The sequence below is a fragment of the Artemia franciscana genome, chromosome 20, assembly GCF_032884065.1.
Source record: "Artemia franciscana chromosome 20, ASM3288406v1, whole genome shotgun sequence".
Classification (NCBI taxonomy): domain Eukaryota; kingdom Metazoa; phylum Arthropoda; class Branchiopoda; order Anostraca; family Artemiidae; genus Artemia; species Artemia franciscana.
The window spans coordinates 32,214,853-32,359,031 of NC_088882.1; the positions used below are offsets into that span (position 1 = coordinate 32,214,853).

The 144,179-nt window shown below is 34.7% G+C and overlaps 1 protein-coding gene across 7 annotated transcripts; it reads right to left on the minus strand.

The window, feature by feature from the left end:
- Window positions 1-16,644: 16,644 nt before the first annotated feature.
- On the minus strand, window positions 16,645-89,018 carry LOC136040125 (uncharacterized). Of its 7 annotated transcripts, none has more exons than XM_065724230.1 (6): window positions 88,878-89,018; window positions 74,733-75,017; window positions 65,986-66,065; window positions 63,661-63,754; window positions 57,464-57,576; window positions 16,645-16,903 (listed from the first exon to the last, which is right to left on the minus strand). In XM_065724230.1, exons 2-6 carry the CDS (start codon window positions 75,007-75,009, stop codon window positions 16,883-16,885), a joined length of 585 nt encoding a protein of 194 aa, XP_065580302.1. In that variant the 5' UTR covers window positions 75,010-75,017; window positions 88,878-89,018; the 3' UTR covers window positions 16,645-16,882. The 7 variants fall into 7 exon arrangements, with proteins under 7 accessions (XP_065580302.1, XP_065580303.1, XP_065580301.1 ...); XM_065724231.1 differs by having other exon boundaries at window positions 88,896-89,011; XM_065724229.1 differs by lacking the exon at window positions 88,878-89,018 and adding an exon at window positions 84,786-84,810.
- Window positions 89,019-144,179: the final 55,161 nt, after the last annotated feature.

A 144,179-nucleotide genomic window follows, 5' to 3' on the forward strand; every position in this document is an offset into this window, starting at 1 on the left:
AGACAGCCATATGAAATATATGGACAAATAACTGAGTGATAAATCATTAGTAGAAGCTGCTTTGGCAAGAAATGCTTCAATCTACGAAGCATTCCAACTCCTAGGACGATTTTTGAAGAAATAACATCACTGTGATGCTTCTATGAAAGGTTTGAATCAATAAAAAATCCTAAGTATTGCACTATATGAACTTGTTTAACAGGTTTCAACTGGCATGCCTACTCTGCAGAAAGTCATAAGAGATGACTTTTTGACGTTGACACACAGCAAGCTAAGATTCATAAAAATCTCCAAACTTCTCAACGCAACATTTGCTTTCAGCACAACCTCTTCCATCGATTTAGCACACATTGTCAGAGCTGTATCATCAGCAAAGGTTGTTACACAGACGTCTTGAAGATAAAAACGCACCGCATCTACGTACACAAGATAAAGTAAGGGACCAAAACAAAACCTTGCGTTTTGGGACCGTTAATTTATCGGAAAAAAAACGTTGTTTACTTCATCAGAAAAGGAGAAACTTCAGTTAAACCTTTCATAGAGCATCTATTGATGCCCTAAACGTCACAAATGGTCCAGGAACAAAATATTTCTCTTTTTACATATAATAAATTATACCAGCCTTGTAGCCCTTCGATAAAAGCAACATCCCTTTGTGCCAACGAGCGCCAGCTCTGTATAGAGACTCCTCTGACTTAAGCTTAGTCAGGCCGATTCCAAAAATGACATGGTCGGCCCGGCAAAACATAATTCTTTTGCTGCAAAAAAAAACCCACATTTAAATAAGAGGAAATCGATTTTTTTTGAATCGACCGAAGTTTTAAATAAACGATCGCCCCCAATCCACGTTGCTTCCTGAATAAAAAAAGAAAAAAAGGTGTTCAAAAAGGATGTCATATCGATGGTAATCTTTAATAGCAGTGATAGAACAGGGCTTTCTTTATCCTTTCCCGGACAAACACCTCTTTGAACAACATGTGTCCTCTTTAGAAAAAGCTGCAATATTTTTTCTGAAAAACATTTTTTGTGCGAGTACCATATTTGGTAGTTGGAAAAATATTTTTTTACAGTTACCCTTGAAATCTCTTCTCGCACCTCCAATAATATGAGCATCCCTGCCTTAGAATCTTCGACATCAAAACATAGAAGCCAGATAGCGCATATGAGCTACTTTTCCTGTTAATCTCTATTGCACCAATTGCATCACTACCAATGGCAGGGTAAAGGGGCTAGGGCGCCTCTTTCACGCTAGTTTTTATGCCCCCTTCTCCATATCCTGAAAAATACCTCTTTTGGGGGTATTTCATACCCCCTAGACATTGAAAAATATATTTTGCCTCTTCCCCCTAAATTTCATGAATTTGACGTCGCTGAGCACTACCAAAGAGAATCAGAGAAATTGCTTTCCTTTGATATCGTGGTAAAAATTGTACTTTAATTTTATTTACATCTGTAACGTATTTTCGGAAGCCAATAACAATATTCGTAAGAGAAATAAAGATTCACGAATTCTTTTCAAAACCTGATTGGCTCTGCTGTGTTAAAGTTTAAGCCATCTGGCTCTTTAAAAAGAGACAATATTTTTGACAAGAAAGAAAATTTCCTTTGTAGATTTCGACTAAGCGACTATCGTACGGTTTCTAGTAATCTTTTCACGAACAGCAAATATCATATACATTTCAAAAGAACTTCATTCACGTCCCTCTATCTTTCTCTAATTTGATTTTAGAAGAAGATAGAAAAGAATTCCAAAAATTGGAAGGCAACTGTCCGATCACTCCCAAGGGCCAGGAATCGAATCTTTCTCTGTCTTTTCCTGATATTAATTAAGTTAAACAAAGACTACTTCGGATACAAGGACTTGACTATTAGCTAATTTTCTTCTCAAGGTGGAATTATCTGAAATTTTGCAAGAATTAAATAGGATATTTTGCCAAAAAGGAAGTACAAAAATGTTCACATTCAGTCTGAAGCAAAAATGATACTGAACTTATACCAGGTATATGAATGGTATGTGGTATGAGATAACGAATGATACCAGGGACAGAAAAATAAAAACGTTTGTAAAGAGCGAAACTAGTAAAGAGTAAACAAAATTTGATTTGTTTTGATTATTTGAAAATAGCGCAATTTTAAGGTTAGCATTATATTTCCATCAACATTTCCACGCTAAACCATGAAAACAGTTAAATTTGGAAACTCTTTTAGCCAATAAATATTCAAACATTCATATTCCGTTTATTCTCAAATACGACTAGGCCTTTAAAGGAAACTTACACTTTCTTGAGCTATTTGGTGTCATAGATTTTAGCTTAGTTTTGGCTGATTTTTCGCCTACTTTTCTTTTCTTTAAATTCGGTGCCTCTTTATGTCAAAAACTGCAAAACCGTCTATACAGTTCTTTCCCATAAGAAAAAAAAATCATAATTTTTAAAGATATAATTGGTTGTGCAAGCTTCGATTTGATCATATTGCATTTTACTATTCTTAGCGTGCATTTTTTTTTTGTCGTATTTTCTTTTACAGTCTGGAGGTTTTAATAATACGACAAATTTGCAGTCGTTCAATAACTGATATTCATTTCCACTGGTCATCGAAATTTTTTTGGAAATTTGAGCTTTTTTTATTGTTATTACTTTGAAAAATACTTTGGAAAAGGTTAATATATTTTAAGCAAATAGAAAAAAGCTATCTTTTTTTTTTAGCAAATCTTCATTCTTCTCTAAAAGAAAGTCAAAAATATCATAATTCTGACTTGATAAATGAATGCTAAAAAACTACTACTAACAACTCACTGCAACACTAAGCCGAACGAATCCGTCACAGCTACGCACGATCCTCCACCTTCCCAATCTATTCAAAGCCCCCCTCTTTACACCATTCTAAGAAATTCTTATTCCCTTTAAAAATTTCCTTCCGATACCTACCCAACCCGTTCGGGGACGATCGGTCTTTCGTTTGGTCCTAGACGGTTGGCCAACAAGCACAATCTTTGGCAATTTTTCATGCTTCATACGCAGAACGTGTCATAGTCATCTGGTGGCTAGCCATCTAAGGGTGTTAAATATAAAAGAAAACTTTAAAAACGCATCAAAAACTTGTTTACATGCATTTTTGTTATGTTTTCACTAGTCGGACTTCTGTTTTTTTTTGGGGGGAGGGGGTTCAAAACCCCTTAAATCACCCCTGGATATGGCCTTTAGAGATTAAAAATAAATGTTGCAAGTGTTTTACATACGGTACAGCTAAGGTCAAAATCTTTCTTTAAAAATCGCTAAGAAAAACTTTAAAAACCATATCAAAATCTACTTCCATCTACTAAACCATATCATATCTACTTCAGCAACGTAGAAAACCAAATGGAAAGAATACCAAGTATACCACAAATACCACGGCGGCCACAGCAACAGGAAAGAGGAATAATAAAAAGATGAGGATGTCCCGTTGTGGATAAAGTTTTTCAATAGGATGGAGAGGGGCAGGAAGACAAGATCTAAAGGAAGTAGAAGCTTCACGAGAAGGAGTGAAGTTCTGAAGAGAGTGGGCAGAGGAGGAGCATACTGAGTTGTGATAGACATAATCAGATCAGTGTATCAAGCAGCTGTCAGTAGCAACTAGACCTCCGTTGCCTGTGCAACGGGAAGTGTTGCAGCAACTGTGCCCTGTTCCTTAGGGCACAGTTGCGGAGCAACACGTGCAACTGTGCCCTACGGGACACAGTTGCGGAGCAACAGTCTCCATTATGTCCTTCAGAGGACATTTTTCTAATGCGGCTTCGATTGTTATCTTGAAGCATCTTTGATATGGTTTTATTTCGAGCTCCCACTAAACTGAGTTTGGTAAAATGTTTAGCTGGTCCAGAAATAAACGAGAAAAAAAAATTCTAGCTGGCCCAGAACCGAAGTTACCTCTAGAACGTCGAAACTTCGGAAATTATTTCTAAGAGAACGAAGCAACTTGCTATAAAGAACACTTCACTTCTTCTTGCATAACTTTCATAGCACTACTCGATAAAAATAAAATAGACATCAAAATCGAAAATCTAAGAAAATTTCAAAAAATCGGAACGAGATTGACTTTTCCGGAATTATTTCCGGGAAATCTGTAAGAGCTACGGAATTTCATGCTTCAGTTCTCGAAAACATCAATAAAAGTTCTATATGAGTTCATAATTATTTTATCTCTAAAACGTTTACTTCCCAAACTAGGGCCGTCTTAACTTGACGCCAATTCGAAGTATTATGTTTCGAGACGCACATTTCGGGAATTATTTCCGGGAAATCTGAAAGAGATACGGAAATAACGTCTTATAGTTTTCTGCTTAACTTTTGATGGTCTAAACTAGGAAAATATAAAACAAACCAAATTCACCAAAAAATTTAAATTGCCCCGAGGGCATGACAACTTCCAAATAGAAAAACCCAAAGAAGGAATTTTATTTCGGAGAAACTATTGTAAGTTCCAGTTGTTAGGAGATCGAGACCTGTCGAACCGCGTTGGAAAAAAAAATTCTAGCTGGTCCAGAACAGAAGTTACCTCTAGAACGTCGAAACTTCGGAAATTATTTCTTCGAGAACGAAGCAACTTGGTATATAGAACACTTCACTTCTTCTTGCATACTTTTCATAGCACGACTCGATAAAAATATAAGAAACATCAAAATCGAAAATTTGAGAAAATTCCAAAAAAAATCGGAACGAGATGGACTTTTCCGGAATTATTTCCGGGAAATCTGTAAGAGCTACGGAATTTTGTGCTCCGGTTCTCGAAGAGACAAATGAAAGTTCTACATGAGTTCAGCATAACTGTATTTCTAACAAGTTTATTTCCGAAACTAGGGTCGTCTTAACTTGACGCCAAACATCGAACGCACAGTTTCTAAGAAAAAAACGGTTTTATTTTTTTTTATGGAAAACTGTTAGAAATTTTAGGAACTTCTTTACTCTGTTTCACGTTTCCCTTCCCTCTGAAAAATCTCAAATTTTTAACTCTTACCACTTCGGAGCTACAGGTCGCTGATCACGGTAAAAAAAAAAAAAAAAAAAAAAAAAAAAAAAAAAAAAAAAAAAAAAAAAAAAAAACTACGAAAGCAGTAGTGTTGCTCCGCAACACAATAATAGTAGACCATGGAAGTCTCATAAGATAAGGACGATAGAACAATAGTGTGGGTAGAGAACAAAAAAAAAATCAGCAAAAACAAAGAAGAGAAATAAGGCAATTACACCCAAATTATTATGATTCTAAATCTTCTCTTCTTTGTTCAGTCTCAAGGCATCAGTTGACATCGAAAGCGAATAGTGCTGGGGTTTATGGGTACCAGTCGGGGGAAGGAGAAAATACATTCCCCCTCCCAGGTTAAAAAAAACGTTTTGGCATATTTTATAAGAAAAAAAAACCAGAAAACCAAACAACACCCTACCTAGATTTCAAAAATCGTCAATAACTCGCTCTTTTTGCTAAATTTCGAATGTTATCCCAATTCTTTGAGAATGACTCCTGAACCACAAAGGCCGTTTAATTAGAAAAAAAAACACCTCTTTTAAAGGTAATAAAAAAATTTGGCGTAAAGAGTGAGGTATTGACGAAATCATTACGTAGGTAGGGTACCCCCCTAATACGTAATCCGGCTCCCCCTCCATGGAAAATTCCTTTAACCCATGAAAAACTCCTCCATGGAAAAGATCCTCCCACGTAACTCCCCCAACCCGACCTCCCCCTTACCAGAAAAATTCCTATGAAAACGTCTGTATAGTTCCCAATAACCAATACTAACATATATTATTATATTATGTAAACAATATATAAACAATGGGCAAAGTTCAGGACTTGCATCCTTTCCCCCTGGGACTGTAGGGGTTAAATCATCCTCAAAGACATAGTTATTAGCTTTTTTGACTATGCTGAAAAAATGACTATCTCAAAATTTTGATCGGGTGACTTAGGGGAAAAATGAGCGTGGGAGGGGAGCTGCCCTCCAATGTCTTTGGTCACTTAAAAGGGACACTAAAACTTTTAATTTCCGATCAAATGAGCTCTCTTCCAATCTTCTACGATTACATGGTGTATATGATCAAAATATTTTTTTCAGGAGAAGAAAAAAATACAAATAAAAAAAAATCAATTTGATGTATCAATACAAGTTTATTTGACCTGTTTCCATATATAACCTTATATTGCGTATATAGCTCAAATGATCTAAACCTTGTAATTTTATCATGGGTTATGTCATTTTTTAACCTGGGGTTATGTCATATTTTTTCAATTAAATTCAGTATTTCATTTTTGCTAGATCTTATTACCAATCTGAAATTATACAAGACACAATTGTGTGTACCAGAGACATTTGTCTCCACGGCAAACAACCATAAGAAAGCCAATCAGAAAATAGTGTTTTCTATAAGGTGTTGGCTTGTGAGATGTTTCAAACAGGCTAAATTGGCTACTTGGCTGTATGTAGTAATAGAAACTGGGGCACCCTCTCCTGGGGGTCATAAATACAGGTGGAGGAGGAAGAAGGTCCCTCAAATGTACACTCAACGGGGCCCACTGCCGTGTTCACACGTCAGATTAGTTACAAACCTTTTCCCAGTAATGGGTTAAATTGCATGGTGATGCTGAACACCATCGTGGGAGGATCCTCTATAGGAGGACAACTGCGGTAGGGCGTAAGATCCAGATTTATGGACAATGGCCTCTGAAAAGGGCTGCCTCGACCCTTTCGGGGTACCTGCAAGACTGGGAAACTTGCGGTCAATTTTTCCCACTTGAGGAGTGGCGCCACTTGAGGAGATTATAGCCTAGTAAACAACAGAGCACTCGTACGGGATTCTGATTACTGGATATTTTTCTGGGCTTGGTTTGTTTTGATGGGTATTTTCAGGCTGAAAAACCTCTTCCTAGCTAATTTATCTACTATGGGTTGCCTTCCCGTAGTAGCATAACATTCGTAGGCATGAATATATAATGAGTCGGATATAATAGGCTTGGGACTGTCTGTGCAGGATTTCAACTCTTGTTGATAGAAGAGCATCACCAAGTGCTGAAAACCATGTTGTGACCAAGATGGGCCTAGGATTGCACAAAGCCTCCAACTTACTGGAGGTCCCAGGTACTTCTTGCTGTCCGATTCTAAGCCGGCTTAAGCGCTTCGGTGTAAACTTGAGAAAATATGTTGGTCCCCGTCCTGCACTGGTATCCGGGATCACTGCTTTTCCTGAGGCCAAAATAATTTCAAAGATTTAAAGAACATAAAAATTGGAACTTTGAATGTTACGACGTTAAAAAATGACTATCGCATCGACATTTTGACTGACGAATTAATTTTGACAGACGAACTGATGACATTTTGACTGACGATTGTACATTAAGTTATGTTTCTGTTTAATTGACTATTTATTACGTTTTATACTGCATACCGAATCACGGTTCAGTAGGTCTAATACAGTTATATTTTGTTTATCATCGTCCATCTTAGGATTTTTTTTTCTGAACAGCATCTAGACTTGGAATGTTACGACTGATGAATTCAGACGGTTTGAACTGGATTTATTAGGAGTTTCAGAAACTCATATCCCAGGGGATAGGAAGCATGAAATTAGGTGACATAGAATTTGTTTACTCAGGCAGGAAGGATGGGGTACATAGACAGGAAGTAGGGCTCATGATGAATAAGGAAGCTGCTAAGTCTTGTTTAGGCTGGGAAGGTATTAATAATAGAATACTAATTGCTCATTTTATGACTAAAAAGTTCAGGGTATCAGTTATAGTAGTGTATGCCCCCGTTGAACCAACTGATGGAGATGCTAGTGACTCAGATGAATTTTACTTACAGTTACAGGAGCAAATAGACAGGGTACCAGGTGGAAATATGGTGTTTTTGCTAGGAGATTTTAATGCCCAGGTTGGTAGAAGAAGGGATAGATGGTATCCTAGCCTAGGTAAATTTGGTGTAGGAATAGAAAACAGTAATGGCTATAGGCTTTTGCAATTTTGTAGGTATAACAACCTAGTTATAACCGATACGGTGTTTGGTCACAAAATGGCCCATAAGTTGACATGGTATTCACGTGATGGTAAGACAGCAAACCTTACTGATTATGTTATTGTAAACAGAAGACTAGCAGGATCAATACAAGGTACTAGGGTGTATAGGAGTGCTGTTATTGATGTTAAAAGTAAAGATCACCATCTAGTAGTGTCTAAGGTTAATTTAAAGCTGAAATTTCGGAAGGGTAACTCCCTCCCAGAAAGTTATGATGTTGGTAGACTCCAGGATGAAAATTTGAAAGAAAACTTCCAGGAACAGTTGCATACTAAACTTGAGAGTTTAAAATTTGACAATGTGGAAGATGGATGGAATAATTTCAGAAAAACAATTTGTGAAGTTGCTGATGGTGTCTTAGGGAAGAGTGCTAAGACTGCAACTAGGAATATTAGTGAAAAAGCTTTTGGTTTAATAGAGAGTAGAAGGGGTTTGCATAAGAATTATCTGAGTGATAGGTCGTATGAAAACAAAAGGAATGTAAAGAAAGTGGAGAAAGCATTAAAATATGAACTAAGGAGATGTGAAGTGGAGGCCAGGGATAAAATTGCTGAGTATCTCGAAGATGCGGCTTGGCGGCATAATAGTAAAATATTATACTGGCATGTTAATAAATTGAAAGGGAGTAGCCAATCCGGACTAGTCCCAGTTAAAGACAGAAATGGGGACACAATTAGTGATAAGGAAAAAGTTAAAGAAAGATGAGTGGAACATTTTGAGAATGTGTTCAACCGAGATACAGTTGCAGGAAAAGATATAGATGAAAATGAAAAAGTTTGTTATACCTTGGATGTGAAGGAAGATTTGTTTAGTGAGGAAGAATTAGCGACAGTACTAAACGGATAAAAAAAAAGGCTCCAGGTGCTGATAGTATGATTAATGAGCTTCTTAAATATGGTGGCTCCGAGGTTAGGAATAAGATACTGAAGATTATAAACATGATTTTTTTAAAAGGGGAAGTACACAATGATTTTAGGAAAACTTAATTAAACCACTGTATAAGAAAGGTGACAAGAGTGAGTGTCGTAATTATCGAGGCATTGGTCTGGTCTCTGTAGGTAGCAAATTACTGAGTAATATGATACTTTTAGACTGAGAGATGCTGTAGACAAAGTTTTAAGGGAAGAACAATGCGGTTTCAGAAAAGGTAGAGGATGTGTCGACCAAGTTTTCACTCTTTTTTTCAGTTCAGTTCAGTTTATTAACATCAAAAATAAATGTACAACAATAACTCTCAACCCCTACAAGGCTCCATGGCCCGTTACATAGGGTTTAAAACAAAAATAAATACCAAATAAAGACTCTCTTCTTAAAAAAACAAGAAATCTAATTAAATAACTTTGTGTTATTTGTACTTACCACTTCGTCCTTGAAATCCAAATCCAAGTCCACACCATCTCCCACCAACACAAAACCACAAAAATTAAAATTAAATAAATAAACGTGCTCAAGCCTAGCATCTAGGGATGTCGCCCTACCCTTATTATTCATCATAATATTAAACAAATAACAATATTAAATCAAACAAATTCAAAAATAAATTTATTCTCAAAATTTATTCCTCATTATATTTATCAACCAAAAATATTTTTGTTGGGTTTTAAAGGTATCAAACGAATGAATGCTACGGACATTATCAGGGAGACTGTTCCATACTTTACTACATGCTATTCGGGGACTAAAATCTGATCTGACAGTCTTAGTTTGAGGTAATAGTAGGTGGTCTTTATTGCGTAGATTACAAGAACTCCTTGAATTAAGGTTAATAATTGAGTCTTAGGTTAATAATTGAGAAGTCCCTTCGTTGTCAAACACCTTTGGTTCTCAATTTTATCGATTATGAAAAATGTAGTTCAATCCCGCTTCCTAGGGCTATAATGAAAAAAAGCTTGAGATGGCTAGGCCACGTTCTACGGATGAAGAATGACAGATTACCGAAGATTGTCCTTGTTGGCCAACCGTCTGGGGCTACACGGAAAGCAGGTCTTCCTTGTCTGGGTTGAGAGGATGTCATAAATAAAGATTTAAAGGACATGGGAACTTCCTGGGAGGATGTAAAGAGGGAGGCTTTAAATAGATTAGGTCGGAGGAGGAGCGTGCGTAGCTGTGTTTGCCTCAGGCGGATTGGTGCTGCAGTAAGTTATTAGTAGTAGTAGTAGTAGTATTAGTGTTCTTGGGAGAAGCTCACTTCTTAGCCTTCTTAGAAAACCCAAATTTTTCACCACTTTTGCTGCTTTGCAGTTACAAAACAATGTAGTTTCAGACTCAAATTACAATCAAGATAAAAACCAAAATATTAAAAGCTAAAAACTTAATTTGAGAATACAACATTCAAACAAATTTTATTCGTCAAAACGCATGGAGTAGCAACTCTATTAAACGCCACAGAGTTTATCATAGAAACACAAACACAGACATATCCAACCGTCGTAAAGCTTACCGTTTCATCTAAGACTTTTTTAGCGTGTTCAATCAGCGGATTCACAAAAGATTATTTTCTTTGTGGGGTCTAGATAAATCAGGTTCAGTTGGGGCCTAATCACGAAACCTTGAGGAACTCCATATTACACACTATAGCTTATGAAATTCAACCATCAATATTCAATCAATTGCTCTCTTAATAAGATGAAACTGTAACAGTTCAAAGATATATCCTCAAACAGTCCAAACAGTTCACAAGTGTAACAGTTCAAAGATATATACCATGCAGCTTATTCAATAAAATCTTAAAAACAATACCATCAAAAGCTAATTAAAATCTAAGAAAATTAAAAGCCCTAACTTACCATGTTCAAGCAATGAGTTGGTAAAACCTGTGAGATGGTTAACTGTTTTTATAGCCAAACAGTCCTCCCGAACCGTGTTCCCGAGCTATGTGAACTATAAACCGAACTGTGTTTCCTCAAGAAATCGATGTAGCTGCAGGTGATTCTACAATCTTCTATGCACAGCCTTTTCCTATAGTTTTGAAAATAAAACCAATATCAAAATCAGTCTCCAGTTTGAAGAATTTGGTTTCGAACCTCCTGTGTGTATGGGAATGACCTTGGCTTCTCTCCCGACCATCAGTCTTCGACTCTTCGACGAATTTGACGTAATTAGTCCTGGTATTTGCTTTATCTCCTCCAGATTAAGGTAAAGGATACGGCATTAGACTTTACAGTCCGTACCGGCGGTGCTGATCTCCGTTTCTTGGCCCTTCAGCCAGGAAGTGCAATGGGGGGTTGGGGGCCAGCCATCCCGTGCTTTCGCACACCCTTCCTGTTTACCTTCCCCAGATTTCTCCGGGTACCCATTTAGAGCTGGGTCGACTCTGGCTAAGCTTACAGAGTCACGCCACTGACCCCCGTCCCAAACTGAAGAATTGGGTACACCGGGATTCGAACCCGCGTCCTCCTCCAGATTAGCTTCAGCAATATTGATCTTCACTCCCAAACCTCTTTTATTTTTAAAAGCAACAATTTTATTATTATTATTACATGGAGTTCCACTTACTGATTCACCTATTTTAGAAATAATAGTCCGAAAGCATCAGAAATTTCCTAACTTTCAACAATGGAATTTTCCATATACCTTTGGTGTTTCATTTATTGTTCTGAAATTTCTTTCCAAAGTATTCTTGAACACAAAACCTCCAAAGTGGATTAGTTTCAACACGAGCTTTCTTAAACTAACTGAAAACCTCCAATGACTCTGAATTCGAATAAAGTGTGTACAACTCATTTCTTTTCCGCACTAGTCGAAGAAGTTCCTGAATGAGCCATGGCTTTCTTAGAGTAACTTAGAAGTATATTCATCATGACACTGTATGCTCGGCAGTGATTGCTTAAGCTTCACAGGGCAGTAAAACGTAATACACGTTAAATTATAAGAAAATATTCCTCATATTTTCGACCACTTTACTGTAAATATCGCCACACAAATTTCAAAATTTTAAAGTGATCGCCACCTTTTATAATATCAATCCATATTTTAGATTATAAGGTTTTACTTGGAAATTGTGGGAAATCCTAAAAATGTTTTGCCTATACCTTAGCCTGATAGGACGTGATTAGGACGTGTATTCAGGCCAATTTTCACTCATTAAAAAATTTATACCTCCGTTTTGCCAAACCAAAAATATTATTCAAAATAAAATACCATTAAAAAGAATAGTAAAAAGAGACAAGAGAAAAAACTGCCACTGCAAAAAAAGAAGAAAAAAACATAGATTAAACCATAGAATAGAACCAGAACTACAATCTTACTGAAAAAAAAAAAAGATTCAATACACGTCAACCTTGGCGAGTGGTAATAGTTTGTATTTTTCACCCCTCTACAATACTACTGTGAGCTAAATACCTAACTATAGGATTGACATATCAATCCTAACAAGGAGGTCATTGTGGTGATCTATAAGTAAAGACAATAACTGTCTATAGTGAATGAAATTCACAAAAACGACATTTGGATAACAATAAGTATCAAAAGAATACTTAAGATAAACAAATTTTTTAAAACACCGATTCAAAAACAAAGGTATCTACTATTTTGCGTCCGAAAGGATTAAGAGAAGTCCCCCCCCCCCAGAAAAAATAAAAGCCTATTGTTGTGACATAGCTGAAAAATAATACCTTGTTAAAATCATGTCATAAATTAGGTCGTAGATTAATGGTATTTCCACCCTGTGCGGTAGAGCCTTTCACATAAGCAAACTTAAGACTACGTCACATTATGTAGCCTTACGGAGCCAAGCTTGTCCGTAACGTAGATAGCTTCCAGCTGTATATAGAATTTTACATCAAGTAAACTTATGCTACGTGATAAACGGGACAACAAAACAAAACGGAATTACCGGATGAGCAGTTGATAAATTTCGATAGGAAATTAATGAACCTTTCTCGGCAATGTTTATTTTTGAATCTAAGGGGTAGCTAGGGTTTTTCTAAAGGGCGGCTAGGGTTTTCAGCATCCGGCGACAATGTCGACCCACTCCCCCCATCACTACCACAATATGAGCAACAAAAAAAGAGTAGAAAACCTCAGTTTGGCACCCCCTCAGAGGCTGCATCCAGGGATAACCCCTCCCCTTGCCCCGTACCTACACCACTCTTTGGATAGCTTGCTTTTGATGATTGTGATCATTTTAAACGAGAATAATAATGATTTTATGGATTTTATGCTAGCCTAGCGTCAAAATGCTTGTTTAAGTGTAAAAGTGATAGTTAATGTTACATAACTTGGCATATTAGCATAGAATATTATGTACGTAGTGTGAATAGCGCTTAACTCTGTCACAGTATTCCCAGCTTACACAGTAGTTACAGAAGGCCTGGAAGAATTCTTGAGTGACAAATCTAAATGCTTTGTTTTCTTTTGCATTCTAAAATTTGCTTAAACTTGTCAATGGGAAAAATCTTCCTTTTCCCGCTTCAACAGTGTGAACTACAGCTTAATTATAAGAGGGACGCGCTAGGTTATGAGGTTCTTAATACACCAAACATTTCGGGATAGTAAAAGTAAGTAAAGACCGAGGTGACCGAAACTCTAAGAAACGGAATTCTAAGAGTAATAGCAAAATTGGGAAAATCAATAAACTTAAAATAAAATTCTTAAATGCTAACTCTTAACATAAAAAAGTGGCATCTAGTATTCTTCGCCCTCCTCAAACCCCGTTGTTGTGAGTGTGCGAAAATTCAGCCTTTTTCTTGCAGAATAATTTAGACTTACTTACAAATAGGGAGCTTTTTTCTCTGTTTGCACGTTTTTTGTGCCTTTTCACAATAGCTCTCAAAAAAAGGAAAAAAAATAATGCATATTTAGTTTCGAAAGTGTGATTCGGTAAATGGATAAAGCTTTATCTCAGTAGCCGGTTGATAGTAAAACCGTTGTCTAACGTTGAAACATAAAAAACCTTGAACTGCAGACAAGGCCGTGTTAGGGGGGGTAGGGGGTTTGAACCTCCTCCCCTCACGAAATGTTTGCCCGATTCGTAAAACCGTAACAAAAATGAATATGAACAAATTTTGATTCGTTTTTACCCCCCCCCCCCCCCCGACATAAAATCATTTTGTAAACCCCCCTTCCCCCGGGAAATAAAATCTTGGATACGGCCCTGACTGTAGAAAAAACAAACTTCAGAAAATATGTATATTGAACCTGAACATTAAAGAAAGCTAACTCTGTCGGACTACTCTCAAGTTATGCACCAACTAAAGAGGATTTAGTAGAAATGTCATGGGCAAACTTAAATGTTGTGATTTTTTTGCAGGTTAAAATTTTGTTAGACTTGTCAATGGGAGAAAAAAAAGTGTCTACTCGTTTTTTAGAACTGACAATTAATATTCTGTCGCACTTCATTGACGAAACCATTGATATTTCGATAATTTATAAAAAGTGGACATCATATAATGGGTATTACACCCCCTATACCCTAACGGAGGAATACAATAAATACAAATTGAAAATTAGTTTTGCTCATCCTTGTCCGATGAACTGGAAGAACAAAAACAGTCCCAATAAAGGAGGACCTGTCTTGACACAGTGATAGACTGACATAGACTAATGCCATAGATAAACACCAAGACATAGACTAACATAGACTAAACTGACATAACTAAATTTGCTGGACTATTCTCAAGTTATGCACCAACTAAAGAGGATTTAGTAGAAATTATATGGACAAATTTAAATGTCGTGATTTTTTTGCAGGTTAAAATTTTGTTAGACTTGTCAATGGGAGGAAAAAAGTGTCTACTTGTTTTTTGGAATGGAAAAGTAATATTCTGTCACATTTCATTGACGAAACCATAGACATTTCGATAATTTATGAAAATTGGTTTTAGCGTTAACAGGATATAATGGGTAGTTTTACTGAAATAGAAAAGCGAGGTTTAAATGTGGATTGTTTCCGGCTCAGTATAGCTAAAAGTTTATAATTTCCATTGTCTCATACTGTGCTTTTTTGTTTAGTCAAATATGCCGTAAATTCGGTACAGTTTCAATAATTATTCCCTACTTAACAAACAGGCTTTATTTTCTTTTTTTTTTAAGGAAATGAATAATAAAACTTGAACAGTCCAGAGACCACTAAGTTATAATTTTACTAAGTTCATAAAACATGCACCGGAGAAAAACTAAATATGCGCAGGTGGGGGTCACTACCAAAAACTCACAGCAACATCAAGGCACTTGAGGCTAAAAGAACTACGCAAGCTCCTTCTTCACCCCAATCTAGTTAAAACCTTCCTCTTCGCACCCTCCCAAGAAGACCTAATTTCCCTTACATCATTCCTTATGACCTCAAAATTTTTAGCATTTATTGGCACATCTTTTTCGAACTATATTTTTACTATTGGCCCAGTCCCCCCCCCCAAAAAAAATGCCTGCGTGCGAGCCTGAGTTCCTTTTCCCAACAGAACACCGTCTGTTGGAAAATATTTCCAGGAATTTGCTTGAGTAAGGAGAAAAATATCTGCTTAAATTTAATGTAAAACTGACATATTCTACGTGAATTGGGATATGGGGGACCAGGGATCGGGCCCCCTCTCGAAATTTAAATTTTCACAAATTTTTGAGTACGTTTTTATTCGGATTATCCATTTTATATTTTTGGGATACTTAACTGTTATAGCGACCCCACTCAAGACTTACGTTGTGTAAAACTCGAGAAAAAACCGGTTTCATCTGTCCGTGTTAAGAGACAATTAGCTTACGCCCAGTGGAACACAAGTGACGAGTGACAGAATACATTAGACTTAAGTAATTTAAGCTATATATTTGCACATTAGGGGGGTAGCGGTAAATTATTTGGACAGCTTGAAGTTAGAAAACAATTCTTACTTAATAATATGCAGAATAATTGTAGCTAATACATTTTGCATGCAAACCCGCTACACTTTACCGAGGAATCTAAATGAGAAGATCGATAAATTCAGCAGTAGGATTAGGACAATCTACAAATTCAAAACTTACCAGAAATTTACAAAGAAATTCATAAGAATTCAAAACAGGAGATAAAATCCAATTCACTTTTATTTGTTTTTCTCAGCTTTATTGTGACCACCCCCCACCAGCCCCTAAGTGTACCACCGTCTTTTATTTCTGATTAAAAAAAATATACGTAGAAGTTATATTTAAAAAAAATTATGAGAAAAATTATAGAAAGTGATAATTAAACAACTCCTTTTGTGATATCGCATTTCAATCTTGGAATGGCGGGTTAAATTGTGTAGAATGATGCCTAAGTTAGCTCGAAAGTGCCACTCTTTTAGCTTGTTAGAAAAAAATAGGTAAAATTTTTTTGGCTTCTTAGAAGTTGTTTTTCCCTTTCTTGCACAGAATTCGTTGGAGTCTATTTAACTTATTTAATTTTAATTCTTGTATCCCACATAATTTTTTTCTCTGTAAGTGATTTTTTGCCTTTTAGCAAATGACTCGCATGTTTTTCCCTTAACTTAAAGGTCAAGGAGTCTTTGAGGGGATTAGTATAGTGTGTTATTGTAGGTGTAATGAATAATTCTTATCTGTGTGTTTCAATAGTTTGAAAATTCAATAAGGGTGCGGAAATCTGACACAATTCTGTTAAAATTTAAACATTGTTAATTAACTAAACCGAAAAAAAGTTAACAAGAACATTTTTATTTTTTCTCAGTAATAAAATCAAATATTAAAAAACAATAAAATCCATGAATTGGACATAGTACAAACTCTTATTAGAAGATTGATTACCACACGGAACACAAAGTAAAATAGATTCATTCAGAATCAGGAACACAAAGTAAAAACAGATGGAATTGCCGTAATTAAATAAAGCACAAATCGTGAAAGTAGAACCACTTCTCTTCTTTTAGTCACCTTGTCTTAACTTGGTTTACGAAAAAGCTGAAATTAAAAAACAACTATTTTAAGTCTCTGTAGACACATATATTCAAAAAAGGAATTATGCGAAATAAAATTTAAAAGAACAAATTACTGATCCTGGTTACCTCAAAAATCAAAATTTAATACTCCTTTAGTACAATTTATTTTTAACCCACTATAAAAAAAAAATAGAGTAATGAATTGCAAAAACAAGGACCAAAATAAAACAAAAAACAATCAACTAGAACAAAAACATGTGATAAGACCATAAAATATCTGAAACATTGAAAAGGTAGGCTCGGACAACTCCTCATGTAACAGGGCTAGTTTTCGGCAAAGTTTTTCTATTCTTATACCATGATGGTAAGTAAAGTAAAAATCTCAAATACCAAAAATATACTGAGCGGAGAGCTCGAATTTCTTTTTTGAGTAAAATTTGACGGAGTGTTTGGAGTTTCTCGAGTACAGTTTCAATAGTGCTTTAAGTTATATCGACTCGTGTTAGCAAAAATTTTTCAACACATAGAGTTTAAATTGAACGTTGGAGGCTGTACTCGAACGAAATGACCGTACATTTTTTGTAATCAAAATTTCCAGCCATTTGATAAATTCAACAAGAGATATAGAAAAATTTTGACAACTAAATGGTGATCTAGAAGAAGCCTTAATATGGAGAAAAACTTACGCTTATCAACATTCAGAGACAATCCAATAGTGGAGAAATACAATTATATATGAAATATTGATGTCCCAATTTGTCATATACAAAGTGCATAGAACAATTTACATGATTTATAATATAGTACTGCATTTACGATACCAAAGAAAATTCCTCCCTGATATGAAAGATTCAGATATAGAATACTACTACTACTAATTATAACTCACAACGGCCTCCAGCCGCTTGAGGCTAAAAGAAAAACACATTCCTTCTCCATCCCTATCTATTTAAAGCCTCTCTCATTGCATCCTCCCAAGAAGTTCCAACTGCCCTTAAATCTATCCTTACGACCTCCTTCTACCCCATTCAGGGACGACCTGCTTTTCCTTGGTCCTAGATAAGTGGCAGACTAGGACGATCTTTGGCGATCTATCATCCTTCATCCACAGAACGCGTCCTCGAATAGCATATATGGAATATCGGATAGTAATACTTCAAGTTTAACATGAAGGGAGATCGGTTCAGATCTATGATGAGCATTTTCAGCCACTTTTTTCTATATTCTCGGGGATAGCCCTTCAGACCAAATTCAGGAGGGATTTGTATTATATTTGCGATTGACTGCTAACTGTGACTATATCTGGAAAAAAATTCTTTTTTTTTAAACAGAGCAAATACTTGTCTAGAGAACAAATAGAGAAAAATTAAATAAAGAAGAAAGGAATTCATTTGAAGGTACAACAAATGACAAATTTTCAAGTCGATTCAGGCAGGCTATTTCGAGCAATACGACAAGCAGTAAAAAGGATTAGAATCGTCAGACACGGAGGATGGAATCCAAGTAATGCCCAATTCACAATTAGATTTTAATAATGCAGAGATTTCGCTAGCGCTAATTTAAGTCAATCAGCAAATTTTCGTAATATTTTTTAACCGGTCAGAAATGTCTACGAAAAATCTGATTGGGTCAAATTAGTGTTAGCTGAATCTGGGTTGATTTGCGGCTAGAATGAGTATAATGCACAAATTCATCACACAAGAAGGTTTGAATGTAATTGTTAAGCATACTGGCGAAAGTAGACTGGGCCATTCCCATAAAAGACCTGAAAGTAATTAAAAAAATGTTCTGTTTTAAGCGTGAATTATTGAACGAAGAATCGTTATATTTCTGATTTTTTTTTTAATATTACTAATATTTTTAGGGAAACATGTCAATATATATATATATATATATATATATATATATATATATATATATATATATATATATATATATATATATATATATATATATATATATATATATATATATATATATATTTCTGGTGTTGTTCTGAAGACGACCCTTGGACTTAGGGCCGAAATATTCACTTAATTGAATTCCGCTGTCTTTTAAAAAAATCCCTATTGTTTCTAAGTTGTGTTTGTTTGACTCTATTGATTCCCAACTAAACAAACTATTGATTCCCAAAGACAGCTACACTTCTTGAGCTCTTTATTGCAATATATAATTTTTATTGATAATTACTATTAATAATTGATAATTTTAATTAATCATTAATAATTTTTAATAATATAATAAAATAATAATAAAATGATTTTTAATAATATAATACAATGATAATGAAATAATTATTAATGTTTAATTAATAATATTTGATAATCTTAATTTAATAATAATTAATAATAATCTTATATTTTTTTTTACTGATGTTTCACCGACGTTTCTTTTTTTCAATCTGGAACCCCTTACTACTAAAAACTACAAAACTTCAGATGGAGACATTTTTCATTGAACATTGAATCCATAGTTCCTCTAAATATTTAAAAATATGAACTGCTGTGCAACTTAATTGTGCAGCACTTCGACCAATCAGAAATCATTCATTGTCCTTGCTACTTTAAATGATACAGTAAGACGAATAGCGATGGAATGTGACCGAAAATCAGGTTTTTGTAGGGAGAGGGTTTCGATTTTGGACAGGAGAGAACCATCGAGGAGCTTGATGAGAGCCAGCTGGTAGACGAAGAGGAAAGCAGTGCCCAAAATAAGAACCACTTTCTTGTATAAGTGTTTGCTTCACCACGGTTCTTTGCTAAATAATTACGACCGATAATGAAAGCCGATTCGATGCTAGTATTACAATATGACATGCTAATACGACAACATGGCTAATTGGCTAATATGACAATATGGCTAAGTGGCTAAAATGACAATACTGACAATATGGCTCATATGACAATATGACATACTAAGAGGACAAAAAGTATCTGAAATGGACAAGTCAGATGTTCGGTAATTTAGCATAGAGAAGATATTGGAAATAAAATAGAAAAAAAGTGCTAATTGCAGCATCTTGCGAAAACAGTAAAAAACTAAAAAGGTTTACCGAACATCGGACAATTAAAATTATTAAAGTGTAATGGTTAGACTTTAAAACGAATTTTTTAATTTATAAAATATTTATGTCTACTCCTAAAATTTCATTCTACGTCATCGAAAATAAAACTATATAATGTAAAAGATGCCATTATGATAGTTAAAAATGAATGACACCAAAATGGTAGAGATAAAGTGAGTAATAGTGAAATAAAAGTGAATAAAGAGTGATAAGGTGAATAAAATGATTGTGATATAAATGATATTGTGAAATGATAGTGAATAAAAAACGACATAAATTTAATTCAGTAGGACCACTGATTTCTCATAACCTGTGCTCTGAATTGTTTTAATTCATAGATTATTGACATTTGAGTGTGTTTTTTTCCTAGTTGCGTCTTATATTTTCCTTTTTTTTTATTATTTTCTAAATGCAGACACAATTTGCAATTTTTTAGATTTCTTTTGCCTGTTTATGCACGGATAAGGGAAATATTTATGTATACTCCTAAAATTTGTGCGAGATTGCACAGGGTTTGGGATGCAAATATCCGATAATAAACGACTAGCAGATCTTGATTTCGCCGACGACATCACCCTCATTGAGGCAAACAAGGAAAGGCTCCAGGAGCTTCTCGATGTCATATGAGAGAAAGCAAGTCTTTTTGGACTGAAGATTAGTTCAGACAAGACAAAAAGCATGACAACGAGCGACTCACCACTTGGCATAAAATGCGGGGACAATTCAGTAGAGTAGGTAGTGGAATTTAGATACCTCAGAAGTACATTAAAACGAACTGGATAAAGCAAAAAGGAGGTACAGTCTAGGATTGGACAAGCCAGTGGAGCTTTTAATCGACAAAAGCAAGTTTGGCGATCGAAATAGTACTCCCTGAAAATGAAATTGAGGCTGTTCAACAGTAACATCCTCTCTGCCCTCCTCCAAAGCTGTGAATGCTGGAAACTGAATCAACAGCAATAAAAAGAGGATTCTTGCTTTCGAAAACGACTGTGTTCGCTGGATACTGAATATTAACAGAAGGGACCAAATAACTAACCAGACAGTTCGCTCTATCACGCATCAGCCCCTGGTAACAGATGCCATACGCCAACGGAGATAGCGCTACTTGGGACACATTATCTGTATGGCGGAAGATAGACTCCCGAGAACGGTACTCGAGTGGCAACCAGAGGAAACCCGAGGAAGAGGAAAGCCAAAAAATACACTTCGTCGTACATACCAGCGGGAAGTTTAACAATTCGACAGTCCAACCCCAATGGGAAGAAGTCTGGGCAGCAGCACATATGAAGGATGATTGGCAGCTCTTTCTGGATGCCCTGGGTGCCTCTGGCGGCACAGGAGGAACTAAGGTCTAAGGTAAGGTCTTTCGACACAGACATAAAACTTTACTTCAGTTTTATACCTGGACGTCAAGAGGGAGAAGCTGGTAATAGCCCCCTGCCCCATGTTTCTGAAAAAAAATTGTATGGACTATTTTTATTGAAAAAGTGCCTTTTTGGTATCTCCATTCATACAACTGAAAGAAACCTAAAAAGTTGAGCCTCCCCTCAATTTTGAAAAATATATTTTGCCCCTCTCCCATTTCATTAACCTTCTTGTAGCATAGTGGACTGATGCTCTGCTTTGCCCAGAGTTCTGTCCTCCAGGGTTCAGCCTCAACACGAGGCCCAGCGTTTGGTCTCCACCGCGGCGAGGTTGAGGGACAAGCTTGCTACTTGTCCCCGTAAAAAAGTGCCAGCAACTAAAACCTCGATTCAACACCCTGAGCGCCAGCAATAGCTATGGAGAATTTTATCCTTATCCTTTTCTCATTTTCTAGAATTGAAATCACTGCTTCCACACGGTAGGGTCTGCCTGAAGGATAAACAAAACCGTCCATTTTGGCCCCAAGCAAGAATTAAAAAAAAGTTTCCTAAAATGTATCACCATGTATATCCGTCAACGGACAAAACCGTCCATTTTGGCCCCAACCAAGAATTAAAAAAAAGTTTCCTAAAATGTATCACCATGTATATCCGTCCATTTTGGCCCCAAGCAAGAATTAAAAAAAAGTTTCCTAAAATGTATCACCATGTATATCCGTCAACGGACATATTCCGGCATGAGGTTCAAACTTTCCATAAAAATTGCAAAGATTAGGTCCTACCATTTTCTGGTAATAAACTGAAATTGACAGGATAGAATAAAAAACCTATGGTGCTTGTCTATTATATAAAACACACTCGAGAAGTGAAGTTTGCCTAATACTAATGAACAAGAGCTAAGAGCTCATGTGGCACTTGTGACGAGGCCGGACGAGCCAAGAGCTCATATGGTATGAGCTCTAGCAAAATTCTAGGAATCAATAGATTGATTTAAAAGGAAAATCGGAGGCCTAATGCCGGTCGGGATTTAAAATAAGAGCTGTGAGTCACGAGGTCCTTCTAGAAATCAAAATTCATTAAGATCCGATCACCCACTCGTAAGTTATAAATACCTCATTTTTTCTACCTTTTCCTCTCCCTTCAGCCTCCCCCAGATGGTCTAATCGGGGAAAACGACTTTATCAAGTCAATTTGTGCAGCTCCCGCACACGCCTACCAATTTCCTTCGTCCTAGCACGTCCAAAAGCACCAAACTCGATAAAGCACTGAACCCCACCCCCTAACTCCCCCCAAAGAGAGTGGATCCAGTAGAGTTACGTCAATCATGTATCCACGACATTCGCTTATTCTACCCACCAAGTTTCATCCCAATTTCTCTAGCCTACTCTAAGCTTTTGCCAAGATTTCCGGTGCCCCCCTCCAACTCCCCCAATGTTAACAGATCTGGTCAGGATTTGAAATAAAAGCTCTGAGACATAAGTTCCTTTAAAATATCAAATTTCATTAAGATCCGGTCACCCGTTCTTAAGTTAAAAATTCCTCAATTTTCTTAATTTTTCCAAATCAATACCCACCAACTCCTCCAAAGTGAACAGATCCGTTCTGATTATGTCAATAACGTATCTATAACTTGTTCTTATTCTTCCCATCAAGTTTCATCCCGATCTCTCCACTCTAAGCGTTTTCCAAGATTTCTGTTTCCCCCCTCCAACCCCCCATGTCCCCGGATCCGATTCGAATTGAAAATGGAGCATCTGAGACATAAGATCCTTCTATATATAAAGTTTCATTAAGATCCTATCACCCATTCATAAGATAAAGATACCTCAATTTTCACGTTTTCCAAGAATTCCGGTTTCCCCATTCAACTCTCCCCAATGTCACCGGATCTGGTCGGGATTTAAATAAGAGCTCTAAAGCACAAATCCTTCTAAATATCAAATTTCATTAAGATCTGATCACCCGTTCGCAAGTAACAAATACCTATTTTTTTCTACTTTTTCCGAATATTCCCTCCCCACCCAACTCCTCCAAAGAGGGCGGATCCAGTCCGCTTATGTCAGTCACGTATCTTGGACATGTTTTTATTCCTCCCACCAAGTTTCATCCTAATCTCTCCGCTTTAAGTGTTTTCCAAGATTCCTCCCCCCCCATGACGCTGGATCCGGTCGGGATTTAAAATGAGAGATCTGAGTTACGAGGTCCTTCTAAATTATGAAATTTCACTAAGATACGATCACTCTTTCGTAAGTTAAAAATAGCTCATTTTTTTCGAATTTAACCCTCCTCCCCCAAATAGAATGGACCCGTTCCGGTTATGTCAATCACGTATCTAGGACTTCTGCTTATTTTTTCCACCAAGTTTCATCCTGGTCCCTCCACTCTGAGCGTTTTCAAAGATTTTAGGTCCTCCCCAACTCCCCCATCCAGATCCACCAGATCCAGAGCGGATCCGTTCCAGTTATGTCAGTCACGTATCTTGGACTTGTTTTTATTCTTCCCACCAAGTTTCATCCTGATCTCTCCGCTTTAAGTGTTTTCCAAGATTTCCGGTCCCCTCAACTTCCCCCCCCCCTTAACGACTCTGGATCTGGTCGGGATTTAAAGTAAGAGATCTGAGTTAGGAGGTCCTTGTAAATATGAAATTTCATTAAGATCTGATCACTCCTTCGTAAGTTAAAAATACCTCATTTTTTCTGATTTTTCAGAATTAGCCCTCCCCCCAACTCCCCCAAACAGAGCATATCCATTCCGGTTATGTCAATCACGTATCTAGGACTTCTGCTTATTTTTTCCACCAAGTTTCATCCCGATCCCTCCGCTCTAAGCGTTTTCCTAGATTTTAGGTCCCCCCCTCCAACTCCCCCCAATGTCACCGGATCTGGTCGGGATTTAATAAGAGCTCCGAGACACGATATCCTTCCAAACATCAAATTTCATTAAGATCCCATCAGCCGTTCGTAAGTTAAAAATACTTCATTTTTTCTATTTTTTCCGAATTAACCCCCCCCCAGACCCCCCCATATGATCAAATCGGGAAAACGACTGTTTCTAATTCGATCTGGTCCGGTTCCTGATACGCCTGCCAAATTTCATCGTCCTAGCTTACCTGGAAGTGCCTAATGTAGCAAAACCGGGACCGACAAACCGACTGAATTTGCGATCGCTATATGTCACTTGGTTAAAACCAAGTGCCATAAAAAACAACACGATGAAAATAGAATACTTTATTAGCAAAATTGGAAAAACTACAACTTGGAAATATGCTCCCAGAACACAGTGTTACACCTCCAAAAATATTGCTTCTCGTAAGAGTACAAAGCCAGGGTGTGTCCATTGACGCACTGTTTTGTTTTGGGCAACAACCCCTTATCCTGGAAAAATATAATTGCCTGTTCTTCGGTCCTTGGCAAATCCCAAATCTTAATTTGAATATCCATGGTGGTGAGACTCTATTCTATCACTAGTCAAAGTAAACTAACCAGTGTCCTCAAGATTCGCGTTAGTAATGAACTTTTCATTGTCTTTGAGACGGTCAGCCGACGCCAAAGCTCCCAATTTAATAATTCACAAATGATCTTCATAATTTTGCTAATAAGGTATTATATTTTCATCATATTTTTAAGTCACCAAACTTCACTTCTCGAATGTGTTTTATATAATAGACAAGTTCCAAACCTATCAAGACAAATCTAGTGCCGCCTCCACAACACAATTACCAGAGTAATTTGGTAAAATTACACAATTAGTTTGTAACTTACGAAATCAAAACTTTGAAAATTGTCCTTCCTTTTTCTGCAGGCGATACATTCAGATTAAAAAAAACCCAATATACATAGCGTGAGTGCCCATAAACTAATTTGTTTCATAAATCTTTTGGATACGGGGATGATTGATTTACAGCTTTGGGACTTCGTCGTGTCACTGAATTCATCAGTCACAAACCATTACTATGACGGTCAATTTCCTTATTAGTTCAGGTGATTTAAGGTTAATTCATTTTACCAACACAATCAATGTTGAAGCCATAGCTAAGACCTAGTAAGGAATGAATTCTAAAATACTTGGAAACTAAACTACGCGTTTTGAAAAAAAATGTCAAGTGCGAAAAATCCTTTACAAAAGGAATGCTCCGGTCAATATTTTTAATTTTAAGCAATTAGGTTATTTTTTTTTTTTTAAAGCAGCAATGATGGTAAAAACGATATCCGATTCTTTGAGTTTCTTAGGTGTAAACTTACACAACCACACACATCTTAAAAAACTAAAAAAACAAAATTCGAAAGTTCAATTTCCGATTTTTGGAAACCGGAGTTGTCCCCTCCTCAACGCCTCGCTCTTTACGCTGAAGTTTTTATGGTTTTAAAAAGTTGAAATGTGACAAAGAGTCAAACTTTAGCATAAAGAGCGATGTGTTGAGGAGGGGACAACCCCTTTCGTATACGGAACAATTTCTGTTCGTTTTAAGTTTTAATGTCAAATTGCAGTTTTAATATTGCATATTGCAGTTTTAAAAAAAACTTTTTTTTTTTATTTAACGTCAAACTTAGATCGACCAGAATTTACTCTTAGTCGAGCCTTTCTAAATTACCATAAATAAATGCACATATAAACGCATATATATGCTACCACAAATAGAATATACGCTACAAACAAAGTATCACAAGTAAAATATATCATAAATAAAAACTTTCTAAAGAAAATTATTGAAATTACCCAAGTAATTTAGTAAATTTAACAGAGTATTATGCACACCTACCTAAGGCAAGACTTACAAAATTACCTATGCATTTGAATAGGCATTTCGTTTAAATTTCAAAAAGCTAATATGTATCGCAAATAATTCAAAAATGGCCAAATTTAATTTTTTTAAGAATATAATGTTATTTAAAAATTTACAGACCGAGTGCGCATACTCTAATTGCTTCATAATTTTTGTGGGTACGGTAATTCACAACGTTGGGACTTGATCGTGTCACTAAAATCATGCGTCGCTAGATGACACTCAATCTTCTTATTAGTGCAGGTGATTTAATCCCTCCCCCGGAAAACGATTTGAGTACCACTTCATCTAGAAAAATGGGAAAGAGTGGCCTAAAAATATCCTATTTCGAAATTGTTACCCCCAACTTCGACTGTTGATGTTTGGTTGTTAAATCTACCCTGTTTGAAATATGAAATATCTTTCTCTGTTGAAACGTTTATGAACTAAAACATTTTAAACGGAACATCAACTTTAACCAAGGCAGACAGTTAGGTGGAAATTGATGCGCTTCCTTTATCACAAAGAGAAACAGAAATGAAAAATGCAGATTTCTCAAAACGAAGAAGAAGAACAATTCACTTAACATAGGGATGGGAATAGCCAAATAATTTGCAATTTATTAGAACAGCACACAATTGTAAACTGAGAGAATAATCTTCTTTAAATTACTTTTCAAATAGTTCGTGGTAATGAACTGTAGTAAGGAGTGACCCGGCTCAATAGTAACCGAAACTCTAAAAAGCGGAATTTCGATACCAATAGTTACATCAAAAGAACTGTATTTTTTTGGTTGATTTTAAATATATAAGCTTCATCAAGTTTAGTTTTACCCATCAAAAGTTAAGAGCCTGAGAAAATTTGCCTAATTTTAGAAAATAGGGGAAAACACACCCTAAAAGTCATAGAATCTTACCAAACATCACATCATTAGATTCAGCGTATCAGAGAACCCTACTGTAGAAGTTTCAAGATCCTATCAACAAAAAATGAGGAATTTCGTATTTTTTTCCCAGAAGACAGATCACGGATGCGTGTCTATTTGTTGTTGTTTTTTTTCCAGGGGTGATCGTATCGACGCAGCGGTCCTAGAATGTCGCGAGAGAGCTCATTCTAACGGAAATTAAAGTTTTTGTGCACTTTTTAAGTGACCAAAAAAACTAGAGGGCACCATCTCCCCCCCCCACGCTCATTTTTCCCAAAGTCACCGGATCAAAATTTTGAGATAGCCATTTTGTTCAGCATAGTCGAAAAACCTAATAACTATGTCTTTGGGGAAAACTTAATCCTCCACAGTCCTCAGGGAAGGGGCTGCAAGTTACAAATCTGACCATTATTTACGTACAGTAATGGTCATTCGAAAGTGTACATACGTTTTAAGGGGGACTTTTTTGCGTTGGGGCTGTTCGGGGGGAGGGGTCTACGTAAGAGGATATTTCCCTGGAGGAATTTATCATGAGGGAAGAGAATTTCCACGAAGGGGGCGCAAGATTTTCTAACATTATTTAAAAAAACGACGCAAAAATAAATAAAAAGTGTTTTCAAATGGAAGTATGGAGCAGCATTAAAACTAAAACGAATAGAAATTGTTACGTAGATAAGGGTGTTTGTCTCCTCCTCAATACTACGCTTTTTACGCTAAACCATATTTGGTAATTTCAACTATTTATTCTACGGCCTTTTGAATCAGGGGTCATTCTTTAAGTATTGAGACAAAATTCAAGCTTTAGTGTAAAGAGCGAGGTATTGACGAGAGGGTGAACCCCCTCATATACGTAATAAAAATATACAAATACAGAAGTTCGTTAGTAAGTTAATTCGTAAGTTACGTATATTTATTACTAATAATACCGTTTGTAAAAAAATAAAAAATTCTAGTTGTCTTTTTAAGTAACCAAAAATTGGAGGGAAACAAGGCCTCCTCCCCCACCCCTTAGTTTATTTATTAAAATCGTCCGGTCAAAACTATGAAAAAGCCATTAGGCCAAAACAAATATATGCAAGTTTCGTTTTAATTATTCATGTGCGGTGAGCCAAAATCAAAACATGCCTTAATTCGAAAACTTTCAGAAATTAAACAAAAAAATAAGTTTTTTCGACTGAAAGTAAAGAGGAACATTAAATGTCAAAACGAACAGAAATTATGCCGTATCTGAAAGGGGTTGTCCCCTCCTCATCATCTCACTCTTTACGCTGAAGTTTGTTATTGTTTTAAAAAGTAGATTTGTGAGAAAGAGTCAAATTTTAGCGTAAAGAGCAGGGCGTTGAGGAGGGAACAACCCCTTTCATTTGCGGAATAATTTCTGTTCGTTTTTAAGTTTTAATGTCGCTACTTACTTTCAGTTGAATTTTTTTTTTTATTTAATAAATATAAGCAACGACAGAGATTCATTTATTCCTATCATTGATTCACTGATTCGACGGTGATTCACTGATTTCCAATCAGGGAAAGTTTTGCTAAGGGAAATTGAAAGGGGGGGGGGCAAGGTGACTTTTAATATTGTATTATGATATAGAAAGCATAGATCATATACATTTCAGGCTTTGCAACTAATATACCAAAATTCGATAGAAAGTTTAGAATATCTAACTGGTTAAAATGTTAAGATTTGAAAACATCAACAAATGTACGTGTTCAGTTTTGATCAAGAGACATAACAAGGAAAAACATGTACAGCGCATTTAATGTGTAAAGGGCTTTAAGATCAGCATAATATACCACGGCACGAAACCCCAAATATAGGCTATCCACAGATCCTGTGCATATGGCTTTGATAGTCGCATGAATTCTTGACCAAGTGAAATCATCACAGTCCAAACTGGATTCATAATCGTTACCACATACCATATATTCGTGATCACACAAAATTTGCAGCGCATTTAATGTGCATAGGGCTTTGATAGTCGCATGAATTCTTGACCAAGTGAAATCATCACAGTCCAAACTGGATTCATAATCGTTACCCCATACCATATATTCGTGATCACACAAAATTTGCAGCGCATTTAATGTGCATAGGGCTTTGATAGTCGCATGAATTCTTGACCAAGTGAAATCATCACAGTCCAAACTGGATTCATAATCATTACCCCATACCATATATTGGTGATCACACAAAATTTGCAGCGCATTTAATGTGCATAGGGCTTTGATAGTCGCATGAATTCTTGACCAAGTGAAATCATCACAGTCCAAACTGGATTCATAATCGTTACCCCATACCATATATTCGTGATCACACAAAATTTGCAGCGCATTTAATGCGCATAGGGCTTTGATAGTCGCATGAATTCTTGACCAAGTGAAATCATCACAGTCCAAACTGGATTCATAATCATTAACCCATACCATATATTCGTGATCACACAAAATTTGCAGCGCATTTAATGTGCATAGGGCTTTGATAGTCGCATGAATTCTTGACCAAGTGAAATCATCACAGTCCAAACTGGATTCATAATCGTTACCCCATACCATATATTCGTGATCACACAAAATTTGCAGCGCATTTAATGTGCATAGGGCTTTGATAGTCGCATGAATTCTTGACCAAGTGAAATCATCACAGTCCAAACTGGATTCATAATCGTTACCACATACCATATATTCGTGATCACACAAAATTTGCAGCGCATTTAATGTGCATAGGGCTTTAAAAGACATGCCAGTGTAGTAAACAACATCGTCATAACACAGATATCACCTGTTCATACGATTTTAATGACCATTCGAAATTTTAACTAAGCGAAATCGTCGAAACTTAACCTGAATTTTTATTCGCGATCACATATGTGACATAGATAAGTAACAGTTAAATTTTTTTTGATTACCCAAGGAAAGTTGAAATGACTCCGTATACCAGAGCTATGCCCACCCGTTGAATTTGAGGGTTTTATAACTATTATCAATCCTGCAGTGAAATAAATCACAATTTATCTGATTGGATCAGTGATCATATACCCCGCTGCCAATCCCAGTTTATTGAGACTAGACTTTGTTTTTTGGTAACTAAATATCCTGATGATCTTTATCGAGTAACTTAAATCAATTGGGTTTTTGAAGAGGGCATTAGATGTCGTTTGAATTGTCGATAGAATTTGTCACCGTAGGGTGTCACTCCAATCTTCTATTATAGTGCGGCATTAAATCCCGGTGATAGGAATCTTGTCTCTTCTTCTTTCATAAATGGATGAGGAATTGATAGAGACTATTGAAATTAAAGATGCCGACACAGTAACAACTTTTTTTTTCTTGCTTCTAACTATCTTGACATTCAGATTCCTCCGTTTTTTTTAATGTGAAATTTAAAAGGACTGTGACTATTTGCAGCCCAAATACTGGAGTTTTGGCATTCACATAATTAAATGCTGTAAAAATCTAGTTTTTTATAAATGCTGTCTTTTAAGTTGGAATCTAAGAACATAAAATAGGATGTTCCTTAAAGTATAGTAACTCTAGATATAACGAAAGGACGACGATGTTTTGCCGAAATTACGCAACAAACTTCTTAAAGAGTTTACAAGCCAATTTCGCTTTGAATTGCTACTAAAAATTTGGTTGAGAAAAATGGAAAAAGTTCCAAAATTCTGAAGACTTTTTTTTTCTAATATGCGTCAAGTTTTCACGAATACCTCAAATTGTCAAAGCACTTCTGGGAAGAAAAATAACCCACTGGCAATAAAAGTTTGGCAGGAGATAGTTCTAAAAAATAAAATTTATAAGCCAAAGTGACGACGAACTAATGAAGAACAGGCACGTACGCAGGAATTTTTTTCGGGGGGGGGCCAAAACCTTCGAAACAGCAGATATAAAGTAGCATTTTTTTTTAATTTAGTAACTAAATAAATGCAAAAAGCACGTATATCGGAAAATACTGATGAACTTTTATCTGTAGTATTGTGGCGGATGGGGAGAAGGAGACTAGAACCAGTGATTAATCTATTATATCCCACTGAAAGGGGAAATTTTAGGGTTAATAGTGCAATATGGGTGCTGTGGAGGGTAGTTCTTCTATTACGAAAACGTCGATTTTAATGAAAAATGATAGTTTCCAAAATTGATCGATTAAAAGCTGTACTTTATCCTGAAAAGGGGGATAAATACTCTAATATCAAGGATAATTCTATTTTGCTGTGGAAAGCAAACTCTCTTTACAAAAAAAAAAAAAAAGTGCAATCGCTAATTACTTCGAAGAGGGTAAAAAGTTAGACAGAAAATGGGTTAATAATTAACCGAAGTGACTTGACCGGATAATTGCATGCTGTAAGATCCCAAAAAAAGGCTTCACACATGTATCTAGATTCTTAATAAATGTCCTACTTTTGCCAGAAATCCCAAGAAACCATGGGGAAATTAAACATTTTACAATATTTCGGGGGGGGGGGCGAAGGCCCCCCCCTGCTTACGTGCCAGATGAAGAAAGAAAGTTTTTATGCACGATAACACTCTCAATAGAAAATCGAGGGTGATTTTATTCAAAATTAGCAGATTCATCTTCCTTTTTTTTCTTTTCTGAAATGAGCGTTCAATTTATTTTTCCATTTCTTCAAGATCAGATCCACAGCCGTTTTTGAAAAAGCGTGAAAAGGATTCCTCAGGTGTTTTTTTTTTATCCAATGGTCATATTTGCAGAGGTATCTTAACTTCGGAAGAGTCAGGGATACAGTGGGGTAGAAAATTGGTCTGTACCTCTAGCTCAAAGATTAACTAGCATAACTTTTTGTGCTATATACCATAATTGCAATTGTTACAATAATCCTGTAGCTGTAACTTGCACAAAAAGGACAAAATATTCTATCTTGCGATTCATTAGTCTCAGATCTATCAATTTATCAAGCCAGATTTATTATAATACTTAAACTTTTTCCAGGGGAAGATTCTAAACCTGCTTAAAAAATAGAAAATATGTCCTTTTTCAGCGATTTTCAACGATTTCCAACGTATTTTCAATCTAAAAAAATTTTTACATCAAATTTCAAAGAAGTAGCTCGGCAGATCGATACAGTTGAGTGTCAGCTATGAAGCGATATCAAAAGTATCTTTTTCGCAGATATATACATACCATAGGAGAGCAGGAAAATAAAGTACAAAAATTTAGACAGTGAGCATTAACCTTAATAAAGGAAAAGGGACTGAAGAAAAAGAAATGGAGAATTAAACAATTAAAAGAAGAATTTTGTTTAAATAAATAATTTTCTTTGTCATTTCGATTGTGACTATCTTCAAGTAATAAAGTCATCAAAATAACAACATTTTTTACCCCTTGGCCTACATTATGTCAATTCGTGTCCGAAAACATTTTTTTTATGATTTTTTTTCTGTTGTTTCTATATAATTGAATTTTCGGGGCAGCACAACACTTTTGCCAGTATTTCCACCAGGGTCGTATCCAAGATTTTTCAGGGGAGGGGGTTACGAAAGAATTTTTTCGGGGGAGGGAGGGTACAAAAAATTAAAAAACGTATCAAACATTTGTTTACATTCATTTTGTTACGTCTTTTACGAGTCGGACAAACATTCCGGGTGAGGGGGGGGGAGTCTCCCCCTGGATAGTCTACGGCTTTGGTTGCCACAATGAAACGTGAAAATAAACAAGCAAAACTGTTAAATTTGGCAACAATCTTTAAACATTAATAAACTGTTGATTCCCAAAGATAACTCCGACTTCAAAATGAGGTTATACTTTTTTATGCTGTTCGGTGCCATCTATTTTAGCAATTCTTTTGTTTATTTATCATCTTTTTAATTTAGCATCCGGTAGTATTTTTCGGTAGCGTATTCTACGAAGTATTCTGCCTCATGGCTAGACAGTGAGAAAGACGACCAGCGGCATGATGACGAATTAGCAATAGTAGGTCAATATTCGTTCTAATTACTCCCAGGGGTACCACGAGATGGTCACATTTACTACCCCCTTGTTTAAGGTTTAAATTAGATTGAATGGATTATAAAGCCCATTTCAAGGGTCTATACACAAGATTGATCAATCACTTCTTGCACGTACTTCATTTTGGCATATCAACACATCACAAAATAAATGAAGATTTCAAGTAAATGAAGTTAGAATAGATTGATACAAAAAAGTAATATATTTTGTGGGAATTTCAACTTCTTCCTCAATTTCAGATGCCTGGCCAAGATTCATTTTAAATTAGAACTTCTATTCACCCAAGGGGATACTAACTCTCCATTGCAAGTTGTACAAAATCTGCCTCCAATCATGCCTCAAAAACCCCAAAAGCCCAGCCTCCAAACCCAAGTTTGGTTTTAAAACCACACCTCCAGTTTCGCCTCTTCGCCTAAATACCTTAAATGTACACAAAGCAACTTAGTATATAATTCCTCGCGTTTAACAGTAAAAACAGAGCAATCATAATTAAAGATAAATTAACAACAGGTATAAATTGAGTTGTTCACTGCAATGAAAGCACCCACATCTAATTTTTCAAAATACTAACAGAGGTATTATTACAATCAATCTTTGGCCAACAACTTAGTAATCAGATAGTCAATTCTATTTTATATTTAAATGAAGTCAATAGCAAAGCTTCTTAATTCGCCCATAAAATGAAAATTGCTGATATTAGATTTCAACTTCACTATAGGATCCTTTGCGTTCTTGATGGATTAGCTCTTCAACCATAATAATAATAAAAAAAACTTGGGTGATATCGATCAATCAGTTTGTGGGACTTCCTTTATTACCACAAAAACCAAAACCAATTCTCAGGGAAAAACCTAGCATGCAACGAGAAAACATTGAGACTTAAAACGGCGTGAAAACTGATAATCATCATAACATTAAATCACATCCTTAAATTTACACTTTTGTATACATTTCCTTCTCAAAGACTGCGTATAATCAAATGTAGAAGTGCCCAAGAATGAACGCAGGGGAGGGGGACAAGAGAACACGGCCTAAACCACCAAAAGCATAAATGTTCCCAAGTTTCAGGGCACTCTAATTGAAATCATCGATATTTTTATTGTTATTGATTAGTAGGATATAAAGTAAATAATACAAAATGAAATATGAAGAAATAAATAGAGGCAGAAGACAAATAAAACAGAAAAATATAAGTAAGGACAGTTTTAAATGCCCGATTATTTCGGCTCCGTGGTCAGAAGTCTATATCAGCGGAAAAAAGAAAAGAAAAAGAGGCTCAACACTTAAAAACGTATACAAAAAATATTATAAAAAGATGAGAAATGCTATAAAATTTTTTGGTTCCTGTAACCAATCATAATCACATCAATAATCAGTCACCTTGTATGACTTCCTTTATCAGCGGAAAAAACAAAACTAATTCTCAAGGAAAAACTTAACAAAGAAAAATATCGACATTTAAAATTGCGTCCATTCTTCAATTTTTCACTCTTTTCTACACTCCTTCTCAGAGTATACCATATCGTCAAGGAGGTGACAACTTACCAACCTCAAACTCCTCAAATGGTTAATAAGAGAGAGATGAGCAGTGACACAATTTCGCCAAAACCCCGGGGAAAGCTAGCAAAGTCGGAGCCAATTTTCCAAAATCAAGTGAAAATGACAGTGAAAAATGAAAATTGAGTCTTATAGTACCATAAAGGCCAAGATACGCTAAAGAAAACTGACCCCTTTTTTTCTGGATGCTTGGATTATGCCGGCTTATCTTAGTTTTGACAACACTTTAGAAGAAACAAAGTTTCAGCTGAGGAAGGGCGCAAACTGGGGTATGGGGGACTTAGGTTCCGAGAGGGTATTTGTCCCCTGTCTCATAGCAAATTATGCCTCTGAGGATGAGGGGACGTTTCCGGGAGACTCAATAAGTCACCCAAGATAGTAGAGTCACCTTTAAAACTAGAATTGCGTCAATGACTCTTGAATTGTTTAAATTACAAGGAGCTCCATCAAATTTATTGCAATGACATTTATCCAACCAAGACTCAACAGTCCAGCTTGAACTTTAGTGCGTATTTATTGGGGATCACTGTCCTTCGAGGTTATTAAATTTAAAAAAAAAAAAAAATTAACTGCAAGTAAGGAGCGAAATTAAAATTTCAGAAATTATTCCGTTTATGAAATGGGTTCTTCCCTCCTCAACGCCTCGCTCTTTGCGCTAAAGTTTGACTCTTTGTCACAGTTCTACTTTTTAAAACAATAAAACCTTTAGCGTAAAGAGCGAGACGTTGAGGAGGGGACAACCCCTTTCACATACGGAATAATTTCTGTTCGTTTTAAGTTTTAATATCGCTCCTTACTTGCAGTTAAAAAACTTGTTTTTTTAATTTAATTTTTGAACGTTTTTTAAATTAATGCATGTTTTGATTTTGGTTCACCGCATAAAAATAATTAAAACTAAATCCGCATACTTTCTTTTCGGCTAAATGGCTTTCTCGTAGTTTTGATCGGACAATTTTGATAAAAAGGGGGTGGGGGAGAAAGACTAGTTGCCCTCCAATTTTCGGTTACTTAAAAAGGCAATTAAAACTTTTTGTTTTTTAGGACCGTTTTTATTAGTAATAAATATACGTAACTTAGGAATTATTTTACGTAACGAACTTCTATATTTGAATATTTTTATTACGTATATGAGGGGGTTTGCTCCCTCGTCAATACCTCGATCTTTACACTACAGCTTGAATTTTTTCCTAACTCTTTAAGAATGACCCCTGAATCACAAAGGCCGTAGAATAAATAGTTGAAATTACTAAAAATACTTTAGCGCAAAGAGCGAGGTATTGCGGAGGAGACGAAACCCCTTATATACGTAATAATTTCTGTTCTTTTTAGGTTTTAATGCTACTCCTTACTTCCAGCTGAAATTTTTTTATACTTATTTTCTCATTGTTTTTTTTAATAATGCTAGAAAATCCTGTAGCCCCTTCATGGAAATTCTCTTCCCTCATGATAAATTCCTCAATAGAAAGATCCTCCCACGTAAACCCCTCGCCCGACCCACCTCCCCCTCAACATGAAAAGTCCCCCTGAAAACCTCTGTACACTTCCCAATAACCCTTACTATATGTAAACAATGGTCAAAGTTTGCAACTTGCAGCCCCTCCCTCAGGGACTCTGGGGGATTACGTTTCCCGAAAGAAATAATTATTAGGTTTTTCGACTTTCCTGAAAAAATGTCTATCTAGGTGCCCTCCATTTTTTTGGGTCACTTAAAAAGGGCACTATAACTTTTAATTTCCGTTAGAATGAGTCGTCTCGCGACATTCTAGGACCACTGTGTCGATACGATCACCCCTGGGGGAAAAAAAATAAAATAAATAAACACGCCTGCGTGATCTGTCTTCTGACAAAAAAAATTCCACATTTTTACAGATGGGAGCTTGAAAATTCCACATTATGGTTCTCTGATACGTTCAATATGATGGTGTGATTTTCGTGTGCAAATTCAATGACCTTTAGGGGTGTTTCCCCCTAATTTCTAAAATAAAGCAAATTTTCTCAGGCGCATAACTTTTGATGGGTAAGACTAAACTTTTAAAACTCATATATTTAATATCACCATAAAAATGCGATTCTTTTGGTGTAGCTATTGGCGTCAAAATTCCGTTTTTTAGAGTTTCGGTTACTATTCAGCCGTTTCGATCCTTACTACAGTTCGTTACCACTGAATTGTTTGATGATGGAGGTTCATGCATTGTGTAATTGAGGTATCTACTTGATGAAAATCGTGCAGTATGCGAAAGTTAGATGCTTCATAATATGTAATCGCGAGAAAACAAAGAAAAGAATCTGGAAGTGACAAACGGGTCTATAAAGGAAAACAAATAGAACGAAAATCAAACAAATATTTAGCCCGTATAAAACAAGGCGTCTTCAGCGTAGAACAAAAAAAAACAATCTAAAGCAAAAATAACATAAATAAAAAAATATAAACTAAAACGGGCAAATCATGCATATATATATATATATATATATATATATATATATATATATATATATATATATATATATATATATATATATATATATATATATATATATATATATATATATATATATATATATATATATATATATCAAGTGCTGATCTATATTAATCACTAATTTAGGAAAACAGTCTTCCTTTTCTCCTTCTGTCTCCCTTATTTTTTTTTTGTTTTTTTTTTGTTTTTTTTTAATGTGGTTGTGCTGCTGCATTAGTGATTTCTCTTTTCGTTATATATATATATATATATATATATATATATATATATATATATATATATATATATATATATATATATATAGATGTATATATATAGATGTATATATATAGATGTATATATATATATATATATATATATATATATATATATATATATATATATATATATATATATATATATATATATATATATATATATATATATATATATATATATATATGGTAAATATGGTACTAATAATAAAACCTTGAATCATGTCAATTGGAAAAACGTGCAATAACAATTTAAAGAAAAGTAAAATCACAAAAGACAGACCAACTAAACAAAACCGAGAATTGGCCTATAACAATAGCTAATGAATGATCAAAATAAATAATTATTTTTCGTTTAGCTGATAATTGATACTTTTCGACCTAGATGATGTGTTAAAGTTTTAAGAGAGGAATTTGATCTTGGGATTTACAAGGAGGAAGGGGACGGACATGAATGTCAGAGTGGAGGCATTGAAGCAAAAATTTAATAATTGGGATAGACGGCACTTTAGACGAAGCAAGCAGAGCAAGGTGCAGAGTTACACCCCTTTTCTCTAAAGATTTTACAGGCAAACATTTTTTTTTCAAAAAATTCAAAAGTATTTGTAATAATGCGCATCAGTTGAAGAGTGAAAACTGATAATGCAAAACCATAAAAGCGTCTTGTGACTGAAGAATTTGGTGCAAAACTGGTGCAAATTTGGTGCAAAAGTATTTGTAATAATGCGCATCAGTTGAAGAGTGAAAACTGATAATGCAAAACCATAAAAGCGTCTTGTGACTGAAGAATTTGGTGCAAAACTGGTGCAAAAATATTTGTAATAATGCGCATCAGTTGAAGAGTGAAAACTGATAATGCAAAACCATAAAAGCGTCTTGTGACTGAAGAATTTGGTGCAAAACTGGTGCAAATTTGGTGCAAAAGTAGCAACAATGCTGACGCTTACCACCCGAAAACAATAGGCTATAGTGTTTTAGCTATAGTGCTATAGTGTTATAGGCTATATATAGCCTATATATGTATCTATATATAGCCTGTGTATCTATATGTATCTATATAGCCTGTATATATGCATCTATATATCTATATATAGCCTATATATATAGCCTATATAGGCTATATATAGTGTTATAGGCTATAGTGTTTTGGCTATATTTTGATTGTTGATACTTTGAAAAAAAAGGACTTAACCTACATTAATAGAAACCCTCTATTTATTTCTATTCAATGTGCCCAAACTGAGTGGTATATAATATCATAATATAAATTATAATATTTCTAGTAACATAATACCACAAACAATAGAAAATTAGACATTTAGTCTATAAAACGACGAAAAATTTCTACTTCAAGTTCACAAATTTACTTCTTTCGTATTTTTCTCAGTAGCAATTCTATCTGATCAATTAGTTATACCTGATCAATAAGGACAATCATGTAAATCAGACAAGCATACATGAAGGGATAGGAATTTTACCTCGCTTGAAATAATAATTGTGATTAATTCCAAAATTTTCAATTCATTTCAAATGATTCTTCAGTTTTATTGCATCTTTTTTAATTTAGAACGAGAGTTCGAAACAAAAAAAACAACAACATATTTTTGATAAAAAATTAGTAGATCAAAACAATTTCGTTTTACGTTGACTCCAAATACATAAATGTATTACGTTTTATGTTATCAATCAAAAATTACGAGCCTGAGAAAATATTGCTCAATTTCTGAAAAAGAAGGGAAACACTCCCTAAAAGTCAAGCGATCTTAACGAAAATCACACCATCATATTCAGTATATCAAATAACTCTACTTTAGAGGTTTCACGCTCCTAACAATAAAATGTGGGATTTAGAATTTTTGCCAGAACAAAGATAGTAGATTTGTTATTTGTTTTAGCTTTTTCAAGGGGTAATGGTATCGAACCAATGGCCCATGAAAATCGAGAGAGGACTCATTCAAAGGGAAATTAAAAGTTCTATGTTCTTTGTAAGTGACAAAAAGATTGGAAGGCAACTAGCTCCCCTCTCAGGCGCCTACTTTCCCCAAAGACATCAGGTCAAAATTTAGTTCATTTGGTTCAGCATATTTCAAAGGTCCAATAGCTATGACTTAAAGGATGAAATGACCCCCTAGATCTCCAGGTTTAAGGGCTTTAAGTTATACAATTTGTCCACCGCCTACATTGAGTATTTGTAGCTGGGAAATATAAAGACATTTTTTTTTCAGAGTGGGGGATTTTATGAAAGAGAGAAGTATTTTCAATGCTGAGGATTTTAATGGGGAAGAAATTTTCTGGGGGAGAAGGTTTTTCACGCACGGGGATTTTCTGGCATGATTAAAGAAACTGTCGGAAATTAAAAAAAAAATCAACTGGAAGTGAGGAGAAATATTAAAAATTAAAACAGAAATTATTCTATACAGGAAGGAGGCTACCCTCTTCTCAATCCCTCACTCTTTACGCTAAAGTTTGAATTTCCCCCCAAATTCTTTAAGAATGACATAATAATGAATCTGAATAAGAAGTATTTTTACAGAACTTTAAGACTTTGCGCAAAAAGCGAGGGATTGGAAAAGGGATAGCCCCTTTCATAAACAGAATCATATTTTTTATTCTAAGTTTTAATTTCGCTCCCTAATTTTAGTAGAAAAAAACCTGTTTTTTTATTATAATCTTATCCTAGTACAATGCTTTTCAACGCATAACCAAAAAAAATCCATTCCCTATACTAAAATCATGCACATAAGCAGAAAGAGTAGATTCAGGCCCGTATACCTTGATGTCCTGGTATTTTTGGGAGTTCCCTACAATACTTTATATTTCCCTCGTAATTCGCATTTTTTTTTCTTCTTTTTTTTCGTAACTCTATATCTTCCAGTCGCTATAATAATTCCGTGCAAACGGATCAGTAAACTTTCCAGTTTCCACTTATTCAGGCCCGTACCCAACCCCAGAGTTCTCCTATAATATCTCATATTTTTCATTAACTTTGGCTTATATCGCGGTATTCAAATTTGTGCAACCATCGAAACGTCACCCATCCTCCAAAATTAATTTCCGCACAGAGACCAATACGGAATAGCTCCAATTTTTCCGTTATGAAATATACTTCCAAATTTTGTTTCAATTACTATAAAAGAAAAAAAAAACAAGAAAAAAAAAGAGAATTCACTACGTCCTAAATCTTATCCAAGCAATTTCCTCCACAAAGTCTACCACTCCCAGATATGACAAAAACCCCTTGTAACCATTTAAGGATATTAATCCAAAATTCATCATATATTAGCGTATTACTCGGCTATAGCACATCTTCTAAAGGAAAAGGAATCATTCTATTCAAACTTTAGCGGGCATTCAAAAATTGTCTGTGATTAATAACGAGAAAAGGTATTAAATTTGCTTTTATCAATAGCCAAGTCGTTAGTAGCATCAATATGAATAGTCCAAGATTTGGCTATTCACTAATGTAAGGTCTTGTAGACGATTTTTCATTTGAGAAAAATGGGTAGCAAAAATGTCAATTTTTGATCCTAACCAAATGGACGGATTTATATGGGTTATGTAAGAAAAATGACAGAATCTTTGTAATAAATGAGTTGTAAACCCTTATGATGAGCCTTGAATGGGTATGAAAAAAAGTGACAATGGTATGTAAACAAACCGTGAAAAAAGTTGAAACGGAAATGATCATTAATATAGATTTTCGAATAAAGAAAAAGAAATATAAGCAATTTGGCAAGAATGATTAGTCAAACTTAAAAAGAACAGCTGGGGTAGTCGTGCTAGGTATGCTGAGAAGAATACAGGACAGAAGAATACCCATTCCGACGCCAAAACGGATTAACTCCATCACTGTCGAGGTTCCTACTTGGTCCTTCTTATGTCTCCCGGTACTTGTGTATTATTCAGAACACACTCAATAAGTGAAGTTAGGTTCTTTCGCGAAACAAACTACGATGCGAAAATCTGGTTTCAGAGCCACAAAGACTGAACTCAATTAAGTTTGCTACGTATAGTGATAGAAGATAGTGTCTGAACATGGATTTCAAAATGAAGATTTGGGATTTGCCAAATCTTCATGTCAAGTATTATTATTCATATCAAGTATTAATTATTTATTTCAGTATTATATTTTCATCATATTTTCTTTTATTTCATTAGCTTTATCAAAAGTTTGGGCTATATAATTGCAAATTAGGGGTGGGGGGTGGTGTGCATTATATCAAATACTTAACTTAACCTAACCACCTCTATATATAGAATATTTAATTAAAATGTACCAGCATCGTAGTTTATTTCACGAAAGAACCTAACTTCACTCATTAAGTGTGTTCTGAATAACACACAGATACCTGTCTCCCTTATATGAGAGAGGGGGATTGCCCCAAAATATTTTGTACATTATGGTCCTCCCAGTAATTCGCTTTAAGTTTCAAACTGATGAGGGACAAAGAATTTGTGTCCCATCTTCGAGGACAATTCTTGTGGGCTACCAAGTTTTGCTAAATCTTTTAGCCATAGCAAATTTTTCATCTACAAGAAAATTTGAAAAAGTTTTTAAAATAAGGTTAGTTCTTGCGTATAATTATTTTAATTTGCCTTATAAAAAAAGAGGATAATCTACACATCGACTTGAACACAAAAGGAAAACCTCTTATTTGTCAAAGGAAACAATTGCCTTGTAGCTTTGTTTACTATAAAGGAATTTTCAGCAATGTAGAGATCAAATGATCAGGGCCATTCCTGATGGAGTGCCAACTTTAAAAAATCACATACACACTCTGGTATGCCAAGCAGGAAAAAAGTATGTCATGTGTGGTGGAACTGTGCAGCATATATCTAAGGTTAGTAGCGCCCAGACAAAATTAATCCCCTGAAAAAGTTATGCGGCCTGGCAAATGACTAAAGCAATCGCCTTGAGGAAACAATCAGCCACAGGCACCCGAGGTAGATTGCCCCTGGTCACCATTCATTCGAACGACCCTGAAGAAAGACCAACAGATGTTAATCATTTATTATAAATCTTTCTTGGAAGACAATATGGCTGACTGAACGAACTCTGACGTGCGTACTACAATGTATGAACTGACTATAACGTACTTGAACCGCGGAATAGTGTAACTTCGTAAATTTTACATCTGACTTTTCAAGACTTCTCCAGAGACGATATCAGAAAGCAAATAACCGAAGCTTGAAAACAACAAAAAAAAATATTAACATAGTAAAAAAAAACAAAGAAAAGGAGAAAGTAGAAAAAAAGTTTAGCTGCAGAACAAGCCAAAATAATTGTTTAAAACACAAATCCAAAGAGGGAAAGAGCTCCTTCTTTTATCAATACTACAAAACGCATCACTTCTCTCATTTATTCTCTGTTTGTGCTTTTATCAAACTGTTTAGTTTATTTATACAATCTGCAAGTTTTCATTATTTTTAATCTTTTCGCCATGTCGGCTTACGTAGCCACCATTTTGCCGTTCTTATGATTTTTTTTCTTTGCCGTGTTTCTTTTTATGTTTTATGCTCAAGCGTGAGTTTGGCCCATCTGCCCTTCTGATAGCCAACTTTTCGATATAAATATCTTTTCTCATCACGAATGCACTTGATTGAGGGAGTACCCTTACACAATTGTCCAGCAATTTTGAAAAACCAGCCACAAAATAGCTAAGGAATAGTCAATGAAAGGCACAACTATGGACTACACAGTAAAAATAGAACAGTTCGTTGTAACAAACTGTAAGTAACGAACAACACAGCTCAATAGTAACCGAAACTTTAAGAACGGAGCTTCAATATCAACAGATATATCAAAAGAATTGGCTTATGGTGATTCCAAATATATAAAATTCACGAAGCTTGGTGTTACTCATAAAAAGCTACGAACCTGAGAAAATTTGCCTGTTTTCGAAAAGGGAGGAGACACCCCCTAAAGTCAAAAAATCTTAATGAAAATTCCACCATCAAGTTCGGCGTATCAGAGAGCCCTAATGAAGAGGTTCCAAGCTCCTATCAGTAAAAATGTTGAATTTTGTATTTTTAGTCAGAAGTCAGTTTCTCCTAAAATCGTTCAATCAAAATGTTGACCCCCCCCCCATCCATGCCCCTGGGAATAGGTATTAAAGTTTTAAAACTTGCCCGTTTTTACGCAGAGTACTTGATATTGGTAAGTATATGGACATTTTCTGGGGGGGGGGGTGGATTTTGTGCTTGGGATGATTTTTGTGTGGAGGAAAATTTCCGGGGATGAACTGAAAATTTTACATTGGGGGATTTGACAGAATTGCTATACGAAATTCTTTTTATTTATATTACTTTCTCTTTGCCTGCTCAATTTTGCAAGTGGGTATGCCCCGGGTTGATTGTCCAAAGGAAATTTTCAGCGTGTTTGGATTTCCAGAAAATAATTTCAACAGAAGGGGGGATTTTTGGTGTGATTAGAAAAAAGATTAAAACTTAGTCTTTTTCAAATGAAGTATGCTAAGCAGAACTTTTTCAGACTGAATCTTCTGCATTAAATTGTACGGAGGGTGAGATTTTCAGCGAGGATGGAGCTGACTGGACAGAATTTTATGGAGGTTGGGGTGTGTTCTACGTGGGAAGAACTTTCCACTAAGAAGTTTCCCGTGAGGGTAGGAAATTTTTCATAGAGGGTAAGCCAGATTTACCGGCATTATTTAAAAAACGATCAGAAATTAAATACAGAAACATGTTTTTTCAACTGAAAGTAAGGACCAAAATTAAAACTCAAAAGGAACAGAAATTATTCCGAATATGAAGGGGTTGTCCCCCCTCAATACTCTGCTCATTACGCTAAACTTTAACTGTTTTTCTTAATGTTTTAAGATCGACTCCCGAAAAACAAGGGCCGTTTAATAGAATAGAAAGATTTTTTTAAAGTGCTTCAAAAAATCACTTTTAAGTTGTTATTTCAAACTTAAAATTTTTATTTTTCCCGAAGGACGAAATGAACTTTCCCATCCTTCCAAATAAATGCATGTGTATATGTCAGAATACGGGCCAATACAGAATTGAGTAGCCCCCAGTCCTTTTTCGGCACTGATCAGGGCCTTCATTTACTAATTTTCTGAGGAAGTCAGTCCCCTTCCCCGTGGTCCAGAGAATCAGATAAATGATCTGGATATTCAGAAAAATAGTAGAGACGAAGACACAAATCGATTTTCCTTCCGACCTCGGTCACCAAGAAAATACTTGTTTCTCCCCCCCCCCTCCCTCAAGAAAAAGAAAGACATTTAGTACTCAGACCAGAACTGCCCATCGTTAAGAGAAAATACAAGATAAAAACTTTTCAAAATCATTAATCACGTAAATAAAAATCGTCAGAAATATATTTTGTACAAAAAAAATGAATACATAAAAGAAAAACAGAAAACACTTACTAAGGGGAATTTATCCTTAGACTATACCATGGAATATAATGTGTATTAAAAAAATAAAAAAAAATAAAATCAGTAGACTCCTCAGCACAAGGCATCAAAAAACCTTGACCACATAATAAAAATACAAAATTAACTTAAAATCTAATTGAAATAAATCCACTGAACACTCACAAAAATTTCCACAGTCATTCAAAGTCATTAGAAAGAACTTCAAGAAGTATTATTTAGTAAATTGTGTTTGGTTTTTCTGTTCATTAATTTAAAAAACTGTTTCCACAAAACAAGTTTTTCGAAGAAAAGTAGAAAGCTCCATTAAGCCAAGAATGAGCAAAAATAAAGTCAAATAATCTTCCAAGCGTAAAACTACCATAAACCACTATCAATAAATAAATGTAACTCAAACCGAACAGAAATTGTAATAAATAGCCAAGTCAAACTCAAAACGAGCAAAAATTAACATGAGTTGGGCTGATAACCCCTATGCCTTCTCAAGACCAAAACAAAATTTGCACTTTACTGAAAAAAATAAACAAACAAATGACCGTGAATTGTCAGTTTAATTGACATATAATGATATTTCTTCCTTAAGATTTTGATAATTTTTCATTTATGAAAGTAAGAAAGGTGAAAACATTTCAAACGTATTTTGTTTTCAGTAAAGCGCAAATTGTTTTCTTGTCTTGAGAAGGCATAGGGGTTATCAGCTTTACTCATTTTAATTTTTGCTCGTTTTGAGTTTGACTCGTCTATTTATTTTAATTTCTGTTCATTTTGAGTTTCATTTCATTCATCAAGCATCAGTGAAACACTTGACAGCGTTTCAGCGTTATGAACAACACTGAAAATACCAAGAAGAGAAAAAATGAAATCTAATAAGGGGATTAGTTAAGGGGATACACACACCATATATATCTTACAAATTGGACCGGGAGCTCAATTTATTGATGAAAAAATCTCTATATGCAGTTTTTCGTAGCAGCCAGCCCCAAAAAAAGCTAAGCAAAAAATAAGCTAAAAATATTTGGCACCAAAAACCTTAAAGAGGTTTAGCAGTCCTTTGAAAGTGAATCTGTCTTCAAGCAACAACAGATAGTAAATTTTTTGAGTTTTACGGAGGAAAAGCACTGTTAGATTTTAGCTAGTTAGTTGTATTCAGGGGCATCCCGAACCTCTTTTCATGGATCGCGGCATAATGCGAAAAAAAGATGCTAGTACAGCCATCAAAAAGCATGGATAGCTCGTAGGAGTGGTCTAATTATAATTGGCGTCGACGAAAAAAAAGCTTTGGCGTCTCTTGGCATTTTTTCAAGCATTATAATTGTTTTTCTACTAAGATCTACGCTTATTACTATTCTCATTTTACCAATCACGCCAATTAGAATCATTTTTTCTTCTTATTACACTAAAAATTGCACTGAAACGCAAAACGTTAGTTGGCGTTAATGTTTTGATGTCAACACTAGCACCAGTTTCCACTGTTAAAAGTTACCAATACTCTTTGGCAGCCACCTTTAGCAGACCTTTAAGTAGATGGTGTTACAAGTAGTATATACAGACACAACGTTTTATTCCAGCGTTTTAAGAAAATGCATGAGGTGAAAGATGATCTGGCTTTTTCACAGGAAGGGTGGCGTAATTGTGGCATATTTTTTTCAATTTGTTTGGCTGAAAAAATCAACTAATATTTTAAATGAAACAGTCAGTAGCCCCACAAATTTCAATTGCAAGTATTTCAGCTGACAAAATCTAATAAACAATAAGTCTAAAAACATTCAAAATGAGCGTAAACCAAGAAAAAGCAACCCAATTTGAAGGATGATGTAAATTACGCCCTATCTAATTGGTATAGTTGCTTTTAGCTCGCAAAACTCTATATCCATCCAGCCGTTAAAACGAAAAAGTTCTGAAGATGTCAGCACACTATAGTTGGATGTATAGATAGGACTGGATATTAGATGCCTTGAAAACAAAAGGTTTTGTTTTTTGCTTACAAAATATTTTACACTAAAAATCTTACTAGAAATTCCGTTACCACGACCTAACGGAAAGTAGTTACTACAAAGTGTTGGAAAAGTTTTCTAACAATCTGAAACGGTATTGGAAAAAATTACTGAAAGTTTAGAGCAAAGAGAATGGGTAACTTATAAGAATGGGAACGGCGCTAGTGTCAACAAAAACAACAATCAACACTATCTAGCGTTTGCCGACACTTGGCATTTTTTAAAGCTCCATAATCATTTTTCATCACGGGGTGAGATCTTACACTTATTACTATCCTAATTTTACTAATTAAATTAATAATGCTCATTATTATACTGAAAAAAATTGCAAAGTGTCGTCAAATGCTAGTTGGCGCTGATATCTCTTTGTAGACACTAGCGTCAATTTCCGCTCGTCTAAGTTACCCATACTCTTTGGTTCAGAGCGCGAAGATAAAGAAACCTGAAGAACAGAATAAAACTTGCTAATTAATTTATTTGAAAAATAGCTGCGGAAAAATTTCCTGTTTTTTGGTTTCTGTTGAATTTTTTGGATTCGCTTAACATTTGAAAGCTGTTGTGACGCTTTGCTGTATTGCACTGCGTCGGATTAATGACGCTTCTTGACTACTATGGTCCTTTCGCACGCCCTGTAGTGTGTTGATGTAGCTGGGTCGGAACTCGGGATCTTGTATTATTTAGCCGTTTGTAGTAACAATAATCGGATTAAAGACGCTTTTTGACCATAAGGCTCCTGCGTCACCCCTCCAGTGTGTTGCTACAGCTGGGCTTAAACTCTGGTTCACATGTTATTTAGCCCTTTTTAAAAAGTTTAATCGGATTGATGACGTTTCTTGACTACTAAGGTCCCTGCGTCGGTCCTGCAATGTGTTCTTACAGCAAAGTTCGATCACTAGGTTCAGCATCACCAAACTAAGGTCAAACTCACTGTGCCACGACATAACATTTAGCCCTTTGTATTGTATCAGATTAACGACACTCATTGACTACAAAGGTCCCTGCGTCGGTCCTATAATGTTATAGCAAAGTTCGATCACTAGGTTCAGCATTACCGAACTAAGGTCAAACTCACTGTGCCACCACATAACATTTAGCCCTTTGTATTGTATCAGATTAACGACACTCATTGACTACAAAGGTCCCTGCGTCGGTCCTGTAATGTGTTCTTACAGCAAAGTTCGATCTATAGGTCCTGTATTATCAAGCTAAGGTCAAACTCACTGTGCCACCACACAACATTTAGCCCTTTGTATTGCATCAGATTAACGACGCTCCTTGACCACAAAGGTCCCTGCGTCGGTCCTGCGATGTGTTCTTACAGCAAATTTCGATCACTAGGTGCAGCTTTACCAAACTATGGTCAAACTCACTGCGTCACCACGCAAGATTTAGCCCTTAGTATTTTATCAGATTAATGAAGCTCCTTGACCACTAAGCTCCCTGCGTCAACCCCAGTGTGGTGCTACAGCCGAGCTCGACATCTGGAATCTGGGTCCCTTATTATCATGCTAAGGTCAAACTGTGCAATCACAGGACAATTAGCCCTTTGTTTATATTAAAAGGTCCCATTTTGAATTCCCCACTCATTTAATGACATATGACTTAGAAACATGAGATTAGTTGATATAGAATTCATTTATCCAGGTAGGAAGGGTTAAGTGCATAAGCAGGGAGCATTGCTCGTGATGAATAGGGAAGCTGCTAAGTCTTACTCTGCTTAGAAAGGTATTAATAAGATTATAAATGCTCAATTTATGACTAAACACTCCAAGGTCTCAGTCATTGTGGTATATGCCCCGATAGAACCAAATAACGGAGATTGTAGCGACTCAGAAGAATTTGACATACAGTAACAGGAATGAAATGACCACATCATAGGGTATAAATATGGTATCTTTATTAGGAGGATACCTAAGCTGGTAGAAATAATACTCTAGCCTTGGTGAATTTGGTGTAGGGAAAAAAACAGCAATGGCTATAGACTGCTGAAATTTTGTGAACATAACAATCTAGCTATAACCAATACAACATTTGCTCACAGAATAGCTCACACGTTAACATTGTTAAGGTGTTAAAGTTAATACGTTAACAATGAACCATACATATTAAGATATATATTAATATGTTAACATACGTTAATTTTCGACGTAACACCTTAAATTAGGTATCCTTTTCTCAGACCAAATTGCCTTTCTATGATGAACAAATGAACGTTTAAATGGGGATAAATCCATTTAATTAAACAAATAAAACAAATACAAAGGTCTAGAAATTTCGTTCACATATGAAGCGATAGTCATCAGTAGAAATACTTAAGTATTACCATTGCTAAATTAGAATATGTTTGGTTCGATTTTTACACTTAATGTTTCTACTGATGACGATCGCTGCATACGTGATGGAAATATCTAGACTTTTGTACCCGTTTTCATTGAATAAATGGATTTATTCCCATTTGAACGTTTATTTGTTCAGCATACGTTAAATAACAAATCGCAAAGACGAGAGAAACGAGGACAATAACAGCCAGTAAAAAAAACAGAAGAAAAAATCGTGCAAATATTTCGGTTGAGACCTCCGCTCAACCGTCCTCAGTGCAGAACAATAACAAAAAAAAGCAGGTAAAGTCCAAAGGATAATATAAAAACCCAACCTCAAAACAAACACTAAAACTAAAATAAGGACCCTTTCCAAGTACTGATGAAAGGGTAATCAATTACTGAAAGCCGACCCTATAAGACTATAGAGACTACAAGAGGCTATACAGAAGAGACCACAAATACACACAAGATACTTTACACGAGACACAAGAGGCTACAAGAGACTATATTTTAGAAGGGACCAAGGTAGATATCTGACTCTATTAGAGCTCAGGCTACTTGTATGATATACAACCTACCTATATGTTTCTCTGACACTCAATCTAATTAAAATATACCAAAGTAATATAAAAATATCATACTTTAGAAACAAATTTGGGCTATATATTTGCACATTAGGGGGTGGGAATAAAGCATAGCGGGTATACATACCTAATGTGCTGGATACAATTATTCTGCATATTGTGTAATAAAAATCGTTTTCTAACTTAACACTGTCCAAATACTTTATCAGCACCCCCCCCTAATTTCCAAATATATAGCCCAAATTATATATCTTTCATCTATTCTGTAACTGCTCTTTGTCTTATCTTAGGCTAAGCTGAAAGAAACTAAGGAAAAAGGTTCTATAATGTGTCATTGAATGAACAACTTGAGCGGTTGGCGTTTATTATACAAGTATCGAGCTCAGTTTTTTAAGGGATCTTACGAATTCTGACAACCCTCGTTGTGATCACAAACGTGGCTCAGATGTGGGCAAAAACGTGGCTCAGCTCTTTTGAGGGAAAATGTTACCAAGCAGAAAACAGCGGGTGAATTTCATGAGCAGTTTGTAAATATTTTTTTTTTCTTTCAATTGGTTTGATTTTAGAAAATTAGGCAAAACAAACACCGAAAGCCAAATAGGATCCATTCAAGACAACAATAAAAAGTAACTATTTGAAGGACAAAAATACAATATTGAACCTAGACTGAAACTAAATAGAACAAGAGCTAAGAGCTCATATGGCACTTGTGACGCGGCCGGACGAGCAAAGATCCAAGAACTCATATGGTATGAGCCCTGGCAAAATTATAAGAATCAATAGAATGATTTAAAAGGAAAATCGGAAGCTTAATGCCGGTCGGGATTTAAAATAAGAGCTCTGAGTCACGAGGTCCTTCTAAATATCAAAATTCATTAAGATCCGATAACCCACTCGTAAGTTATAAATACCTCATTTTTTCTACTTTTTCCTCTCCCTTCAACCCCCCAGATGGTCTAATCGGGGAAAACGAATTTAACAAGTGAATTTGTGCAGCTCCCGGACACGCCAACCAATTTCCATCGTCCTAGCACGTCCAGAAGCGCCAAACTCGACAAAATATTGAACCCCACGCCCTAACTCCCCCAAAGACAGTGGATCCAGTATAGTTACGTCAATCACGTATCTACTACATTTGCTTATTCTACCCACCAAGTTTCATCCCGATTTCTCTACTGTAAGCGTTTTCAAAGATTTCCAGTTTCCCCATCCAACTCCCCCCAATGTCAACAGATCTGGTCAGGATTTGAAATAAGAGCTCTGAAACATGAGTTCCTTCTAAATATCGAATTTCATTAAGATCCGGTCACCCGTTCTTAAGGTAAAAATTCCTCAATTGTTTTAATTTTTCCAAATCAACACTTCCCAGCTCCTCCAAAGTGAACAGAACCGTTCCAATTATGTCAATCAAGTATCTATAACATGTGCTTATTCTTCCCAGCAAGTTGCATCCCGATCTCTCCACTCTAAGCGTTTTCCAAGATTTCTGTTTCCCTCCTCCGACCCCCCTATGTCCCCGGATCCGATTCAAATCGAAAATGGAACATCTGAGACATAAGATTCTTCTATATATCAAGTTTCATTAAGATCCGATTCCCCATTAGTAAAATAAAGATACCTCAATTTTCACGTTTTCCAAGAATTCCGGTTTCCCCCTCCAACTCCCCCCAGTGCCACCGGATCTGGTCGGGATTTAAAATAAGAGCTTTAAAGAACAAAATCCTTCTAAATATAAAATTTCATGAAGATCTGATCACCCAATTCGTAAGTCACAAATACCTCATGTTTCTAATTTTTTCGAATTACTCCCTACCCCCCCCCCCCCCCAACTCCACCAAAGACGGCAGATCCAGTCCGGTTATGTCAGTCACGTATATTGGACATGTTTCTATTCCTCCCGCCAAGTTTCATCCTAATCTCTCTGCTTCAAGTGTTTTCCAAGATTTCCGCCCCCCCCCCCATTGACACTGGTTCCGATCGGGATTTAAAATGAGAGATCTGAGTTACGAGGCCCTTCTAAATAAAAAATTTTATTAAGATACGGTTACTCCTTCGTAGGTTAAAAATACCTCATTTTTTCAAATTTTTCAGAATTAACCCCCCTCCCCCCAACTCCCCCAAATAGAGCGGATCCGTTCCGGTTATATCAATCACGTATCTAGGACTTCCCATGATTTTTCCCACCCCGTTTCATCCCGATCCATCCACTCTAAGCGTTTCTAAGAGGAACTAAAATAGGACCCAACAATGAAAGGTAACAATTTCAATGACAAAAAATAAACCACTGAAAGTAAACTGGAAAAAAAGGTAAAAAAAAAGAACCCAACAATGAAGGGTAACAATTTAAATGACAAAAAAGTCAACACTAAAACTAAACAGAAAAATTACTGACCCTAAAATAGGTCCCAACAATGAAAGTAACTTTTTGAATAACAAGAAAATAGAACACTGAAACTAAGCTGAAGAAAAAAAAGACTAAAAGCTAAAATAGGACCCAACAATGAAAGGTAACAATTTCAATGACAAAAAATAAACCACTGAAAGTAAACTGGAAAAAAAGGTAAAAAAAAAGGACCCAACAATGAAGGGTAACAATTTAAATTACATAAAATTCAACACTGAAATTAAACAGAAAAATTACTGAACTAAAACAGGACTCAACAATGAAAGATACCGATTTGAATGACAAAAAATACACCACTGAAAGTAAACTGGAAAAAAAGGTCAAACAAAAAAAAAGGACCCAACAATGAAGGGTAACAATTTAAATTACATATAATTCAACACTGAAATTAAACAGAAAAATTACTGAACTAAAACAGGACTCAACAATGAAAGATACCGATTTGAATGACAAAAAATACACCACTGAAAATAAACTGGAAAAAAAGGTCAAACAAAAAAAAGGACCCAACAATGAAGGGTAACAATTTAAATTACATATAATTCAACACTGAAATTAAACAGAAAAATTACTGAACTAAAACAGGACTCAACAATGAAAGATACCGATTTGAATGACAAAAAATACACCACTGAAAGTAAACTGGAAAAAAAGGTCAAACAAAAAAAAGGACCCAACAATGAAGGGTAACAATTTAAATGACAAAAAATTGAACACTGAAACTAAACAGAAAAATTACTGAACTAAAACAGGACTCAACAATGAAAGATACCGATTTGAATGACAAAAAATACACCACTGAAAGTAAACTGGAAAAAAAGGTCAAACAAAAAAAAGGACCCAACAATGAAGGGTAACAATTTAAATTACATATAATTCAACACTGAAATTAAACAGAAAAATTACTGAACTAAAACAGGACTCAACAATGAAAGATACCGATTTGAATGACAAAAAATACACCCCTGAAAGTAAACTGGAAAAAAAGGTCAAACAAAAAAAAAGGACCCAACAATGAAGGGTAACAATTTAAATTACATATAATTCAACACTGAAATTAAACAGAAAAATTACTGAACTAAAACAGGACTCAACAATGAAAGATACCGATTTGAATGACAAAAAATACACCCCTGAAAGTAAACTGGAAAAAAAGGTCAAACAAAAAAAAGGACCCAACAATGAAGGGTAACAGTTTAAATTACATATAATTCAACACTGAAATTAAACAGAAAAATTACTGAACTAAAACAGGACTCAACAATGAAAGATACTGATTTGAATGACAAAAAATACACCCCTGAAAGTAAACTGGAAAAAAAGGTCAAACAAAAAAAAAGGACCCAACAATGAAGGGTAACAATTTAAATTACATAAAATTCAACACTGAAATTAAACAGAAAAATTACTGAACTAAAATAGGACTCAACAATGAAAGGTAACTATTTGATTAACAAGAAAATAGAACACTGAAACTAAGCTGAAAAAAAAAGACTAAAGCTAAAATAGGATACAACAATGAAAGGTAACAATGTGAATGACAAAAATACAACATTGAAACTGAACAAAAAAAAATAATAAAACTAAAATAGGACCCAACAATGGAAGGTAAATATTTGAATACCAAGAAAATACAACACTGAAACTAAACTGAGACTAAAATAGGAACCCACAATGAAAGGTAACAATTTAAGTGACAAAAAATACACCACTGGAAGTAAACTGAAAATAAAACTCAAACTAAATTAGGACCCAACAATAAAAAGTAACAATTTAAATGACAAAAAATACAACACTGACACTAAACAGAAAATTACTGAAACTAAAATAGGACCCAACAATGAGAAGTAACTCTTTGAATAACAAGAAAATACAACACTGAAACTAAACTGAAAAAAAACTCCAACTAAAATAGGACCCAACAATAAAAGATAACAATTTGAATGACAAAACTATAACACTGAAACTAAATAGATAAAATACTAAAACTAAAATGGGACCCAACAATGAAAGGTAAATATTTGAATAACAAGAAAACACAAAACAAAAACTAAACTGAGACTAAGATAGGACCAAATTTAAAGGTAATAATTTGAATCACAAAAATATAACACTGAAACTAAGCAGAAAAATTACTGAAACCAAAATAGGACCCAACACTGAAAGGTAACTATTTGAATAACAAGAATATACAACACTGAAACTAAACTGAGGTTAGAATAGGACCCTCCTATGAAAGGTTAACTTTTTGAATGACGAAAAAAATACATCACTGAAATTAAACAGAAAAAAACTCAAACTAAAATAGGACCCAATAATGAAAGGTAACAACACTGAATGATACTTCACAATTTCATTTTATGTAAAGCATTCTCAAAGGATAATCGCTCATTAATAGTCGCTAATCACTTCTTTGTAATTTTTGTGTTGCCACGATTAGCCAGTGTGGTCTCGGAAATTATTCTCAGAATGAGATCGTAAGAAGCCCAGACTTTCTGATTATGTTAAAACAGCAGTGTTTATCTAAAGCTCGAATATATGCAGGGTAACTAACTTCCAAGAAGTTACGATGGTGGTAGACTACTAGATGAGAATTTGAAAGAGACCTAGCTGTTCGCAAATGATTTGATTTTTTATTTAACATATTTTTCCTCTAGAAGTTTCCATATTTGAGCATGGAATCGCTGATATATTTAGCATAAATGAATAGTTCTTAATATTTTGACAGAATTCCCCGACTGCACTTGCCAAGTTTCGTATCTGTTGAGAACCAAGCCAGGCCAGCTTTAATTTTAAGGATATAATGAAATGATTGTTTGATACTATTTTATGCACAGATGGCGTGGATCGTTCGTGTCGTTAAAAGTGAGTTTCTCTCACTTTTTTCACCAGTATCCCAGAAATTAAAATCTATATTTAGTGAACAAAAGTTTGTGAACTGAAAGAAGTAATGAGGGTGGTAAACTACTGGATGAGAATTTAAAAGGGACCTTCCAGTAACATCTGTATATACAACTAAAAAGTCAACAAATTGGACAATGCAGAATACGGTAGAAATAATATGAGGAAAACAGTTTTCAGTGTCTTGCGAAGGAAATTTAGAAACAGCTATGAATATCAGTGAAAATGCTTTAAGTTGAGTAGAGAAGAGGACGGGTTTTTAAAAGAAATATTTCAGTGATAAATCATATACAAATAAAAGAAATGTAAGGAAAGTAGAGAAAGCATTAAAGTATAGAATACAGAGGTGTGAAGTGAATGCCATGGATAAAATTGATGAAGATTTAGGAGATGCAACCAGACGGCATAATAGCAAAATATTGTATTTGCATGTTGAAAAATTGAGAGGGAAATTTGACTTGTCCTAGTTAAATATGGGACGGAACCTCCATTAGTGATAAGAGCAATTGTTGAAGATATGATAAGCCCTGATAAAGTTGTATAAAATAACATAGAAGAGAATGAAGAAGTTAAAACACTTTGGAAGTGAAGGAAAATTTATTTTACGAAGAAGAACTAGAGACAGTCTAAAAGGAAAAAAAAATATTAAGACTTAAGGTTCTGGTAGTGATAAAGTTCTGAGCAATTGTTGAAGATATGATGACCCCTTATAAAGTTATAGGAAATGACAGAAGAGAATGAAAAAGTTTAAACACGTTGGAAATGAAGTAGAGAAGAAGAATTAGAATTAGAAAGTCTAAAAGTATAAAAAATAATAAGACTTAAAGTTCTGATAGTGCGGGAAAAGAGTTTTTAAATAGGGTGGTTGTGAAGTTAGAGAAAAATAAACAAAGACTCTGAATATGGGGTTTTTAAAAGGGGGAGTACCTAGCGAATTTAGGAAATCTTCAATTAAATCCTTGTATGAAAAAGGTGATAAGAGTCAATGTAATAGTTATAGAGGCATTATATTGACTTCTGTGCGAAGAAAATTACTTGGCATGATGATACTGTGAGAGCATAGATGAGAGCTTTGAAGGCAATCTAAAGAAACTCTTACATTTAGATTATACAGATGCGGCGAGATTGTTTAGGCTGCGAGAATAGGTTTAAAATTTAATGTTGAGCAGACAAGGTTACTAAGACTAGGTATAAATGAAGACAGAAAGTTGATGCTAGGTAACGAGAGGACCAATCAAGTGGGTAGAAATTCTTAACTGGGTAGTATTATTAGTGTAGATGATGGACGCAGCGGAGATGCATCCAAAAAGTAATACTGCTACGCCACGGGAAGTTTTTTTCACAACAACAAAAGAATTTTGGAGAAATAAACAATATATTTTCGGATAAAAAAGAGAATAAAAAAGCTAAAGTGACAAAAGTGGTCAAGGATGGTTCTGAAACGTGGGCGCTCCGAAAGACGGAGATTTTTTTATTAGATATTTCCCAGAGGAACTGTCTGCGGATCCTTTTGGGTTCTCGTCTGACTGTCCACATTTCAAACACTAACCTATACGAAGCCATGACAATGACTGGTCTAAGTGGCGAAAGATGACTCTGAAAGATGGGCGTTTCACAAGGCTGAGGAAGATGTATTATACGATTTCCAGAGCAACCGCTCTAGGATAGCTTAATGCACGTTAATATCGAATATTAACGTATACGAAAATTTAGGTCCTGTCTCACTTTATAGGATAAAGATATTTTCGAAGACCACACTGCCTTTCCATGACGATTTCAATTACATATACGGATATGATATTTCGACGATATTTCGATCACATATACAATGACCATGTTCAGAAGATAAACTGAAGACGACCATTTACCTGCTGAGAGTTTACATGCTGAAGACAGCCACTGTAAATATGACCAAAATATCCAGAGATATTTCTGTTATTTCACTGTCAAGTAAAAAGATTTATACCTATTGAACTATTATTTGTACTATGACCATATGTACATACTATATGTACATATACTACATATACCATATGTACATATACCATATGTACATATGTATGGTCTATGACCATACTATATGAAAGTAAAGACGGCTACGGTATATTTTGCATATGAATGATGATAATAAAGAATGATGATACGTGATGAATGATGATAATGATGAATTATGATATATTGCCGAGAATCGTGCTTTTTTAGCCATCCATTTGGGGCCAAATGAAAGCAGACTGTCCCTGAATGGAAAGGGAAGAAGTCATTAGAAAGAAGTTAATATAACTAAAACTTCATGGCAGGGAGTAAAGGGTAAAGGCTTGAGCAGATAGGGAAAGAAGCATGCACGACCCTATTGTCCTCAGGCAGCTTAGTGCTGAAATAAGTTGACAGTACTAGTACAATATTAACAATAAATCTATTGTACTTAACGAAATATTTTAATCAGTTAATGACATAGTAATAAAATCTTAATACAACTCTTAACCTTGGATTAAAAATAGCTCTTTCCCCCTTTTTAATGAATAGCATAATTTTGTGACAGTTTATTGGAAAGAAGTCACTATGAAGAAATTTCTGCTTCAAGTTAGAAATAATTCGCTCCAAAAACAAAAATACCTTGGCAATCCTATTTTCTGCTCTTGTCAATTCAGTTATGTGATATTTCGTCTTGTAAAGCCAATCAAGGAAAATCACATGTCTTGACTCTAAGTTCAAATCTTTGAGAACGTCTAAACGAAGAGAGATAATACATCTTAGAAAAAAAAACATATAGTTTTATATGTTAAAAAGTATGCACATGCGTGTTTAAAACGCCAAAAATGATTATAGATTATAATCGTTCGAATTAGTAACACCTGATTGCTTAGGCAATGAGATGATATCCAATTTAAAATGGCAATGCTTATCCATAAAACTTTTCATTATGGTACCAAATCCCTAGGTTTCATTTAGTTTATGTTTTTCAGATCCACAGCCTATTTACATTCTCTTGGTCCTGATTTTATATATCCCTTATAATGTAAAACTGGCCAAATTGGCGAGTTTTCTGTAACTGGCCAAAATAGCCAGAATCTGTAATCATGGCTTCCAATTGCAGCTCGCTGTCTGCATAACAAGTCAAAGATAGGTTTGAACCTCACATAATTTCTAAGAATGTCAGAGGAGTACTGACTCCTTCTCTGGCACCTTTCGTAACAATAAACAGACGACCATATGAACTAAGAGGAGCAGCTTCATCATGAGACCTAAAAATTACATGAGAAAGGCGAAAAAACGTTATGTTTTGGTTGTGGTCAATCGGTTACGCTTGGCTCAGAAATGTGGATGATCTGAAAATCTAAAGAATATCTTTAAATGTGTCTTCTCAAGGAGTATGGGTAACTTATAAAAGTACAAAAATAACAGTTCAAATAGGGATAAACGCTTTTATTAGACAATAATTCTTAGACAAAAAATTCTTATTAGACGAAAAACAAAATTCTGGATATTTCGATCAAATACGCAGTGACCGTCTTCAATATTTCCGTCTTCACTGTATAACATAAGGATTTGTCCCTATTGAAACTGCTTTTTTGTGTCATAGAATACCTACTTATAAGAGTGGAAACTTGATTTGTCCCTATTGAAACTGCTTTTTTGTGTCATAGAATACCTACTTATAAGAGTGGAAACTGATGCTAGTGTCGAGAATAAACAACTATCACAGCCGACTAGCGGTTGGCGACACTTAGCATTTTTTCAAACTTTGCCTTCGTTTTTTTTTTTTTTATCAGAAACTGATACGGAACACTTATCACAACCCTAATTTTACCAATTACACTAATTAAATTAATGACTTATTATTATACTGAAAAATGTCAAGTTTTACCAAAGCTAGATGGCGTTGATAGTTGTTTTTGTCGACACTGGTGCCAGTTCCCACTCTCATAAGTTACCATATTCTAAGGATGGTCTTAGGTACTCATTTGATTGTCCAAACATCAAATAATAAGTTGCACCGTTTTTTTGCAGTTCTACCCAACTCTCTAGGACTATAATGAAAGGTTAAGGCGGCTAGGTCAGGTTTTACGGATGAGGAATAAAAAATAGCCAAAGATTGTGCTTTTTGACAATCTATCTGGGACAAAAGAGAAGCAGGTCGTCTCTTGGTTGAGAAGAGATAAGGAAGAATTTTTGGAGGAAGCTCCATTGAAGAGGGTAAAGAGTGAAGCTCTGGATAGATTGGAGCAGAGGAAGAACGGCACCCACTATAGTGCCCTCACGTGGTTTGGAGTTGCAGTAAGTTGTTCATAACAGAGGTATTAGTTGTAATCATCGCAAGCATACCAGACATACCGGAAATTGCGTCTCCAGCTCAAAGATTCTATGCCCCAACAGCACTCACCTGGAGCTCATTTGCACATCGACTAGGGAATCAAAGGACCAAAGAAATGCAGAAGAGAATGCGCGTACCCTTTCACGAGCGCAGCAAAGTTTAAAAAACTTTTTAGTCAAAGTTAAAGGGTTTAGCGGTTAAAAATTGTAAAACGTTTTTTAAGGTATCATAGCCAGCCATCACGAATGCATAGTGATTAAATTTCTAAACAGAATGAGACCCTCTATCGACTAGGAATTCAAGGTTAGGGTTACGTCCTTCCTAACCATACCCCATAATTTTTTTATATATTAAATGCTTAAAACAGCCTGAGAGATCTGAAAGTGGTAGCTGTGCCTCTACCAAATAGAAGATTCAGGTTGTGACAGTACGTTATCTCGCTTGACTCTGTGGTAGCAAAGGGGGATTAATCTCTGTCTGGTAATACGAGACTCTGGGTTCAATCACGACTGCCACAAGGACTAAAATTGCAAGGTGATTAAATAGACAAAAAAGCAATGATATGCCTTGCCTATGTATTTCTATAAAGAATTATTTTCAGATGACAAGTAACATTTATAAACCACACTTTATTAAGGGTGTATCTGCTGACTGGCCGTATTTTAAACAGTCGGGCGTACAAAAAGTGTGGGTCAATCCCGCTTTCTACGGCTATATGTAAGAAAGGTTGAGATGGCTAGGGCACATTCTGCGGATGAAGGATGACAGATTACCAAAGACTATTCTTTTCGGCCAACCGTCTAGCGCTGAACAGAAAGCAGGGTGTCCGCGGTTGGAGTGAAAGGATCTTGCAAAGAAAGATGGACACCCTGGGAAGGTGTAAAGAGGAAGGCTTTGAATAGATTAGGATGGAGGAGCATCCGTAGCTATGTTGACCTCAGGAGGCTTGGTGCTGTGGTGAGTTATTAGTACTAGTAGCAGTAGTATCTGCAATACCTCAGGAGCACCTAGGGGTATTAAAATGAAACTTTCAGGTAACATTGAATTTAATCAAATTACATTATGTGCATCCAGAAAAAAAAATTTCTAAGAAATTATTTTTGACTGCTAAAAAATAACTTTCCTTTGATACACAACTGGACCTTAAAACAGCCGACACATCCAAAAAGAAGTTCAATTCATAGTTTTCTCCACTCGGGCGTATCGTTTATGCCCCTCAATCTACAGAGAGATAATCTTTCTTTCTATATATATAGCAAGGATACGCAACACAGATTGATATAGACATTGTCTCAATTTGGTCGACTAAAGGGCGAAATTTGATACGGAATATTATGACGATGTTAAATATTATAGTGAATACATGGGAATATAATTTAGCTGTACCAGAGATAATCTGTATGCCATTCTGTATTGTGTATTTGTACCATTCGCAGTGACAGGTTCAATGATGTTTGAAAGTTATCAATTTGTTTTTGCTTTTGTTTTTGTTTGTGCTTTTGTTTTTATTTTTAAATTATATCTTGTGCTTTTCCGCTGATAAGGACTTTCGGACGTGGGGCCAAAATATTCGGAATTTATATATATTTAAAATATATATAATTAAATATTATATATTTATATATTTTAATATATATTATATATTTTATATATTTAAAGTTTGTTGTGTGTTTTTTTTTCGTCCACTGCTTTGTTTAAATATTATACCCGTTTTCTCTCTATTCTTTTGTTTGTTGCATCCTGTGAATGGATAACAAAAATACAATCTTCCTAAATCCAGGAAAAAATCTGTTTTTGGCTTTTTAGTAGTTGAATTAACTTTCATTTTACTTTTTGCTTAATAGCAAAAAAAAGTTAAAAATACAGATAATTTTGCTTGCTGACTTTATTATTAAACCTTTTCCCCGAAAGTTAATCTAGGAGACCCCTCCCTAGTAATATTCTCGAAACTTTTTGGAAAAAGGGCCTAAGTCCACTTTTTCTAATTTTGCAAGAGAGTAAAATGAAAGCAAAAACACACAATTCATAAATCTTTCTTGTGGGTAACTTAAACCTTAAAAATGTAATTATTTAAAAAATAATTTAAAATATATATATTAATTAAATATATATTTAAAAAATATATTTAAAAAATAAAATGTACGGAACTTTAGACCTTAAAGACTGATTCTTAGTTAGCTTTACGATCGGAATTCCCTGAAAATGTCAAATGTCAAAATTGCTCGTTACTTAGAAGATAAGGGACTAACGCTCTTTTTACGCCCTTTTGGAACAATTTATAACTCAGTCAGAATTAAAGATAAGCCCAGTTTTAATAGAACCATCGACAGAGCTCTTCGTCTAATTAAATGAAAAAAAACTAGTTTCTTTTAACTGTAAGTAAGGAGCGACATTAAAACTTAAAACGAACAGAAATTACTCCGTAGATGAAATGGGTTGTCCCCTCTTCAACGTCTCGCTCTTTAAGCTAAAGTTTGACTCTTTGCCACAACTCTACTTTTTAAAACAATTAAAAGCTTTAGCGTAAAGAGCGAGGCGTTGAAGAGGGGACAACCCATTTCATATACGGAGTAATTTCTGTTCGTTTAAAGTTTTAATGTCGCTCCTTACTTACAGTTAAAAAAAAAATAATTTTTTTCATTTAATTTCTGAACGTTTTTGAATTAATGCATGTTTGATTTTGGCTCTCCACCATAGGACTTGTCCAATCTTATTGAATTTTTTGTATTGAATCAGATAACAGATTATTAAAATGAAATTTGCATATTAATTCCTTTTTTGGCTAAATGGCTTTCTCTTAGTTTTAATCAGACGATTTTGAGAATAAGCGGTGGGGAAGGAGGCCTAGTTGCCCTCCAATTTTTCGGTTACATAAAAAGGCAACTATAACTTTTAATTTTTAACTAATGTTTCTATTAGTAAAAAATATACGTAACTTAAGAATCAACTTACGTAACAAACTTTTATATTTTTATTATGTATATAAGGGGGTTTGTACCCTTGTTAATGCCTCGCTCTTTACACTAAATCGTAAGTTTTGTCTCAATTCTTTAAGAATGACCCCTGAATCAGAAAGGCCCTAGAGTAAATAGTTGAAATTACTAAAAAATACTTTAGCATAAAAAGCGAGGTATTTATCTCCTCCTAAATACCTCGCTCTTTACGCTAAAGTATATTTAGAGCCCCTTATATGCGTAATAATCTCTGTTCGTTTTAAGCTTTAATGCTACTCCTTACTTTCTCCTTAACTGAAAAAACTTTTTCATGTTTATTTTTTCATTGTTTTTTTTATAGTAGTTTTAGAAAATCCTGCGCCCTTTTCATTGAATTTCTCTTCCCCCATGACTTATTTCTCCAAGGAAAGATTTACCCATATAGCCCCCTCTTCTCAGCCCCACCCCTAAAACCAAAAAAATCCCCCTGAAAACGTCTCTACACTTCCCAATAACGATTATTATATGTAAACACTGGTCAAAGTTTGTAACTTGCAGCCCCTCCCCCAGGGACTGTGGGGGAGTAAGTTGTTCCCAAAGACATAGTTATTATGGTTTTAGACTATGTGGAACAAAATGGCTATCTCAAAATTTGAAAAAATGAGAAAAAAATGAGAAAATGGAGAAAAAATGAGCGTGGGAGGGGGCCTAGGTGCCCTCCAATTTTTTGGTCACTTAAAAAGGGCACTAGAACTTTTCATTTCCGTTGGAATGAGCCCTCTTGCGACATTCTAGGACCACTTGGTCAATACGATGACCACTGGAAAAAAAAGATAAATAAATAAACAAGCACCCGTGATTTGTCTTCAGTCAAAAAATACGAAATTCCACATTTTTGTAGATAGGAGCTTGAAATTTTTGCTATAGGGTTCTCTGATACGCCGAATGTGATGGTTTGATTTTCGTTAAGATTCTATGACTTTTACGGGATGTTTCCCCCTATTTTCCAAAATAAAGCAAATTTTCTCAGGCTCGTAACTTTTGATGACAAAGACTAAAGTTGATGAAACTTATATATTTAAAATCAGCATGAAAATCCGATTCTTTTGATGTATATTTCAGCATCAAAATTCCGTTTTTTAGAGTTTCGTTTACTGTTGAGCCGGGTCGCTCCTTACTACAGTTCGTTACCACGAACTGTTTGAAAAAAAGAAATAGAATAATCAGATTGCTGGTGAGTTTTGGCATAATAAACTTAAATTTTTTGTTTTGATAGGTTGAAATTTTATGGTTTTTTGAAGGTTGTACATTTTTTTTTATAAGCCTGATAGTCAATGGCTTGTTCCAGTTAGGTAGACTACTGTTTTTTTAATTGTCGAAGACAACTTTTTTTTACTAAGTTTTATTTTATTTTTCAAAATTTTCCTTTTTTAAAATTTTTCTTTATAAAATAGGTGGGTAGCTAATTGAAAGTTCAGCCAGTGGCGAAAACTCGATAAAGTTACCAATTTATTCGGTTTACAGATTTACTGATTTATCAATTTTATAACTGGCGACAAACTTACCCATTTCTTTGATGATAACCACTACACATCCCTTGATTATATGGATTCTTCCCTGAATGTGCACAAGCTGCCCTTCAGGTACAGCACCATCTTTCTATTAAATAAGAAAATCATAAACAATAGTAAACAGATAAAAAAAAAATAAAAAAAAAATAAATGAGATTGCAAGTAAATAATAATGAAGTTAGATAATAAAATTTACATTAAAGAGTTTCTTTCAAAGAGTCAAGTCAAAGAAAGAGATAGCTTTTCATTTCTTTTTTTTAATATGAACGATATCTCTTCTTTTATATTGTATTTTTGGTTTCTTTTTACCTCCCGTCCTTAGCGTTTTTTAATGCCCCTAGTATCAGTTATTGTGTTATATTATTGACAAGCAAGCTAGCAAAATCGACTAAGATTTTCTTTCTGATGCTCGCGACAATTGGAAAGACTGCAATTCAAGAAGACAAGAAATAGCTCAACTTGGAAAGCAAATCCAGTCCACTAGTGCAAATTATTTCAGGCTGGTGGTTTTTAGCACTAAATTCAAGTTGTCATACACGTGACTTTAATAGAAATTTCGGCTTTGTCTTGTTTTAGTTTTTAAGTAGACTTATTTTAGCTTTAATGTTTTGTTTTGTTTTAGTTTTGTTCAGTTTTAGTTGTTTTAAAGTTCAAGAGATGAACAGTGTTTTGAAAAGCTTACAAAATCATGACTAACCCAATTGCCAATACGATATTTATAATTGCCATACAATTTGCAATGGCAATAAAATTGCCAATTAGATATTTACAGCTCCCAAACTTTTGCCATTAAGATACGACTTTTGCCGTTCAGACACGATTGGCGCAATTTTTTGCCGTTAAAGCTGCCGTTATGACACGGTTAACACAAGATTTTGCCTTCTTTTATGTTAGAATTTTTCTTTTTAAGAGAGGGTTGCCGTAGTTTGTATCGTTAAATTAAGGTAAAAATAAATGTTTGCCCTTAAGACAGGGTTACCGGAAGTTTTCGCTGTTTTGCCGTTAAGACATAGCTTGTCATGAATAACCCCATTATACATGAAGACAGATATACTTGCCCGCTTTGCAGAGTTAAAGAGGAGCATTGCTTAAGCCGGTGCCAGGGGCTCTCTACGATAAGGGAAGTGATATTTGGAAATAAGTTGATACTTCCAGGTGTCTCAAATAGTACATCGCCTCAGTTTGTTTGTAGAGTAGCAAGGTATCTGGAAATTTTGTTAAATAAAAAAAATAAATAAATAAATAAATAAAAAAAATCTCAGTATAAAGTAAATATAATGTTTTATTTATGTCCTTTTCCGAGTGTTAAGCGTTCTTTTCAATGACCCTTTTTTCAAGTATTAAGTACTAGCATTAGGTTAATGCAGTGTTTCATTTAAGCGTTTTATGATGATCGCTGATCAAAGTTTATGTTATTTGTGTGTTTCGTTTATGTTATTGTACTGTGTTCATGGCTGTATATTTGGCTTTAAAATACACTTATCCATCTATTTATTTATACATGCAAAGAAAAGAAAGAAAACAAACAGCCTGCACTAAAATATTTGTACCACTGACACTGCAAATAAGAATTTCAATTATAATAAAAAAAATAAAGCAAAATATCTTACTGGTGCACCATTGGTGCACCTGGTTTTATTCTTACTGGTGCACCACAAAGTCTTGTTTATTAGTGTTCCTTTTATACTTACTGGTGCACCATTGGTGCACCTGGTTTTATTCTTACTGGTGCACCACAAAGCCTTGTTTATTAGTGTTCCTTTTATACTTTTCGCTATGCCCAATAAGCCGTTTATACTGATTTTTTCATAAAAGAAACAAAGAAAAAACGAAACAAAAGAAACAAAAAAGAAACAAGAAACAAAAACAAAAAACAAAAATGATTTTTCATACAATAAATAAACCAACAAAAAAAGAATATTTAGGTTTGTGTGATTAGACTTAGGACTAAGTTGAGTAATAGTAGATGGTGTTGTTTTTTTTTGTTCTTTGTGAAATTGATTTTTCTTTTATCGATTATCTCTTATATATATCTCTTATATATTATCTCTTATATTATATATATTATCCGTTTATACTGATTTTTTCATAAAAGAAACAAAAAAAATGAAACAAAAGAAACAAAAAAGAAACAAGAAACAAAAAACAAAAATGATTTTTCATACAATAAATAAACCAACAAAAAAAGAATATTTAGGTTTGTGTGATTAGACTTAGTTGGGTAATACTAGATGGTGTTGTTTTTCTTTGTTCTTTGTGAAATTGATTTTTCTCTTATCGATTATCTCTTATATATATATCAAAAAGATACTTACTCACCAATTCAAAATCACAGCACCCAACTAGAGATGATTCATCTGGATAAAATTTGCACTGGACACAACTGGTCCCGTCATCAACTGTAAATAAAGATTAGTTTACATTTCCTTACTCTATTGAAAAACAATAATTATATTTAATAATAAAGTTATATGATAATGAATATTATAAACAATCAATATTATTAATAGTCCAGAAATACTATCAACAATAAAAACAGTATATTGCTGTAAGTGCTTGATCTGATAGCTGGATTGATAAAGGATACCACATAAGTTTGAGGTGGCCAAAATTAAGAAGTTTCAATTTACAGAACTAGTAAACCTTCTTCAAGTAAAAATAAACTATATGCTGTTTTAAGAATGGCATGCAGTTTTTTTCTATAGCCATCTCTCCCATCCCCACCTTTCCCCCTCATAAAGAATACAAACATTAGATTTGAAACCAAAAATAGGGACCAATTTAGCAGCACTTAATGTTATAAGACACCACTATTGGAATGAATTTAAAGAGTACTGCAGTAAACAAATTAATTTATTTTGACTAAAGTTTCATTTTTTTGATAGGTGTGACAGCACTATCAAAACTATAATTTTCTCAATTCCTCCGAAACCCTTTACAATGTTCAGAACTAAAAAAAAAAAAAAACTCTGGAGTACATATTAAAGAATGGACGGAATCTTAACCTAAATGAAGCTGATTTATTTTATCAGTATAATGGTAAACTTAATAAGTAGTTTACCTTGTAACTTACATTAGCTGTTAATAGAAATTTTTTCCAAACCTCTTAAACTTTTCATATTTTTCAATGTCGAAAATACCACTCTAGAAGGATATAAATCCCAATAAAATTGGTTTACTTTAACTAGCATAGTGGTATTACTACTATTACCATTAAGTCATTATAGCACCAAGGTGCCTAGGCTCAACACATCAGTACATGCTCTTCCTCCAAAGCAATTTATTCAAGGCTTCACTCTTTACTTCCACACGGGAAGTTCTAGCTTCCTTTAAATCCTTTCTTATGGTCTTTTTTCACTCCGTTTGGGTATTTCTTAGTTTCTGCTTGGCCCCACATGGATGGTCAAAAAAAAAAATCTTATAGTAGGAGAAAAATACGTAAAAAAATGGTCGAACCCGGAAAGAATTGATAAATTATTTTTGCACCACTTTGTTCAGAAAAGAGTTTGACAACATATCAAAATCTAAATCTCCATGGCGTTGCAAAATTACCTTGTTTCTAGTTTTTTTCAGAATCCGAGAATAAGGAATCGTAAAAAGAAAGGCAGCCTATCGATGGTTTCATTTTCAAAAAATAATTGAATTTGAGAGAACATAACATAAATGTCGCCTTTTATCATGTTATTGTTTTCATTTTTAAAGTTAAAAAAATAAAAAACAAAAAAACACGCAAGTGACCCATGTTCATTGGGTATTTTTCGAAGATGAGCACAAATTTTCAACTCATTTTCACCATTCTCAAAGAATAACGATTTCCAAATTGGTATCTAATCCTACAGACCTTTATAAAGCCCGATTATAAAGCCAGACTTAATGAAAAATTTAATTCCAACATTTAGATGACGTGCAATTTTTATACATTTGCTAAATAAGATAAAAGCCTTTTCTCTAAGCCTGTAAAAGCCCAGAGTGCTAGTGTACCTGAAAAAAAGTGGTTTGAATATTTCGCGAGGGAGCTCTGTGCACCCAACAAAACATAGAGGAGTTTTTTGAAAAACAGCTTGACCTTTCCTTTCAAATAAGACGAAAACTTTCCTGGTTGTGTCGTCAAGTGCCGTTCACTCTTTACTTCCGAAATTAAACAAAAAATCTTCCTCTGGTGTTGATTCTATTTCAGCAAGGCACCTACAACTTGCAGGTTCTTTAATCGAAGAACATTTAGTACTACTGTTTCAGATGATCCTTGTTTGTGGTGTAGTCCCTTTGCAATGTTACATCTGACAAATAACTCCCATCCTTAAAAAGAGCAAAAAAAATATGCTTCTCTATGCAGTTCTTATCGCTCTGTTACCGTCTCATGCACTACTTTCAAGCTCTTTGAGTCTCTTTTGATAAGAGATATTGAAGAAAATTGTTCTGCCCCTCCTCGTCAGTTTGGGTACCAGCGAGGCTTAGGTAGAGAGCATGCTCTCTTTCTGCTTATAAATTTGCTGAAGGATATTGAAGAAAGAGGTGATTTCTAGGTCTTATGTGCACTCGATGTTGCAAGAGCTTTTGACTCGTGTATACTTTCGCAGGTTTTGCTTAAGGCCCGTTTATAAGGTACTGATGCTGTGGTAATTACTTGTTTAAGATACTTGTACAGAAATGTGAAGTCTGGAATTAAAGATGTTCATCAACTATTTCCGATTCTAAAAGGTGTATGCCAAGGAGCTCTGACTTCTCCAGTTTTGTTTAATAATTGTGATACTGGTGTTCACGACAGATTGAACTGTACATTTACCTTCAAAGGAGTTGATCTTGTTGATCTTTCGTTAGTTACCTTTGCGGATGACCAACTAAACCTTTCCTGCACATTTCAAGGATCCTCTTCAACCTTTGAGTTTCTCCAAGAAGAGTACGAATACATTGGTTTGAGCTTAAATACTAATAAAGCAGTTGTTCTAACATTAAACTATAAAGGAAATAGAAACTTAATAAACATATCCGGCTCTGAGGTTCATATTGCTAGCAGCCTTACTTACCTGGGGATGCCTATTGGAACAAACCTGAAAGAAACTGTAAACCTGGCAATTATAAATTATGCCAGTAAGATCTGGTCTACGTATGCCTCCCTGGCTTCAAACGTTTCGTATATAAGTAGAGTTCACCGTTCTCACTTATATAATAGCCAAGGAGTTCCTCACTTACTTGCCCTTAATCCCCTTTGGTCTTTCATTAATTGTGGCAAGAGAAGGCAAGTTCATCTCCTATACTTTAAATTTGCAAGGTGTTTAATGGAACTTCCAACTTGGACAAGTAAATCTTTTCTGCAAAGAAAGTATCAATTGGTAAACACAACTGGGGTTATTGAGAGTCGCATTTGTGATTTCTCCACCGAATGCTAGACGTCTTTCCATCTTCGATCGTTTCTGTTTGTCCCTTGTTTGTAGTTATCAAAATGTGTTTTTATTTCTCTTGTCTCTTTTTTGTTTTTTCTTGATTTTTACTCTGTATTTTTCTGGGCTTTCTGCCCAGCTTTTTTTTGTGATGCGTTATAAATAAAATGATGATGATGATGATGAATTACAACGTACCTTGTTCTAAAAGGTCTAGCACACTGAAGTGTTTTGTCACTCCTGTTTGTTCGTTTTGTACTTTTGAACCTATTTATGTACATTACCAAATAGAACCTGAAAGACAGTAGTAGCAATTTTCTCAAAATACATAGTTTATTTTCTTTAAAAAAAAAATATTTTTTTGCTAATGAATAACTTTCTTTGATCTGCTAGAGACGGCCCCTGTGTATGTTACCGAGAATTTTGTTTGCGTGTTTTTGTGTGTATTTCAATATCAAAAGAAAGGATTTTCTCTATTGAATTGTTATTTATAAGTTCTAATTACAACCCTAAAAAGAGGGGTCGAATCAAATTTTCCCTACAGCCTATTAGTTGATATGCAGTCAAATCTTCTGCAAGACCTATATCTATGAGATTTTTACCCTTCCATTTAATAGCCTGGTCGCTCATAGCCTTTGACGTGTACCTTAGAGCAAAGTCCATCAAAATAATCTGTATTAGGTTTGGGTACCTTGGTGAACTCCAAACAATGATTTTTATTTGTAGTAATATAAAAAACAATAGCGAAATTTAATACTAACTAATTTTTAGAAGAAAATATACAAACAATGTCTTCTAATATATATATATATATATATATATATATATATATATATATATATATATATATATATATATATATATATATATATATATATATATATATATTTATATATATATATTTATAGTTACTGACTTTCAATTTTGTTTCAGTATTTTAAAAAGACACATTTGTAGTCATTATTATTTCTTGTGAAAAAAAAATGTTTTCAGAATTTCGAACAGCACGGGTCTTTGAGTAATGATAAGAAAAGCTTTAAAGAAAGATGGGCAGATCATTTTGAGAACGCTTTGACTATATTATAGAAAAGAATAAAAAAAATCGACGACTTGGTAGTGAAAGGAAAATTTCGTGAGGAGTTAGAAACAATATTAAAAGGATTAAAAAATAAGGCCTCGAGTGCTAAAGAGTAATAAATAAATTTTTGAAATATCGTGGCTACGAGGTTAGAAATTAGTTATTGAAGATTATACCTATGATTTTGAAAAGGGGGAAGTACCTAGTGACGTTAGGGAGACTTGAATAAAACTCCACTTTAAGAAAGGTGATACAATTGAGTGTTAAAATGACATAGGCATTAGCTTAATTTCTGTAAATAGCAAATTGCCTAGTATAATGACGCTTATTAGATTAAGAGATACAGTATATACGATTTTAGAGAAAACATAAGGTATTTTGTGAAGAAATAAGAATAGAACAGTGTGGTTTTAGGAAGGGGAGAGGACGCATCAACCTAATTTTCACTGACATTAGTAATTAAGAAGTACCTGAATCATAAGGCCTCTTTAGTACTCAGTTTTATGGATTATGACCAAGCGTTTGATTCACACGATATGAGACCTTTAGTAAAGGTCTTACCTTTGTATGGGATTAAATAAAAAGCAAGTTTTTCAAACTGCAAGTAAGTAGCGACATTAAAACTTAAAACGAACAGAAATTACTTCGTATATAAAAGGGGTTGACCCCTCCTCAACGCCTGGCTCTTTACGCTAAAGTTTGACTATTTCTCTCAGCTCTACTTTTTAAAAAAATAAAAAACTTTAGCGTAAAGAGCGAGGCGTTGTGGAGGGGTCAACCCCTTTAAATACAGAATAATTTCTGTTCGTTTTAAGTTTTAATGTCGCTTCTTACTTACAGTTTAGAAAAACTTGCTTTTTTATATTTGATTTCTGAACATTTTTTAATAAATGTATGTTTTGACTTTGGCTCACCGCATATGAATAATTAAAACGAAATTTACATATCATTTTGTTTTTGGCTAAATGGCTTTCCCATAGTTTTGATCGGAAGATTTTGATTAAAAAAGGGTGGGCGAGGAGGCCTAGTTACCCTCCAATTTTTGGTTGCTTAAAAATGGAACTAGATTTATTTTACGAACGTTTTTGTTAATAATAAACATACGTACCTTACGAATTAACTTACGTAACCAATTTCTATATTTGGGTATTTTTATAACGTATATGAGGGGGTTCAGCCCCTCTTCAATACCTCGTTCTTTACACTAAAGTTTGAATTTTGTCCCAAATCATTATGAATGACCCCTGCATCACAAAGGCCTTAATAAATAGTTGAGATTACTAAAAATACCTTAGCGTAAAGAGCAAGGCATTGTGGAGGAGACGAACCCCATTATATACGTAATATTTTATGTTCGTTTTAAGTTTTGATGCTGCTCATTACTTCCAGTTGAAAAAAAAATTATTTGTTTTCTCATTGTTTTTTTTTAATAATGCTAGAAAATCATGTGCCCCCTTCATGGAAATTCTCTTCCCTCGTGAAAAATTCCTCCATGGAAAGATCCTCCCACGTAACCTCCTCCCCGCGACCCACCCCCACCCCAATGCGTTCCCCTGAAAACGTCTGTAAACTTCATAATTAATAATTGCTATATGTAAACAATGGTCAAAGTTTATAACTTGCAGCCCCTCTCCCAGTGACTGGGGGGATAAGTCATCCCCAAAGACATATTTATTAGGTTTTCGACTAAGCTGAACAGAATGGCTATCTCAAAATTTTGATCTGGTGACTTGGGGGAAAAAAGTGCGTGGGATGGGGACTAGGTGCCCTCCAATTTTTTGGTCACTTAAAAAGGGCACTAGAACTTTCAATTTCCGTCAGAATGAGCCCTCTCGCGACAATCTAGGACAGCTGGGTCGATAAGATCACCCCTGGAAAAAAAAATTAAAAAATAAATAAATAAATGCTCATCCGTGATTTGTCTTCTGGCAAAAAATACAAAATTCCCCGTCTTTGTTGATAAAAGCTTGAAACTTCTACAGTAGGGTTCTCTGATACGCTGAATCTGACGGTTTTCGTTAATATTCTATGACTTTTAGAGGATGTTTCCCCCTATTTTCTAAAATAAGACACATTTTCTCAGGCTCGTAACTTTTGATGCATTTGACTAAACTTGACGAAACTTACATATTTAAAATCAGCATGAAAATGCGATTCTTTTGATGTAACTATTGGTATCAAAACTCCGTTTTTTAGAGTTCGGGTTACTATTGAGTCGGGTCGCTCCTTACTACAGTTCGTTACCCCGAACCGTTTGATATAAAATAAGTCCGTTAACGTAAATAGTGATAAATACGAGGATTGTATTCTTGCAGTTTGAGAAGATTAAATCGCTTACGCCAGAAATGAATGAGGGTGCGGAGGTAATGTTATGTAGCAAGAAAATCCATCAAGTGGATACTTTCATATACCTGGATAGTATTAATAGCAAAGATGGTAGAAGCAGCAAAGATGTAAAAAATAGAATAGCAGAAACTTTGCGGAAAGTAGAAAAATAGCAGAAAGTAGAAATTTGGAAGAATGGTAAAACAAGTCTGCAAAGCAAGAATGTTGTAATTTGGGTAATTACGAAACCCAAATTGTTCGCCTAGTTTTTCTTTACATGTGTATTGCATAATCTGCGACATAATAATTTTGTTGGTTGGAAGTTTCAACTTTGCTCTTCACTTTCATTAATTTTTTCTTGATTAATTTTTTTTCTCAATACGTTGTTTAGTTTTCACTTACTAAGGGGGCTGAAAGGAGGGGCATACAAGAAAGTGGGTTCTAAACCTCTGATCAGGGATTTTCAACCTTGGATATTGCAATAGAACCCTTCTCAAACTTTTCAGCCTTTCTGCTCCAGAAATTACACTAAATTCCACCCCTGAAAATTCCCCCACTCGTGGAGAAGTCCACCCGCTTTTAAAATTTAATACCTACAGAGAAAGTATTATCGTATGAAAGTAAAGAGCACCATTAAACCCTAAAAAGAGCAGAATTTATTTCATATTTACAGAATATATAGGAAATTAATTCTACACAGAATAGATATCGCTCGTTTCGGGGTTGGAACATTGGTAATTACGGTAATGATGGAGTTCAAGCATGTTTCTCAAACGTGGGCGTTTCGAAAGGCTGAGGAAGATTATTATTATTTTTTTCAGAGGGATTGTCTAAGAATGGTCTTAGTTGCCCAGTTGACTAACCGTATATCAAAAAACAATCTACAAAAAAACATGGTTCGACCCTACTTCCTAGGGCTACAGTACAGTAAAGGTTGAAATGGCTGAGCCATGTTTTTTGAATGAAGTATTAAAGATTTTCGTCCCCGACAATTTATAATAAAGCTTGGCTAATTTTTACACAGTCGTGATTTAGCTCGCTTTTGCAATGACCTAACTTGACCTAACTTGTTTTCACAGAGTGTCATTGTAATTCTACAGCTTGGACTTTTTTTTTATTTTATGTCGAGTACTTCGCTCGTTTTGGACCAAATATGGATGTAGCTCATTTTTGCACTGGGACAAAACTTGAGTCATTTCTGCAACAGAAATTCCCTCGTTTTTTGTACCAGGCCATGGTTTAGTTCATTTTTTTCACCGAGGCAGAAATTAGGGCGATTTTTCACCTGGTCTTTTGCATCAAATCAGGACTTGACTTGTTTCTACACCAAGTCTGGACTTCACTCGTCTTTGTAATAGAGTTCAGTTTGCTTTTAAAACGAATCAGAACCACAGCTTCACTCGTTTCCGCTCTAAATTAGGATCTATCTCCACCTTATACTTCACCCATTTTTTTCACTAAGTAACGACTAAACTTTTTTTTGCAAGGTATCACTAAAATTCTGCAGCCTGGACTTAGAACGCTTTTAAATGAGCCAGGGCTTAGCTAGCTTTTTCTCAGAATTTTACCGGGTCAGGACTTGGTTCACTAAGAAAAAAAAAACTAAGACTTTTTACCCTAATATATACAGTAGCCTCCATGTGATGGGGACCTTATGATAAAGCCAATCACATGGACTTCATAAACAGGAATACAAAGAAACACTACAGCATTCTTTCGAATTTAGATCCTCAATAAAAACAGTACGATTATTGCAGACAGGCTTCCTAAATTTATCCTTAGACCTCCAGAAAATAAAGAAATAGGGGTCTAGAAACCAGTTTTCATGTATCTTGAAGCTTAAACGGAAGTGAGAATCCCTCCCCTTTATCCTCGAATTTGTATCCCTGAAAGGAAGGGAAAAAAAAACAAAAACAAATACGATACTTTTTACCGTAATATATACAGCAGCCTTCATGTGCTATAGGCCTTATCATCAAACCAAGAACATGAACTTCAGGAATAGTACTGTTGCATTTTTCTACATTGTAGCACTTTTCTAAGTTCTAGATACTGGAAGTAAAATCAAATCCTCAATAAATACAGTATAGCTGTTGTAGACTGGCCTCCCAAAATTGGTCAAAAGATCAACAGAAATTTTTTTAATGGGGGGGGGGGCTAGAAAAGCACTTTTTACATCTTTTTTATCCTTACCATAGACAAATTTTCTCCCCTTCAGAGTTAAACCTAAATACACGATGGCAAGAATTTTTATGCAATAAAAAAAAAATTAAGCCACTTTTTACCATAATATATGCAGCAGTCTCCATATGCTGCAGACCTTATGACAAAACCGAAAACATGGACTTCAGAAACAGGACGACCAAGAAACACCACAGCATTCTTCTGAATTTTAGACACTGGAAGTTGAATCAAATCGCCAATAAATAAAGTACAATTATTGCAAACTGGTTCTGGTACAACCTCTTTCTCTTCGTCTTCATCTTGTTTCATATGATTTGGATAGAAATCTTCAAATATATCCAAAATAGATTGCCGACGAGTGATTTCATGATTTTCCATTGTTGAGGCTACATAAAAAAGAAATACCAAGTCTGATTATAAATATCAACATTTATCAATATCTCTTTCCTTATTGCACTAGAATATTTCAATACAACTGTCTTGATTTTGTAAAATCCTACTTAGAAAACTCAAACTATGCCAAACTTAACAGAGGAAAACTCACATTGACTTTAATATAGCTCTAATAAAACTCAACACAACAAAACTTAAACAAAGTAAAATTCAACCCTGTAAAAGTCAGTTCCAACAGCAAATCTGCCAATTTCAATTACTAAAATCAAATTCAATTGCTGGACATCCTGCCATGGGGATGGGGCACTATGTGACAACTTGCTATTGGAACAACTCATCATAACAGATAGAGAAAGTGACAGAACAGGAGAGGATGGTAGTAAATTGCTAAAGTCTTCAAGATGATAGACGATGATGATAAATCATGGGTCAAAGGACACCCTAATTCAGAAATTTATTTTTGGTTGGGGATATAGGCTCCCTAAAAATGGGCTAAAAAAATATAAGTTCCTGTCAAGGGAACCAGAACTTTAGGGACGAAGAGAAAAGGTATCAGAGGGCCCAAAAAACAGACTGAATAAATTTTCTATTTTAGTTCTTCTAAACTTGCACCTATGGAACAAGGAAACCTGTACATGGAAAAAGAATTTATAGGTTGGGGTCCCCCCATCAAAATAAGGCTTATGAAAAGGGTCGACAAATTCAACCTTTTTGAAACTATGTCATCAAGTCCTTGAGCTACAACTACAAGACTGCAAAGCGTATAAAAAAGATAAATAATAATAATAACAATTTGTCCATAAATGAGTGAAAGCCATTGCTAGAGGTAATAGCCATCACCCCTCAACTGTATATAACCAAGAGACAAGACTTATAAGTTAAGTAACGGGGAAAAATATATATATTGTCAGTACATGTTCTTGGTTGATGAATCAAAATCCAGGGCATGGCTGTATTCTAACCCAAACCCTAACATACTGTACATCTGATGTTTAAGGAGAACCAACGGTACTTAATTCTGTTTTTGAAAAGATCACATGTCCATTTAATGAGTAAAAACAAGTAAGACAGATAATGTAAGTAACTGAACACCAGGGGTTGAAGATAATTGTAACCAGTTTCTGAAACAACACTCACTATACATAACATATGAAAAAATCGAGAACCAAAAAAAAATGGGAAACAAAGACAAATCTAATTTTTAATTTGGCAGATTAATGGCTGAAAACTATTTGGTTGAAAATTATCAGCCATAATTTCAAGATATTTAAGTAGAAAAGTCAACTGCAGCCAAAATAGCTGCATGCACTCCTCCTCCGTATCAATCTACTCGAAGTCTCCCTCTTCATACCATCCCAGGAAGTTCCCATTTCCCTTAAATCTTCCCTTACAATATCCTCCTACCCCAGCCAAGGATGATCTGATTTTTGTTTAGCCCTAGACACTTGGAGAAAAAGACCGTCTTTGGCCATCTGTTATCCTTAATCTGCAGAACATGCTCTAACCACAGTTGGTATGAAAAAAAACTGTCTTGGAAAGTTCTAGGTAAAGAAGTTGATTTAGGTTACATTGGATAAAAAAAAACATTTTACCTTAATTTTGAAGTCACTTTTTCATAGGTTCTAGTCTCTGAAAATCCAATTCCTATTATTTCAGTAGGATTTTAAGCTGTTTGAAGGCAATTTTACAAAATTTAAGAAATAAATTTACAAATCACTAAACCCTTACAAATAAGAATTGAGCACACATACAAGGCTCAAGGCACTTTGACATCATTAGACGGGAGGCTGATATAGGCTACTATTGTAATGGTAATGAAAATTATTTTTGGAAAAGGTATGGAAAAAGGAATAAAAAAAAACTACTCTAGGTAGTTTAGAAGTTTTTTTTTCTTTTGCTTAGGATGATATGATGTGAATACACCTCTCATTGTGTCTTTCAAAATATATTAATTGGCTTCTTCACAGATTTTGTTTTGAGTCCTTAAAAAGACCATTAATGTGGCATTATGTTCCTTATTGTTTGACAGATAAATGACAGTAGAAAATGACTGCCCCCCCCCCAAAAAAAAATGTCCAACTTGTAAAAGAGTAACAAAAACGTATTTAAACAAACTTTTGATGTGTTCTATAAAGTTTTTTGTAAGCCCCCCCCCCAAAAAAAAAAACACTGTAAATACACCTTAAATACTAAAAACATACAAAAATATAACACTAAATGCTAAACATACATAAAGTAATGAAACAACCATAAAATTTAATCATATAAATAACCAGCTTTCCTGTTGTGTGCTGTTCAATCTCAAAATAAATGGAATTCAAAGAAAATCCTCACCACAGAAAAAAAAACTCTCAAGAGAATTTTCCCTTTTGTGTATATAACAATTATGTTTCAAAATTTATAAGAATTTGAAAAAGAAATCAGCAAAAAGTTCGAACAACATGATTTCCACAGTAGAGTTAATCCCAGACTGAATAGTTGTAGACTACCCTACATTCATTAAAAATTAACTAACTAATTTATTTTGATAACATGCAAAGAATTGGAAAGGGATTTTATTTAAAAACTTCATTGAATTAGATATACTTTGTTTTTTGTGTTAGATTATATCAGTCTATTTATGATTCATAAAGTAATTGTTTTGTTCTTCTTCTTGCTTGACACATGAAGCAAATTATGGCATCTGACTACATTATCTTCTATGATGTACTTCTTGATGATGCCATCCAATTACATCAACATATTATTTTGTTATCTAAAAAAAATTATGTTTGAATTGGTTTGAATTAATATTGTTATATGTTTAATAATATGATGAATAATGAGGGTAGGGCAGCATCCCTAGATGCTAGGCTTGAGCACGTTTATTTATTTAATTTTAATTGTTGTGATTTTGTGATGGTGGGAGATGGTGTGGACTTGGATTTGAATTTCGAGGACGAAGTGGTAAGTAAAAATAACACAAAATTATTTAATTGGATTTCTTTTTTTTAGTTTTTCTTTTAAAGAAGAGACTCTTTATTCGGTATTTATTTTTGTTTTAACCCCTATATAGCAGGCCATGGAGCCTTGTAGGGGGTAGAAAGTTATTGTTGTCCATTTATTTTGATGTTAATAAACTGAACTGAACTGAATGTCGCCCAAAAAGTATAGAAGTCATAATTTCTACGTTACCACATTAATGTCGTATATTCCAAGCATCTGTGTTCAGGAGTTTTAAACGTCAGTTAGGACGAAAGTATTTGAAAAATTAAGAGAGCCTTGGGAAGGGGTGGAAAAAATTTATACCTAAATTATTTCCAAGAGCATAGTCTTAAAGTTTTAAGCTATAAGTTAGTCTTAAATAACTTCTTAAAGTTTCTTAGCAATCAGACAAACAGTGTAGTAATTCATTAATGATGCAAAGATATAAATTCATTTTTATTCATATGGATAAAAGTGCAAAGCTTCACTTAACCCTCCCCCCTCCTGACAGATAAATATACATCCTACAATAAACTGTTTTTTTAGAATAGTGTAATTGATATAATAATATAAATTGATGCATATAATAATAATGTAATAATGTAATTGAAAAATATAGTTTGAATAAACCAACTGGACCAAATATTTAATCATCAAGGAGGCTGAGAGGGGGAGTTAAGCAACATATTTATAGGAATAAGATAATTAACAATTTTATGATTGTTTTAAAGCAGTTTTCAGAGCTTCTGATAGCCATTTTCTTATAAAGGACAAGGTTTTACTTTAATTGTCCCTTTTACGACCCAAACAGAATTTACAAAGGAATAAATTTGGATTACTTGAAAAGAGCACAAAATGTTACATCCAGTGGTGTGTTCACCTTCTGCCTAGCTGAGAAAGGGTGTGTTCACCCTAAGCCTACTTAGTAAAATTGGAGTATAGTAGCTCTTCTGAAGGAAACATTACAAAAACATTAGATTCCTTATTTAAAACTTTTTTTCAAAATTTTATGGTTGTTTACTGATAATGCACTCCCCAACCTAGATGGGTCTGGGTATAGTCCTGATAATATATTCCTTTGTTGTTTATCATCTTGTGATTTATCATCTTTTCCTTCTTAGAATAGGTTTGGTGCTTTCTTGACCTTAGATACAAAATTGATTTCAGAGGAATCGTGGACGAAAATATTATTTTAAATCATTTAAAAATGCAAATCACAATGGAAGTGAAAATGATGGTTTTCTTAGGGAAAAGCCTAGAATTGGGGCTGTTGGGAAGGAAACGTGCTAAGAAAACAGATCTTTTAATATAGAGAATATTTTTAGTTAGTACATTTTGAATAAAATTCTACTATATTACCCTCTCCCCTTCTAATGGGTTAATATATAGTCCAAATTATATATTTCCCATGTGTGTTTCTATTTCTTGAATTTGTTATAGTTGATAAAATGTGTGAGTGCATGAGTTGAATCAAGAGCAATGCATAGCAAAATGTATAAGAAATATATAATTTGGGCTATACATATGCACATTAAGGGCAAGGGGGGGGGTTAAATATAGTAGAAATGCAGTCAAAATATGTTCAGTATAATTTTTCTGGGTTAAAGTATAGTAGAAATGCAGTCAAAATGTGTTCAGTATAATTTTTCTGGGTAAAATTCTAGATAGGGAACTTTTTGCTATCTTGGAAAGTGGCTAGTAGGGTGACTGCAAAAAAAACAATGTTAGAATTTTGTTAGTCTTAACCCAGCAAAATGATTCACTTTTCCAGATATTGAGATTGCCGAAATTTGAGCTTGATTAAAACAATGTTAATCTGTGCTGTTTGTCGCTCTAAGTTTTAGAATATTCAAATTTTTGGCCAAAAAGCTGGCATATAGAGCCATAACTCTAGAACAGTAAATACCCGCTTAATATCTCAAAAGAAAGCCAATGTTGTTCTTGAAAATGTATATTCTATACATAATTATTGCTATTTTGATTCAGAGTTACATAGCCCCAATAATGTTATCTGGTACAATTAGGAGCCAGTTTGGGAGTATTATAAGAATTTTATGGGTTTTTGCATAATCTGTCTTCTTTTTTTAATATATGGCATGCACATCAGGTGCACAAAGCTAGTCCAAGGATAAAATATTTCTTGTGGACTATCCCATTCACCAGATCACCAGTTATAAACTACCTTCACATTGTCGAGTTTTCTGGGTTTTACCTTTATTTATTTATTTATTAATACCAAATACAGTAAGCTTTCAAGCTTGTCGCAATAAACATAATAAATAGAAGTTATGACAATACTGACATCATAATACACACATACAAATCAATGAAAATAACGACTACAACAAACACTGACAAATAATACCATAAATTATTTGAAAATGATTTACATTGAAAATTTGTTTCTACTAGTTTTGCTTTGAATCTGTTTATGTCATCTGTTAGAAATGTTTTAGGTGGAAGGTCATTCCATGGCTTCCACACCCTGCTGTAAAATGAATGTTGGCCTATTTTCCTTTTTGAAAGTGAAGGGTACAATTTATGTGGGTGATAACGGGTCCTGCTAGTGTCAATAAATGTGAAGAACTGTGATGTACTTATATTATCAATGCCTTTGATTATACGGAATGTGTTAATAATGTCTGCCCTATCCCTTCGGAATTGAAGACCTGGCAGTCCTAGCCTGTGCAGTCTATTTTCATACGGCAAATGTTTCAAATAAGGTACAAGCTTAGTTGCTCATTGCTGTTTTTTTCAACCCTTGCTCTGTCTTTTTTATTCAATGGATACATTACTGACGAATTGCATTCGAGTATAGGTCGAACTGTTGATTTATAAATGGCAATGAATGAACGGAGATTAAACTTACGGAAATTCCGTCCAAGACATAATAGCTGACAGTTTGCCTTACGAGTTACTTCAGAGACAGCCTGTCAAACCTAAGACTAGAATCAAAATGAACACCAAGGTCACGGACATATTCAACAGGTAAGATTGAATGCCCAGCAAGATGGTATTGGTAACTTTGTTCTACTTTGCCAAAGTAATGGACGACCCTACACTTATTTTCGTTGACAAACATGGAGTTAGCATTACACCAATTGTGCACTGCATCCAAGTCTTTTTGAAGCAACGAAGCTTCATCTGAATTTGTCAAGAAGCAGTAGAGCTTTACATCATCTGCGAACATTTTAATTGTGGAATGGTGGACAACAAGAGGCAAGTCATTAATGAAAAGGCAGAAAAGTACTGGACCAAGGCAACTACCTTGTGGAACACCACTTAAAACTTTCTCAGCAGAGGACAAAGCATCACCTACAATCACTTTCTGCGTCCTGCCTGTTAGATAATCACCAATCCAATACAACGTTCTGGCACCAAGGTGATATACCTCACACTTTTGAAGTAAAAGCGGAATGGAAATTTTATCAAACGCCTTAGAAAAATCTATATAAATGCAATCAAACCTGAGACCTTCATCTGCCATCCTATGGAAGTCAGTAATTACTTCCAAAAGCTGTGTATTACATGAACGTTTTTTGCGGAAACCGTGTTGAGATGGATGCCAAAGAAGATTTGATTCGAAATAATTTTATATTCTCTTGACAATTAGTTTTTCCATAACTCTGGAAAAAATTGAAGTGTTTGATATTGGTCTATAGTTTTTAAATTGTGTTTTTGTGCCACTTTTATACAGGGGTTTAATTATTGCTTTTTTTTCTTGCCATAGGGCAAGTACCAGACCCCAGACACAAATTATACATATATGTCAGTGGTTCAGTGAGTACTGTTGCAAGCTCTCGAATCATATGGTTTGAAAATTCATGAATGTCCGGTGATTTATTTGTGTCAAGATGCTTCAAGACCTCAAAAACTTGTTGATCATCAAAGTCGGAATCATCAAAATCTATTGTGAAATTGATAAAAAAAATTAGGATCAATAGGAGTTTCACTGTGAGGTCGTGTAAAAACAGATGAGGAAGGCTTATTAAAATGTTCGGCTTTTTCATTATCATCGTCTATATTTGTCTGTTTTTCAGGGTCAGTGAATGAAGTTGAGGATGGGGACTGTGAAGTCTGGTTTTTTTCTTATATATTTCCAAAGCCTTTTTAGGCAACTTTGAGCTGATGCAATGATAGAAGACTCAAGTGCCTCACGATTTGACCGAAGAAGCCTAGTTGCTCTATTTCTTGCTCTTTTATATCTTATCCATGACTCAGTGCTTCTTATTTTAATATACTCACACCATCGATGATTTTTTTCGCTAATAGCTTGTAGAATTTCTCGAGGCAGAAAAATTTATTATTTAGATGATGTGAAATTAGCTATAAGAGAATCAGCAAAACTTGCCATATCAAAACTGTTCATTTTTGGGAGAAAGCCTAAATTCCCATTGAACAGGAACAAAATGCAATTACTAAGCTGGAAAAACTTCACGCCAAGTGGAGGACACTTCAAAAAGACCAGAAGAAAACATTGAAAATGGTTAAGAACAAACTTAAACAGTTCATTGAAACGTTGGATGATCTCTTTGATACTGCTCAACAAGATTCCCTGGCTCTGACGAAATCAGAAGAAGATAAGACGTTTCTCATGAAACAGAGGAAGAAGGACTACCCAGGTTCAGTGACAGGAATAGATTTCAAATTGTTTCAACCTGAAGAAATCAAGGAACAAAAGGAACTTGCAAAATGAACAGACAATGAAGACAAGCTTAAAGGAGGAGAAAAAGAGACTGAAGAGGACAGCATCTACCAGGAAATTGGGATCTTGGAGGAAGTGAATGTCCCTGAAGAAGCTATAATGTCCCAGGACCATCTGAGAGAAAAAGGATGAAAGTTTCATTTGCAAGGGATGTTAAAGACATTTTAACATGAAATTGTCCATTTTGTTGCATTGATGTAAGATATTCAAAAAAAAATACCACAAGAATTTTAATAGCTATTTAAGAAGCACTAAACCTTTAAAGTTTCTAAAACTAAATTACATTACAGAAGGAAAATGTTCAAAGAACAATATTATAAAAAAAAACATTTTGATAAAGTAAACATTCCTGAAAAAGAGCTCATGGTTGTCCATTGGGATGGTAAACTTTTAATAAGTGTTTTAAAAAGTAAACATTGTGAGCAAACAGATATTGTGATTTAATATAATGAAAAAAGAAAAGCTGCTGGGAATTCCTATAACAGCAAACAGCCTTGGAGAGGAGCAAGCCATAGCCATGCATGAATGCCTAGATGAATGGGGTCTTCCCGACACTGCCCAGGCAATGTGCTTCAACACTACAGCATCCAACATGAAAGACTCAGTGGAACTTGCATCATATTGGAGCAAATGTTAGGAAAGAGTTGTTATACCTAGCTTGCCATCATCTTATCTTGGGAAACTCTGTCAAAAGACATATTTGACACAAAAATAGAATCAACCACTGGGCCTGATCTAAACATCTTTAATAGATTCCACGCTGTATGACCCAAGATAGACAAAGGAAAATACAAAATAGGTATCAGTGACAATCTAGCACAAAAGCAGAAAACTCCAGAAGTAATTGCAAATGTTGGTGCTGAATTCAAAACCAAATTAACTAAGGGCCACCTTAGATGGGACTACAAGGACATATTGCAGTTGGTTTTTGTATCTGTTGGATCACTAGATGTTGATGTTGTGGGTTTTAAAACTCCAAGAACCCTTTGTCACACTGGGTGGATGGATAAGGCTATTAATCCTTTAAAATCTTCATTTTTAGCTGTCAACTTAAGATGTCTAAAGAAGAAGGAAGTTCTATTCATGCCATATCTGTTTTCCTAGTTAAATTCACTGTAAAGCTTGGCTCAATGCTCCAGAGGTTCATCTTGCACCAAATCAAGATTTAGGTATTTTGCATAGTCTGTTAGACTATAAGTAAATAGCCCTGACCATTTAATTCATTTGTGGTATTCGAATGCAGAGTTGTCTGGATTTTTTTTATGCCATCATTACAGGTAATAAAAAGCTATTAATGGCTAATAAATTGCTCAGTAGCACAGATGAATCATCAGAGCACACTAAGGTTGTAAACCCAAAAGTCAGGAAAGAAAAATTAAAACAGGTAGTTGATATAGGATAATTTACTTACCAAAGAATTGTTTAGATTTCTTTGACTGATTTGACATATGAGCAGATTTCCTAAGACAACATCTAAACAACTGGCCTCAAAATAATGGTTTCAAGAAGGATTGAAAATTCTCAGAACATCAAAAGTAATTAATGATATTGTTGAGCATGGAGTTAAATTAATAACCAACTTGGAAAAAAGGTTTCAACTGAAACCTCTTAGCTGAACTTCAACTGAAATGAGAGACAAAATACACACAAACACACAGAGTCAGACAAGGAGACAGGCAAACACACTGTCAGACACACAGGCATAGCAAGAGAGAGACAAAAACACAAACACACAGAGTTAGTCAAACAAACACATAAAGACCACCTCAGAGACAGGCAAACACACACTCAGACACACAAGCACAGTAAGAGAGAAAAAAAACATGAACACACAGAGGCTGACACACAAACAAACAGTCAGACACATAGGCATAGTGAGAGAGAGACAAAAACCCACACACACAGACAGGCAAACACACTCAGACATACAAATACTGTGTGCAAATTATGATTTTTTAGTTTTGAAGAAAACAAACTAAAAATTAAAAAAAAAACTATAAAACTATAAACATTAAGAATAGATACCATCCATAAAAAAAATTCTAAGATGGCCTATGATTCAGCACAAATTTGAAAACAGACAAAATGTTACCTTTTTTCATAAATTTGCAAGGTTGGAAAAAGAAGGAAAGTAGTGAAGATAAAGGTTCTTCCCCCTGGAAAATATTTATTTATTTATTATTACATCAAATGGTAAGCAATAATGCTTGTTGATATCGACAAGAGTTAGAGAAAGAAAAAACTTAAATTCAAAACTCTTAAACTCAAACAAAACTTATACCCAAATGATCAAGTTGTAACAAATATCAACAAGAGCTATGAGCTCATATGGCACTTGTGACAAGACTGGAAGAGCCAAGAGCTCATATGATATGAGCTCTAGCAAAATTATAAGAATAAATTGATTGATTTAAAAGTAAAATCGGTGGCTTTGCCGGTTGGGATTTAAAATAAGAGCTCTGAGTCATGATGTCCTTCTAAATATCAAAATTCATTCAGATCTGATCACCCACTTGTAAGTTATAAATATCTTATTTTTTCTAAATTTTCCTCTTCATTCAGCCCCCCAGATGGTCTAATCGGGAGAAACGACTTTATCAAGTCAATTTGTGCAGCTCCCTGACATGCCTACCAATTTTCATTGTCCAAGCATGCCAAGAAGCACCAAACTTGCCAAAGCACTGAACCCCACCCCCTAAATCCCCCAAAGAGAGCAAATCCAGTATGGTTACGTCAATCACGTATCTACGACATTTGCTTATTCTACCCACCAAGCTTTATCCCAATTCCTCTACTCAAAGCTTTTTCCAAGATTTCTGATTTCCCCCTCCAACTCCCCCCAATAACAACAGATCTGGTTGGGATTTGAAACGAGAGCTCTCAGACATGAGTTCCTTCTAAATATCAAATTTTATTAAGATCCAGCAACCCATTCTTAAGTTAAAAATACCTCAGTTTTTCTAATTTTTCCAAATAACAACCCCCCCCCCAAGCTCCTCCATGGAGAAAGGATCAATTCCAATTATATCAATAGTATCTAGAACTTGTGCTTATTCTTCCCATCAAGTTCTGACCCCCCCCCCCCTGATTCCCCCCAACGTCACAGGATATGGTTGGAATTTAAAATAAGAGCTCTAAAGCACAAGATCCTTCTAAATATCAGATTTCATTAAGATAAGATCACCTGTTCATAAGTTGCAAATACCTCATTTTTTCTAATTTTTCTGAATTATCCCCCCCTCCATCTCCACCAAAGAGAACGGATTCGCTCTGGTTATGTCAGTCATGTATCTTGGACTTGTTTTTATTCATACCACCCAGTTTCATCCTGATCTCTCTGCTTTAAGTATTTTCCAAGATTTCCGGCCCCCCCTAATGATGCTGAATCTGGTTGAGTTTAAAATAAGAGATCTGAGTTATGAGGTCCTTCTAAATATGAAGTTTCATCAAGATCCGATCACTCCTTTGTAAGTTAAAAATACATCATTTTTCTAATTTTTTAAAATTAACCCCCCCCCAAACCCCCCCCATTAGAGCGGATCCATTTTGATTATACCAATCATGTATCTAGGACTTCTACTTATTTTCCCCACTAAGTTTCATCCCAATCCCTCCACTCTATATATTTTCCAAGAATGTAATCTCCCCCTCCCCAACTCCCCCCAATGTCACCAGATCCAGTTGGGATTTAAAATAAGAGCTATAAGACACGATATCCTTCTAAATGTCAAATTTCACTGAGATCTGATCACCTGTTTGTAAGTTAAAAATACCTCATTTTTTTCTAATTTTCAGAATTAACTCCCCCCCCCAACCCCCCAAACAGAGCAGATCCGTTCTGTTGCTTTAATCATGTATCTAGGACTGCTGCTTGTTTTTCCCGCCAAGTTTCATACCAATCCCTCCACTCTAAGCATTTTCCAAGATTTTAGGCCCCCCCCCCCCACAAACTCCCCCCAATGTCACCGGATCTGGTCGGGATTTAAAATAAGAGCTCTGAGACACAATATCCTTCCAAACATCAAATTTCATTAAGATCCCATTACCCATTTGTAAGTTAAAAATACTTCATTTTTTCCATATTAACTAGCCCCCTACACCCCCCAATGGTCAAATCAGGAAAGTGAATATTTCTAATTTAATCTGGTCTGGTCTCTGATATGCATGCCAAATTTCATTGTCCTAGCTTACCTAGAAGTGCCTAAAGTAGCAAAACCAGGACAGACCAACAGACAGACAGACCAACAGAATTTACAATCAGTATGTCACTTGCTTAATACCAAGTGCTATAAAAACTCCCAAATGGAAAGGTGTCTCCACAAAAGAAAATTTAAATATGTGCAAAATTTAAATTTAAATATTCCCAGTTTCCACAAATTTAATGGGTACATAATTCCAAGGTGAAACAGCCCTACTAGAAAATGAACACTGTCCTATTTTCTTATTTGATTTTTTTGGGGGGGGGGGCATAATGGTGTTGGTGGGTTGTGTGATAGTGACTGTATTTGAAAAATCCCTAGGTCATGTATACCTTTAATAATACAGAATACATTGATAAGGTCACTACAATGCTGTCTGAAATTTAATCATGAAATACCAAGCCTTGAGAGTTGCTCTTACCTTAAATTGCACCTTGGAGCAATCTAAAGATTTCCTTCTTGTAGGCTCTTTGAAGAATTTAAAGACAAGTTGAAGACTCATGGGCTGACCAATCATACTTCCACTCTGCATTACTCTATTTAGCATCCACTCTTGATTTGAAAGTTTCAAGACAAGTTGCAGAGACAGCATATTCTGAAAGTCTATTCAAAAGGCTGGTGACTCTGTTTGAAAAAAACTGATTTCCCTGGTGGAGTCTGCATGACATCATACACAGTTTCTTTGAGTGAAATATGGTAGAAGAAGTGGTGGCAAACAAGAATAAATCAGGGACAATGTTTGTCAAGATAAGTTTGAAGGTAGTTATGACATCACTGTATTTGCACCTATATGTTAGGCTTGGTAGTTTGAGGTGACAAAGATGCTCACAATAGGGGACTGTTTGGATTTGCTAATCAATTTTGTTGGTCACTTTTCAACTGCTTCTAGGATGAATTTGTCTTTTTTGTAAAAAAGGGGATGCAAGTGTCATGCCAACTTCAAGTTTTGGTTGGACAAGTGCTTTATATAGGGTTGACATGATTACTGGAGAGTGGCTCCTGATGGTTCTCTTTATTGTTCCTAGGGTGTGGTTAGCTGATGAAGCAGCAATAGCAGCACAAGAATCAAATTTGAGTTTTTCATCAACCAAGACACCCAGATCTCTCTATCCTCAGGAACAGCCAAAACATAAGTTTTGAGAGTGTACCCAAAACATAAGTTTTTTTCTCCAAAATGAAGGACATGGCATTTAGATGTGCTGAACCTCAATAACCAGACATTTGCCCAATTATTAAGCTCACTTATATCATGTTGAAAAACATCTCTTTATAGGGAAGATGCTGAAGGTAAGGAATCCTCCTTGATGCCCTCCTTTGTACCTTTTCTATGCAAAGTTCATCTAGCCTATTATAGTTAATGGAAACAAGATAGAAGTGTTATAGCCTACTTGAAAAGTGAGCAAACTAGAGACTTTAAACTAAAAAGAAATTTCAAAGATTGAATTTTCTGAAACTTCTCTTCAAAGATGATAGGCTAGACAGCAGTTTGCATTTTTCACAATTGCTGAAATATGATTATCAAATTTCAGTTGGGTATCAAAATGGATTTCTTCAGAAGGAAAATTTGTACTGGACAAAAGATATGTTTAATTGGGAGGTATCCTACAACAATAATGTAAAACAATACACTCAGATGGATTTATAAACATGGAATTGGACTCACATCATTGAATCAGGGAGTTTGAGTCCTCTTATGCGAATTGCACGTTTGTTAGATTTTGTTGGGTAAGTAGACTTTCATACCATTGGCAAACAACTTTAGAAATATATTAACTGGGATTAGACTATTTGCATATTATGAAGTAAGAATTGTTTTCTTAACATGTCTCCTTATGTAATGGAATGGTCATATAAACACACCCAGTAAATTCCAAGAGTATATTTTAAGCTCTAGAATCATTCCTGTAATTTTCACCTAACTTAATAGGCTAATTTCCAAGATGGGCTAGGCCTAGCGATTAAACTAATTAAATTTAAAAATCTACCCTAAATTGAAAATTTACAATCTATTCTTTGATACTTCCTCCGTTAAGATGGGTGAGTTTATGCACAGTATATTGTTTTGTTGTGACGGATTAATGCCAAACAACATTAAAATTTAGTTGAAGGCACATACTGTGTTTAAAATTTTGAATATTTTTCTTTTTGATAGATGACTCTTTTGTCAACAAACGTCACAGTCAATCAACGTCCGGCCGCTAGATGAATCTCAAATAACCGAGACAAAAACACCATTTGGGAGAATTAGGCGTTCCGGTTTCTTGTTATCCTGTTTGAGGACTACCTTTAGTTTAGACACAATATAGCCATTTTAGGTCACCTCGACTATTCTGAAGCACATTTTTTTTCTGCTTTGTCCAGTCATATGATTCATGTTGCCCCATTGTATTCATGTTTACGTTTCTTTTTATATTGCAGTGACTTTCTGCAGCGCATAATAAAACATGGCGTTTTGTAATGGACATTAACTATTCGAAACTGCTCCTGAGCCTATAGTCGGTTTACAATATTTTTTTGCTTCTTTTGTCTTTCAGATAAAAGATAGATCAGATAGATCTTTCAGATAGATCAGAGAATCTACTCTCAAATTATGTTCAGTTGTGTTATTTAGAAGAATGAAAAAATCTAAATTCCACGAATCTTGTGCCGAAATTCCAAAAAAGCCATTATATGTCCGTATAATGCTTTATTTGTCTTCACCCAATAATAACTTTTTCACACCACTTTGACTACTTATAACGAATAATGCATAATCCTTAGCAAAAGAAATTGACTAATAATAATTAGGCTTATAAAAAAATGCCGAACGTGCCCACTAACGTGTACGTTAAAACGTGCAAAAAAGAAGATTAAGCTGATGAGGTCAACTTAAGAAATCAACTTGTGCCCTTTATTACAATTTTTTAGTTTTTGTGACCGAAGTATTTAGAATTGTTTTAGTGGTCTTGTCACAACTTGTAGAGATTAGAAAATATATTCAAGTAAACAACAGAAAACTAAAATCCAATGCCTCCTTTCCAAAAATCTTAGAAAACCATTTAACTTTTCATATTTTGCGCCAGAGACTATTCAGTATCAATTAATCGTTCGAAAGTGTTGAAGTTGTAAATGTTTGGGATAAAATGTAGCAGAATTTACCTTTTAAAGTTTAGGAAGTCCTTTAGAATATTCTGGCATACCTTCCGCGAAAGCACTAAAAAGCAACTCAAGGGAAATATAATTTGACTAGTTTTCCAGCTTTGGGAGTTCCCTTATATCCTAAATGATTTTATTGACAAGCTTGCTGACATAACTAGAGGTTTTTCATTATCTTTTCAAGTCACATTTTATAATCCAGCCCAAGATTTTATATATACCAGGGTAATGGCTAATCTCTTGGGAGAATTTGCTAATGGTCAATTTTTCTGGGTCGTGGTCAGTCAATTATGAAGTTTGTAAAAGTTTTATGAGGTTATCGCATGACCTTGACTTTGTTACTTGCAAGAAGTTGAATTTAGACTCAACCTGAAGCATATGGGGACGGATAAAAACCCAATCAGATGTATAATAACGTAGCTCAGTCACTTCTTTTTCTGGTTTCCCTTTTCGCTTTTTTTACTTTTTTTCTTTTTTCTTTCCTTTACTTTGTTCCTTTCCTTCCCTTTCCTTTAAATTTTTACAGACATTACGTATATTTATACGCACTAAATTTGAATTCTAAACTGAAAAAGAAAATCTGTCAGATTCACATTTTTGCCATACTAAAATGAAATAAAAGGACACATTGTGTCAAAATTCATGTTTACTTTACATTTATTAAGTTTTTTCAACATTTTTTGCAAATTTTTCAAAAAATTGGTAATTTACATTTCTGAGGCTTTTATTCGTTTGATATTTCCTCTCTTCACTTTCAACTAATTTTTTTGAAGAATTGAACTAACAAAAATAAGGGTCTAGATTTGGGCCTCTTCAGAATGAGACATGCTAGAAAAAGAAGACATACACGTTTAAATTGCTAATTTTATGCTGATTTTATTTGGTGTGCCCCCCTCCTTGTGACACGTGTGAAAGAAATTCAGTGGATTTTCAAGTTCAATTTTGAATTTGTCTGGCCCTGCTGAGTGGCGCTGGGCTGTGAGTCTACTGAATAATATTCTTACGAAAACCATATTTGTTAATGTCTTGGTCATCTAGGTCAAATCTAGGTTAAAAAAGACGCAATCTAAGATAATAATCTGAGTTTCAGAAGTCAGAGGTTGAATCCTTTACTCTATTAAATAAAAAAACAAGTTTTTTTAAATGAAAGTAAGGAGCAACAATAAAACTTAAAACGAACAGAAATTACTCCGTATATGAAAGGGGTTGTCCCCTCCTTAACGCCCCACTCTTTACGCTAAAGTTTGACTCTTCCTCTTAGCTCTGTTTTTGAAACAGTAAGAAACTTTAGCGTAAAGAGCAGGGCGTTGATTATGGAATGCTACTATTCCATAATCTTACCCATTTCCATAATTTTATCACGGTTTCTCTCCGCTTACAAAAATTAAAATGATGAAAAAAAAAAATGACCACCTTATAATAAAAATTTGCATGGTTAGTTCTAGCTACTAAGATTTGATATTGCTAATATTCACTACTAAGATTATATTTATTAATTATGATTTATATAGTTATCATTTTGTCAATAGTTGCAGTGACAATTTTTTTTACAATTTTTTTTTATACTAAGATCAGTAGCAAGTTTAAATATTCTAAATGTTCGCTTCGCCGATTTTTCTCTCCGATTTTTCTCTATTCTGTGCCCGAGGAATTCCAAACTAGGGTATTTATAATATTCGTTCATGCAATGGAGGAAAAAAATTGGAAACAATTTGGAAAAAATTGTGCAAAATACTCTTTTTGTTATTTCATTGCTTTGTTATTGAAGTTTGCCAAATCCTAAAGTTAATTGAATAAAAAATAAAATGATAAGAAGTATCGAAATATCGAAAGTAAGAATATCGTTTAATCAAATTACCATCCAACAATATTTCTGAGAGTTTCTTCTGATAAGGGAGAGAATTCCTTTTAGTGACACCCCTCCCTCCTCTCTGCCTGGTTTAATTAATATATCCAAATAACTAGACCTCTTCTGATAAAATTCAACAGCCCCTGTGTTTGAGCAGTCGTTCCACGGGGGCCCATAAGGGGGGCAGGAAGGGGCTGCAGTACTCATGGTTGAATGGCTCTGCCTTATATTTTTCTTTTTAGATTTCTATTATACAGAATATTATACTATTAGAATATTATACATTCAAGCCTGTCAAGTAGCAGCACCAGGGGCAGTCACAATAGCCACAGGGTTTCCGAGATCTTATTGAACGAGGAACTTTGTATGTTCTCATGTATATTTTTTTTTCTTCTGAAAACGGCTTGATATTTTTTGTATTTATTTTTATTTTTTCATTTGGCACGCAGTGATTTTTTTGTCAGAATAAAGATTTAGATAGGTCGTGAGTTTGAGACCATTTGTTTACAGCCTTAGTTTTTGGAAAACAAAATCACTTGAGTGACGTCACGTTTATATGCAATGAAAAAACAGAACTTATTATATCCCCCCTTCAGAAGCTGTCATTAAAGAAATGGAACAACAAGCATCACAAACTAATCGCAAAATGAAAAAAATTGATACTGAAATCTTTGGTTAGAAGAATAGTAACAATCACATTGGGTCCTGAAAGAAAAAAAATCCTCTATAACGATTGATTCAATTATTATAATAGTTTGACTCTATGAAACCAGCAACGGTGAATGTTCCCATGTATAAGGACATCTCCTTATTAGTTTTTTTTTTATTGTAGTGAATTTGCAGATGTCATCTTATGGGAGCATTTATTTTTAGCAGACCATATAATTTTTGCAAATGCTGTTTTTCATGATTAATAATTTTTGAAATAAGGGCCTTCTGTACATGTAAACATAATTAATTGACGCTTTTAAATAAACGAATAAAAAAAAAAATGGTAATTCTAATTTTTAGGCTATAAGCGTATAGATCTTTTGAAAATGAAAATAAAAAAACAATAGATATCAACGGACCAAAGAAGGTGAACATTAGGCCCCGTCTAAGTCTATTTTATCTCCTGAAAGCCCTGACCTTGATACGCGTTTGAAAGATACTTAAATCTCCCCTGTCAATCCTCTCCAAGTTAAGGGTAAAATAGCAAGAAAGACCGACTTGGCCTTGCCGTCTGTTCTATGTTTATTAGTAGATACAAGAACTTGACAGTCTCTGTGATTCAGTCAAATCAAACCAGTTTGCTCGGTATATAAACAACGCTTTAGCAGTTAGTGTTAAATATTTTTTTTTTCAACTTTTTAAGGAGAGTCTTCAGTTGGAAAAAGGACTAATCAACCCAAGTTTGAAGATATAAGTCTCAGAAATGCCCTTAAGAGATTGCCAAGAAATTAATATTTAATCCCACCCCAAGTATTTTTTCTGAGATTTTTTCCAAGGGTGGTAATTTAATCACTGAAAAATGGAACCGATCCCTAGGGAAAGGGACTTCTGGCTGTTTTTAATGGCCAAACATACCCAGCAAATTTATTTTTCTTTGTCCTAGGTAATTTAAAATTTGTGTTTTAATGATATTCCCTTGTAATTTCAAACTTTGAAATAAAACACACAGATTAACCATTAATTGACATTTTTTTTAACCCTGGCATAAATCAAGAGGAAATCCGAAGAAAACCCTGATCCAAAATATCGGTTAATCAAATTATCAGCCAAAACTAATTTCTATTTGTCTATGAATTAGAATAACTTAATTAATTATAGCACTGTTACCTTAGCCTCTGCATCTTTATTCCGGTAACTCTAAACCGACTTAATCAAATCCATGATTATTTTTATTAATCAGATTCCTTGCCTTTAATTTAATTGACTGTACTTTACTATCAACTTGGAAAGCAAAAGAGTTCTTCAATGGAATTTAAAAACAGAAAATGAATGCATATGTCACTTATTTATCAGGTTAGCCAAATTTGATGTTTTTGGCCTATATCTCAGAAACGCCCCAACGACGTACATGGGCCCTACGATATTCGTTTTCAACATTGTCGACTACCACGGGACACACCCTTAACATTTTTGTACCTTCCAATATGGGTACTAATCGAAATAAGCGAAATACATTATCTGGCGCTCTGACTATATTTATCAGGTTAGCCAACTAGGCTTACCTTTCAAATATTGTTGATGGACAGAAGGGTTAATAGAAATCTTCAGTTTGTTTTAATCCATGGTTGAGATTATCCAATATTTAGAGAACAAAGTAGTCAAATAGAAATTTTCTTTATTTAAAAATCTAGTGATCACAAATTTCAATTTAGGACTAATAAATAATTACGATATATTATAAAAATTATTTGTCACAACAAAACTTCCGCGAAAAAAAATTGCTGGTTTAAACTTGGCAGACTTGGTTTTGAAAACCTAAAAAATATTTCAAATCTCGTTATTTAAGTCCTATGTCATCTTACGTTAAGCCCTTTGATAGAAACAAGTTCGATAAAATTTTTATTGTTTGTCTATCGGAACTATTTACTTAACTACTTGTTAAAGTAGTTAAACTACAAATAAACTACAAGTAAACTACAAATTATATAACTTAAATGTATTCTTTCACCCGTCTCTTGTGTTTCAATTAGCGTAAGCTAATTAAACAGTTCGTGGTAACGAACTGTAGTAAAGAGCGACCCGGCTCAACAGTAACCAAAACTCTAAGAAAATGGAATTTTGATACCATTAGTTACATCAAAAGAATCGCATTTTAATGCTGATTTTAAATATATAAGTTTCATCAAGATCAGTTATACCCATCAAAAGTTACGAGCCTGAGAAAATTTGACTCATTTTAGAAAATAGGGGAAACACCCCCTAAAAGTCATACAATCTTAAAAAAAATCAGATCATCAGATTCAGCGTATCAGAGAACCTAAATGTTGAAGTTTCAAGCTCTTACTGTTTTAAAATAAGGATTTAAGACAAAGAGTCAAACTTTAGCGTAAATAGCGAGGCATTGAGGAGGAAAAGCCCCTTTCATATACGGAGTAATTTCATTTCATTTTAAGTTTTAATGTTGCTCCTTACTTTCATTAAAAAAAACTAGTTTTTTTATTTATCGAACAGTTCGTGGTAACGAAGGAGCGACCCGGCTCAATAGTAACCAAAACTCATGATATTCAGCGTATCAGAGAACCCTATTGTAGAAGTTTCAAGCTCCTATCTACAAAAATATGGGATTTTGTATTTTTTGCCAGAAGGCAGATCACGGATGCGTGTTTATTTTTTTTGTTTGTGTTTTTTTTTTTTTTTTTTTCCCAGGGGTGTTCGTATCGACCAAGTGGTCCTAGAATCTTGCGAGAAGGCTCATTCTAACGGAAATGAAAAGTTATAGTGCCCTGTTTAAATGACCAAAAAATTGGAGGGCACCTAGGCCCCCCCAACGCTAATTATTTTCCCAAAGTCACCAAATCAAAATTCTGAGATAGCCACTTTATTCAGCGTAGTCAAAAAACCTTATAACTATGTCTTTGGGGACGACTTACTCCCTCACAGTCCCCGTGGGAGGTGCCACAAGTTACAAACTTTGACCAGTGCTTACATATAGTGATGCTTATATGGAAGTGTACATACGTTTTGAGGAGGATTTTTAGGTTGTGGGGGGGTTGATAAGAGGGAGATATGTTGGGGGAACTTTCCTTGGAGGAATTTGTCATAGGGGAAGAGAATTTTCATGAAGGGTGCAGGATTTTCTAGCAGTATTTAAAAAAAAAAAACAATGAAAAAATAAATATGAAAAAGTTTTTTCAACTGAAAGTGAAGAGAAGCATTAAAACTTAAAAAGAACAGAAATTATTACGCATATGATGGGCTCACCTCCTCCTAATACCTCGCTCTTTACGCTAAAGTTTTTTAGTAATTTCAACTATTTATTCTACGGCTTTTGTGATTCAGGGGTCATTCTTAAGAAATTGGGACAAAATTTAAGCTTTAGTGTAAAGAGCGAGGGGGTGAACCCCTTCATATACGTAATACAAACATGAAAATACAGAAACTCGTTACGTAACCTAATTTGTAAGTTACGTATATCTTTTACTAATAAAAACATTCGTAAAAAATTTAAAGTTCTAGTTGCCTTTTTAATTAACCAAAAAATCGGAGGGCAACTAGGTTTCCTCCCCCGCTCCTTTTTTTCTCAAAATCATTCGATCAAAACTATGAGAAATCCATTTAGAAAAAAAATATGCAAATTCGTTTTAATTATTCATCTGCGGAAAGCCAAAATCAAAACATGCATTGATTCAAAAACGCTCAGAAATTAAATAAAAAAAACAAGTTTTTTCTAACGGAAAGTAAAGAGCGACATTAAACCTTAAAACGAACAGATATTACTTCGTATATGAAAGGGGCTGCTTCCTCATCAATGCCCCGCTCTTACGCTAAAGTTTTTTACTGTTTTAAAAAGTAGAGTTAAGAGGAAGAGTCAAACTTTAGCGTAAAGAGTGGGGCGTTGATGAGGAAGCAGCCCTTTTCATATACGAAGTAATTTCTGTTTGTTTTAATTTTTAATGTCGCTCCTTACTTTCCGTTAAAAAAAAACTTGTTTTTTTTTATTTAATTCTATCTAAATACAGACAGAAGAAAAACTGGTTTTAGGTTTCCTCTCGAGTTTTACACGGTGAAATTCTTAAGTTGGGTCGATATAACAGAAAAGCACCAATAAATATTCATTCATCAATACTATGAAATGCAAAAGCAGTATTCCAAATAAAAATAAACAGCAATAGAATTACTTTCAAACGAAGAGTAATATCCAAGGAAAGTAAAGAAAAACATATAATTGTGAAACGAATAGAAGATATTCTCTAAATGAGGTGGACTTTCCTCAACCACTCCCCTTCCACCTTTACGCTAATATTGAACTTATCGTTTAATTCTGTGAGAACGGCTTATGGAAAACCATAAAAGGATTTTAGGGGGGAGACTTAGGATTTTGGGTCTAATCGTGACTTTTAATTCTGTATAATAGAAATCTCAAAACAAAAATATAAGGCAGAGCCATTCAGCCGTGGGTACTGCAGCCCCTTCCTGCCCCCCTTATGGGCACCCATGGAATGACTGCTCAAACACAGGGGCTGTTGAATTTTATCAGAAGAGGTCTAGTTATTTGGATATATTAATTAAACCAGGCAGAGAGGAGGGAGGGGTGTCCCTAAAAGGAATTCTCTCCCTTATCAGATGAAACTCTCAGAAATAGGGTTGGGTGGTAATTTGATTAAACGATATTCTTACCTTCGATATTTCGATATTTCTTATCATTTTTTTTTGCTTAGATTAACTTTAGGATTTGGCAAAATTCAATAACAAAGCAATGAAATAACAAAAAGAGTGTTTATTTTGCACGATTTTTTTTCCAAATTTTGAGTAAAAAGCTTAAAAATTTCCATTGGATGAACGAATATTATAAATACCCTAGTTTGGAATTCTTGGGGCACAGAATAAAGAAAAATAAACTACTGGCTATTTTTGGCTATTCAAATCAGCAACATGTTAATATTTTCCACTGAGAATTGGTTCAGCCTTTTAGTATTAAATAAATAAAATAATTTTTTGGCTGAAATTAAAAAACAACACTAGAACTTAAAAGGGCAGAAATTGTTCTGTATATCAGGGGTATAATTCCTCCTCATTACCTTGCTCTTAGAGCCAAAGTTTGTTCTTATATTTAAAAAATCCCCTTACTGTAATTGAACGGCTCTTGTGCTTCAGGAGCTGTTTTTGATTATTTGAAACAAAAAGTAAAACTAGTGATATTTTCTGTTCGTTATAATTTTGAAACTGTTCCTTAGTTTTAGTTGAAAAAGTAGTTTTTTATTTTGTTTCTGATCGTTTTTCATATAATTCCGTAAAATATGCGTTTCTGCCTATGGAAAAACAAAGAAATTTCTTCCTTGGAAAGTTCCTCTTGCAAAAGATAAACCACCACCACCCCTAAAAATCCATCCTTGCTGAAAACTCACCAAAAAAACTTCTTGCAGACAGTTCTGCATGTGAAATCATTTTTAACCCTATTTATGTTTAAAAAGACTAGTTTTTCTTCTAATTTTTAACTGTTTTTCAAAATAGGCCGGACAATTTCCCTCTGTGGAACAATTTTCAAGAAATCCCCCCCCTCAAATGTGTCAATGGAAGTCTATCCCTGTGAAATTCCCCCATAAAAAGTTCTTTCACGCGAAAGATCCCCCCCCCCACACACAAAAATCTCCCAGACAACCACAATTCTTTTGAAACTTTTCCCTGGGCAATTTTCGTCGAATATCTCCACGCGTAAAATTAAATTTGCAAAGAGTAAGTAAATCAACTAAAAAGAGTTTTGTATAAAAATTCTGGTAAATTCCCTTGTGTATAGTCTCCCTATGAAAGTTCTTCCTCAGAAACTGCCCTCCCGATGGAAAATTAACCCCTTTGAAAATTCCCCCACATAAAATTGAATCTTCCTCAAAAATAGCTTTTTACTATCCAATAAAAAAATATTACAGGTAAACCACAGACAAATTTCATAATTTACAGCCCTTTTCTGCACGGACATACAGGGTTTTGTCATCCTCAGAAGCGTTATACTTGACCTTTCAATTATGCTGAACAAAATGGCTATCTCAAAATTTTGATGTTATGACTTTGGTAGGTATGACTTTGGTAAGATACACATTGCAATGGCATGCTATGGTATTTGAGCAAGCCAAGACCAGACAAGTGCAATTAATATATGAAAATCATCATGGGCAGGACAGTGTGCGATGACATGCTAAAAAGGAACTTCAACGGTATGTGACTGTTTTTTTTATTACTTTTTGGTTATCAAAGGACACAGTGGAAACGATGAAAAGTATTTACTCCTGGAAAAAAACGGCGGAACGCGCTGTGCTATTTAAACGGTGGTAGCTATGGCATGCCAAATGGAAAACGGAGGTGACGCACCCAAACTTTTTCCGTGTCGGCGCGCCGATAAACGGTGTGGCTTCGGGGTCATTTTTGATCATTTTTGGTCAGAAAATTCAATATGCCAGTTAAAAAAAAATATGTACCAGATTTCGAGGCCAGGTCCTGGCACTTGGCCAGTAGCAGGCTTGAATCTATTGATTCTCGTCAGTTCTTCCACTTCTCCCGATTTATCGGGAGATTTTCCGACTTTTTGGAAAATCTCCCGAGAGAAATTTTCCTCCAATAACCTCCCAATTTTTGTTGGATTGGGCTCTGTCCAACTTGAAGTTCCTGATCTTTCGCAATTGTCTGGCAAAATGCAATATATGTCTTTGTTGCCCGTAAAAGGGGGATTCTAAAGCCACCGACCGCGTTTGATTCGCAGAAGTGAGCTACGGACCCAAATTAATGACCTAGTCGGCAGCTTATTCCGGGAGAGACCATTGTTTTGTTCGAAACAGGGTTGATTTGATTCTCAGCTCATAACTTCATCTGATCTTATCAGTCAGCTCAGATAGTTGGTTTTCACTGGATAATTTGTGTACAATAAGGACGTCGCTTACCTTACGTGACAGGATTTTTTTAGGGTAGGTAACAAGCTTACTAGAACTGGACCATTATGCTTCCCTGAACGTGGGCTGTACAAGAAGTTGGCTACTGACCTGTCCTAGGGGATAGGCGGCTATTCTGCTTCTATATGTTCTTTTTTTTTTTACCAAAATAATATGTTTTAACTTAATTCAATTCTTAACCTGTTGCCAGTCTAAGGATTCTATAGTACAAATTTGAATACGCTACTCCTAGGGGTCTTATAAATATCCAGTATTCACCAGACTTAATAGCCTAGCCTATGTCAATATTACGATTTCAAGTGTCGGTAAAATCGGCTTCACAATATAGGAGGATGGATTTTAAGATGTAGGCCAAAGCCAGCCATACCAAATCTCTTTTCAAAGGGAAAAATCTGTTTTCAATGTGCCGATATGTCTAAATTTTATGTCACTGTGTTCAAGGTGTATTAAAGGTAACTTATTTTGCTCTTCAAAGTGGTATTTTGTTCTGTTTTGGGGAGACCGGAATTCTCAAAAAAGGGTTAGAATGGAGGGATTGTCTTGTCAGGGATCCAATCAAACTGACTTATAAATAAAAATTTACTCGGTCCGATAGTTTTGGGGGAGAGCAGGAAGAGGGAATCGAGAACATTCATTCATGCGTAAATTTGGAAAGGGTGATCGGATTCGAATGAAATTTAATATGCGAACAGAAGACATGTCTATAGTGATCTTTTTCATGTCTGGAACGGATCTGAAAACTATTTGGGGGGGGGGGATGCGTCACTGGCCTAGACAGGAAATATTGGGATGTAACTTCGTGGAAATAAAAAACAGATGCTCTGGACAATTCATTTAAACAATCGGGATTGGCTCTATGTGCTTTGTGGGGAGTTTGAGGTAGACCCCGAAGCCACACTGTTTATCGGCGCACCACCACCAAAAAAGTTTGGGCACGCCACCTCCGTTTTTCATTTGGCATGCCATAGCTGCCACCGTTTAAATGGCTGCGCGCCACTGCCGTTTTTTCCCCGAGTAAATATTTTCATTGTTACCACTGTGTCCATTGACAATCAAAAAGTAATAAAAAAAATAGTCACATACTACTGAAGTTTCTTTTTAGCATGTTCACGCACACTATCCTGCTCATGATGATTTTCATATATTAATTACATTTGTCTGGTCTTGGCTTGCTTAAGTACCATAGCATGCCATTGCAATGTCTATCTTGCTGTCCGACTTTTGATAGTTCGGGCGCTTAGAGCAAAGTGTTAGACAACGATACTTGGCATGCGAAAGAGACGAACCTAGAAAAATGCTGTCATTTTCATCCCAGGATCCCATTATTAGTTTGGGGGGGGGGTATCTTGTGTTTTAACTGCACTTTCAGGTAGTAATCGAGATTGAGAATGATAGTTTTGTTTATAAGAAATCGAACGGTAAAAGTCGTCCCGTAACATATGGCCCTATTTTGCTGTTTCTCGGGGACTGCTTGAAGAGTCAAAGTTAGCCAGCAGAAGAGAAGGAGTCACTTCCTAGGGACCAGGGACGTCGCAAAGGGGGTCGTGGGGTAACACCCCCACCACCTTTTTGAGATTTCGGTAAAATTTTGGGCCAGAGGTCCAAAATCTACTAAAAATGTTCAGGTTCGATAGCAGAACTTTTCGGTATATTTACGCAGATTCGGTATTTATACAAAATCCCAAATATGCCATTGGTACAAATCTGTTCGGTATAATAATCGGGACTCGGCATAATTGCCAGAATTCGGTAGATCTCACGAATTTGGCGAGAGAAATTAGTGAAATTATTGATTATTTAGTGAACTATTCGGTATATTTATGGAGATTCGGTAATTACAAAGAATCCAGAATAAGCTATCGGCCCAAAATAATTCGATATCATGGTTGGGTTTTGGTAATTTATTGAGTATGCTTATCAGGATTCAGTAGTTACCACGAATCCTACCTTTTCTTCTAGTTTCGATGAAATTATAACGAATATGAATATTTTCTGTAGTCTTTCGATACCAAAATCTTTCGGTGTAATCCCGAGAATGTTGTTGGTCTAAACTTATTCGTTGGAATAACTAGAAGTCAGTAATTTACTCGCTATAATTGCCAGGAACTTGAAAGACCTAAATTGGGTTTTAGCTGGTGACCTTAACTGTGACATTCTTGGTACCTCCGATAGATCAATCCTCTTGCTAGAATCCCTTCCTAGCATATATCACGTCGCAGTTAAGAGCCTCCCATTCACGTATATTCATAACAGAGGCTGTTCAAAATCGAACCTGGATCACGTGATCTCTTCCAGTTCCAGCTTAATATCATCGATTGTCAGGGTGGAGGAAGAGAAGATTGACGACGATCACCTTATTCTTAGCTGTAATTTGTCCTGTGAGCTATCTGGCAAAATACTTTCGGCTCAGCCGAAGTGGCATACGAAGTTGAATTGGGATCGTGCTAATGTCCCACTATACCTTGCTACGCTAACTGCTTTACTCTCGACCATAAAAGTGCCATATCACCTGCTGCAAACGTCAGTTTCCTCGCCTTCAAGTACAGTTGGCCTAAATTTCTATTATTGTCAAATCGTCCATTGCCTTAAATCAGCTTCCAAAGCTGCAGTGCCTGTGGATAAAGTTAGGATTGGTACAAGAAAGCCTAATTGGAACGTTGATCCTGAAGTAAAACGTGCTAAGCAAAAAGCCAAATTTTGGCTACGTATGTGGATATCATGTGACCGACCATCTTCCGGAGCTGTTTTCTCTGTGAAACAAAAGTGTAAACTTGAATTTAAGGCCAGTTTGAAGAGGGCACGCTTGAATGCATGGCCAGGCCCCACCGATAAGGCCTCCTGGAATAAGGTTATTAATAGTGAGAAATGTTCCCCATCTACCCTATCTTGTCTCCAGCTAGCTAATTTTGTTGATCATTATAAGCGTGTGTTCAGTTTATTTAATAGTTTTCTTCAGTCTTTTTATTATAAGTTGCTTAAACCGCTTTTACCATACCGTCTCCTGCAGGCTCATGTCCAGCCTGTAGCAATATCTGAAATTCGCCGGGCTTTAAGAAAAATTAAGCGTTCAAATAGCCTTGATGGTGACGGCCTTTCTTACCGATTTTTTGCTTATGATTGTCCTGCTCTACTTAACCATCTACAAATATTTTTCCAGTCTTGAAAAGCGAGGCAAGGACCCCACGTCATGTGTGAATTATCGTCCCATTACAGCATCGTGTTTCTTAAGTAAGTTGCTTGAACATTTGTTACTACCAGAAATTGAGTCGAATTGTGATTTTACGCCTTTTCAATTTGGTTTTCGGAAAAGTTTCGGTTGCTCCCATGCACATCATGTTTTAAGCCGACTCATGAAAGATGCCGTAAAAGCTAAAATGTCTTTATACTGTCTTACTGTTGATATTTCTGGAGCTTTCGACAATATTGTGCACTCTCAGGCTCTATTTTCCCTTGCGTCTTCAGGTGTTAATCCTTCCGTACTAAGTTTATTGTCTTCTTGGTATTCAAAGTCTAAAATTCAAGTTACCTGGAATGGCCAAATATCTGACCCGGTAAAAATTAATAAGGGAGTTCGGCAAGGTGCCGTATTGTCTCCTAGTATATTTAAATGCGTGCTTGCATCGTGCCTGCGTCCCCTTAGAAGTTCTGTTTTTTACGGTAATACTGGTTTGTCTTCTATTGCATATGCAGATGACGTTCTTCTTGTTGCCCGGACTCGCCGTGGATTGCTTTCTAATTTTACTATATTAACCAATGAACTATCTAAGATTGGACTGTCAGTTAATGCGTCTAAATGCGAGTTTATTTGTTTTAATAGCCCTTATGCGGTCGCTCCATTCGTTACTGGGACTGCAGTTCTACCATGTTCTTCTTTAGTTAGTTGGCTTGGTCTGTGTTTCGGCCCAACACTTTCCGCTACCTGTTCATCCCTAGTGAATCAAGCCGTGAAAAACCTACGCGTCGCTTACAGAAAAATATCCCCAAACAAAAGCCGTTACAACCGCAACGGTTTGTGCATGATTTATAACGCTTATTGCGCCCCTGTGCTTTTGTTTTTATCAGGCATGGCTCATCTGTTTCGTAAGAAAGATCGACATACTCTACGTACGGCTTATTTCAGATATTGCAAATTCCTCCTCCGGCTTCCTAGATGGCACCGAAACAAAAAAATTATTGCTCGATTTGGTTTAATTGATGTGCCTTCTCGGATTTGGTCTTCCAGTGATGATTTATGTAAAAAGACTGTCAACTTTATTCACGTTTATGACCCTCTGCAGCCTTTTTTCCATATAGATACTGGTTGATTAGTCCATATTGTCTTTTGTTAGTTTCTTCGCTGTTTATCGTATTTGTTTTTGTTTATTTATTTATATTTATTTATAATACTCCGTACTTTGTGTTTTTTATACTTTACGGGTAATAAAGTTCATTCATTCATTCATTCATTATCTATGGTTTCATTGATAGTTCTTACTTTTATTTTGCATCCCAAAAAGAAGATCTAATCATAAATTTTTTGAAAATTCCGCCTCCGATGCATTTCTCTGCGAGGCTCGGAGGAAGCCCCAAGCCCCGAAAGAACTTTTAATTTCCGTTAGAATGAGCCTTCTGGCGACATTGTAAGACCTGTGGGTCGATATGATCACCCCTGGGAAAAAAACAAATAAGTACGCACCAGTGATCTGTCTTCCGGCAATAAATACAAAATTCATCTACAAGATACAAATACAAAATACAAAGACAGTTAAAAAGCATTTTACCATCACCTCTAGAATGGAAGAACTTTTTGATAAGGCCTCTAGAGAAGGCTCTGAAGGCTTCAACGTACCTCGAAAGTGTATCGTATTTTTCCTAGAGACGCTTCATATGTAATGGGTGGTCTCATAAACTTTGGATTGGGCTCATTGGATTGGAAATCGGAAATTCTAGTGCTCTTTTTAAGAATAAAAAGTAATCAGAGGGTAGCCAGCTCCATTCCCATTTTTTTTTACTTAGTAAATCTGATCAAAATTCGAAGAGATTAATTTTGTTCAAAATAGTCCGAAGGTCAAGTAATTAGGTCTCCAGGGTTACCAGCCTCCTCCCAGCTCCTGGGGCAAGGGTTATACGTTATACAAGTTCCCAATTGTTAACATAAAATGTTTTTATTGGAAACGATAGAATGTCTGATCCTGGGTCTCCAAAAAGCCTTAGAGTATTAAGATGAAACTTTAAGGAAATGTTGAGAGAGATGCAAAAGAGAATGAAACACACTATGTCTACGCTCATGCTGGATAAGTTAAAGGAATATTAGCAATATCTAAGGAACTTATATCTGAAGAATATTGGCAATATCTAAGTTGAAACTTTTGAGGTATGCTTAGAGGTTGTTGAAAAGGGACTGGAAGGCAACCAGCCACCCACCAACCTCCTTGTCTTTTTAGGTACTCCTTCTGCTAAGAACTGCTTAAATTTTTATATTATTATTGTGTTCAAGTTAGTCAAAGATCTAACAGCCGTGCCTCCAGGGATGCAAATTTCCCAAAAGCTCCGGGGAAATTATTGTAAATTATACAATTTACCAATTGTTTACACATCGGATTTGTCATTAAGAAAAGGGGAAATGCTTGGTTCTGGGTGTATTCAAAAAAATAAGAATATCAAGGGTAGACTTCGAGAGCAAGAATGGCTGAACTTTCATCACACGTTAAAAGGAATGTTGGAAAGTGGCGGAGAACTGCCAGTCCCATCCCATGACCCTTTTAGTTGGTTTCTCTCTAAAACCATTCCATCAAGATTTTGAATAGCCATCTTGTTCGAAATGGTATAAAGGTAAAATAAATTTTGCCCCTGTAGTATGGATTGTATCGCCGACTCCACAAAGTGGACATCAAAAGTGTAACGTTAGCAACCTAGATGGTGCAACCTAGGGATGCCGAGAATAATAAAACACACTGTGTGTATGCTGGGTGTCAAAAGGGTTTACAAGTAATATCTAAGGAACAGCTGAGGGATTAATTTGAAATACTCAGAGTATGCAGAGTGGAACAAAACCAGGACTCTCTTTATATGCTAGAAACCCTGATGAGGCTTTATATAATTTTTTTTTTTGGTGTGGAGGCCTAAGAAAACTAAGGCGAGGCTCAGGCGACAAAGGCCTATGGGCTACTAGTGCCCACTAGGGCTTGGTAATATGATACAGAGCTTTGATATTTTCCTGATTTTTAGAGCATTCTTCCTTGGTGGAGTACAAAATTCTTTTTCTCCATCCCTAGGGCCCCACCCGTCAGCTTCAGACCAAGATGGACAGAAAGTACCGGAGTCACTCGCCCTTGGCAAAACCTGCATGTTCTCTGGGCACTACAGACCCTGACAAAGTTTTATATATAAAATTTTTGTTTTTGCCGTGGAAGCCTAAGAATATATATATATATATATATATATATATATATATATATATATATATATATATATATATATATATATATATATATATATATATATATATATATATATATATATATATATATCATGAAAAGAGAAATCACCAATGCAACAGCACAAACACACACACAAAAAAAAAAAAAAAAAAAGAAAAAAAAAAGAGAGACAGAAGGAGAAAAGGAAGACTGTTTTCCTAAATTAGTGATTAATATAGACCAGCACTTGAATGAGGCCTTAACCCTACTCATCCATACAATCACATAGGTCAAACAGCATAGCCACACACAATCAACCATAAAGAATAATCCATGGACAGGCAGTCATGTCGTCAATAAGTATAAGTCGTCATTTACCAAACAATAGAAAAAATAATATAGACAAATAATTCAGAGGCAACACCCAACATAAGGGCTCATCAGGAGAATACACTGGCCTATATAGGGTTTCGCCACTCTAAATTCTCTACCCAGCACAGTGTTGTGGCTACCACAGAATATCCATGGCATCCCCGCGTCAGTTATCACCCCCAAAATATATGCCTATGAAAGAAAAAAAAAAAAAAAACAGCAAATGTAAAACAACCAAGTAAAACCAAAACAAGCTTATCCTGTTAATATATCCCTCCCTTTAGCAACAATAGGTAAACTAAATATTATAAATTTTACCAAATAACAAATATTAACACATTGCAAAAAACCTGAATGAACTAAACAATTATATATAAACAATTATATAAATATATATATATATATATGTGTATATATATATATATATTTTGCAATGTGTTAATATTTGTGATTTGGTAAAATTTATCATATTTAGTTTACCTATTGTTGCTAAAAAGAGGGATATATTAACAGGATAAGCTTGTTTTGGTGTTACTTGGTTGTTTTACATTTTCTTTTTTTCATAGGCATGTATTTTGGGGGTGATACCTGACACGGGTATGCCATGGATATTTTGTGGTAGCCACACCACTTGGCTGGGTACGGAATTTAATGTGGCGAAACCCTATAGGCAGGTGTATTCTGCTGATTAGCCCTTGTGATGGGTTGTTGCCTCTGAATTATTTGTCTTTATTGTTTCTTTTGTTTGGTAAATGACGACTTATACTTATTGACGACATGACTGCCTGTCCATGGATTATTCTTTATGGTTGATTGTGTATGGCTATGCTGTTTGACCTATGTGATTGTATGGATGAGTAGGGTTAAGGCATCATTCAAGTGCTGGTCTATATTAATCACTAAATTAGGAAAACAGTCTTCCTTTTCTCCTTCTGTCTCTCTTTTTTTTTTTTTTTTTTTTTTGTGTGTTTGTGCTGTTGCATTGGTGATTTCTCTTTTCATGATATATATATATATATATATATATATATATATATATATATATATATATATATATATATATATATATATATATATATATATATATATATATATATATATATATATATATATATATATATATATATATATATATATATATATATATATCTTAATGAATCTTAATCACAAATCTTAATGAAATTCACACCATCAGATACAGTGTATCCGAAAACCGAACTGTAAAAATTTTAAGATCTCATCCGCAAAAATTTGGATTTTCTTATTTTTTGTCAGAAGTAAGATCGCGAATGCATGTTTATTTCTTTTTTTCACAGGAGTGATCGTATCAAACCAATAATCCTAGAATATAGGCAAAGGGCTCATTCAAACAAAAAATAAAAGTTTTCGTTCTTTTTTTTTAAGTGACCAAAAAGATTAAAGGGCAGCAAGCCTCCCTCCCACGCCCAATTTTGCCCAATGTCTTCCGATCAAAATTTTGAGAATCTATTTTGGTCAGCACAGTCAAAAGATCCAATAACTTTGTACTTTAGGATGACCTAACCCCCCACAACCCCAGGGAGCAACATTAAAAATTAAAACGAACAGAAATTATTACGAATATGAGGGGATTGCCCCCTTCTCCATACCTCACTCTTTATGCTAAAGTTTATCTGAACTTTAAAAAACAGCTTTATTCTATTTAAACGGCACTTGTGTTTCATGAGTCGTTCTTGAAAAATTGGAATAAAAAGTCAAACTAGCGTAAAGAGTGAGGTATTGAGGAGGGGCATCCCACCTCGTATTCGTAATAATTTTTTCTTTCTTAAGTTTTAATGTTTCTGCTTACTTTCAGTTGAAAAAATTATTATTTTCTTTTATTTAATATACGTGTAAAAAGAATTGGCATTTTATGGTAATTCCAAATTACTCATCATTTCGGATTTTATATTTCGATTATATACGTTTTATTTATTTTAAGTCTTTTTATGTGCTAAAAATCTTTATATTGTATTATGGGAAATATTTTGAGCAAAGTCATGCTATTTTAGCATGTATATTTAAACAATTTGTTCATACCAATATTTGTAAAACACGATAAGTAATTTGAAACTATTTTTGTCTTAAATGATTATAAATATCTTTCGAAAACATAAATATCATATATTCCTTTTAGTTTTTTCTTAACAATTTTTGAATGCTGAAGTGTCTTGAAAGATGGTAACTCTGATTTCAAGAACAGCTAGTAGTAACATAACTAGTTTAAAAATTTTATGACACAATTGATAATAGTCAGATCTTTTACATTTTTAACATGGAAACAGATTTTTAACATGTATAGATAGCAAATTAAAACTACTAACGGCAAACGCAGCGTAATAGATGGCAAAAAGTCTAGGAGTGTTATTAAATAAGTAGAAAATTTCAAACAGAATCGGGTATAGGTAATTGATATGATAGTGATATTAAATAAAAAAAAAAAAACAAGTTTTTTTTTACTGAAAGTAAGGAGCGACATTAAAACGAACAGAAATTACTTCGTATATGAAAGGGGCTGGTTCCTCATCAACGTCCCGCTCTTTACGCTACAGTTTTTTTACTGTTTTAAAAAGAAGAGTTGAGAAAAAGAGTCAAATCCCCCTGAAAACGTCTGTAGCCTACACTTCCCAATAATCATTACTGTATGTAAGCACTGGTCAAAGTTTGTAACTTGTAGCCCCTCCCACGGGGACTGTGGGGGAGTAAATCGTCCCTAAAGACATAGTTATAAGGTTTTTCGACTACGTTGGATAAAATGGCTATCTCAGAAATTTGATTCGTTGACTTTGGGAAAATAATTAGCGTGGGAGGGGGCCTAGGTGCCCTCCAATTTTTTTGGTCACTTAAAAAGGGCACTAGAACGTTTTATTTCCGTCAGAATGAGCCCTCTCGTAACATTCTAGGACCACTGGGTCGATACGATCACCCCTGGAAAAAAAAAATAAACACGCATCCGTGATCTGCCTTCTGGCAAAAAATACAAAATTCCATAGTTTTGTATATAGGAGCTTGAAACTCCTACAATAGGGTTCTCTGATACACTGAATCTGATGGTGTCATTTTTGTTAAGATTCTATGACTTTTAGGGGGTGTTTCCCTCTATTTTCTAAAATAAGGCAAATTTTCTCAGGCTCGTAACTTTTGATGGGTAAGACTAAACTTGATGAAACTTAAATATTTAAATCAAAATTAAAATGAGTTTCTTTTGATGTAGCTATTGGTATCATAATTCCATTTTTTAGAGTTTTGTTTATTATTGAGCCGGATCGCTCCTTACTGCAGAGAGCAAATAACCCCCTTCCACACCTACAATATCCCGAACACGTGGAATTTTTCCTGGGGTTGGATTTACATGGAGGGGGAGCTGGATTTTCAAGCATTAGTTAAAAAATCAAAAGTTAAGTATAAAAAAAGAAAAGGTATTTTTCAACTGAAATTAAAAAGCAACATTAAAACTTAAAATAAACAGAAATTATTACGAATATGAGAGGATTGTCCCCTCCTGTATATCTCACTGTTTACGCTATTTTTCGGAACTTTCAAAAACAGCTTATTATTATAATTAAACAGTCCTTTTGTCTTATGACTCATTCTTAAATAATTGAAACAAAAAGTCGAACTTTAGCGCAAGGACCGAGGCATTGAGGAGGCGGAAAACTTGTATTCGTAATAATTTTGTTTGTTTTAAGTTTTAATGTTGCTGCTTGCTTTCCACAGAATTTTTCTTTATTATTGAGCAAAAACTACTTGCAATCTTTAATTTTGTTTTTAAACAACTTTTTAAAAGCTGACGTGCCTCTAAAGATGGTAACTATGATTTCAGAGTTAAGGTAGAAATAACATTATTCATCTAAAAAATTTCTTGCATAAAATGAATACTAATTAAATCGTTATATTGGATAAGGGTCTTGTTCAGAAGTTGGATTGATGAATCATAAAAATGGTAATAAAGACTTGTTTCCTTTTAATGTCGCATTAAAGAGTATAGGTTACTGATAAGAGTCAGATCTTTAACGATTTAACATGGAAGGACAGGAATCGAAAAATTCTAGCGCCAAACGCAGCTCAGTGGCTGGTGAAAGCCTTAGAATTGTCTAGAAATAAGTCGAAAATTTCAAACAGAATTGGGTAATTGATTTGAGGATGATATAGGCCTCATCTGTATGTTTATCATAGGAAGCACAATAGCGCTGCCTAAGTAAAGAGCGATATGGGCACGATGTCTTTTTTTTAGACCAAGGCTTTTCTTATTGAAGGAGTTGTCGTAGAAACTTTGAAATGGGCTCATTCGTTTGGAAATTGAAAGGGATAGTGCCTTTTTTAAATACGGACTAATCGGAGGGTGGATCCCCCCCCTACATCTCGTATTTTTCGAAATTCATATGGTAGAAACGTTGAGATGTCCATTTATTGTCTTAAAACTTTGAAAATAGCTCATTTGATTGGAAATTCAGGAAGGCACAATTCCATCAAGTTTCTCACCATCTAAAATTTTCAAAACTGTGTTTTGTTTTTTACATAAATATTTATTAACTGCGTGTAGCACAGACTGATACATTATTATTATTATTATTATTCATTATTATTATTATTATTATTATTATTATTATTATTATTATTATTATTATTATTATTATTATTATTATTATTATTATTATTATTATTATTATTATTATTATTATTATTATCATTATTATTATAATTATTATTATTATTATTATTATTATTGTTATTATTATTATTATTATTATTATTATTATTATTATTATTATTATTATTATTATTATTATTATTATTATTATTATTATTATTATTATTATTATTATTATTATTATTATTATTATTATTATTATTATTATTATTATTATTATTATTATTATTAATTTTAAAACCGTCATATAAAAAAGAAAGAAGGAACATAAGCAAAGGAAAACAGGAGAAAAAATACAACTAAACACAAACATATACAAAATGCATCAGTTGATTCGTTAAATTACTGTGACAGTTCCGAATACCAAGGATGGTTCGGCTTCGAAAGACGTCTTTTGTAAACACAGACTTGATTTTTTACTGATGTAACAGGGCCATCTAAGCTGAACTTTTTAACAAGACAAGAGTTGTAAAACCACGTGGAGATTTAATGAAACAAAATCTGTCTTGACTATTTTTTAATAGCAATTACTCCATCTATTAGAGATTAGTCAAAATGAAATCTTGTCAAACTTGTGAAACTTTAAACTTTTTAATCTTGTGAAACTTTAGTCAAAATGAAAAAGAAATATTTAATGTTAGCCTTGTCAAAGATGACGTTAATTGCTTAAAAATTATTAGCAAAAATGAAAGATTGAAAATGAAAAACAGATAAGGTTGAAAATGAAAAGATCTCGAGAAGTGCCAGGCCATTACTATTCTATACCTTATACATTGGATAACTAGTGTCAAAAATTAGTTTGGTCAGATCTATTTCTCATAGATCAATGCTCTGATTCTATCAATAAGAATTAAGGTAATTCAATATGCAAAATCATTCTTGTTCACCGACTTTTCAATTTGAAAATTTTATTTTCAATGAAGTTTCCGCATAGGGTTTCATTTCTGGTCTTGGCTGGTTGTGAAACTAAATAAAAAATATTTTTATTTTATTTGGCTACTGATAGAACGCTTTACGCGGGTCACTTTTTCAAACAGTTCTTTACCACGAACTGATTGACACAGAGCATTTTTTTCTTCAAAAAGAGGGGATCTATCATCCCTTAGCATCCTTGTTACAGGTTTAATCCGAAAAAAAAACAAAAAATTAATAGCCCTTTCAAGCTTGATATTCCCCCAACACCTTAGAAATAACTTTTCATACAACGGTAAACAGACTGGAGTAAAACGGCATTTTACCATCACCTCTAGAATGGAAGAGCTTACTGATGGCCCTCTAGCAAAAGCCCTGAAGGTTTCAACGTACCTGAAAAAGTATCGTTTTTCCCTTGAGACGCTTCATATGTAATGGGTAATCTAACAAACTTTGGAAGGGGCTCATTGGATTGGAAATCGGAAGTTCTAATACTCTTTTCAAGAATCAAAAGTAATCAGTGGGTAGCCAGCTCCCCTACCACTTTTTTACTTAATAAATCAGATCAAAATTCAGAGAGTATACTTTTGTTCAAAATAGTCCGAAGGTCAAGTAATTACGTCCTTGGGGTTACCAGCCTCTTCCCAGCTCTTGGGGCAAGGGTTATAAGTTATGCAAGTTCCCAATTGTTAACATAAAATATTTTTTATTTAAAAAGAGGGAATGTCTGATCCTGGGTCTCCAAAAAGCCTTAACGTATTAAGATGAAACTTTAAGGATATGTTTAGAGGAATACCGAATAGAATGACAACACACTATGTCTATGCCCAAGCTGGATATCTTAAAGGAATATTAGCAGTATCTAAAGAACTTATATTTGAAGAATATTAGTAATATCTAAATTGAAACATCTGAGGTATGCTGAGGGAATGTTGAAGAGAGACTGGAAGATAGCCAGCCACCCTCCACCCTCCTTGTCTTTTTAGGTTCTCCTTCTGCTCAGCACTGACAAAAATTTTGATATTATTATTGTGTTCAAGTTAGTCAAAATATCTAACAGCCGTGCCTCCAGAGATGCAATTTCCCCAAAAGTTCCGGGGAAAGGATTGTAAATTTTACAATTTACACGCCAAATTTGCCATTAGAAAAAGGAAAAATGCTTGATTCTAGGTATATCCAAAAAAGGGGAAACTTTAAGAGGATATTAGGGGGAATATTAAGGGGAAACTTCTGAAATATTGAGAGTTATGTTACACTAAATCAAAAGCCACTATGTACATCCTGTTCATCAAAATCAGGATCTGCAGTATTTCAAGAATGGCTGAAAGTATTAAGTTGAAAGTTTCATCACACGTTAAAGGGAATGTTGAAAAGTAGCGGAGAACTGCCAATCCCATCCCATGACCCTTTTAGTTGGTTTCTCTCTAAAGCCATTCCATCAAGATTTTGAATAGCCATCTTGTTCGAAATGGTATAAAGGTAAACTAAATGTTGGCCCTGTAGTATGGATTGTATCGCCGACTCCAAAAAGTGGACACCAAAAGTGTAACGTTGGCAACCTAGATGGTGCAACCTAGGGATGCCGAGAATAATCAAACACACTGTGTGTATGCTGGGTGTTAGAAGGGTTTACCAGTAATACTTAAGGAACAGCTGAGGGATTAATTTGAAAAATTCAGAGTATGTAGAGTGGAACAAAACCAGCAATCTCTCTGTGCGCTAGAAACCCTGATTAGGCTTTATATAATTTTTTTTTTGGTGTGAAGGCCTAAGAAAACTGAGGCGAGGCTCAGGCGACAAAGGCCTATGGGCTACTAGTGCCCACTAGGGCTTGGTAATCTGAAACAAGGCTTTCCTATTTCCCCAATTTTTATAACAGTCTTACTTGGCGGTGTACAAAATTCTTTTTCTCCATCCCAAGGGCTCCACCCGTCAGCTTAAGGCCAAGATGGAGAGGCCTAAGAATATATATATATATATATATATATATATATATATATATATATATATATATATATATATATATATATATAAAATGAAATTTCCGCCATCAGATACAGTGTATCCGAAGACCCTACTGTAAAAATTTTACGATCCCATCAGCAAAAATTTGGATTTTCTTATTTTTTGTTAAAAGTAAGATCGCGAATGCGTTTTATTTCTTTTTTCCCAGGAGTGATCGTATCGAACCAATAATCCTAGAATATAGGCAAAGGGCTCATTCAAACAAAAATTAACAGTTCTAGTTCTTATATCTAAGTGACCAAAAAGATTAAAGGGCAACAAGCCCCTCTCCCATGCCCTGTTTTGCCCAAAGTTTTCCGATAAAAATTTTGAGAGGCCATTTTGGTCAGCATAGTTAAAAGATCAAGTAACTTTGTATTTGAGGATAACTTAACCCCCCACAGTCCCAGGGAGCAACATTAAAACTTAAAACGAACAGACATTATTGAGAATATGTGGGGATTGCCCTCTTCTCCATACCTCACTCTTTACGCTAAAGTTTATCTGAACTTTAAAAAAACAGCTTTATTCTATTTAAACGGCACTTGTGTTTCATGAGTCATTCTTGAAAAATTGGAACAAAAAGTCAAACTAGCGTAAAGAGCGAGGTGTTGAGGAGTGGCATCCCCCTTCGTATTCGTAATAGTTTTTTTTTTTTTTAATGTTTCTGCTTACTTTCAGTTGAAAAAAAAATTAATATACATGTAAAAGGAATTAGCATTTTATGGCACTTCCAAATTACTCATCATTTCTGCTTTTATATTTCGATTATATACGTTTTAAGCCTTTTTATGTGCTAAAAAATTTTATATTGTATTATGGAAAATATTTTTAAGCAAAGTTATGCTATTTCAGAATGTATGTTTAAACAATCTTTTTGTATCAATATTTCTACACTACAATATGTAATTTGTAACTATTTTTGTCTTAAATGGTTATGAAGCTCTTTCGAAAACATACCTATTTAGAGTTATTAAGATGAATTTAAATAATTTTTAAAAGCTGAAATGTGAAAATGTGAAAAGCTGAAATGTGAAAATGTGAAAAGTGTCTTGAAAGGTGGTAATTCTGATTTCAATTTTCAGCTAGCAGTAACATTAATTGTTTAAAACTTTTGAGGCATAACTGGTTAGAGGCATCTTACATGTTCCACGATTTAACTTGGAAAGATGAAAACTACTAGCGGCAAACGCAGCGTAGCGGCTGGCAAAAGATTTAAAAGGGTCTATAAATATGTAGAAAATTCAAACTGAATTGGGTAATTTATATGAAAGGGATATAACCTAATCTATATATTAATCATAGGGAGTGCAATTGTGCTGCATTAGTAAAGCGCAATGTGAGTACAATGTATTATTTATTTATTATTTATTTTTTTAGACCAGGGCACTTCGTATTGAAGGAAGATGTCGTAGAAACTGCAAAAAGGGCTCATTAGCTTTGAAATTCTAGGGGCTAGTAGTCTTTTTAATAGTAAAAAGTGATTGGAGAGCAACTAACCCCCCTCCCATGCCTAAAATTTCCAAACACACATTCAATAAAAATTTTGAGGAAGCCATTTTGTTCAACATAGCTCAAAGGTCCTGAAATTATGTATTTGAGATTGACAACCCCCCCCCCCCCCAACAGCTCTCAGGGCAAGGTTTGTAAGTTATGCCATGGGGACATATAGAATATGTATAGAAAGGGTGGTTGTATAATCTTCGAAGGGGGCTCATTCGATTGGTAATCAAAGGTTCTTGTGAACTTTTTAAAATTCAGAGTGATCAGAGCAACTAATGATCAAGAGTGATCTTGATCACTCAAATTCAGAGTGATCAGAGCAACCCCACATCTCGCATTTTCTTGAAATGTACATGATAGAAATTTAAAATGGCCTTTTATTGTCTTAGAAACTACGAAAAGAATTGATTTGACTGAACATTGAAAGGGATAGTACCCTTTTTAATAGTCGAAAGTGATTAGCGGGAAACTACCATCACCACCCCCTCCATGCTCACCATATTCCCAAGCACATTCAATCAAAATCTTGAGATAGCCGTTTTGTTCAAATAATTGAAACGTCCGGGAATTATTTCTTTGAGAAACTGTAAGTAAATAGCTATGCGGCTCAATAGAAACCGAAAGTCTAAAAAACGGAATTTTGAAATCTATAAACATACCCAAAGATTCTGCTTATTATGTTGATTCCAAATAAATAAGATTGATTAAGTTTAGTGCTAATCATCAAAAGCTACGAACCGGAGAAAACTTGCCTGATTTCTGGAAAAGGGGGAAGGACAACCTCTAAGACTCAAAGAATCTTCATGAAACATCATTAGATACACCTTATCCAAAAACTCTACTGTAGAAGTTTTAAGGTATCATCTTCAAAAATGTGGAATTTTGTTATTTCTGCCAGAAGTAAGATCATGAATGCATGTTTATATCTTTTTTCAGGAGTGATTGTGTCAAACCAATAATTCTAGAATATAGGTGGGTTCATTCAAACGGAAATTAAAAGTTCTAGCGCCCTTTTTAAAGGGCAGCGTTTTACTTAAAATGTTTTTATTCAAAACATTACATCCGAACGTTTTTACATGAGATTACATAAAAAAAAACAAGTTTTTTTTAACTGAAAGTAAGGAGCGACCTTAAAACTCAAAACGAAAAGAAATTACTCCGTATATGAAATGAGTTGTCCCCTCCGCAATCCCTCGCTCTTTACGCTAAAGCTTTTAATTGTTTTAAAAAGCAGAATTGTGGCAAAGAGTCAAACTTGAGCGTAAAGAGCGAGGGAATGTGGAGGGGACAACTTATTTCATATACGGAGTAATTTCTGTTCGTTTTGAGTTTTAATGTCGCTCCTTACTTCCAGTTGAAAAAACTAGTTTTTTTTATGTAATTTCTGGACGTTTTTGAATTAATGCATGTTTGATTTTGGCTCTCCACACATAAATTATTAAAATGAAATTTGCATATTAATTCCTTTTTTGGCTAAATGGCTTTCTCTTAGTTTTGATCAGACGATTTTGAGAAATAAGGGATGGGGAAGGAGGCCTAGTTGCCATGCAATTTTTCGGTTACACAAAAAGGCAACTATAAATTTTAATTTTTAACGATTTTTTTTATTAGTAAAAAATATACGTAACTTAAGAAATAACTTACGTAACAAACTTTTATATTCTTTAATTTTTATTATGTATATGAGGGGGTTTGTACCCTCGTTAATTCCTCGTTCTTTACACTAAATCGTAAGTTTTGTCCCAATTCTTTAACAATGACCCCTGAATCAGAAAGGCCGTGGAATATATAGTTGAAATTACTAAAAATACTATAGCATAAAGAGCGAGGTATTTATCTCCTCCTAAATACCTCGCTCTTTATGCTAAAGTATTTTTGGAACCCCTCATATGCGTAATAATCTCTGCTCGTTTTAAGTTTCAATGCTACTCTTTACTTTCAATTGAAAAAAAACTTTTTCGTGTTTATTTTTTCATTTTTTTTTTATAGTAATTTTAGAAAATCCTACGCCCTTTTCATTGAATTTCTGTTCCCCAATGACATATTTCTCTAAGGAAAGATCCTCCCACATAGCCCCCTCCCCTCAACCCCACCCCCGAAACCAAAAAAAATCCCCTGAAAACGACTGTACACTGTCCAATAACCATTATTATATGTAAACACTGGTTGAGGTTTGTAACTTGCAGCCCCTCCCCCAGGGACTGTGGGGGAGTAAGTCATTCCCAAAGACATAGTTATTATGGTTTTTGACTATGCGGAACGAAATGGCTATCTCAAAATTTTGATCTGTTGACTTTGGAGAAAAAATGAGCTTGGGAGGGGGCCTAGGTGCCCTCCAATTTTTTTGGTAACTTAAAAAGGGCACTATAACTTTTCATTTCCGTTAGAATGAGCCCTCGTGCAACATTTTAGGACCACTTGGTCGATACGATGACCCCTGGGAAAAAAAAAATAAAAAAAATAAACACGCACCCGTGATTTGTCTTCTGGCAAAAAATAAGAGATTCCACATTTTTGTAGATAGGAGCTTGAAAATTTTGCTATAGGGTTCTCTGATACACCGAATGCGATGGTGTGATTTTAGTTAAGATTCTTTGACTTTTAGAGGGTGTTTTTCCCTATTTTCTAAAATCAGGCAAATTTTTTCAGGCTCGTAACTTTTGATGACAAAGACTAAATTTGATGAAACTTATATATTTAAAATCAGCATGAAAATCTGATTCTTTTGATGTATATTTAAGCATCAAAATTCCGTTTTTTAGAGTTTAGTTTACTATTGAGCCGGGTCGCTCCTTACTACAGTTCGTTACCACGAACTGTTAGAAAAATTTTACGCAAAAGCGGAGGTCCCTATTGCTGTTATTTATTATTGAAAACATACTCATCTGCGTCCTAAGTCCCTCGGTGCCGTAATTTCATCAAAATTCTAGTGGAGCAAATTCTTTTTTTAAATTAAGTGACAATGATAGTAAAAATTAAAAAAATAAGCCAATTCGTACCATAAAGGTAATATTTATTGCTGTGAAAGTACTCTAAAGGCACTTTGTAGTGTAATAATAATAAATATAAATTATAAAAATTGATTTGTTTCTGTTGATACTTGAATTATTCGTATTTATCTTAGTTTCGACAAGATTTTGAAAGAAACTGAATGTCATCTAGGAGGGAAAACTGGGGCGGGGGAGGGGCAAACAGAGGTTCGAGAGGCGCAATTACCTCAACAATTCCACCCGTTTTCAGGTGGAGGAGAATTTGCCATTTTTGACATCCACATCTGGGCATACAAAAAATAAATCTTAAGTTTCGGCATAGTATGGATAAGGAAGCACCCTCTAAAATTTTCTTTATTAGATTTTTTATTTAATGGTGTTTTTCATTTATTATTGTTAATTCGTAGTGCTTTTAGTATTTTTCATTATTCCACGTTTGATTTTTTGTCTTCAAAGTGGGCAATAAAACAAATGCATCTATTCATTGAAATAATAGACAAAATAATTAGGACAAAGATTTTTTTTCAAAATTTACATTTTGATAGCATCAGCTCTATTTTTAGCCCCTTTAGAACTAACACTTTACATTCCCATAATACCCATATCGTGTGTACTTTCCAACACGATTTCTAAAAAAAATAACATTATTATGCAATCATTTTAAAGTTATGTTAAAATTCTTTGTCGTTTCAGAAAATGACACCAGCAAAAAACAACACCTGTCATGCATCAAAACGCCACCCCTTTAGACCACCAACTTTACCACCCAAATCCAAAATATGCACCCAGTCAAAAAATAATCTTGGCCGAAGATTTGAATACGACATCGTGACCTCTATTAACAGTGGAGGTAGCCAAGAAACGCAAAGCAACGAGAAGGTCTATCCTTAGCCTCATGATATTTTCAGTCCTATGGCCTATGGTTTAGGCTAGGTTATGATTAGCCTATTTTATGATTATAACAAGCTTGTATTCTTATAAGTACTTCAGTCACCTATTTATCAATGGTTTTATTGTATTTCGTTCCTGTAGTTGGATGACTATTCTGTTTTTCATGAGCTATGATCTGTCTTCCGTAAGAAATCTTCTGTGATTTGTGGAAACTAGAGGTAATTTGTGCCTAATGAGGACTTAGGATAAAATTAATGTTACCATAAATCTTAATCTTATATTAATTATGAGATAATCGATGAATTAGAAGATAAACAGTTAATAATATTAATAAAAATTATGAACAATAATACAAAAAATAATAACAAAAAAAAAAAAAAAAAAAAATATATAAATATTAATAATCGAAACTAATAATGAAAATAAAAATAAACAACAATTATCACAAAATAAGCAATGAAACAATATAATTAATTAAAAATGAAAACGATAATTTGTATTTCTAAATGGGTCTTACAAAGTCTAGTGAGCTTATCCTGCTATATTACGTTAAAAAAAGGACGAAAATACTAGGACAAAAACAACTAAAATCCGGGACAATGACTAATTTAAAGGTAAAACAATAAATAAATAAATATTACCTCCAATGGCCATAGTCGATATACTAATAAACGAAATACAAGTTACCGAAATTTAATATCAAGAATTTTATAAACTAAATTTTACGTGTTAAATTTCACTAAAACAAGACAAAACAAGAAGGGGGGATGATTTAATTGCTGAATATTTAATTTGGCAATATTTATAAATGTTCAGAAATTCTCTCTAAAGGAATTTTATTTCAACTAAAATGGGTGATTATTGTAATGGTAAAAAACAGTGAAGTATGATTTGAGAGCTGAAAGATGAAGTGCGGAGGAGGGGCTACCCAATTTTCAGAATTGGCTTCGCTACTATTCAGACAAGTTAAACAGTCTTTTGAGAGAGAAATGTTCCCGCCTATTGAAAGCCTCATTAGTTCTTTTGTGAGAAATATTATCAACTCTCTGTTTCTCTCTAGTTAGACGTCAATGTTGCTAGATCAATTAGAACTAGCAATTATAAAGTTTTCCACAAAAATATGTGTTTTTTAAACTTTCGCAATGACTGTAAAATACCTTTTCTAGAAATTAATATCTACTTCCCTTTGATTCAAAGCCCTTGTCAATAGAAATTATTATTGTATTATATTATTATATGTCTGTAACATTTAGGATTTAGAATTATAATCATCAACTGCAAATGCTAAGTGCTAAAGTGCTAAATGCTAACTGGACAAGAATTCCAGTCATAGAAGTCCAAGAAAGTCCAGAAAAAGAGGTCCAAGAAGTCCATTGGAAGTCCAAAAAAGATATTTTAGAATAGATTCAGGAATGTGTGTCTAAGTTTATATATTTAAGTGGAATACAATATAAGCAAAAACTACAAAAAAAAAGAAAGAGAGAACCATAGAACATACCTGAACATAGGTATGTTCTACTCTCAACTCTCTGTTTCTCTCTAGTTAGACGTCAATGTTGCTAGATCAATTAGAACTAGCAATTATAAAGTTTTCCACAAAAATATGTGTTTTTTAAACTTTCGCAATGACTGTAAAATACCTTTTCTAGAAATTAATATCTACTTCCCTTTGATTCAAAGCCCTTGTCAATAGAAATTACTATTGTATTATATTATTATATGTCTGTAACATTTATGATTTAGAATTATAATCATCAACTGTAAATGCTAAGTGCTAAAGTGCTAAATGCTAACTGGACAAGAATTCCAGTCATAGAAGTCCAAGAAAGTCCAGAAAAAGAGGTCCAAGAAGTCCAGAAGTCCATTGAAGTCCAAAAAAGATATTTTAGAATAGATTCAGGAATGTGTGTCTAAGTTTATATATTTAAGTGGAATACAATATAAGCAAAAACTACAAAAAAAAAGAAAGAGAGAACCATAGAACATACCTGAACATAGAGAACATACCTAAGGCCTGGGAGTCAAGCGCAGAGAATGACAACCATGTTATTTTGTTTCATTCTTTATTAAATGATAAACTGTAAATGCTCAGTACTAAAATGCTAAAGGCTAATTGGACAAGAAATCCAGTCATAGAAGTCCAAGAAAGTCCAGAAAAAGAGGTCCAGGAAAAGAGGTACTAGAAGTCCAGAAAAAGTCCAGAAAAAAAGAAGTTTTAGAATATACTGAGCATAGAGAACATACCTGAGGCCTGGGAGTCAAGCGCAGAGAAGACAACAGTCAGACTTAAGATTAATAATAATATTTCCTTAAATAAGGATTTAGAAGAACATTCACTGAATGCTCTATACACAAATTTAATTAAACTTGACCTTACGAAATATTATAAAAACCAAAATACATTAACACAGAACCTGTCACAAATAAATCTATGCGATCAGCAGCGGAAAAAAGCTAGGCTGGCATTAGAAACGAGTTTTTAAATCATTTTCTTTCATTTCAATGAATTGCCTTGTTTCATCACAATTTATTTGACAGTCCTGGTTGAACTTTGCTGAAGTAAGGATGCTGGGACTGTTTTAAAAAACCATTCATTTCAATTTTATTGATTTTATCCTCTTGTAAGTTGGTTTTCTTATTTGTATTGCTGAGGACGGCCCTTTGACATAGGGCTGAAATATTCATTCTAATTTGTTTCCCACTGTCTTGAGAAATTCCCTATTGTTGTTCTTGTTTTTGGTGTTTACAATGGGCATAGTTCTATAAATTGCAGCCCTTCCCCTGGGGAATGTGGGGGATGAATTCGTCAAAAATATAAGAATTAAAATAAAAAAAAATCTTCAAAAAATTAAAGAAAATCTTCTCCCAAATTATTCTAATTCTGGACCCTTCAACTATGCTCAACAAATTGGCAATTTTAAAATTTGGATTTGATGTGATTGAGAAATGATGGCACTTTGGGGGGGGGGGGTAGTGGCCCAACAAACACTTTTCACTCTAGAGCACTAGAAGGTTCAAAATTCAATCGAACGATCCCTTTTAATGTTTCGTTCAACTCCCTCTATACGAAGTGGCTTGGTCAGAAAAATAATAAGCCAATAATACATTCTGCTCATATTGCTCTTCTTTTCCCATTAGATTGAGCATCACCAATGCCTCTACTGTCACATCAGCAGCGGCATTTTCCCTGTGAAGAGTTTGCATGTAAATCCCGCCTTTCCACTTTATGAGGATCTCAGTCGAGGGCACGCTCTTGTAGCCCCAACCTAATATACGCTAATTTCTACAAACAACAAAGGAAAAGAAATCTTTGAAATTTAAACAGATCAAAGAAGTGAACCTGAAGGTTGTGGTCTAACGCGTATTCAAAATTTTAAGTTAAAACAAATTATTCTTCGAAATGCCTTTGAAAGATCCTTCTCTCCCCTTGCAAAGTCGAGTTGGATATAGCCCAACAAATAGCACAATATAGGCCATGACTGTCACTATCTTTTAAAACAGCTTAAATATTTAGTTAACAACATGTTTTATTTTTAAAACTGGAAATGGCTTTTAAAATGAGCGTTTGTGTAACCACAATGTTTCAAATTGAAAAAGCATCAAATTGGAAATAGATCCAAATTTACCAAAAACACAATAAGTATATATAATAACCCTATAAGGGCGGGGGGGGGGGCTAAAGCAAATCAAGAATTAGGAATTGTATTGGTAAGTATTTTAAAATGCAAATAAGTTGTTTTCAAAGTTCATAGTGGTTGTTTTAGAAGCGGCCATGAGCAGGGATGATGCTCTGTTTCTTTTTCGCAGACCATATATGTATTTTTTTAAAAAGTCTTTAAATCCTTCTATTTGGGGCTTTATTTAGTATATGTCTCCTTGTGAGGGATTGGTAACTTTTCCTGGGTGCTTATGTGATCTTAAGAGCCATTCCCGAAGGTTTACTAACTTAGCACAAACTTTGTCAGTTTTTGAGCAACAAGAGCGCAGATGGAGACGAGAAGTTTCATTTATGTAGACCAGCACAGCAGATTCCAAAGTTAAAAAAAAATAAACTATCTTTCTTCAGTTACAACACACACAAAAAATCTAGATAAATTAAAGTTAGAAACAATCCAACTAACCTGGAGAAACTCGTATGTAATGGCCTTAATAAGTCTTTAATTAGTGACATGTCTTTTAGACTGAATTGATGTGGCTAATATCAGTACAAAATACTGAATTCTTCCGCATTGTAATGTATTTATTTAAATGTATCAAATTTGGTGTGATTGAATTAGACTATACCAGTAGAGGTGATAAATACCAAAATGGTACAACTGTAGCGCTGTTGGCAACACTGATCAGAAGAAAATCAAGATATAATGATGGCAGCAAAAATTAGTGATACAATATAATTACTGAGTTTTGAACAAATTCCAACCAGAAAAACGAATAGGCTAAGTCTAATTGGTAAATATGTAGTTAATTAGAATAATTTGGCATACCTATTGTGTCAGGCTCACCTGCCTATGAAATAACCTACTTGATCATCTTATGAAATGTGGACTTCTCCCACCAAAAATGTGAATGGTTTGGCTATATAACTAACGGTTACTTTCCACGGAAAATTAACGGATTTTTTAAATTTCGTTAGTTGGATTTTATTAAGCAAGTAAGTAAAACGGCACTAGACCCTTAAGGTCCAAACCGGCGGTGCTGATCTCCGTTTCAAGGTCCTTCAGCCAGGAAGTGCAATGGTAGGTTGGGATTTTAGAAAATATAACTAAAAGAGTATATATAAAAGCCTATTAGGCTTTTATAAGAGAAAAACATATATAAAAGCCTATTAGGCCCGGGGGGATATAAAGTAGCAATTGGGAGTGGTATGGGTAAGTATTTTAAAATGTAAATGCGTGAGTTTCAAAGTTCATAGTGGTTGTTTTAGAAGAGGCCATGTGCAAGGATGATGCCTTATTTCTTTTTTATAGACTATTTTTATTTCAAAGAATCTTTTAATCTTTCTATTTGGGGCTTGTCTAGCCTATGTCTCCTTGTGAGGGACTGGTATCTTGTCAGGGACTGGTAACCTGGGCCCTTATTTCATCTTATGAACCTTTCCCGAAGGTTCACTCACTTAGCACAACATTTTCCAGTTTTTGAGAAATCGAAGTCGTGATGGAGACAAGAAATCTTATTTATGTAGACCAGCACAGCAGATTCCAAAGTTAAAAAAAACTTTCAATCTTTCAAAAAAGCTTTCAAACTAGAAAAACAATAAAAAAAATCCAAAGTTAAAAAAAGGACCCTTCGACTATGCTCAACAAATTGGCAATTTCGAAATTTTGATTTGACGTGATTGAGAAATGATGAGCTTGCGGGAGGGGGGCTGGTTGCCCAACAAACACTCCTAACTCTTAAAAAGAGCACTAGAAGTTTCAATTCGCAATTGAATGATCCCCTTTCAAAGTTTCTACGAAAGCTTCATCTATACGAAGTGACTTGGTCAGAAAAATAATAAACCAATCTGCCCACACCGGTCTTTACTTAAGCGCTGCTTTTAGCCTGCCTATGATTCTCTCTTTCGATTTTTGAATTATAAATGAAGTTTTTAACTACTGAAAATATTTTGTAAGATGTATTGAATGGAAGAAAATGAAAGTTTTGTCAATTATATCGACCACACCAAAAAGCTATATCAATTTGATTTCTTTTTAACCGGTTTCTCTCTCTGCATTTGAAGATAATTATCTTAATATCAGCAAGATAAACTACAATAAGTGTATATTTAAGTTAAATCCTTAATATATATAATTTGTTAGGAGGTATTTAATATAAAACGTTCTTAGCAGCCTCCTTTCCATTGTTCTCCGTTGCAGTCGCCGTAATTAAATGTTACTAAAGTATTAAACTTTCATCATGATTTAGTATATTTCATTAGGATTAACGTAGCTTCACTTCTTTGGTGTGGTCGATATAATTGACAATTTCCAAGAGTGCTTATGCTTTCAGTATTTATTTATCGAGCCAAATTACAACTATAAAGCTATTAGTTGCCTTTATTAACGTTAGAACACTATAAATAGACGCTGGTAAAAACATTAGAAGGGTACACTAGTAAGTCAAATTAGATAGCCCCTCATTCCTGATGATAACACCGATTCAAAATTAAAACTCCTTCGTATTTCTTGGAATTGAAATCTTGAAAATTTCTTGCCCATTGACCAAGAAGATGCCTTACTCTGATCTTATGACTTATCCTGACTTGGATTACCCTTTGTGCACCTAACATTAATCCAATATTTTCTTGTGTATGAAGAATCAACTTTTTATATTTTTGGACGTCAAAATTACTTTTTCTGTAGTTCAATCAGACTGATCAAAATATCTATACTGATCAAATTTAGAATAGAAAAAATTTCGTAGAAACCTTTTGTTATTAAATATATATATTTAGCCGCAATGTCTGTGTTTAGCCGCAATGTCTGTGTTTCTGTTTCCACTAATTTATTTGCAGAGTATATGTTTCAAATCATATTAGCTATATTTGGGATATATTTTTGAAAAAAAATATTATTACCAATATTTTATAAATAATAATTTCATTAAAAACTTCGTTTAAAAGTACTTTCTGATAATGTTTATTTTTTTAAATCCTATTATTTTTTTTGAAAATTCATATTTAAGAATGGTTATAAACTATCCTTTCAACTTCAATTAATATTATTATAACATAAGGTAATAATTATTTTTGAAAAGCTGTCTAAGTTTTGAAAAGATGGTTACTCTGATTTCAAGCTACAGCTTAACATAATCCAAATCGATTTGGACGAGCCAATAAGATTTTTCGAACCTTCTAAATGTACACTGTTGTATCTGCTCAAATTAGTAACAAGTAAGAATCCTAATTGATATCAGTTACTTTTAATAGAAAAAAAACTCTGAAGACTCTTGGCTGGTGTACTACCATGGTAATACTGCTTGACTGCGACATGCGTCATTGCTCGGTAGTAAATACAGCCCAAACTGGCACAAGCAATAACCCGAAAATAGCAAACGCTAATATAACCTTATTATGCCCTCTTATAGCGCTACTGTGGGTAAAATGAGGAAATTGCAATAAAGCGCTAGTCAATTTTGCAAGGGGAGGGATGATAATTTTGTAACTTTCAACAATGTTCTATCAGCCCGTTTAATCCATGAGGCGTAAATACTTAATTATTATGCATTATTATATATTTAATCTTTATCCATTACATTGAAAACCTTGAATAAAATCAGACTAAGACCACAATTACAGAAAGGTGCATCTTTCCTCAAGGTTAAAATAGGTGTAAACTTATGAAATATCAAAAAACTCCAACTTCGTCGACGTTACATGATTCGTTGCTTTCATCAAACTTATACATTGACTTATTGATATATATATATATATATATATATATATATATATATATATATATATATATATATATATATATATATATATATATATATATATATATATATATATAAGCTTTCGATTCTGTTGATAGAACAGCGTTAACAAAGGTCTTATCGTTATATGGTATACCAGAAAAATACATTAAAGTGATTTGCGCTATGTACGAGAATAATACTGCTGCGGTTAAGGTAGGAAATGAGGTTAGCAACTGGTTTTGTATTAAATCAGGAGTTAAGCAGGGTTGTGTTCTATCCCCCTTTATATGGATCATTTTGATGGACTTCGTCTTAAGGAGCACAGGAAAGGCAATTGGAGATCATGGAATCAAATGGGGAGGAAGAACGCTCCTGGACTTAGATTATGCTGATGATTTAAGCATATTAGATGAAAGTGTGAGCAAAATGAATGAATTTTTAGAGGTTTTACGAGTTCAGGGTGCTAAAATAGGCTTGAAAATTAATGTTAAGAAGACTAAGTCACTAAGGTTAGGAATAAGTGAAGATGAACAGGTGACCTTAGGTAACGAAAAGATTGATCAGGTTGGGAGCTTCAGTTACCTTGGTAGTATTATTAGTAAAGATGGTGGGAGCAGTGAAGATGTTAAAAGTAGAATAGCTAAAGCTCAGGGTGTTTTTTCACAGTTAAAAAAAGTTTGGAAGAATAGAAAGATAAGCCTACAAACCAAGATTAGAATATTGGAAGCTACAGTGATGACAGTGGTCAAATATGGCTCTGAAGCATGGACACTCCGAAAAGCAGATGAAAATTTACTAGATGTTTTCCAGAGAAATTGCCTACGGATTGTTCTGGGTACCCGGCTGACTGACCGTATTTCAAACAGTAGGTTGTACGAAAAGTGTGGTTCAATCCCGCTTTCTGGGGCTATAATGAAAGAAAGGTTGAGATGGCTAGGCCACGTTCTACGGATGAAGGATGACAGATTACCGAAGATTGTCCTTTTTGGCCAACCGTCTGGGGCTACACGGAAAGCAGGTCGTCCTTGTCTGGGTTGGGAGGATGTCATAAATAAGGATTTAAAGGAAATGGGAACTTCCTGGGAGGGTGTAAAGAGGGAGGCTTTAAATAGATTAGGTTGGAGGAGGAGCGTGCGTAGCTGTGTTGGCCTCAGGCGGCTTGGTGATGCAGTGAGTTATTAGTAGTAGTAGTAGTATATTTAAAGCCATTCTTGGAGGGGTGAGCTTGGAAATTGTCTAATCTGACGGAATTTTAACTCCACGAATAGCTTTAACTATACTTTACTATCAACTTCGAAAGCAAAAGAGTTCTTCGATGAAATTTAAAAACAGGAAATAAACACATTTATCACTTATTTATCAGGTTTGCCAACTAGGCTTACCTTTCAAAAATTGCAATGGACAGAACGTAATAATTGAAAACTTCAGGTTGTAGTAATCCCTGGTTGAGTTTATACAATATTTAGAGAACAAAGTAGTCAAATAGAAATTATCTTTATTTAAAAATCTAGTGATGACAAATACTATGAAATGCATAATTACAATATATTATAAAAATTATTTGTCACAGGAAAACTTCGGAAAAAAAAATTGCTGGTTTAAACTTGGCAGACTTGGTTTTGAAAACCTAAAAAATGTTTCGAATCTCGCTATGAAAGTCCTTTGTCATCTTATGTTAGGCCCTTCGCGGTTTGATAACATTTACATTGATTTGTCTATTGGAACTATTTATTTAACTACTTGTTAAAGTAGTTAAACTACAAATAAACTACAAGTAAACTACAAATTATATAACTTAAATGTATTCTTTCACCCGTCTCTTGTGTTTCAATTAGCGTAAGCTAATTAAACAGTTCGTGGTAACTCTAAAAAATGGAATTTTGATACCAATAGTTACATCAAAAGAATCGCATTTTAATGCGGTTTTTACATATATAAATTTCATCAAGATCAGTTACACCCATCAAAAGTTATGAGCCTGAGAAAATTTGCCTGATTTTAGAAAATAGGGGGAAACATCCCCTAAAAGTCATACAATCTTAACAAAAATCACACCATCAGATTCAGCGTATCAGAGAACCTACTTGTAGAAGCTTCAAGCTCTTACTGTTTTAAAAATAGAGTTAAGAGAAAGAGTCAAACTTTAGCTTAAAGAGCGAGGCATTGAGGAGGAAAAGCCCCTTTCATATACGGAGTAATTTCTGTTCATTTTAAGTTTTACTGTTGTTACTTTTTAAAAAAACTTGTTTTTTTATTTATTCTATCTAAATACAGACAGAAGAAAAACTGGTTTTAGGTTTGCTCTCGAGTTTTACACAGTGAAATTCTTAAGTTGGGTCGCTATAACAGAAAAGCACCAATAAATACTCATTCATCAATACTATGAAATGCAAAAGCAGTATTCCAAATAAAAATAAACAGCAATAGAATTACTTTCAAACGAAGAGAAATATCCAAGGAAAGTAAAGAAAAATATATAACTGCGAAACGAATAGAAGATATTCTCTAAATGAGGTGGACTTTCCTCAACCACTCCCCTTTCACCTTTACGCTAATATTGAACTTATCGTTTAATTCTGTGAGAACAACTTATGGAAACCCATAGAAGAATTTCAGGGGGGGAGACTGGGGATTTTTGGGTCTAATCGTGACTTTTAATTCTGTATAATAGAAATCTCAAAACAAAAATATAAGGCAGAGCCATTCAGCCGTGGGTACTGCAGCCCTTTCCTGCCCCCCTTATGGGCACCCATGGAACGACTGCTCAAACACAGGGGCTGTTGAATTTTATCAGAAGAGGTCTAGTTATTTGGATATATTAATTAAACCAGGCAGAGAGGAGGGAGGGGTGTCCCTAAAAGGAATTCTCTCCCTTATCAGATGAAACTCTCAGAAATAGTGTTGGGTGGTAATTTGATTAAACGATATTCCTACTTTCGATATTTCGATACTTCTTATCATTTTATTTTTTATTCAATTAACTTTAGGATTTGGCAAACTTCAATAACAAAGCAATGAAATAACAAAAACAGTGTTTGTTTTGCACAATTTTTTTTCCAAATTTTGAGTAAAAAGCTTAAAAATTTCCATTGGATGAACGAATATTATACATACCCTAGTTTGGAATTCTTGGGGCACAGAATAAAGAAAAATAAACTACTGGCTATTTTTGGCTATTCAAATCAGCAACATGTTAATATTTTCCACTGAGAATTGGTTCAGCCTTTTAGTGATTAAATAAATAAAATAATGTTTTAGCTGAAATTAAAAAACAGCACTAGAACTTAAAAGGGCAGAAATTGTTCTGTATATCAGGGGTATAATCCCTGCTCAATACCTTGCTCTTAGAGCCAAAGTCTGTTTTATATTTTGAAAATCACCTTACTGTAATTAAACGGCTCTTGTGTTTCAGGAGCTGTTTTTGATTATTTGGGACAAAAAGTAAAAACTAGTGATATTTTCTCTTCGTTATAATTTTGAAACTGTTCCTTAGTTTTAGTTGAAAAAGTAGTTTTTTATTTAGTTTCTGATCGTTTTTCATATAATTCCGTAAAATACGCGTTTTCTGCCTATGGAAAACCAAAGAAATTTCTTCCTTGGAAAGTTCCTCTCGCATAAGATAAACCACCACCACCCCTAAAAATCCATCCTTGCTGAAAATTAACCCAAAAAACTTCTTGCGGACAGTTCTGCATGTGAAATCATTTTTAACCCTATTTATGTTTAAAAAGACTAGTTTTTCTTCTAATTTTTAACTGTTTTTCAAAATAGGCTGGACAATTTCCCTCTATGGAACAATTTTCTAGAAATCCCCCCCCTACAAATGTGTCAACGGAAGTCTATCCCTGTGAAATTCCCCCATAAAAAATTCTTTCACGTGGAAAATCCCCCCCCCCCACACACAAAAATCTCCCAGACAACCACAATTCTTTTGAAACTTTTCCCTGGGAAATTTTCTTCGAATATCTCCACGCGTAAAATTAAATTTGCAAAGAGTAAGTATATCAAATAAAAGAGTTTTGTATACAAATTCTGGTAAATTCCCTTGTGTATAGTCTCCCTATGAAAGTTCTTTCTCAGAAGCTGCCCTCCCGATGGAAAATTAACCCCTTTGAAAATTCCCCCACATAAAATTGAATCTTCCTCAAAAATAGGTTTTTACTATCCAATAAGAAAATATTACAGGTAAACCATAAACAAATTTCATAATTTACTGCCCTTTTCTGTACGGACGTACAGGGTTTTGTCATCCTCAGAAGCGTTATACTTGACCTTTCAATTATGCTGAACAAAATGGCTATCTCAAAATTTTGATGTTATGACTTTGGTAGGTATGACTTTGGTAAGATACACATTGCAATGGCATGCTATGGTATTTGAGCAAGCCAAGACCAGACAAGTGCAATTAATATATGAAAATCATCATGGGCAGGACAGTGTGCGAGGACATGCTAAAAAGGAACTTCAACGGTATGTGACTGTTTTTTTTTTATTACTTTTTGGTTATCAAAGGACACAGTGGAAACGATGAAAAGTATTTACTCCTGGAAAAAAACGGCGGAACGCGCTGTGCTATTTAAACGGTGGTAGCTATGGCATGCCAAATGGAAAACGGAGGTGGCGCACCCAAACTTTTTCCGTGGCGGCGCGCCGATAAACGGTGTGGCTTCGGGGTCATTTTTGCTCATTTTTTCAGAAAATTCAATATGCCAGTTAAAAAAAAATGTGTACCAGATTTCGAGGCCAGGTCCTGGCACTTGGCCAGTAGCAGGCTTGAATCTATTGATTCTCGTCAGTTCTTCCACTTCTCCCGATTTATCGGGAGATAATATGAAAAAAACTTCGTTTTCTTAAAGAGTTAAAGAGGCTGCGTCCCAAAGTCGAACCTTAAAACGTACAGGAATTAGAAGAGGCAGTTGGGGGGCTGCCGCCCCCCAAACCCCCAGCTTTTAAAGACTCTTTTGTACAGGTTTTTTGTTTTTTTGCTAACCCCCAGCTCTTGGCTTCGGAAAGGCCCTCTTTTAATTAACAAAAAATTGAAATGAATGAATAATGGAATAACTTAGAAAAATGTTAAACACAAGAGGACAGGAGAACCATTGCGCCGAAACTAGTAATTAGTAACAATGAAGTCCCCCCCCCAAAAAAAAAACCTGTACAAAAGAGTCTTTAAAAGCTGGGGGTTTGGGGGGCGGCAGCCCCCCAACTGCCTCTTCTAATTCCTGTACGTTTTAAGGTTCGACTTTGGGACGCAGCCTCTTTAACTCTTTAAGAAAACGAAGTTTTTTTCTTATTATTTCTGTACGTTTTTCTACAATCCATGGTGGATGTAATTTAATAATTCCTGTACTCCTCGTACAGGAATTAGGAGAGGAACTTGGGTGGCTGCCACCCCCCCCCCCGCTTTTAAATCATTGTATAAAATAGAAAAAAAATAGATAGAATGACCGAAATGTTTCTTTTGCTCATAAGAAGCTAATATTCTGTTATCTCTCAAATGATAAGCTGTCCAGGTGTTATCAAAAATTTTTCTGGAATGGAGCTGGATTTTTATGATGCTTGCAGTCATTCTCGCCGTGCCGAGCTGATTATTTTGATGTACTTGAATGTTGATATTCGTAACTTTTAAGAATTTCAAAAATTAACATGGGACTATTAGACTATTAGGACTATAAGAAGACTATTAGGAGAGGCAAACCCCCCGCTTTTAAAGACTCTTTTGTACAGGTTTAATTTTTTTTCATATTAATTCTGTACGTTTTTCTACAATCCATGGTGGATGTAATTTAATAGTTCCTGTACTCCTCGTACAGGAATTAGGAGAGGAACCCACCCCCGCTTTTAAATCATTGTATAAAATAGAAAAAAAAATAGATAGAATGACCGAAATGCTTCTTTTGCTCATAAGAAGCTAATATTCTGTTATCTCTCAAATGATAAGCTGTCCAGATGTTATCAAAATTTTTTTGATGTTGTGAAAAAAAATCGCCCGTAAGGGACTTGAACCCTTGACCAGAGGATTAAAAGTCTCACGCTCTACCAATTGAGCTAATAACTTGCATGTGTGTTAATATAACTTCTCAATAGCTTTTAAAAATTTCAAATTAACATGGGCTCTTATGGAGAGAAATCCGTTAATTTAAATAGCTAATGGGTGGTTTCTGGAAAACAGGGAAGGAGTTATCGGATCAAGCTGAAATTTCGCGGATAAGCTCCTGGGTCGTAGGGGACCTTAACTTGTGAATTTCAGCCCGATCGGACAACGTTAAAAGGGGTGGGGGGTTGGAGGGTCGAAACTTTCGGGGGGTTAAGATTTTCCTACGAAACTTTCATGGGCACTTACTCGGAGAATTCCGCATCGAATGAGTCTTCGTACACCCAGATCCGATGTCGGATGTGACCTGTAGGCGTGGCGAAAAAGAAAGTAAATGAATTTTAAGTGGCTATGCGTGGTTTCTGGAAAACAGGGAAGGAGTTATCGGATCAAGCTGAAATTTCGCGGATAAGCTCCTGGGCCCTAGGGGACCTTAACTTGTGAATTTCAGCCCGATCGGACAACGTTAAAGGGGGGCTTGGGTTGACAGGTCGAAACTTTCGGCCAGATTTTCCCCATGAAGAAAAAGTTGGAGGGGGATGAAATTTTGCAGGTTTCTTAGTTGGAGCTCGGGCTACGAAATGCATCCCTCCCCATCCGTCTGCGACCACTGGAACCGAAGATCGCTTAACATTGTCGTGTGTCGCCTCTTTATAGAGGCACGAGTGTGCCTCCTTGATTTTCCGACTTTTCGGAAAATCTCCCGAGAGAAATTTTCCTCCAATAACCTCCCAATTTTTGTTGGATTGGGCTCTGTCCAACTTGAAGTTCCTGACCTTTCGCAATTGTCTGGCAAAATGCAATATATGTCTTTGTTGCCCGTAAAAGGGGATTCTAAAGCCACCGACCGCGTTTGATTCGCAGAAGTGAGCTACGGACCCAAATTAATGACCTAGTCGGCAGCTTATTCCGGGAGAGACCATTGTTTTGTTCGAAACAGGGTTGATTTGATTCTCAGCTGATAACTTCATCTGATCTTATCAGTCAGCTCAGATAGTTGGTTTTCACTGGATAATTTGTGTACAATAAGGACGTGGCTTACCTTACGTGACAGGATTTTTTTAGGGTAGGTATCAAGTTTACTAGAACTGGACCATTATGCTTCCCTGAACGTGGGCTGTACAAGAAGTTGGCTACTGACCTGTCCTAGGGGATAGGCGGCTTTTCTGCTTCTATATGTTCTTTTTTTTTACCAAAATAATATGTTTTAACTTAATTCAATTCTTAACCTGTTGCCAGTTTAAGGATTCTATAGTACAAATTTGAATACGCTACTCCTAGGGGTCTTATAAATATCCAGTATTCACCAGACTTAATAGCCTAGCCTATATCAAAATTACGATTTCAAGTGTCGGTAAAATCGGCTTCACAATATAGGAGGATGGATTTTAAGATGTAGGCCAAAGCCAGCCATACCAAATCTCTTTTCAAAGGGAAAAATCTGTTTTCAATGTGCCGATATGTCTAAATTTTATGTCACTGTGTTCAAGGTGTATTAAAGGTAACTTATCTTGCTCTTCAAAGTGGTATTTTGTTCTGTGTTGGGGAGACTGGAATTCTCAAAAAATGGTTAGAATGGAGGGATTGTCTTGTCAGGGATCCAATCAAACTGACTTATAAATAAAAATTTACTCGGTCCGATAGTTTTGGGGGAGAGCAGGAAGAGGGAATCGAGAACATTCATTCATGCGTAAATTCGGAAAGGGTGATCGGATTCGAATGAAATTTAATATGCGAACAGAAGACATGTCTATAGTGATCTTTTTCATGTCTGGAGCGGATCTGAAAACTATTTGGGGGGGGATGCGTCACTGGCCTAGACAGGAAATATTGGGATGTAACTTCGTGGAAATAAAAAACAGATGCTCTGGACAATTCATTTAAACAATCGGGATTGGCTCTATGTGCTTTGTGGGGAGTTTGAGGTAGACCCCGAAGCCACACAGAGTCAAAGTTAGCCAGTAGAAGAGAAGGAGTCACTTCCTAGGGACCAGGGACGTCGCAAAGAGGGTCGTGGGGTAACACCCCCACCACCTTTTTGAGATTTCGGTAAAATTTTGGGCCAGAGGTCCAAAATCTACTAAAAATGTTCAGGTTCGATAGTAGAACTTTTCGGTATATTTACGCAGATTCGGTATTTATACAAAATCCCAAATATGCCATTGGTACAAATCTGTTCGGTATAATAATCGGGACTCGGCATAATTGCCAGAATTTGGTAGACCTCACGAATTTGGCGAGAGAAATTAGTGAAATTATTGATTATTTAGTGAACTATTCGGTATATTTATGGAGATTCGGTAATTACATAGAATCCAGAATAAGCTATCGGCCCAAAATAATTCGATATCATGGTTGGGTTTTGGTAATTTATTGAGTATGCTTATCAGGATTCAGTAGTTACCACGAATCCTACCTTTTCTTCTAGTTTCGATGAAATTATAACGAATATGAATATTTTCGGTAGTCTTTCGATACCAAAATCTTTCGGTGTAATCCCGAGAATGTTGTTGGTCTAAACTTATTCGGTGGAATAACTAGAAGTCAGTAATTTACTCGCTATAATTGCCAGGAACTTGAAAGACCTAAATTGGGTTTTAGCTGGTGACCTTAACTGTGACATTCTTGGTACCTCCGATAGATCAATCCTCTTGCTAGAATCCCTTCCTAGCATATATCACGTCGCAGTTAAGAGCCTCCCATTCACGTATATTCATAACAGAGGCTGTTCAAAATCGAACCTGGATCACGTGATCTCTTCCAGTTCCAGCTTAATATCATCGATTGTCAGGGTGGACGAAGAGAAGATTGACGACGATCACCTTATTCTTAGCTGTAATTTGTCCTGTGAGCTATCTGGCAAAATACTTTCGGCTCAGCCGAAGTGGCATACGAAGTTGAATTGGGATCGTGCTAATGTCCCACTATACCTTGCTACGCTAACTGCTTTACTCTCGACCATAAAAGTGCCATATCACCTGCTGCAAACGTCAGTTTCCTCGCCTTCAAGTACAGTTGGCCTAAATTTCTATTATTGTCAAATCGTTTATTGCCTTAAATCAGCTTCCAAAGCTGCAGTGCCTGTGGATAAAGTTAGGATTGGTACAAGAAAGCCTAATTGGAACGTTGATCCTGAAGTAAAACGTGCTAAGCAAAAAGCCAAATTTTGGCTACGTATGTGGATATCATGTGACCGACCATCTTCCGGAGCTGTTTTCTCTGTGAAACAAAAGTGTAAACTTGAATTTAAGGCCAGTTTGAAGAGGGCACGCTTGAATGCATGGCCAGGCCCCACCGATAAGGCCTCCTGGAATAAGGTTATTAATAGTGAGAAATGTTCCCCATCTACCCTATCTTGTCTCCAGCTAGCTAATTTTGTTGATCATTATAAGCGTGTGTTCAGTTTATTTAATAGTTTTCTTCAGTCTTTTTATTATAAGTTGCTTAAACCGCTTTTACCATACCGTCTCCTGCAGGCTCATGTCCAGCCTGTAGCAATATCTGAAATTCGCCGGGCTTTAAGAAAAATTAAGCTTTCAAATAGCCTTGATGGTGACAGCCTTTCTTACCGATTTTTTGCTTATGATTGTCCTGCTCTACTTAACCATCTACAAATATTTTTCCAGTCTTGCTTAGCACAGTCGCTTGTTCCTGATAGTTTCCTTTGTGGCCGTGTAACGTCTATTCAAAAGCCTGGCAAGGACCCCACGTCATGTGTGAATTATCTTCCCATTACAGTATCGTGTTTCTGAAGTAAGTTGCTTGAACATTTGTTACTACCAGAAATTGAGTCGAATTGTGATTTTACGCCTTTTCAATTTGGTTTTCGGAAAAGTTTCGGTTGCTCCCATGCACATCATGTTTTAAGCCGACTCATGAAAGATGCCGTAAAAGCTAAAATGTCTTTATACTGTCTTACTGTTGATATTTCTGGAGCTTTCGACAATATTGTGCACTCTCAGGCTCTATTTTCCCTTGCGTCTTCAGGTGTTAATCCTTCCGTACTAAGTTTATTGTCTTCTTGGTATTCAAAGTCTAAAATTCAAGTTACCTGGAATGGCCAAATATCTGACCCGGTAAAAATTAATAAGGGAGTTCGGCAAGGTGCCGTATTGTCTCCTAGTATATTTAAATGCGTGCTTGCATCGTGCCTGCGTCCCCTTAGAAGTTCTGTTTTTTACGGTAATACTGGTTTGTCTTCTATTGCATATGCAGATGACGTTCTTCTTGTTGCCCGGACTCGCCGTGGATTGCTTTCTAATTTTACTATATTAACCAATGAACTATCTAAGATTGGACTGTCAGTTAATGCGTCTAAATGCGAGTTTATTTGTTTTAATAGCCCTTATGCGGTCGCTCCATTCGTTACTGGGACTGCAGTTCTACCATGTTCTTCTTTAGTTAGTTGGCTTGGTCTGTGTTTCGGCCCAACACTTTCCGCTACCTGTTCATCCCTAGTGAATCAAGCCGTGAAAAACCTACACGTCGCTTACAGAAAAATATCCCCAAACAAAAGCCGTTACAACCGCAACGGTTTGTGCATGATTTATAACGCTTATTGCGCCCCTGTGCTTTTGTTTTTATCAGGCATGGCTCATCTGTTTCGTAAGAAAGATCGACATACTCTACGTACGGCTTATTTCAGATATTGCAAATTCCTCCTCCGGCTTCCTAGATGGCACCGAAACAAAAAAATTATTGCTCGATTTGGTTTAGTAGATGTGCCTTCTCGGATTCGGTCTTCCAGTGATGATTTATGTAAAAAGACTGTCAACTTTATTCACGTTTATGACCCTCTGCAGCCTTTTTTCCATATAGATACTGGTTGATTAGTCCATATTGTCTTTTGTTAGTTTCTTCGCTGTTTATCGTATTTGTTTTTGTTTATTTATTTATATTTATTTATAATACTCCGTACTTTGTGTTTTTTATACTTTACGGGTAATTAAGTTCATTCATTCATTCATTCATTATCTATGGTTTCATTGATAGTTCTTACTTTTATTTTGCATCCCAAAAAGAAGATCTGATCATAAATTTTTTGAAAGTTCCGCCTCCGATGCATTTCTCTGCGAGGCTCGGAGGAAGCCCCAAGCCCCGAAAGAACTTTTAATTTCCGTTAGAATGAGCCTTCTGGCGACATTGTAAGACCTGTGGGTCGATATGATCACCCCTGGGAAAAAAAAACAAATAAGTACGCACCAGTGATCTGTCTTCCGGCAATAAATACAAAATTCATCTACAAGATACAAATACAAAATACAAAGACAGTTAAAAAGCATTTTACCATCACCTCTAGAATGGAAGAACTTTTTGATAAGGCCTCTAGAGAAGGCTCTGAAGGCTTCAACGTACCTCGAAAGTGTATCGTATTTTTCCTAGAGACGCTTCATATGTAATGGGTGGTCTCATAAACTTTGGATTGGGCTCATTGGATTGGAAATCGGAAATTCTAGTGCTCTTTTTAAGAATAAAAAGTAATCAGAGGGTAGCCAGCTCCCCTCCCATTTTTTTTTACTTAGTAAATCTGATCAAAATTCGAAGAGAGTAATTTTGTTCAAAATAGTCCGAAGGTCAAGTAATTAGGTCTCCAGGGTTACCAGCCTCCTCCCAGCTCCTGGGGCAAGGGTTATAAGTTATACAAGTTCCCAATTGTTAACATAAAATGTTTTTATTGGAAACGATAGAATGTCTGATCCTGGGTCTCCAAAAAGCCTTAGAGTATTAAGATGAAACTTTAAGGAAATGTTGAGAGGGATGCCAAAGAGAATGATACACACTATGTCTACGCTCATGCTGGATAAGTTAAAGGAATATTAGCAATATCTAAGGAACTTATATCTGAAGAATATTAGCAATATCTAAGTTGAAACTTTTGAGGTATGCTTAGAGGTTGTTGAAAAGGGACTGGAAGGCAACCAGCCACCCACCAACCTCCTTGTCTTTTTAGGTACTCCTTCTGCTAAGAACTGACTAAAATTTTTATATTATTATTGTGTTCAAGTTAGTCAAAGATCTAACAGCCGGGCCTCCAGGGATGCAATTTCCCCAAAAGCTCCAGGGAAATGATTGTAAATTATACAATTTACCAATTGTTTACACATCGGATTTATCATTAGGAAAAGGGGAAATGCTTATTTCTGGGTGTATTAAAAAAAGATAAGAATACCAAGGGTAAGCTTCTGAAATATCGAGAGTAAGAATGGCTGAACTTTCATCACACGTTAAAGGGAATATTGGAAAGTGGCGGAGAACTGCCAATCCCATCCCATGACCCTTTTAGTTGGTTTCTCTCTAAAGCCATTCCATCAAGATTTTGAATAGCCATCTTGTTCGAAATGGTACAAAGGTAAACTAAATGTTGGCCCTGTAGTATGGATTGTATTGCCGACTCCAAAAAGTGGACACCAAAAGTGTAACGTTGGCAACCTAGATGGTGCAACCTAGGGATGCCGAGAATAATCAAACACACTGTGTGTATCCTGGGTGTCAGAAGGGTTTACCAGTAATATCTAAGGAACTGCTGAGGGTTTAATTTGAAAAATTCAGAGTATGTAGAGTGGAACAAAACCAGGACTCTCTCTGTACGCTAGAAACCCTGATGAGGCTTTATATAATTTTTTTTTGGTGTGGAGGCCTAAGAAAACTGAGGCAAGGCTCAGGCGACAAAGGCCTATGGGCTACTAGTGCCCACTAGGGCTTGGTAATATGATACAAAGCTTTCATATTTTCCTGATTTTTAGAACATTCTTCCTTGGTGGTATACAAAATTCTTTTTCTCCATCCCTATGGCCCCACCCGTCAGCTTCAGACCAAGATGGACAGAGAGTGCCGGAGTCACTCGCCCTTGGCAAAACCTGCATGTTCTCTGGGCACTAAAAACCCTGACAAAGTTTTATATATAAAATTTTTGTTTTTGCCGTGGAGGCCTAAGAATATATATATATATATATATATATATATATATATATATATATATATATATATATATATATATATATATATATATATATATATATATATATATATATATATATATATATATATATATATGTATATATATATATATATATATATATATATATATACATATATATATATACATATATATATATATATATATATATATATATATATATATATATATATATATATATATATATATATATATATATATATATATATATATATATATATATATATATATATATATATATATATATATATATATATATATATATATATATATATATATATATATATATATATATATATATATATATATATATATATATATATATGAATCTTAATCACAAATCTTAATGAAATTCACACCATCAGATACAGTGTATCCGAAAACCGAACTGTAAAAATTTTAAGATCTCATCCGCGAAAAATTTGGATTTTCTTATTTTTTGTCAGAAGTAAAATCGCGAATGCATGTTTATTTCTTTTTTTCACAGGAGTTATCGTATCAAAGCAATAATCCTAGAATATAGGCAAAGGGCTCATTCAAACAAAAATAAAAGTTTTCGTTCTTTTTTTTTAAGTGACCAAAAAGATTAAAGGGCAACAAGCCTCCCTCCCACGCCCAATTTTGCCCAAAGTCTTCCGATAAAAATTTTGAGAATCTATTTTGGTCAGCACAGTCAAAAGTCAAAAGATCCAATAACTTTTTACTTGAGGATGACCTAACCCCCCACAGCCCCAGGGAGCAACATTAAAAATTAAAACGAACAGAAATTATTACGAATATGAGGGGATTGCCCCCTTCTCCATACCTCACTCTTTATGCTAAAGTTTATCTGAACTTTAAAAAACAGCTTTATTCTATTTAAACGGCACTTGTCTTTCATGAGTCGTTCTAGAAAAATCGGAATAAAAAGTCAAACTAGCGTAAAGAGTGAGCTATTGAGGAGGGGCATCCCCCTCGTATTCGTAATAATTTTTTCTTTCTTAAGTTTTAATGTTTCTGTTTACTTTCAGTTGAAAAAATTATTATTTTCTCTTATTTAATATACGAGTAAAAAGAATTGGCATTTTATGGTAATTCAAAATTACTCATCATTTCGGATTTTATATTTCGATTATATACGTTTATTTATTATAAGTCTTTTTATGTGCTAAAAATCTTTATATTGTATTATGAAAAATATTTTGAGCAAAGTCATGCTATTTTAATATGTATATTTATACAATTTGTTCATACCAATATTTGTAAAACACGATAAGTAATTTGAAACTATTTTTGTCTTAAATGATTATAAATATCTTTCGAAAACATAAATCTCAAATATTCTTTTTCCTAGTTTCTTAACAATTTTTGAATGCTGAAGTGTCTTGAAAGATGGTAACTCTGATTTCAAGTTTCAGCTAGAAGTAACATAATTAGTTTAAAAATTTATGACAAAACTGATAATAGTCAGATCTTTCACGTTTTTAACATGGAAACAGATTTTTAACATGTAAAGATAGCAAATTAAAACTACTAACGGCAAACGCAGCGTAATAGATGGCAAAAAGTCTAGGAGTGTTATTAAATAAGTAGAAAATTTCAAACAGAATCAGGTATAGGTAATTGATATGATAGCGATATTAAATAAAAAAAACAAGTTTTTTTTGCTGAAAGTAAGGAGCGACATTAAAACGAACAGAAATTACTTCGTATATGAAAGGGGCTGGTTCCTCATCAATGTCCCGCTCTTTACGCTACAGTTTTTTACTGTTTTAAAAAGAAGAGATGAGAGAAAGAGTCAAATCTTCCTGAAAACGTCTGTACACTTCCCAATAATCATTACTGTATGTAAGCACTGGTCAAAGTTTGTAACTTGTAGCCCCTCCCACGGGGACTGTGAGGGAGTAAATCGTCCCCAAAGACATTGTTATAAGGTTTTTCGACTACACTGAATAAAATGGCTATCTCAGAATTTTAATTCGTTGACTTTGGGAAAATAATTACCGTGGGAGGGGGCCTAGGTGCCCTCCAATTTTTTGGTCACTTAAAAAGGGCACTAGAACGTTTTATGTCCGTTAGAATGAGCTCTCTCGTAACATTCTAGGACCACTGGCTCGATACGATCACCCCTGGAAAAAAACAAATAAACACGCATCCGTGATCTGCCTTCTGGCAAAAAATACAAAATTCCATAGTTTTGTATATAGGAGCTTGAAACTCCTATAACAGGGTTCTCTGATACGCTGAATCTGATGGTGTCATTTTTGTTAAGATTCTATGACTTTTAGGGGGTGTTTCCTCCTAATTTCTAAAATAAGGCAAATTTTCTCAGGCTCGTAACTTTTGATGGGTAAGACTAAACTTGATGAAACTTAAATATTTAAATCAACATTAAAATGTGTTTCTTTAGATGTAGCTATTGGTATCATAATTCCATTTTTTAGAGTTTTGTTTATTATTGAGCCGGATCGCTCCTTACTACAGAGAGTAACTAACCCTCTTCCACACCTACAATATCCCCGAACACGTTGAATTTCTCGTGGGGGAGGATTTAATGGAGGGGGAGCTGGATTTTCAAGCATTAGTTAAAAAATCAAAAATTAAGTATAAAAAAGAAAAGGTCTTTTTCAACTGAAATTAAAAAGCAACATTAAAACTTAAAATAAACAGAAATTATTACGAATATGAGAAGATTGTCCCCTCCTGTATATCTCACTGTTTACACTATTTTTCCAAACTTTCAAAACAGCTTATTATTCTAATTAAACAGCCCTTTTGTCTTATGACTCATTCTTAAATAATTGAAACAAAAAGTCGAACTTTAGCGCAAGGACCGAGGCATTGAGGAGGCGGAAAACTTGTATTCGTAATAATTTTTATTTGTTTTAAGTTTTAATGTTGCTACTTGCTTTCCGCAGAATTTTTCTTTATTATTGAGCAAAAACTACTTGCAATCTTTAATTTTGTTTTTAAACAACTTTTTAAAAGCTGACGTGCCTCTAAAGATGGTAACTCTGATTTCAGAGTTAAGGTAGAAATAACATTATTCATCTAAAAAATTTCTTGCATAAAATGAATACTAATTAAATCGTTATATTGGATAAGGGTCTTGTTCAGAAGTTGGATTGATGAATCATAAAAATGGTAATAAAGACTTGTTTCCTTTTAATGTCGCATTAAAGAGTATAGGTTACTGATAAGAGTCAGATCTTTAACGATTTAACATGGAAGGACAGGAATCGAAAAATTCTAGCGCCAAACGCAGCTCAGTGGCTGGTGAAAGCCTTAGAATTGTCTAGAAATAAGTAGAAAATTTCAAACAGAATTGGGTAATTGATATGATGAAGATATAGGCATCATCTGTATATTTATCATAGGAAGCACAATAGCGCTGCCTAAGTAAAGAGCGATATGGGCACGATGTCTTTTTTTTAGACCAAGGCTTTTCTTATTGAAGGAGTTGTCGTAGAAACTTTGAAATGGGCTCATTCGTTTGGAAATTGAAAGGGATAGTGCCTTTTTTAAATACGGACTAATCGGAGGGTGGATCCCCCCCCCCTACATCTCGTATTTTTCGAAATTCATATGGTAGAAACGTTGAGATGTCCATTTATTGTCTTAAAACTTTGAAAATAGCTCATTTGATTGGAAATTCAGGAAGGCACAATTCCATCAAGTTTCTCACCATCTAAAATTTTCAAAACTGTGTTTTGTTTTTTACATAAATATTTATTAACTGCGTGTAGCACAGACTGATACATTATTATTATTATTATTATTATTATTATTATTATTATTATTATTATTATTATTATTATTATTATTATTATTATCATTATTATTATTATTATATTATTATTATTATTATTATTATTATTATTATTATTATTATTATTATTATTATTATTATTATTATTATTATTATTATTATTATTATTATTATTATTATTATTATTATTATTATTATTATTATTATTATTATTATTATTATTATTACCGTCATATAAAAAAGAAAGAAGGAACATAAGCAAAGGAAAAAAGGAGAAAAAATACAACTAATCACAAACATATACAAAATGCATTAGTTGATTCGTTAAATTACTGTGACAGTTCCGAATACCAAGGATGGTTCGGCTTCGAAAGACGTCTTTTGTAAACACAGACTTGATTTTTTACTGATGTAACAGGGCCATCTAAGCTGAACTTTTTAACAAGACAAGAGTTGTAAAACCACGTGGAGATTTAATGAAACAAAATCTGTCTTGACTATTTTTTAATAGCAATTACTCCGTCTATTAGAGTTTAGTCAAAATGAAATCTTGTCAAACTTGTGAAACTTTAAACTTTTTAATCTTGTGAAACTTTAGTCTAATGAAAATAAAATATTTAATGTTAGCCTTGTCAAAGATGACGTTAATTGCTTAAAAATTATTAGCAAAACTGAAAGATTGAAAATGAAAAACAGATAAGGTTGAAAATGAAAAGATCGCAAGAAGTGCCAGGCCATTACTATTCTATACCTTATACATTG

Excerpts from the sequence above, each read along its gene's own strand:
- LOC136040125 (XM_065724227.1), bottom strand. The coding sequence starts at position 84,141 with ATGTCAAATCAGTCAAAGAAATCTAAACAATTCTTTG. Across the intron at positions 57,577-63,660 it reads GGTTATCATCAAAGAAATGG|ACGTTCTCAAAGATTTGAAC; the intron begins GTAAGTTTGTCG and ends CTCTTCGTTTAG. Across the intron at positions 16,904-57,463 it reads CAGAAAATAGGATTGCCAAG|CTTTTTCGTAAACCAAGTTA; the intron begins GTATTTTTGTTT and ends TTTTAATTTCAG.